We start from the raw sequence: 121,896 nt of genomic DNA on the forward strand, positions 1-121,896 counted from the left end.
CAAATATTCAACTTTCTGAGAACTTACATGCAAGAAAGTACATGCATATTCAGCCCTCACACTGAATTGATAATTTGTTGGATACAAATTTCTAGATTGAAAATAACCTTATGACAGAATTTTTAATGTTTTGCCATTATTTTCTATTCTCTAGTATAGTCGGGGGTGGTGGGGGGGAGGAAGTATCTGTATGACTTTTAATTCCTTGTAAGTGATTTGGATTTTTGTCATTGAAGTTTTTAGGATCATCATTTAATCTTGGTATTCTGAAAGTTCATGATACGCTGTAGGTGTGGGTCTTTCTTCACTTATTTTCCTGGATACAGGTGGGTCCTTTGTCCTGAAGACTCTTCTTCGGTTCTGGAAAAATTTTTCCTATAATTGTTCCATGGATTCTCACCACAACTTTTGCCACTGCAAGTTGTCCATTTTTCTTTAAAACAGATAGGCAGATTGCTACTGTGGATGTTCTATATTGGGTGTCTTTCTTCCCTTTTCTGACCAGGTCTTCACTCTTGTGTAAAAGTTTTGACTGGAACTCTAGTGAGGAAATTCACGGTATGTCAGTTAGTATGATACACCTCATTGTGAGCCATCAGAAAACCAGTTGTTAGGCTACAAATCTGCCCAATTTCTAGAGTGAGAAATATTTTTCTTGCAAGCTCCAAAATCTTCACCAGAAGTCTTAGTTGTCTCTAGATAATCAGTTTTTTTTTTTTCTTCCTTCTTAAAAAAAGGCAACAAATGGTTTGCCTTGGAAAATACCATCTGCTTCTACTCCATGAGCAGAATAGAGAATAGGAACACCTACGGGTACGGTTGACCCATATAGGGACATGTAATTAATCTCTCAGATTTGTCTCATTCACTGTCCCACCTGCCCAGTCTGCCCAATCTGATCCCACAGCCTCAGTGGGGTTCTCTTTTGGTAAACTGGCTCCTATATCTTCAGCAGGATTCTCATGGTGTATCAGAATTATCATCTTCTCTAGCTGTTTCATCATCAACCCACTTCCAATTCCTGTTTTCCAGAAATTGTTTCAAAATGTGCTTAATCCTCTGTCTTCCTGTTTATTTGAGGGTGATCTTTAGGTTTTTATTATCCATGTGTCTGAGCATTTTATATATGAGTTTTTATCATAATTATAGGAAGTATTTTTACCAGTTTTACATTTTATTTTTTTTGTTTATACATTGCCTCATTCAAACAAGATTTAAGATAGAGATTGTTTTATATATATATATATATGTGTGTGTGTGTGTGTATGTAAATAACAAAAAATAAATAATAAAATAAAAATATTGATGTAAAAATCTATGTACTCTAGGTAGGAGACTGTAGACAGCTGTAGTCAGTAGATTAGCACCCCTCCCACCTCCAAAGATGTCCACATCTTAATCTCCAGAACCTGTGAATATGTTACAGTACAAGGCAAAGACATTATGGCTGCAGATGGAAATAAGGTTATTTAATCAGCTGACTTTAAGATAGGGAGATTATCCTGGATTATCTGGGTGGACCCAATGTAATCCAAAGGGTACCAAAAAGTGGAAGAGGGAGGCAGAAAAAGACTCAGTGTCAGAGTAAGGCAGCATGAGAAAATCTGCACCACCATTGCTGGCTCTAAAGATGAGAAAGGGTCTGAGTCGAGGAAAGCAGGCCGACTCAACAGGCTGGAAAAGTCAAGGAAACAAATCCTCCTCTACATCTTGATTTTAGCTCAGTGAGACCCATTTGGGACTCCTGACCTCCAGAGCTGTTAATGTAAGTTTGTATTGTTTTAAGCCACCAAGTTTGTGATAATTAATTAGTAACTAGTATCCTAATACAAAAATAAATATACCAAGTTAAAGAATCTTTTGAGGATTCCTATTGCAATTAAGATCCTGGAGTTCAGAATGGGTAAAATCAGCTTGGCAGTACTAGTCAGAGAAGGCTATCATTTAGCATATTACTTCCTTCTGGGTGAAAAAAGAATAGTAGTATCAATACATAATAGTTTTCTTTTTTTTTTTAATTAATTAATTTGTTTTTTATTTATTTATTTATTTATTTGGCTGTGTTGAGTCTTCGTTTCTGTGCGAGGGCTTCCTCCAGTTGCGGCCAGCGGGGGCCACTCCTCATCGCGGTGCACGGGCCTCTCACTGTCGTGGCCTCTCCCGTTTCGGAGCACAGGCTCCAGATGCGCAGGCTCAGTAGTTGTGGCTCATGGCCTTAGTTGCTCCGCGGCATGTGGGATCTTCCCAGACCAGGGCACGAACCCGTGTCCCCTGAATTGGCTGGCAGATTCTTAACTACTGCACCACCAGGGAAGCCCAGTAGTTTTCTTTTTAATGTGATTTTCAATACAATTCTTAGAGAAAATTAGGGAATACAATTGCCAAAAGCTTCTCTTCAGACAACTTAAAGTGCTTATGGCAATGTTGAATTCTCCTATTTACTAAAAGCAACATTTCCTACTCATCCCATTATATTTGGTGTTTGATGATCGGGAACTGACTTTGGTTTCTAATTTCACATCAGTTTGAAAAGTTGGCATACTTGCCTTCATACTGCTGTCGGACCTGGGATCCATATTTGTTATCACCAAAGTGAGAACATTTGCTGAGGGACAGATGGCCTATCCACTCATTCTAGAGTCTTACTAGGAATGCAGTGGAAACCACTAGTTAAATCCCTACCAGAGGAGTTCTTTCATCTCAAAAATCTGTCATTGCAACTGGCTCCAGAGCGGACACTTGGCAAATAGGTCAACAGGCTTCCCTGCTTTGTTAGAATGACTCATGGACACCAGGTGGATCAGGGAGCTTAGCTGGCTGCTATCTTTGTAAAACAAAGTCTTTGGGTAAGTAAACAAGTACTTTTAGCCCAGGATTCAACACAGGTTGAAGTGATACCTTGAGAACTAAAACACATCAAGTGACATTAAAAATAAAAAAAAACAGGAGCCAAAACTTGGAGAAAAGAAAGTCAAAAAACTATGAAAAAAAGCATTGCCTGAAGGAAGGTTGTTCAAATGGATAGCAGTTTTTCTTCTCATTGTACCAAACTGTAATAATCCTTTTAGGCCTAATTTGGAATTATCATACAGCTGGGGTCAGTCACTCATCATCACTGGGGAAGCCATTAAAAAGCATGCATTTGGAAGGAGTTCAAAAGCACTGCTAAGGAAACCACAGTGGAAATTCTCTAGACCCACCCCACCAAGCATGGGGTGAAATCACGAGTTTCTAAATGTTCCCATTGATTTGAATATTTTAAATTACTTTCCCAAAGCCTCTGTCTCTGAAGATATTGAATACTGACAACAGCAGGAAAAAAAGCAAAAGAAAAACAATGATTGAGGAATACAATTGTGTCCCAACTCCATCTGCTTAAAATCTGAGAAACTTAAGACATATATGACTTAAGACATCACCACCATCACAGTCACCAAGAAGTATGTGGACAAGTCACTACCTGTGTGTGCAAAGCAGATTTAACAAGTGGCTGCTAAAAGCTCACTAGAGTTTATACTTCCTTGTTTCAGATCCAGTCTCTGCCACTTACTGGCTGTAGAACTAATGTGTAACTCAGGCAGGCTACTTAATTTCTGTCCTAGTTTCCTCTTCTGAGAAATAATAATAGGGTTGTTATGAGAAAAGAGTTAATATGTAAAGTGCTAGAACAGTGGCTGGTACATAGTAGGTGCTATTTATGTACTAGTTGTAATTGTTATTGCCTTTAAGAAATAGGATTTTGAAATGCCTGTGGCTCCTATGAACATTAAGGCAAAGATGTCAACCTGTCATTTAGATAAGTGTGTAAGTTTAAGAGAGTATTATTAATCTATCTTCTATTTCAAGATTCCACAGTTTTGACTTTTGTTTTTGAAGGGAGAATTCTGTCTTAACTTGCAAAAAAAATTCAAAGAAATTTAAAAGGTTGGACTTAAAAAAATTTTTTTAAGTATTTTATTGAAGTAAAGTTGATTGACAGTGTTGTGTTCATTTCTACTGTGCAGCAAAGTGATTGTTATACACATATATACATTCTTTTTCATATTCTTTTCCATTATGGTTTATCACAGGATATTGAATACAGTTCCCTGTGCTATAGAGTAGGACCTTGCTGTTTATCCTTTCTGTATATAATAGTTTGCATCTGCTAATCCCACACTCCCAATCTGTCCCTCCCCTGCCTCCCCACCTCCTTGGTAGCCACAAGTCTGTTCTCTATGTTTGTGAGTCTGTTTCTGTTTTGTAGATATGTTCATTTGTGTTGTATTTTAGAGTCCACATGTAAGTGATATCATATGGTATTTGTCTCTTTCTGACTTATTTCACTTAGTATGATAATCTCTAGGCCCATCCATGTTGCTCTGCAGATGGCATTATTTCATTCTTTTTTATGGCCGAGTAGTATTCCATTGTGTATATATATGTAACACATCTTCTTTATCCATTCATCTGTCATTGGACATTTAAATTGTTTCCATGTCTTGGCTGTTGTGAATAGTGCTTCAGTGAACACTAGGGTGCATGTATCTTTTCAAATTAGAGTTTTCTCTGGATATATGCCCAGGAGTGAGATTGCAGGATCATGTGGCAACTCTATTTTTAGTTTTTTGAGGAACCTCCATACTGTTTTCCATAGTGGCTGCACCAATTTACATTCCCACCAACAGTGTAGGAGGGTTCCAAAATGTTGGACTTTTAACATGTCCCAAATTAAAGATGGTGTATTCCTTCTACAACTTACTCCTAATCCTGAATGTGTGATAAAAGGAAAATGTGTACTATTCTTCCTCCTTTTTCTTGTCCTCTAATATGATCTCTCTGTCCTCTCTTCTTGACTGCCACTGTCATTACTCCAGATCGGTTTCTCATGAGCTCTTGTAGTTATAATGGCCCTCATGCTGGTCTCAGGCCTCCAGTTTCTCCGTTGCCTACATACTTTTACAGATGAAGTATGTAGACATACTTTTAAGCACTACTTGAATCTCACTACTCTCCAGCCCCAAACTTCCTACAGTTCCCTCTACAATTCCCTGAAGACAGTAGAAGTGCATGGTGGTAACAGAGGTTCTGCTGAACACTGACCCCTCAGCAAGCCCTCCTACTCTCATAGCAGGTGCTCCCCCAGGCCTATCAGGTAGGGTGCTTAGCAAAGCAACCTTTGTCTTCTTTCTGGGAGCTCTTCCAGTAGTCAATTACAGGAAAAAAAAATCTCGTTAAACATCAAATGTCAAGCTGTCAAAATCATTTCTTATCTCTTGTATATTCTTTAAGATATAAAACCTTTTGAGGAAACTAGCACACATTGAAAACTAGACACTCTACATAACATATAACCCTCACCACAACTCTCTGGGGAGTGTATTATTGTCTCCATTTTGCATAGTAGGTATTGGGGGAAATCTGACTCTCTAAATCATGTTCATTTTACTAAACAAAACTCCTTGAAGATCTGTGTTTACATTTTGATCATCCTCAGCACCTAGCTAAATTACCCAAAAACATATAATTGCAACACAAGAAATATTTGAACAATGAACTAATGTACCTGCAGCTTGCTCACACTTGGGAAATAGCTCTCTCTTTGGAGAATATTTGATTATCTCCCACATATAATAGCTATGATACTGAACACAGCCAGGTTCTAGCCATCACCACTAACAGTTGGATATAGATATAGATATCTTCATAATTATGCACAACAAAAATCATCTGAAAGCAGTTTCCTCCCACACATAGTGTAAAATAAAGCTGACTAGGTAATTATGACATCAGGCCCTTTTGTCACCAACCTCTTCTTTCAAACAGTTTTCCAGGTACTCTGCTCAGATGTCAAGCACCTCTCATTATCTAAGACCTTCACCCTCTGCTATAGGAGTGTTAGTTTTTTACAGTGGTTTTGACATAGGATGTTTTGATAAAAAAGAAGTGTCTTTGTTAACAGAGGTATAAACTGGTAAGTCTTTATGTATTAAGGAGATCAACTTAATACACCAGCAGTCAAATGCATCCTCTTAATTTTTTTGTGTTAGTGTTGATAGATTTTTCTATTAGATACTGGGTCTCTCCTGGCAGGTGTACAGCAGATGAGTACGTGAGTGAAGAAGGGAGGAAACTTTGCTGAGGCTGTGGCTGCCATTGGGGGGGTGAAGGTTGGGGAGAGACAGAGAGACAGAGACAGAAATGAGAAGGAAGAGGAGGAGCAGAAGGTAGAGAAGGAGGGGGAGGAAGAAAAGAGAAAAAACCAGAAGTTCTAGATCATGAGAAACTCCATGTGCATGGATGGAGTGCATGGATATTCTCACTAATGCTTTTCCCTTATCCAAAGGGCCTTGATAGATCTCATACCCTTACATATAATTTGTGATATTTCTTCTAGGCCCCCTGCAATGATTTTCAACTAGACTCTGGACATGTAAGCAATGATTGTTTTCATTATTGGTCTAAGTCATTCATTACCAAAAATGTATAAATGATAAACTCAAAGTAAATGGAAATATTATTTTTAAACCATAACATGTTCAGAAAAACTTTACATATCAAAGTTTGCTCTAAGGACAAAACCACTTAGATGGCCAATGTATTTTTGTGGTCTTGAAGTCAGGAGATAGGTTTTGTTTCTAGGATAAAGGGTTAAATACTTGTAATTTTGGAGACTTTGATCCTAAACCAGAAATGTAGTATTCTTCGTGGTTTTTCATAGACCCTATACGTTATCAAGAACAAAAATACTAATAGGTTTAAATCATTTCTTATAGATCCACTAGTTTTAGATAAAATATAAGTATCAGTAGAATATAACAAAAACACTAAAATAAAGAGGGTGCTTTCATCCAAATAACTCCTCATAATATTACAGGAAAAGTATTCCAGCTGAGAGCTTTTGGCAAGAGGGGATCACCACGGTATCTAACCAGTTTCCCCCAATAAAATTACATGAACAATTTGATTTTAACAATTTCCCTACCAAAAAAATTTTCAAATTTCTTTAAAAATAAGATACTTCAAGAAGCCGAAGGCAAAAATACCAATACTGTTTTACAAATCCGTACATATTTAGCATGGAAGATGACTACAGACTTTCTTTTAGTTCATTTCTCTCATGTTGTTGTTTCTATAATAGCTTTTTATTGAGATGTAGTACACAATCCATTTATTTAAAGTATATAAGTCAGTGATTTTTAGTGAAGTCACAGAGTAGTGCAGTCACCCCAATCAATTTTAGAACATTTTCATCATCCTCCGCCCCTGCCCAAAATGTATACCCACTAGTAGCCACTCCCTATTTTCCCCCAGCCCTTGGCAACCACTAATCTCCTTTATCTCTCTAGATCTGCCTATTTGTAGAAATGGAATTATACAATGTATAGCCTACTGCGACTGGTTTTTTTCACTTAGCATAAGGTTCATACATGTTGTAGCATGTATCAGTATTTCATTCTTTTTATGGCTGAATAATATTCTGTTGTGTGGATATATCACGTATTATTTATCCATCCATCCATCTGGGTTGTTTATGCTTTTTGGCTATTATGAGTGTTGCTGCCATGAACATTAGTGTACAAGTTTTTATTTCTTTTGGGTATATACCTAGGCATGGGATTGCTGGGTCATACGGTAACTCTATGTTTAACCTTTTGAGGAACTGTCAGACTGTTTTCCAAAGCAGCTTGCATTGTTGTTCATAGCTCTTGATTTCTCAATTACTTTTTCTCACACCTGATTCTAACTGGGTTCCTGAAGCACCAGTAATTAACCTCCCAGCAGAACATACTATTACCAACATTGTAGAATAATATGCTTCATACTTTTATTACCCTGTTCCTCTACTAAGATAGCCTCACCCTTCTCTTTTTTCCTCTTGTAAGGTATATATTTGCAGACAGAGAAAAACACTGAATACATATTTTCTATTTAGTAAAGGACGTGAGAATATAGTTTCCTTGAAAGTTCTTCATTTTGTGATTCCGGCGACTGAATTAATGTTGCATGCTGAACTACATTTTTCCTGGAAAAAAATAAAGATGGCAGATGAGGGAGAAATATGGGTAAGTGGAAAGTCTGGGTCATATGGTAGATGTATGTTTAACATTTTAGAAAATGCTATTTGCTATTTTCCAAAGTGGTTCTACCATTTTACACTCCCACTAGCAGTGTATGAGATTTCAGATGTTCCACATCCTTGACAAAGCTTGGTATGGTCAGTCTTAAATTTGAGGCATTTCAATAGAAGTGTAGTGATATCTTGTGCTTTCATTTTGCAATTTCCTAATAACTAATAATGATGAACATATTTTCATGGGCTTACTTACAGTTCATATATCTTCTTTAATGTGGTGTCGGGTTTAATACCTTGGCCCATTTAAAAAAGTTTATTCATTTGATTATTTTCTTATTATGAGTTTTGAGGGTTCTTTATTCTGGATACTAGTCCTTTATTAGATATATGTGTGTGAAAGTTTCTCCCAGCCTGTGGCTTGTTTCTCATTTCCTTAAGACTGTCTTTCCAAGAACATAATTTCTAAATTTTGACAAAGTTCAATTTATCAATTTTCTCTTTAATGGATCTCACATTTGGTGTTACATGCAAGAAATATTTGCAAGGAAATCTTTACAAAGATTCCCTTTTATGTTCTAGAAGTGTCAGAGTTTCAGGCTTTACATTTAGATCTATGACCCATTTTGAGTTACTTTAGGTATAAGGCTATTAGTTTCATATGGCTACTCTAACAAATTACCATGAAATCTGTGACTTAAAACAACAGAAATATATTATCTCATAGTTCTGAGGACAAAAATCTAAAATCAAGGTGTCAGTGGGGCCATCCTCTCTCTCCATCTTCTGGGAGAGATCCATTCCTTGCTTCTTCTCACTTCCGGTGGCTGTCAGCATACTGGGTTGTGGACCTATCACTCCAGTCTCTGCCTCCGTCTTCACATGGCTTCTTCTGTGTGTTTATAATCTCTTTCTCACTTATAAAGATACTGTAATTGGATTTAGGGTCTACCTAGATAATCCAGAATAATCTCTCAGTGTAGCTAAAGATCCTTAACGTAATCACTTCTGCAAAGACCCTTTTTCTTTATAAGTTAACATTTACAGGTTATAGGGATTAGAACTTAATATCTTTGGGTAACCATTATTCAGTCTACCCCAAAGGCAAAAATGGATATCCTTCCTCCACTGAATTGTCTTCACATTTTTGTCTAAAATTAATTGACCGTGTACATCCATATATGCATCTGTATCTCAGCTCTCTATTCTGTTCTGTGGATCATCTATTTGTCTCTCTTGATGCCAATACCACATTGTCCATTGACTTGATTACTGTAGCTTTATAATAAGCCTTAAAGTCAGGTGATGTAAGACCTGTTTGTTGTTTTTGGTCCCTGCTAGGATTGACTGATCACATTGAATCTATAGATAAACGTAGGAACTTGGGGAGACATCTTTTCAATACCGACTTTCTGACTTATGAACATTGTGCTATTATAAATGCTATTTTTTTTATAATATAAGTTTCTGAATGTTGCTAATATATAGAAATACAATTGAATTTTGTATATTGATTTTATTTCCTGCAACTTTGGTAAACTCACTTATAGTTCTAGTAGTTTTTATTTTAAATAAATTCCAAATGATTTTCTTCATAAATGGTCATGTTGCCTGTGGATAAAGACAGTTTTACTTATTTTCGAATCTGGATTCTTTTTGTTTATTTTTTCTTGCCAGACAGCACTAGTTAGAATCTCTAGTACAATGTTGAATAGAAGTGGTGAGAGCAGACATTCTGGCCTTGTCCTCAACCTTACGGCAGGGGTGGGGGAGGATGACATTTAGTCTTTCCTCATTAGGTACGATGCTGCTAGTTTTCTGTAGATGCGTTTTATCAGGTTGAGGAAGTTCTCTTTCATTTCTAGTTTGCTGTGATTTGTAAATAGGATGTTGGACTTTATCCAATGCTTTTTTTACATTTACTGAAAGATCTTATGTTTATTTCTTTCTTCTTGTCTGTTGAAATGGTAAATTTCATTGAGATGTATTTCAAATATTAAACCAAACTTGCACTGCTCAGATCTCCACCTGGTCATGATGTATTGTCCCTTTTATTTCCTTTATATTATTCTTTAATTTTGCTAAAATTGTGTTCAGAATTGTTGCATTCATGTTCATGCAGGATATCGGTCTATAGTTTTCTTTTATTGTAATGTCTTTGCCTGGTTTTGGTATCAGGGTAATGTTGGCCTCATAGAATAAATTGGGCATATTCCTTCTTCTTCAGTTTTCTGGAAGAATTTGTGTAAAATTGATATTATTTCTTCAAATGTTTGGCAGAATTTACCTTTCATGCCATTGGGTCTGTGAGTCTTCGTGGAAAGGTTCTTAACTATAAATTCCATTTAAAAAATAGATATAAAGCTTTTCAAGTTATCTGTTTCTTCTTGACTGAGCTCTGGACACTTGTGTCTTTTTTAAAGAATTTGACCATATTTTCTAAGTTGTCCAAATTATTGGGATAAAGTTGCTCATAATATTCCCGTATTTTAAATATCTGTAGAACTTGTAGTGATTTCACTCACCCCTCTTATTGCTGATGTTGGTAATTTTTATCTTCCCTCTTTTATTCCTGATCAGTTTGGCTAAACATTTATTAATTTTATCAGTCTTTTCAATGAACCAGCTTTTGGTTTTGCTGATTTTCTCAAATTTTTTGTTTCTTATTTCATTGACTTCTACCCTGATCTTTATTATTTTCTTTTTTTTTTTTGCCACTTACTTTGGGTTGAATTTGCTCTTCCTTTTCTAGTTTCTTAAAGTGAAAGCTAAGGTCATTGATTTGAAATTTCTCTTCTAATAAAAGCATTTAGTGCTATAAATTTCCCCTTAAATACTGCTTTAGCATCATCACACATTTTGATATGTGTTATTTTCATTCATTTTGAATACTTTCTGTTACTGTTTGATTTCTTCTTTGACTTAGCTATTTAGAAGTGTGTTATGTAGTTTCTAAATATTTGGGGATTTTCCAAAGTTCTTTCTGTTACTGATTTCCAATTTAATTTCGTTTTGCTCAGAGGACATACTTTGTATGACATTTTTGATTTATTGAGATTTGTTTTATGGCCCAGAATATGATCTATCTTGATAAATGTTTGCACTTAAGAATGTTTATTCTTAAGATTAAGAATATTAAGAATGTTTTTCTGTTGTTATTGGGTAATGTTTTCTGTAAATGTCAATCAGGTCAACTTTGTTGATAGTGTTATTTGAATTTTCTATATCCTTGCTGACTTTCTACTTATTTTATCAATAATTGAAAGAAGGATATTCAAATCTCCAACTATAATTGTTGATTTGCCTGTTTATTGCTGCAGTTTTATCAGTCTTTACTTTTTGTATTTGAAACTTTGTTATTTTAGGTGTATAAACATTTAGAATTATGTCCTCTTAAATGACTAATCCCTGTATTATCATGAAATAATCTTTATCCCTGGTATTATTCTTTGGTCTGAAATTGACTTTGTGTGATATTAATATGGCCACTCCCAACTAATTTTATACTGGTGGTTTCATATATATGAATATACATACAATGTACATATTATTACAGATGAATACTTTTAAATCAAAATATATATTAAATATATTAAAACTGATACAATTGTACATGTTAAATGGGCAGTTTATTGTGTGCAAATTATACCTCAATAAAATTTATTTTAAAAGCTGATACAGTGATAATATGTACATTTGAAATATTAATAATTATAGATTTTAGGTCTAAGTGGCCCAGTATATTTTTCTAAATTAAATTTTTTTCAATAATTTTTATTTATTTATTTTTTTGAGAATTGAGTACAGCACTTAACTATAATTGGCAGTCTTTCAATGTATGCACACACCTCTTTATAGACTTTATATCATTGTGCTGCAAATAGGTTACCAGCTGCCTAGATATTTAGGCCCTTGGATAGCCAAGGTCACTTCTGGCCAAGAGCAACCTCATTTTTTTGCTCCACTCTGCCATATAATTTTCTGTGTGCCATGAAGTCGGGGTGGGGGAAGGTTAGAAATCTATGATATTGCTGGGAAATAGTATGAATACATGTGGTAGATTTCAAAGATGGTTCCAATTTTTCACCTCCTCCATATTCATGTCTTTACCACATAACTTTGCCGAGTACTCCACTCTGACTCTGGGATAAACTCTGTGATTTGTTTTGGCCAATATGATATCAAAAAATGTGACACAAGCAGAAGCTTGAAAAATGCTTGTGCAATTGATCTTGCCCTCTTGCATCCTGACACATAGCCATAATACATGTTTGGGCTAGTCTGCTGGAGAAAAAGACAGGTGGAACAGAATCTCAGGATGGATGCAGCTAGCAATGGATCCAACATAAGTTGCTTCTCTTGAAACATGACTTGCTTGCTTTTAAACCCAAAATACTTGCTGAAAGCAAAGTGAAAGGGTGGCTCCTTTGATTTCCTTCCCACGACAGAAACTTTGGAACCCAGGTGATATTCAATCTCAGTTTTCTTATTTCCTTTGAGACACTAAGGGGTGTTTCCCTCTTATCTTCTAATAGATGCATTAAGGAGCAGAAAAACATGTTTTTATGAACCAAAACTTCTCACAGGAGTATCTATTTTCTTAGAAAACAGCACACAAATCTTGTTGTAAATTGCCAATGTGTTACAATTTAACTCCATCTTTCTTCAGTGAGAAAAGGAAAAAAATATTACTTACATATGAGTGTCAGGAAGTTTTCAGGCCCATTAAGTGGGATTTAACCCATTCTCCTAAAAAACACTAATACATAGAATTCTAATATAAAAACATACTGCCAAGTGTCCTTCACATATACCTATTTATACCTGGCCCCCCCAACAGGGTAGGAGAGTTCCCATTTTCCTATATCCTGGCCAATATTTACTATTATAAAACTTAAATTTTTTTACCTATTTCTCTGATTACCTGGAAGACTAGGCATTTTAAAAAAACTGTATAGGCCATCTTTATTTCTTTTCCTATTGACTTTTCTTTCTTTTGCATGCTTTTCTATTGTGTGATTTGTTTCCTTTTTTATTATTAATAGTTGTCTTTGATAGTAGTTCCCTCATATACTATGCACTGGCAAAGATCTTCTCACAGTCTGTTGCTTATCTTTTACCCCTGTTAGTAGAACAGGTCATAAAGAAATTTTACATTTTGTAATGATCAAATTCATTAATCTTTTCCTTAATTTATTTTTGCTTTCTGGGTCTTGAAGCCTTCTCAACCTTGAGATTATAAACATTTCCTTCTAGTAAGTAAATAGAAATTAAATGTGTATTTGTTTACTGATGCAATGATACCACCTCATTTAATTACTGCTTCATAATATATCTTGGTATCTAGTTGGCTTGGCCGTTTTTGCCTATTTTTCTTTCATACTAATTTTAGAAGGGCTTACTTCTCACTCATTTATTACTCCAACATCCCAACATTAGGCCTAATTTTTACTAGCTCAACTACTATCACTTTTTCAGTAAGACACACTTAGTACTAAGCAATTAAAATATTCATTATTATCAATGACTAGTACAATACAAATTTTATTATTTGCCACACATAAACTTACCGTTGTTCTTATCTCTATAGATAATCACAAATGTTAGAAATACCTGTGCAATGATGATTTAACCTGTAATTTCCATTCTATGTAGAAATGTGATAGTTGTATATTATTTCAAACCATTATTTAATATTGTTAACCATTCTTAATTTCTTTTTAAAAACTCAGTTATTTAACACATATATTAAATACTTATTACACATTAAGACCTGTATCAGGCCCTGGATATAAAATGGTGAAAGGGCTCCCTTAATCAACGCTTGAAATTTTAGGGGTTATCAGGAAGAACAAGGCAGAACTAGATAGCAGTCTGTGAAGAAAGGCGGGAATATGACCATGAGGAGGTGGGCAGGCAGGAACTAGACCCAAATGTTGCCAGTCCACAGGTAGCTCCCTAAGCACTTTAACTTCCTTTATTTCACACCACCAAGTGCAGTTCTTACTTGTGCTACAGTACATTGCTGACCTGTCTCCCTAGTGGGCTGGGGCCAGGAAGAAATGCAATCTCTGGATCCCATGTGGAAAAGACCCCTTGGAGAGCCCTGCCCCAGCGGCCATTATCCCTGCCTGCCCCTTTTTTTCTTTTTCCCTTAATGTGGCAACTGAATTGTGACTCAATTAAATATTCTGCAGATTGTTTTCATAATTATTTTTCACACTCATTTTTTTAAATTGACATACACTATATTAGTTTCAGGTGTACATAATGATTTGATATTTATATATATTGCAAAATGATCACCATAGTAAGGATAGTTAACATGTTACTATACATAGTTACAATTTTTTTTTCTTAAAATGAGAACTTTTAACTTCTACTCTCTTAGCAGATTTCAAATGAGCAATGTGGTATTAACTATAGTTACCATGCTGTACATTACATCCCCATGACTTATGTATTTTATAAATGGAAGTTTGTACATTTTGACCCCCCTTCACCCATTCAAATCCCCCACCCCACCCCATCCCACCCCCACTGCTGGTAACCACCATTCAGTTCTCTTTATCTCTGAGTTTGGTTTTGGTCTGTGTGTGTATGTGTGTTTTTAAGATTCCACAGAGAAGTGAGATCATTTGTCTTTCTCTGTCTGACTTATATTGTTTAGCACAATGCCCTCAAAATCCATGCATATTTTCACAAATGGCAAGATTTCCTTTTTTTATTGCTGAATTTTATATATATGCCATTATTCACCCATCAATGAGCACTTAGGTTGTTTTTATATCTTGGCTATTGTGAACATGGGGGCACATATACCTTTTTGAGTTAGTGTTTTTGTTTCCTTCAGATAAATACCCACAAGTAGAACTGATGGATCATATGGTAGTTCTACTTTTAATTGAGGAGACTCCATACTGTTTTTCATAGTGGCTGCACCAATTTACATTTCCACCAACAGTGCACAAGGTTCCCTTTTCTCTGCCTCCTCACCAACACTTGTTATTTCCTGTCTTTTTGATAATAGCCATTCTGATAGGTGTGAGGTGATATCTCATTGTGGTCTTGATTTGCATTTCCCTGTTGATTAGTGATGTTGCACTACTTTTCATGTATCTGTTGACCATCTCTATGTCTTCTTTTGAAAAATATTCAGATCTTCTGCTCATTTTTTAATTGGATTTTTTTTTTTTTACTTTTGAGTTGTGTAAGTTATTTTGGATATTAACCCTTTATCATATATATGATTTGCAAATATTTTCTCCCATTCAGTAGGTTGCCTTTTCATTGTGTTGATGGTATGTTTTGCTGTGCAGAAGCTTTTTAGTTTTATGCAATCCCACTTGTTTATTTTTGCTTTTGTTGCCTTTGCTTTTGGTGTCAGATCCAAAAAAAAAAAAAAATCATTGCTAAGACTGATGTCAAGGAGCTTACTTGCCTACGTTTTCTTCTAGGAGTTTTATTGTTTCAGGTCTTACATTCAAGACTTTAATCCATTTTGAGTTACTGTGTATAGTGTAAGACAGTGGTCCATTTTCATTCTTTTGTGTGTGGATGTCCAGTTTTGCCAAAACCATTTATTGAAGAAATTGTCCTTTCCCCTTGGTATATTATTGACTCTTTTTGTCATAAATTAATTGACCATATATATGGGTGGGTTTATTTCTGGGCTATTTTGTTTCAATGATCTTTGTGTGGTTTTATGCCAATATCATACTGTTTTGATTACCATAGCTTTGTAATACAGTTTGAAATCAGGGAGCATGATGCCTCCACCATTGTTCTTCTTAAGAGACTGCTTTGGCTTTTTGTGGTCTTTTGTGGTTCCATATAAAATTCAGGTTTGTTCTATTTCCATGAAAAATCCCTTTAGAATTTTAACAGGGATTGCATTAAAGCTGTAGGTAGCTTTGAGTAGCAATTGCTTCCAATCCGTGAGCATGGGATGCCTTTGTATTTATTTTGTATTTATTTTTTATCTTCTTCAGTTTCTTTCACCTCCTTGACTAAATTTATTTGTAAGTATTTTGTTCTTTTTTAATGCAATTGTAAATGCATTTTTACATTTTTATTTCTCTGATGGTTTGTTATTAGTGTATAGAAACTCAACAGATTTTTGTATATTGATTTTTTTATCTGCAACTTTACCTAATTCATTGGATCTAAGTTTTTTTGGTGGAGTTTTTAGTGTTTAATATATACAGTCATGTCATCCGTGAAGAGTGAGTTTTACTTCTTCCTTTCCAACTTGGACACCTTTTGTTTCATCTAATTGCTATGGCTGGGACTTCCAATATTATGTTGAATAAAAGTGCCAAGAGTGGGCATCCTTGTCTTGTTCCTGACCTTAGAGGAAAAGATTTCACTTTTCATCACTGAGTATGATGTTAGCTGTAGGCTTGTCATATACAGCCTTTATTATGTTGTGGTATGTCCCCTCTATACTCACTTTGTTGAGACTTTTTATCATAAATAGATGTTGAAATTTGTCAAATGCTTTTTCTGTATCTAAATTAATGTGATGTATCACGTTGATTGATTAGCAAACATTGAATCATCCTTACGTCCCTGTAATAAATCCCACTTGATCATGGTGTGTAATCCTTTTGATGTATTGTGAATTTGGTTTGCTAATATTTTATTGAGAATTTTTATATCTATGTTCATTAGGGATATTGGCCTGTAAGTTTCTTTACTTGTGGCATCCTGGTATAGTTTTGGTATCAGGGTAATGCTGGCCACCTCAAATGAGTTTGGATGGGTTCCCTCTTCTGTTTTTTTGGAAGAGTTTGGGAAGAATTGGTATTAATTCTTTAAATGTTTGGTAGAATTCACCAGTGAAGCCATCTGGTCCTGGTCTTTTGTTTGTTGGGAGGTTTTTTATTACTCCTTACTAGTAATCGGTCCGTTAAGATTTTCTATTTCTGCATGATTCAGTCTTGACAGGTTATACGTTTCTAGGAATTTATCCATTTTCTACGTTACAAAGTTGTTAGTATATAATTGTTCATAGTAGTTCCTTATGATGCTTTTCTTTGGTTAATTTCTTGAACTTTATTATCCTCTTCCTGACCCTTCCCACTGGCAACTCTTTTGTTTGTTCTCATATGGGTTCCATCCCTGCTTAAATGTCTTTCTAAAAGAGCAACTCCACCTACCCCCCCACCTGCTTCTTAAAGAGAAATTTCACCTGGAAATCACTAGAATATTTGTCTTTAACACTGTATTATCCTTAGCCCTGAAAATATGTTATGGTACATAGCTGATGCTTACTAAACATGTTGATATAATGAATATCATTAAATGACTCCATATGAAAAACACCAAATACTACTTTATTACTATCATAAATATTTTATAAATTCCCATTTATAATTTATGGTAAAAAAATCAACAGAACACAAGGTACTACATTCATAGCACTTGTTGTATATATCTCTTTAGAACATTATTCAAACTGAGTTAAATATTTGTGGAATCCTTGAAACATTTCAAGAAAACATGACTTGGAATCACTGCTCTAGACCTGTTACTCTCTTAACATAGATCAATATGCAAAAATATTTAGGACTAGTTATCCTAATAGGTTTCAAGTCAACATTAATCATGTTAAAAATCACATATACAAAGGAAAGAAAATTGATTACCATATGGAAATTTGCATATATATATTGTCATATGGTTAATTAAGCACCACATTAATCTGTATTTTTCTTAAATTCCCTAAAAGGGTATTTATGATCTCTGAGGTAAATTTTAAAGAAAATTTAAATCTACTGTCACATAACAAAGGCTTTTAATAGTTCACTGTCTAAATAGTCTTTTGTTTCATTAAATTTTACAATGACACTAAAAAGTTCTGCAAATATCACTGTTTTGTTTTTTGGTTCAGCCATACTTTTTTTTTTTCTGTGTTCATGATCTCTTAATGCTTGATAGCTATCTAGTCCTCTTTCCTAGTACTAACAGAGTACTATTAGGACTCCACTGTCACTACCAGTTCTCAGGAGTTTTCCCAACTTTTTATCCAGCATCCCAATACTTCTCTCCAGGAAACTGCCTTCTGACATAGTGTTTAGAACATGCATGTAATCCCCATCTTTTTCCTCCTTTTCTGTCTCTCAAACTTATTTTTCCTTCTTTCACTACAATTTAATTCAGCCAAACACTTGTCTAGATAGGCAAGAGATATGTTAGGAACAAATGTTTCCTACCTTGTACTCTTTTCTTCATTTTCTGCCTCTTATATTAAAGTCTCAATTCCCCTATTATAAAATTTAACTTGAAGTTTATATAAGAAGCATACAAAAATGGTATAAAAGTAAACCATTTTCCAGGTAAATGCACACCAAAAGAAATCCAAGGGAATAATATAAGAAGCTAAAATTCATGGCAAAACATATTTAATGTATAAACAAACAGGATTACTTTTTTCTTAACTGTAGAAATGTAAGAACTACCAGGACGAATTATAATCTGTATGGCAGACTGTTTGTTTGTTACATAAATGGCTCCCAGTGAATCATACCACCTGCTATCTGTATCCTTGTGTACTCCACTCTCTCACACTGACTCTAGACTTGCTTTGTTCAATGAAAGATGAGCAAATATGATGCAAGTGCAGGCTTGATAAACTCTTGTACATTAGGGCTTGCCCTCTTGTAATGTTTTTTCTGTCATGGGAAGAAACACGGTCTAGTTTACTGGAGGAGGAAAGGCCATGCAGAACAGAGACAGTCAAGTCAATGAACCATGAAAAATTATAAAACATCCTGTTTTAAACCACTGAGTTTTGGAGTGGCTTGTTATATAGCAATGGATAAGAGCTACACTTCGTAGAACCTTATCATCTCTCTTTATTTATGTCTGTGGAAGACCAAATGGATAAAAGTTAAATAAAGCTATACTTAATATGAAAAAACACTTAAGGTCTCTCAGCAAACTTTAACAGTACTAGACCTGCTGTACCTGTTATATTTCTCCCTCTACCCCAGCTATTCAGTCCATTTAAAAAGTATTTACAAGAATCAACACTTTAACTATTATCCTATACATTCTATATAGGTAAAGAAGTAGAAACTGTATCAGTGAACAAAAAATACACGATAAATATTTTTATTTTTAAACATGAATTGTACATCTTTCATATAAAAGATGAGATTCTAGCCTGTTTTTAAAAAATTAATTATACTTGCTGATACTATCTTTACATTTTTTACAGAAGCTAATTTTCTCTAAATTTGCAGCTTCATTCCATAGCTTTTATAGACTCATAATCTCAAATATATTTCCAATATCCTTTAAAAAATAAATTCATACAAGATAATTTTAACACAATAAAACTTAACATATTACAGCACAACTGCCCAGCCTTCCAGCTACCACTGAATACTTTTCCAGTACAGAGAAGCCAACATGTTGGAGTAATTAATTCTCTGTATTTACCTTTATTAAAAAGAGGTTTTTGGTAGTGAGAACAAATAATCTCTCATTTGTTGCTTGAAAGCCTAAAATAGGATCACTGGTTTCTAGGCTTGCTACCTGCTGCTTAGCAACCTGCCCTACTTGCCTGCCTTCCTTCCTATTGTAAAGTACAGTGGACATGGGAGTGGGCTGACGATAGATGAAAACTCGTCGAAGGCACTCGCAGAGGGCTGCATAAGAGTAATTTGGAGCACAGGCAAAAAATTTTTTGTCTCTCTTTGATGCTTGGACGTAGCCTGCCAAGAAATATGAGACAAAAAAAAGAAAAACTATATTATTAAACAGAAGGGGAAAAACAGTGATTTAACATTTAATAGTTCATAAATTTTATTACAAATTGAAAGGGTTAAATAAAAATATATATCACAGATACTCAACAATGGTTAAATTCTGAACCATTAATGACTAGCCACAATCAATCTCTCCCAAATGGTGCAAAAATAAAGCATTAATTCCTAAGGAACAAAATAGTGTTTCATCCCTTCAAAAAAAAGCACAATATAGTTCCTATATAATTTCCATGAATAATTAAAACACTAAAAATCTAACACACTAAAAACATGCCAAAATATCTTTAAATAATAATTGAGTACATCATTCACAGATGTGGCATTACAGCATCTTTTCTTTTTTCTTATCAAATAAATGGGAAAATGTTTATAGGATGTATTATAAAGTTGTTTTAGGAGTGTGTGCATAATGCAGACCCCATCCCCGAAGGTACTAATATGCACAATGCATTCCCATTATTTCTATAGTGTCAGTGGTATTTTTATACACCAATACCAACACTGTAACAGGATTTGTACTTCACCTCTCAGAAGTAGAGCCTTGAGACCACTACAAACTCAAAGAAAATTCAAGTATCTATTTTAAAAAATTCCATTAGGATATCCCTTGAAAACTAATTAAACTTTGAAAAAATAATCTTTTTAAAAATTATCTTTATAGTTTAAAAGAGCATTTATGTTCTGAAATAAAAATTAGAATTTTCAGATTGGGACATGACTACTGAACATTATAACATGTGAGAGAGGAAATATAACACTAATGTAAATTGAGACCTCATCAAACAATGAATGAGCAAAGGAACCACTGAGCACAAGCAGATCAATGCTGGTTTTTTAATATTAAGCAGGCCTTGAGGAGGAAAAAATAGAGAGGACATAGACACCTATTTGAGAGCCTAGATTTAGCTCTCCAGGCTAATCTTGACAAAATAATGTACATAACATCTCAAGACTACACATCTAATGTAATGCTGATTTAACTTAAATTCAAACATAATAGAATTCCATTATACTAGGGGATTTAGGGATACAAAAGGAATATCTGAAAATTAAGATAAAGCTTTCCTCTTACTGAAAAAAATAGAATAAAAAATCAGGAATTTTAGTAGAAAGGCTAGAAATTATGTGGCTAAATTATTCAATCAAACTTTATTTCAGGTCATAAAAATCCATTTGGAGTCTGAATTAACCAGTTTAACAGCCCATATTACTAACTATAAGGGATAATTGAAAAAATCTCCTCTACAGTTAGGGCTGTACATATACAGCAATCACAATGCATAATTTTACTTCCTGCTGGCAGTTTAAAATAACCTTTCAATAAAGCAACAGCTGTGGTCAATTCATATAAAAAATTTCTCCCACACAATACTAATGTATTTTATCATTAAATCAATTATTGCATAAGTCTACAATCATGTAGCTCAAAATGTTTCAAGCTCTAGTTTTAAAACCAGTATTTTCCCTTTTATCCTACAGAATAAATTTCATTTCTGCTTATCATCATCTTCCCGAAGTATTTTCATTATAATGGCTGTTTTTCACTTAAGTTCCATGTCTCATAATGTGCTTTACCTTAGAGCAATTCCATGATTACCGAAGACTACTCTGAAGAAACCTGAATACAAGTTCTATGTAGGGTACTGTCAAGCCCCTTGTTCATATTCTGATATTGTATAGCTTAGTTGGAATAAGCAAATAACTGATTAGAATGATTCATGCAGTTAGATAACCACTTTGATTTCTATTCTGTGCTGATCTTCTGCACAAGCATAAAAACAAATTAGTCCTACTGTTCCAAAAGTACTAACATTCATCAACTATGTACAAGCAACCAAATTATAGCACAAATCAATCCAAGCATAATGAGGACAGCTCAAATTTAAACAAACCCAAAAACTTAAAAAAAAAAAAAAACGACTAGTTTTCAATGTAAAGGAAAAAGTTGTCAAGGAGCTTGCTTATACCTAAAGCATTGAACGTTGCGATATGCTCCCACATATCGTCTTGGTTGCTGGAGTGTGGTTGCCAGAGAAGTGCATCAACATCATGGCGCAAACAGAAGCAGGGCATTTCTTTAGGATCCACTATGACAGAGAAAAGGTACTGGTTGCTTCCAAGATTCACCTAAAATAAAAAGTGACAAAAAATCATTTACTCAACAACAAATTAATAATAATACGGATGACAGCTGACACACAGAACTACATGTCAACAACTGTTCTAAACTTTCTATATGCCTAAAACTGATTAACAACTCTTCATAATGCTCCTGGGAGAAATGTGCTATTGTTAGGTCTATCTTAAAGCTGAGGGAAGTGATGCACAAAGGATTTAAGTAACTTGCCCATGGTCAGGCTGGTTATAAGTTGTGGAGCTGAGATTTGAATCTGGAGTCCATGTTCTTAACCACTACACTATAGTATTTGTCAACTGTTAGTAACTCATTTACAACATGCTATAAAGCACCAATTTTATAGGCAGAATATTTTTTAAACCACAGAATACAAATGTGAAGTTTACAAATGCTAATTTGTAATAATAACTACGAAGAACGATAGCTACTATGATTTATGAGCACAATCTATGTGCCAGACATGTTATAAATATTAACATCAATAACCCACAAGGCTCTTATTATCTTCATAGATGAAAGAATATACTTGAGAGAGCCTGAGTAACTTATTCTAGGCTACACAGAAAAATCACAATGCTAGGATTCAAACGCAGATCTGTTTACAAATTATTGACTTTGTACTGTCTATTTACAATAAAATGTCAAGAATGTTCATTATGTTAATAATTTTATTGCAATATTGATGGCTAAAGGAACTCATTTTACTACAGACTCATTAGGTTGAGGCTCATAACTGGATTCCATCTATAGCAATACTTTTTTTTTAATGGAAAGAGGCTGCAGTGATATTCTTCATTACAAATGCTGTTTATCAGAGTTAAAAAATGCCTAAATACCAACAAAAGTCATATCAAATATAGAAAACATAAAATATGCATAGTACTTAATAAACACTGAATTGCTTCCATGAGTTTTAGAGCAGACTGGAGAATAAAATGTTGGGTTGAAATTAAAGGTGGAGACCTGACCTATGTTCAATAGGGAAAGCTGTGAAGTGGCTCTCCAACACAGGCCACAGGAGAATCCAGAGACAGAGCAACCTAATTTGTGTTGCTGCAACAATGCCAAGGGATAGGGCTTTTGGGCGGGGCCAGTGCTTGTTCTCTGCAGAAGGGGAACAGGCTAGCACACAGTGTTCACGGACTATTTCTTCTCTCCCTTTGCTCCTGATAATCACTGGCTAAGTGAGGTTTATTTTCAAAATCACTGCCAACTAACTGGCCTTTTATATTACATTTTACAGTAAGTTTTATTGTCAAATGCAGTTTTTTCTGTAGTTTCAACTGTATTCTCATTACTTTGTTTTATACTTTCCATGAATGCATGTTTCAGCAAATAGTTTGTGGATCTGCCCCCCAGAAAGTGAACAAATTATTCCTCAAATAAGATTTGGATGCTTTAAATATACTCAAAGCTAATTATCTGGAAGTTTTAAAAACAAATTATAATAAACTAGTCTGATGGAACTAACTGCAAATATAATTTACTGTGAGATAAAACACTCCCTTTAAATGAGATTAATTTTTTCTTTATGTAGTAAGAGACTGTGTGATATTCATTTAATAAATTCTAGCCTTCCTATTCTTCATTTTAAAATCAAGTATTCCATACAGCTAAATAAAAAAGATCACACCACTTAAGATGTATGATACTTATTAGGTTGGTCAGCGGCCATGTTAGGAAAATAAACTTATAATTCCATTCAAAGGTTGCAAGCTAAGAGTAGACAAAGGAACTGCAGATAAACACTGCTTTTAAGATAACACCTAAAAAGTGGTTTCATCTTTCTCATGGTAGTTACTGAAACCTCTTGATAATTCTTTATACCTTTTACTACTTTTTCTTGCCTCACTGCACTAGCTAGGAGCTCCAGCATGAGGCTGACTAGGAGTAATGAGGGCAAACACCCTTGCCTGTTACCAATCTTAGGGGAAAGCATTCTAGCTTTTTTACCATGAAATACGATGTTAACACTCGGTTTTTTGAGGAGGCAGTTACCTTCAACTCCTAGTTTGCTAAGCATTTTTATCATAAACAGATACTAAGTTTTGTCAATTCTTTTTCTGCATCTACTAGAATGGTCAAATATTTTTCTTCTTTAGTCTGATGATACACTGAATTATGTTGATTGATACTTGAATGTTGATGAGTCAGCCTTGAATTCCCTGGGTAAACACTACTTGGTCATGATGTATTATCCTTTTTACTTACTGCTGGATTTCATTTACTAATATTTTACTGAGGACTTTTGTATCTATATTCATGAGGGATACTGGTGTGGTTTTTAATTTTTTTCCTGTTTTCTTGTCATGTCTTTGCTATCAGGGTAATGCTGACCTCATAAAACAAGTTGGGAGGTGTTCCTTCCTCTTCTATTTTCTGGAACTATGTATAGAATTGGTATTGTTTGTTCATTTGGTAGAACACACCAGTGAAACAACCTAGGTCTGGAGATTTGTCAGAAGGTTCCTAACAATAAATTCAGTCTCTTTAACAGATATAAGACTATTAAGGATATCTATTTGTTCTTCAGTGAACTGTGGTAATGCTTGTCTTTCAAGGAATTAGCTTCACTTAAATTGTCAAATATATGAATATAGAGTTATTTATAACATCCCATTATTACACTTTAGTGTCTTTTGGACTTGTACTGACATGTCCATTTTTATTTCTGATATGGTAATTTGTGTTGTCTTTTTCCTTGGTTACTCTGGCTAGAGACTTATCAATTTTGATCTTTTCATTGGTTTTATTATTTTCAGTTTTCAGTTTCACTGATTTCTGCTCTTTGTAAGTTTCCTTCCTCCTACTTGCTTTAGACTTGGTTTGCTCTTCTTTTCCTGGTTTAAGACGGAAGCTTAAATTATAAAATTGAGACATTTTTTTCTACTGTAATATAACATGTAATGCTATAAATTTCCTTCTAAGCACTGCTTTAGCTGCATCCCATATGTGCTGTGTTTGTTTCATTTTCATTCCATTCAAAATATTTCCTATTTCCTTTGTGAGTTCCACTATGACTCACAGGTTATTCAGAAATGTATTTAATTTCCAAATACTTGTGGATTTTCCAGATTTTTCTGTTATTAATTTCTAATTTAATTCTGTTATGGTCAGAGAACATTCTGTTCATGATTCTTATTCTTTTAAATTTGTTGACATTTATTTTTGGCCCCGAATATGGTCTATTTTGGCAAATGTTCCATGTCCCTTCTGGGATTCCAACTAGATGTATGGTAGACCATCTGATATTGCCCCACAGCTCTTGGATGCTCTGTTTTTTTGTTTGTTTGTTTTTAATCCCACCCCATTTCCACCCTCTTAGGTTAGTAAAAATTAGCAGAACTGAAATCAATCTTCAAGGTTACTGATTTTTTTTCCCCTCAGATGTATTGAGTATACCGATGAGTTTGTTGAACGCATTCTTCTCTTGTTGCTGTGGGTTTTTTTAAAAACTTCTAGCATTTTTAATCGACTCTTCTAGTTTCTCTCTGCTAAAATTCTGTATTAATTTATTCATCTTTTCTACTAGAGGCTTTAACAAATTAACCACAGTTATTTGAAATCCTTTGTCTGGTAGTTCCAAAATAGAGGTCATCTCTGAGTCTGGTTTGTTTCCCTTGTTTCTTGACAGCAGGATGTTTTTTTACTTCTTTTTGTGTGTCTTGTAACCTCTGACTGAATACTGGATGTAAAAAACAGTAGAGACTGAGGTAAGCAGTATTTATGCCTGGTAATGGACACATTTCTTCTGCTAGGCCATTCGTGTGGGTGGTCATGACAGAATACTGGATGTAAAAAACAGTTGAGACCGAGGTAAGCAGTATTTATGCCTGGTAATGGACACATTTCTTCTGCTAGGCCATTCGTGTGGGTGGTCATGACAGAATACTGGAGGTAAAAAACAGTAGAGACTGAGGTAAGCAGTATTTATGCCTGGTAATGGACACATTTCTTCTGCTAGGCCATTCGTGTGGGTGGTCATGACAGAGGGAGGTTGAGAAAGGGCTAAGAAAGGGCTGATCTGAGCTTGAATTCTGTTGTTGCTATGGTTACCTTCAGTGCATCACCAACTTCAAATTCCTTCCGTGTTACTTTGCACTCTGGTGGGGACTGAGATGCTGGATGATCTTCCCCAACTGTACTGTTCCACCCCTAACTTTAGGCCTTCACCATTCATCCGCATTTCAGAGAGTCTCTCTATGCTCTTACTCCTTCCCTAGTGGTAGATTTTTATTGCCTGTTACTTGGTGCTTCTCAGCCTGATGATGGTGGATGGAAGGATATAGGCAGAGGGTTCTCTTGGTTCAGCCTCAGTATTGGGCCTTGTGTCCTTGGGTTTCAGGGTTTGGGCCTTTTTAGTGATACTGCCTCATCTCCAATGGTAGGAGAATTCTAATAACCTACCCTTGATTTCCTGCCCCTGCCTCAGGCATAGTGGTGGTGTTTTAAAATTATTTTTATTTTCCCCGGCTGCAGTGGGTCTTCTTCTGAGCCCTTAGGATAAGATCTGATGCTCTTCCCTCAGCAGCTTAAGGCTTTTGCTACTTAAGGAAAATAAACCAGGCAGGACTTCATGCTTCTTTCACAGCAGAAGATACTTCCCTCCTCCAACCCTGCATCACCAAGGTGGCTTTCCTCCTGTCTCCTCCCCTGCTCCCAGTCTTTCGCATCAGGCCCTGGTCAAGGTCCGTAAAGAGGATCTGTAAATCCCATGGGTTCTATACTTTCTTGTTAGCCCCCACTAGGCCTTTAGCAGTTTGTTGAATTTTTCTTACCCACTTATATGGCAATCCTTTCTTCTTCCCATGTTCAGATGAACCAGCTCTCCTATCAAATCTCTCCTTGGTGGTACCTGTTTTTCCTTGGATTTCAAGCTAGTTGATTGCCCTGTAACCTCAGATCTCTGAAAAATTTTTTAAAGTAATGATTCTACAGATTATCCAGGCTTCTCTTGTTGTTACATTGGGAGTGACACTCTTTCCAGCTTTCTAGATCCTAGACTGAAGTAGAAGTCCCCTGCTCACTGTTTACAAACTTGCCTAAAAAGCAAGCCACTTATAATGAGCAGACTGGTGACAGTTCAATATCCACAAGAGCTTCCATATACCCAAGTAGGCAAACTGTAGGATCCCACACCCTGGCTTCTACTAACAGAATCAAGGGTAGATGACTAACTTAAAAGCAAACATCTTTTATCCATTGATTTATGAAATGGTTAGATTGAAGTGTTTTCTTGAACAGGTGCTTCCCATAGGGGATGGTGGCTGGCCAAAAACAATAAATCCTCTTCTTTGGAAGTCTAAATGCCAAAGATGAACAATAAACATACAGCCAATAAGAAAGAGAGGCAAAAGACATACCCGGAGAGACTATAGTAAGTAAGCAGAAATCATGAGGTAGGAAGTGAATAACAGAGGTATGAGCAGCAGAAGCAAATAAAGAAGATGGTGATGTGATGATAATGGCACAGCACTACAGTAGAGAGCAAGGGACACTTGATTCTCAAGAGACAAGTAGATTACCTTGTCATCAGAACTATGTGCTATTTTCTAAACAATGTTTCCCTTCTCTTTTAGGTCTAACTTGCAAATGCATTTGTTTACAGAATGACTTTCTATTTCTCTATGAGATCTAAAGAGATTGTTTCCACTATTCATTATAGTCTCCACATATGTTCACACTAAATATCTATGACTTGAGGTAACAAGAGATCTTCTCTGCTCTTTGCAACCTTTAAAAGTACAGACTAAAGGATTTTGTCCAAAAGAGAAGAAAATCAGAATTAAGATTACAAACTGAAGCAAACTAGTTTTGCTAATAAGTTAATTAAGTGAATGAAAATAAAGTGCAAAAATTAAAAAGTACAATTCAAATTAAGTGCACTTTTTGTATGATGCTATAGAAACAAAAAAAAATCAATATAAGAAAATGTTTGAAGAACAACAAAGACATATCATCATTAATTTGAAGCAGACAAAACAGGGAAATAGATGTTATTCATTATCTGGCATGGGCAATTACCTGTAAGTATCAAGAACAAGATGGTCAATTCAAAGTCTTAAAATAGAAAAATCTGCAACCTAGAATACTCTACCCAGCAACATTATCATTTAGAATAAGAGAGATAAAGAATTTCTCAGTCAAGCAAAAACCAAAAGACTACAGCAATACTAAACCTATCCTAAAAGAAATAGTGAAAGGTCTTCTCTAAATAGAAAGGAAGCAAGAAGATATAGGAAAGAGAAGCTCACAATTGGAAAGTAAATCACTTAAATAAGCCAGTATACAGATCAAAAAGAAAAAAAAAAAGCTATTTGTGAAAGTGATGATAAACACAAGGGACAGCAAAAGGATAAACATAAAGATGTAAAAGAGGACATTAAAATCATAAAATGTGGGGGAGGAGAGTAAGAAAATGTAGATTTTTTTTTTTTTTTTTTTAGTGTTTTTGAGCCTATATGACTATCAGTCTAAAGCAAGCAGCTATTGGAAGGGGTTAACATACTTGAAAAACAGGGTAATCACAAATCAAAAATACAACAGATTCACAAAAACCAAAAAAAGGACACAAGCATAAAATAAAAGGAAATCATCAAACTACAAAAAGAACAACAAAAACAAAAAGAAACAAAGAAGAAACATAGAATCAACTGGAAAACAAAGTTTAAAATGGCAATAAATACAGTTATCAATAATTATCTTAAATGTCAATGGACTGAATGCTCCAATCAAAAGACACAGTATGGCAGACTGGATAAAAAAAACAAGAGCCTACATTATGCTGCATACAAAAGATCCACTTTAGGGCAAAGGACACACACAGATTGAAAGTGAGGGGATGGAAAAAGATATTTCACGCAAACAGAAATGACAGGAAAGCAGGGGTTGCAATACTCATATCAGACAAAACAGACTTTAAAACAAAGGCCATAAAGACAAAGAAGGACACTATATAATGATAAAAGGATCAATACAAGAAGAGGATTTTACACTCTTTACACTCGTCAACATATATGCACCTAATATAGAAGCACCCAAGTACATAAAACAAAAACTAACAGACATAAAGGGAGAAACTGATGGGAATACGATGATAGTAGGAGACCTTAACACCCCACTCACATCAATGGACAGTTCTTCTAGACAGAAAATCAAGGCAACAGATCCTAAATGATACAACAGAACAGTTAGAGTTAATTGATATTTTCAGGATTACATCCAAAAAACACAGAATATACATTCTTTTCAAGTAGACATGGAACATTCTCTAGGATTGACCACATAACAGAGCACAAAACAAAATTTGGTATAAAAGTTATTTCAAGCATCTTTGACAATAGCATGAATCTAGAAATCAACCACAGAAAAAGAAATGAGAAAAAAAAGATTACATGGAGACCAAACAACATACTACTAAAAAAACAATGGGTCAATGAGGAAATCAAAAAGGAAATTAAAAAATATCGAGACAAATGACAATGAAAACAACCATACAAAATCTATGGGATGCAGCAAAAGCAGTTCTTAGAGCAGTTCATAGCAATACAGGCCTTTCTCAAAATACAAGGAAAATCTCAAATAAACAACCGAACCTACCACCTAAAAGAAAAAGAACAAACAAAACCTAAAGTCAGCAGAAGGAAAGAAATAATAAAGATCAGAGAGGAAAATAAATAAGAGATTAAAAAACAACAGAAAAAACATCAATAAAACCAAGAGGTGGTTCTTTGAAAGGGTAAACAAAATAAGAAATGAAAAAGGAGAAATCTCAACTGATGCCACAGAAATACAAAAAAACCATAAAAGAATACTGTGAACAATTACATGCCAACAAATTCAACAACCTAGAAGAAATGGACAACTTTCTAGAAACATACAGCCCACCAAAACTGAATCAAGAAGAAACAGACAATTTGAACAGACCAATCATTAGAAGTGAAATAGAATCTGTAATTTAAAAAAATTCCCTACAAACAAAAGTCTAGGACCAGATGGCTTCACAGGTGAACTCTACCAAACATACAAGGAAGAACTTTTACCCATCCTTCTCAAACTATTCCAAAAGATTGAAGAGGAGGGAACACTCCCAAAGACATTCTATGAAGCCACCATCACTCTGATACCAAAAGCAAAGACACCACCAAAAAAGAAAATTACAGGCCAATTTCTTTGATGAATATAGATGCAGAAATTCTCAACAAAATACTAGCAAACCAAATCCAACAACACATAAAAAAGATCATACACCATAACCAAGTGGGACTCATCCCAAGTTCACAAGGATGTTCAACATATGTAAATCAATCAACGTGATATACCACATGGACAAAAGAAAAGATAAAAAACACATGATCATCTCAATAGATGTAGGAAAAGCATTTGACAAAATTCAACATCCATTCTTGATAAAGACTCTTACCAAAGTGGGTGGGTATAGAGGGAATATATCTCAACATAATAAAAATTATTTATGACAAACCCACAGTCAAAATAATACCCAAAAGTGAAAGCTGAAAGCATTCTGTGAAAATATGGAAGACAAGGATGCCCACTCTCACCATTTGTATTCTACATAGTATTGGAAGTTCTAGCCACAGCAGTCAGACAAGAAAAATAAAAGGTATCCAAATTAGAAGAGGTAAAATTGTCACCATATGTAGATGACATGATACTATATATAGAAAACCCTAAAGACTCTACACAAAAAATTACTAGAACTGATAAATGAATTCAGCAAGGTAGCAGGATACAAGATGAACATACAGAAATCGGTTGCATTTCTTTACACCAACAATGAAATATCAGAAAGGGAAAATAAAAGAAAAAAATACCTTTTAAAATAGCAACCCCAAAATAAAAAACTTAGGAATAAACCTCACCAAGGAGGTGAAAGACTTATATGCTGAGAACTATAAAACATTAACAAAGGAAACTGAAGATTATTCAAAGAAATGGAAAGATACCCCATGCTCTTGGATTGGAAGAATTAATACTGTTAAAATGGCCATACTACCCAAAGCAATCTACAGATTTAATGCAATCCCTATCAAATTATCTATGACATTTTTCACACAACTAGAACAAATAATCCTAAAATTTATGTGGAACCATAAAATACCCAGAATTGCCAAAGCAATCCTGAGGAAAAAGAACAAAGCAGGAGGCATAACCCTCCCAGACTTCAGACAATACTACAAAGCTACAGTAATCAAAACAGTGTGGTATTGGCACAAAAAACAGACCTATGAATCAATGGAACAGAATAGAGCCCAGAAATAAACCCACATACCTATGGTCAATTAATCTTCAACAAAGGAGGCAAGAATATAAAATGGGAAGAAGTCTCTTCAGCAAGTGGTGCTGGGAAAGTTCGACAGTTGCATGTAAATCAATGAAGTTGTAACACACCCTTACACCATGCACAAAAGTAAACTCAAAATAGCTTAAAGACTTAAATATAAGACAAGGCACCATAAAACTCCTAGAAGAGATCAGGGGCAAAACATTCTCTGACATAAATCGTACCAATGTTTTCTTAGGTCAGACTCCCAAGGCAACAGAAATAAGAACAAAAATAAACAAACGGGACCTAATCAAACTTATAAGCTTTTGCACAACAAAGGAAACCATAAACAAAATGAAAAGACAACCTACAGAATGGGAGAAAATATTTGCAAACGATGCAACCGACAAGCGCTTAATTTCCAAAATATACAAGCACTTCATACAACTCGACAACAAGAAAACAATCCAATTGAAAAATGGGCAGAAGACCTAAAGAGACATTTCTCCAAAGAAGAAATACAGATGGCCAATAGACACATGAAAAGATGCACAACATTGCTAATTATTAGAGAAATGCAAATCAAAACCACAATGAGGTACCACCACATGCTGCTCAGAATGGCCATCATTAAAAAGTCTACAAGTAACAAATGCTGGAGAGGGTGTGGAGAAAAGGGGACCCTCCTACACTGTTGGTGGGAATGTAAGTTGGTGCAGCCACTGCGGAAAACAGTACGGAGGTTCCTCAGAACACCAAAGTACAATTACCATATGATCCAGCAATCCCACTCCTGGGCACATATCCAGACAAAACTGTAATTCAAAAAGATACATGCACCCCTGTGTTCACAGAAGCACTATTCACAATAGCCAAGACATGGAAACAACCTAAATGTCCATCAGCAGATGAATGGATAAAGAAGATGTGGTATATATATACAATGGAATACTACTCAGCTATAAAAAAGAATGAAATAATGCCATCTGCAGCAACATGGATGCATCTAGAGATTATCATACTAAGTGAAGTCAGAAAGAAAGACAAATACCATATGATATCACTTATATGTGGAATCAAAAATTGGCACAAACAATCCTATTTACAAAAGAGAAATAGACTCAGACATAGAGAAGAACAGACTTGTGGTTGCCAAGAGGGAAGGCAGGTGGGGGAGGGATGGACTGAGAATTTGGGATTAGTAGATGCAAACTATTACATATAGAATGGGTAAACAACAAGGTCCTACTGTATAGCACAGGGAACAATATTCAACATCCTGGGATAAACCACAATAGAAAAGAATATAAAAAAGAATATATATGTGTATAACTGATTCACTTTGTTGTACAGCAGAAATTAACACAACACTGGAAATCAACTATGCTTCAATAAAAAAAATAAATAAATAAAAATAAAAACATCCCAAAACTCCCACTGAGTTCACAACTTGGTAGCCAAAAGCAAAATGCAACAGCAAATAAGAAAGAAGGAAAAGAAAAGGATGACTGTTTGGGGCACACACTGTCAAAGGTAAGAATAGTACCCAATAGCTTATTAGCAGTGGAAAGAACAAAAACAAACCATGCAGAATCAGAGAAGAAATTTTTAAATGGAGTAGACTGAGACTACTTAGTGTGGGAGTAAAGAACCCAACTTAACTTCAAATGCTTCTAATGGCTTTACTATAGACATATACAGCATGGTAATTAATATTCACTCTGATGACATTTGACAATCTATAAAATGTTACTTTCTCTTCAGAATGCTCTACATTACACTTGGGGCAAATAATAAATTTTAGTAAGATTCCATAAAAAAAAGCTCTAAATATAGTTTTAGCACTTAAATGAGAAGAACTAATTTATACTAGGCAATTTATTTGAAAACTCATTCTTTGTTAATGCCAAATAACCTATTGCCTTAAAAAAAAACCTCTTAAATTCATAAACCCTTTGACAAATAAAATGTAACCCCACATTTCTTCTATTCTCATGTTTGTTTATCTTTGAAGTACCAGTGAAGATTACAATTAGAGTAAAATATTCTCTAGAGAAAAATTTGGAACATGAATTTCAAGTAGTCAATTCTTTTCCTTCTCTTTGTAGAACACTTAGCAATTAAAGACTTCTGAAGATTATATGTCAAAGTGAAGACATTTAAACAACCTTTAATCACTGCGATTACCAAATTTAAACTGAAAAGTAGTATTAAGAAAAAGGTTTTATCTATTCATAAATAATGTGTCTGTTGGAGGTCAGATTGAAAAGTTAATGACATGAAACTTTAGCTCCAAATTCATATTCTGTACATAGAATAAATTACTAAAATTTACTCTTTCTTACTATGCATGAAGTATTGAGTTGATCTGTATCTACTACTGTATAAGGAAAAACACTCCCTGGTGTCTCTCCTTTACTCACAATACCACCACACTCAAAACATTTCTGACACTAGATGTGTAGGTTTTCCACACATCCAGCAATTCTGACACCAGGTGGGTGTCCTACAATTAATTCAGTTCTGACACGATCTACCTGGAGATAGCATCAGATTACACAGGTTAAGGGCTCAGTCCCACAAGACTGAGTACCATTCCCCTGCTCCCCCTACCACCCCACTTCAGATGCCAATCACAAATCCCAAGTTGTCACCTGTACTTCCAACTGACTGCTATAAATCAAGAATTCCAACGACTCTCCTTGGGTTCAATATTTGCTAAAATGGCTCACAGAATTCAGGGAAACACTTAACTTATATTTACCAGTTTACCATAAAAGGATATGATAAAGGATAACTATGAACATTCAGATGGAAGAGATGCATAGGGCAAGCTTCTAAAGAAGGGGAACAGAGCTTCCATTCCCTTGCCAGGCATGCCACCCTCCTAGTACCTCCATGTGTTCAGCAACCCAGAAGTTCTACAAACTCTGTCCTTTCATATTTTTATGGACATTTCATCACATAGGCATGATCAATCATTAACTCAGTCTGCAGTCCCTCTCCCCTTCCTGGAGGTTAGAGGAGGGCTGCTGTGGAAAGTTCCAATCTTGTAATCATGACTTGGTCTTTCTGGTGACCAGCCCCCATCATGAAGCTATCCAGGAGCTCACCAAGAGTACCGCCTCATTAGCATAAAAGACACTCCTATCACCCAGGAAATTCCAAGGGACTTAAGAGCTGTGTCCAGAACCGGGATCAAAGACCAAAAACCAAAATATGCGCCTAGTCCTAGTGCTCTTATCACTTAGGAAATTACAAAGGTTTTAGGAGCTCTGTATCAGGAACTGGACAGAGATCAATATATACTTTTTCACAGCTACCTTACTTAATCCTATTTAATCTTCACTACCTGAGAATTCCCATTTTATGGAAGAAGAAACTCAAACTCAAGAGGTTAAGAGATTTAGGTTAAGAAGCCGATAATATGTATATATACTGGTCAGTTGTGTTAATAAGTTGTACATGTGTGATATGTCTAAAATTGATGTCTGAAAACTACAGAAAAGTCTTATAAAATCCTGAGTTACATTTTGTTTGAATATCCATTCATAAAGGTAACCATATAATTAAAGACCTTCTAATACTGACTAGAGATTGTAGCATAGGAAGATGTCAAATCTTAGCTAAGTAGTGTAAAATGAAATGGGAGGACATGCACTTAAATTTTTAATAAAAGCCATAGAAAGAAAATAACTATTACTTAGAAATATGAGAAAAAAACGCTGATTTTTTTTTCATTTTGAAAATTATCAAGTTGGATCTTTAGCTGTGTGTATCATAATTAATATCAAATTTCACTATTCTAATGGAGGATATATATATATATATATGTAACAGACAACAGAAATACATACCAGAAAATAGAAAGTGCCGTGAGGAAAAAAAAAAAAAAAAAGAGCAAACAGGTGAGTAGATAATGGGGTTGTGGTTCCTATAGGTTAGTAAGGATGGAAGCTAACGTGAACAGAGGTGTGAATAAAGTATGGGAACAAATGAGGAAAGGAAGAACATTTCAGGTTCAGAGAATAACAAATGCAAACACCCTCAGGGGGAAGCATGTTTAGTACAAGGAATAGCATGAAGGCCAGTGTGGTTTAAGAAAAGTAAGCTGGGGAAAAAATGGTAAAAAATGAGAGACAATCAGTACTGGAGGACAGTGATTTTTAACTATGGGTTTCAACATTGGTAGCAAAATCAATTTAGTAGATCAAGAAAAGAATTTTCTATTTTACTTCACTAAAAATAGTATGGAGTAGAGTACTAAAATATGTCTTGTACAATAAGGATAGTACTGTTTTGTGAAATCTTTGCTTCAGATATGTTCACGTTATGTGTGTATCCTGATCTCTCAATTTAAACTATACAAAATACAGTGAGTCATAAGGCTGATTGTAGACCACAGTGAGGATCCTAGACATTATTCTAAATGCGGCAGGAAGCCAGTAAAGGGAGGAAAGAAACAGGGGAATGACAAAATCTAAGCCCTTTACGAGGATTACTTTGAACTTCACACAAAGTACTTATTAATTCAAAGGGGAAGATGATAACTTTAAAATAGGGAAATCTGGTGGACACCACGTAATCAAATTTAACACCACAATAGTATGAAAACAGTAGATCTCAACCAAGTACCTCCTAATGTGATACACTGGAAAGGAAACATCATTTATGTAATATTATTCCTGGCAAAAATGCAAAATCAGAATCTGATCTTGAGGAAATACTGGACATAGTCTATAAAAGGTAGAAAATAAAGTCAGTGTCATAAGGCTGCATAATTGAATGTTCCAAATTAAAGGACACTACAGACACCAAAACTCAGTGCAATATGAGACATGGGATTGGACCCTGAATCAGGAAAAGAAATTGCTGTAAAGTACATTATTTGAGCAACTGGTAAAATTTGAATATGGACTCTATATGAGATGAAAGTATTGATATATACCAATGTTAAATTTCCTAAATTGTATTGTGGTTCTACAAGAAAATGTCTTCATTTTTAGTATATATTATGAGGTATTGGGGATAAAAGGGCATGGCATCTTCAACTTACTCCCAAATGTTTAAACAAAAAGAAATGGAGAAACAGAAAAAATGTGGCAAATGTTAATATTATAGTTACTAAAATCTAAGTGAAGGATACTGTATGGGCTGAGATGTATCCCCTCCCAAATTCATATGTTGAAGTTCCAATCCTCAGCACCTCAGAATGTGACTATACTTGGAAAGAAGACCTTCAAAAAGGTATTTAAAATGAGGTCATTGGGGTAGGTCCAATTCCAAAAGGATTGGTGTCCGAAGAGGAGATTAGGACACAGATACACAGATGGAAGACCATGTGAAGACAAATGCAGAAGACAGCCATCTAACAAGCCAAGGAGAGAGGCTCCAGAAGCCAACCCTGCTCAGACTTCTAGCCTTCAGAGCTGTGAGAAAATAGATTTCTGTTGTTTAGCCATCCAGTCTGTGGTACTTTGTTACGGCAAGTCCCAGAAAACTAATATAGGTACATAGTAGTTTGTTGTGTTATTTTCGTAACTTTTCTGTAAATTTGAATTTTTTTGAAAACAGTCAAAATTTTAAAATAAAATGGGTCACTGTGGCTACTAAATATAAAATTGGCTTATAAAAATCAACTGCCAACTCACTCTGTAAAGTGGGACAATAATAAAATGGAAACTTCCAAGACTGAATTATAAGGATTAAATGCAGCTGTGTCAATGCTAAAGCGTTACATGAACAGTTTATATTAATAGGTTAGTTATACATTAAGATACACCTTTAAGAAAAATTAGCTAGACAGAGGCTGGGTTACATACTCTATTTTGCAGAGTAATTTGAAATCTCACCTATTCTAGAGTTTAAGATTTAAGGTTAAAGGTTTAAGATTGATGTTTCCATGTGTTAAATGTATACCAAATCTTTCTGCTGCCCATCAGACACTCACTGCCTTCAGAGATGTAACATGGACAATCCTATCCTACACAAACAACAAAAATGAAACAAATATTATTTGCCAGTAAGTCTTTTTTCTACTGGTCATTGTTTACCCTCAGAATTCAGCGCTGATTACAGGAAGTCACAGGTATTGTGGACTCCGTCATCACACACACATACTGTTCTACCTGTTAAATTTAAAATTAAGAAATGGCTTCTCTGCAAAGATCACATCCGGGGTACTCTCAGGAAAGCATAATCTAAAGATGAAAGAAAGGGTATAACTGTAAAACTCTTTACTCAAAGAACTCAAAGTGAAAAGAAAGCACCACTCAGTCAGACAAAAGGCTCCCTAAAGACTTAAAGAGTATGCCTCACTTATCCAACAACGGGCTTCTAAATAGCTTAAGGACATTGTTCATCAGCTGAATCTCAACAGAAACTCAAGGTAGAGAAAGGCCTTATCTACAAGATATTGTGGGTGTGGCTTTTGTATAATGGAGTAAATCCTAGTAAGATTAACAGAATATCCACAAAATTTTAAGAAAATTAAATCAGCAAGAATAACAACAGCTTGGACTGAAATGGACACAGCACAAAATGAAAAGTGATCCTTAGATTCCCACCCCCCACCCCCACGCTTGCAATTTCTACAAGTTCCAGGATGTAGGCTATATTACTTTGCTAGTGTTGCCATAACAAAGTACTACAGACTGGGTGGCTTAAACAACGGAAGTTTATTTTCTCACACTTCTGGAGGCTAGAAGTCTGAGATCAAGGTGTTAGCATGGTTGGTTTCTTCTGAAGCTTCTCTCCTTGGCTTATAGATGGCTCTCCTCTCCCTTTTCTTCACATGGTCCTTCCTATGTGTGTCTGTGACCTAATCTCTACTAACAAAGACACCAACCGTACTAGATTAGGACCCACCATAATGGCCTCATTTTAATTATCTTTTAAAGGTCTTATCTCCAAATATAGTCACATTCTCAAGGTTAGGATAGGACTAGGGGCTAGGATTCCAACATATGAATTTGACGGGTATACAATTCAGCCCATAACACAGGCTGAGAAAACTATTAAAGTGCAAACACGTATAAACCTACCTTGAAAACATTGCAGGTTCGGTTTCAGACCACTGCAATATAGTGAATACCACAATAAAGTGAGTTTTTTGGTTTCCCAATGAATATAAAAGTTATGTCTACACTATACTATAGTCTATTAAGCACACAGTAACACTGTGTCTGAAAAAATAAATGTACCTACTTTAAAAAATACTGGGTTGGCCAAAAATTGACTCTTCCTTTCATGGACGACTGATTTCTCTGTAGCACGTAGTGCTGTTTGACAGCAGTTTACCTATAGAACTTCTTTCAAAATTGGAATCGATCCTCTTAAACCCTGCCACTGCTTTATCAACTAAGTTTAAGTAATATTCTACATCCTTTGTTGCCATTTCAGCAGTCTTGACAGCATCTTCACCAGGAGTAAGTGACTTGTCCTCCATAAAAGTTTTATCATGAGATTGCAGTAATTCAGTTACATCTTCAGGCTCCACTTCTAATTCCAGTTCTCTTGCTGTTTCCACCATATCTGCAGTGACTTCCTCCACTGAATTCTTAAACCCCTCAAAGTTATCCATGAGGGTTGGAATCAACTTCTTCCAAACTCCTGTTAATGTTCATATTTTGATCTCTTCCCATAAATAATGATGTTTTTAATGGCATCTAGAATGATGCATTCTTTCTAGAAGGTTTTCAATTTACTTTGTCCAGATCCATCAGAGGAATCACTATCCATGGCAGCTACAGCCTTACAAAGTGTACTTCTTAAAAAAGACTTGAAAGTCGAAACAACTCCTTCATCCACAGGCTGCAGAATGGATGTTATGTTAACAGGCATGAAAACAACATAAACCTCATCATGCATCTCAACTGGAGCTCTTAAGTGACCAGGTACAATGTCAAGGAGCAGTAGGTCTCAACAGTGGGCTTAAAATATTCAGTAAACCAAGCTGTACACAGACGTGCTGTCATCCAGGCTTTGTTGCTTCATTTACAGCCAGAAGAGATCTAGCATAATTCTCAAGGGCCCTAGGATTTTGGGAATGGTAAATAAGCACTGGCTTCAACTTAAAGTCACCATCTGCATTAGCCCTAACAAGAGAGTCAGCCTATCCTTTGAAGCCAGGCATTGACTATTCTCTAGCTATCTTCTTCCCATATAAGGCTGTTTCACCTACATTGAAAATCTGTTGTGTAATGTTGTTTAGCTGGATAACTTGCTGCAGCTTCTACATCAGCACTTGCTTCTTCACCTTGCATTTTTATGTTATGGAGACGGCTTCTTTCCTTAAACCTAATGAACTAATCTCTACTAGTTTCAGACTTTTCTTCTGCAGCTTCCTCATCTTTCTCAGCCTTTATGGAATTGAAGAAAAGTAGGGCCTTGCTTTGGATTAGGCTTTGGTTTAAGGGAATGCTGTCACTGGTATGATCTTCTATCCAGACCACTAAAACTTTCTCCATGTAATTAGACTGTTTCCTTCCATTCATGTGTTCACTGGAGTAGTACTTTTAATTTCCTTCAAGAACTTTTTCGTTGCATTCACAACTTGGCTAACTGGCCCAAGAGGCCTAGCTTTTAGCTTATCCTGGCTTTCGACATGCCTTTCTTACTTAGCTTAATCATTTCTAGCTTTTGATTTAAAGTGATAGACATGCAATTCTTCCTTTCACTTGAACACTTAGAGGCTACTGTAGGGTTATTAATTGGCCTAATTTCAATATTATTGTGTCTCAGAGAACAGGGAGGCCCAAACAGAGGGAGAGATGGGGGAACAGTAATCACTAATCTGCTAATCAGCAGAGCAATCAGAACACACACCTTTATCTCTTAAGTTTGCCATCTGATATGAGCATGGTTTGTGGTGCCCCAAAACAATTACAATGCTAACTTTAAAGATCATCACCGTAACAAATATAATAATGAAAAATCTGAAATACTGTGAGAATCACCAAAATGTGACAAAGAAACACAAGGTGAGCAAATGCTGTTGGAAAAGAGTTGCTGATAGACTTGCTTGACACAGGGTTGTGACAAACCTACAATTTGTAAAAAACAAAAACAAAAAAACGCAATATCTGAGAAGTACAACAGAGCAAAGCATAATAAAATGAGGTATGCTTGTATTGACAAATTTAGGCTTTTTGGAACACCAGCCATGGTTAGATTTATACTATAGTGGTACCTTGTACAGTGCTGTTGGAAGCTCAATCCAGGTGCCAGTTTCTATAGCTACCATCTTCTTCCCAACCACCAGTCTTCACCCAGGAATAGTTACTGCCCTGGCCAGAGTCATGTGCATATCAAAACTGAGGAATTCAGATGCTGAATCTTAAGTTGTCAGTTCTAAAATACCACCTCAATTAAGCATGTTACTAAAAAAAGAGCCAAGAGTCAACTAGAGGATACTTCTCAACACAGGGTTGCCATAAACCTTCAATTTGTAAAAAGTGCAATATCTGCGAAGTGCAATAAAGTAAAGCACAATAAAACGAGGTATGCCTGTAATCTCTCAGGAATAAGGAAAGATGACCTAAAGGGTGGAATCAAGAGCCCAGAGGGCAGAAGAAAGAACCAAGAGCCAGGGAGAAACACTTCCAAATAAGAGTAGGGTTGAGTCTTACTTGAGAAACTTCCAACATTTTGCCTGGCTAGATTTTGGAATTGCTTTGGACCTGTCACCCCTGTGTACCTTCCATATTCCCCCTTTTTGTACGGAAATGTGTACCGTGATAATCCTATGCTTATTCCATCATGTTATATTGGATATACTGGTGCAGATAACTAGTCTTTTAGTTCACAGGGCTACAGATCAAGAGCAGCTGTACCCAAGGAGCTGTCCTTAAAGGATCCTCATCTACACCTGGACAAGATTTAGGTGATGATATACTTGCCTTTGAGTGAATGCTATATTAGAATATGACGTTAAGAGACCTTTGCAGGGTACCTATTTTGCATGTGAGAAGGCCACAAATCATTGGGAACAATGGGTATGCCAGTGTCCCCAATGCCCATATCAGTGGCTATGATAGCCAGGTACCAAAGTGGCACCCTTTGATCCCTGCCTTCTTTTATTCACAGCCTTATGTCTTCCCCACTCACAATGTACTAGGGTGGGTCTGTGTGACCAACAGAATATAGCAGAAATAACAGTATATCACTACCAAGATCTAGTTATAGAAAACATTACAATTTCCATCTTGGTCACTTCTGTTCTCCCCACAACCCTCTTCAGATCACTCACTCTAAGGGAAGGCAGTTGCCATGTCATGAGCAACCTTATGAAGGGGCTCACATGGTTAGAAGCTGAGGTTTCCTGCCAACAACCACGTGAGTGAGCTTGTAAGTAGATCCTGAAGCCCCTGTCAAGCTTCAGATGACTACAGCCCAGGACAACACCTTGAGTACAACCTTAAGAAATATCCTGAACCCAAACCACCAAGCTAAATGCCTTTCAAATTCCCGACCCACAAAAGTATGAGATAATAAATGTTTCTGTTTTAAATCACTAAGTTTTGGGATAACTGGTTATATAGCAACAGATAACTAATAAACATATTTTAAACATTAAGACACTTGTTGCAGGTTAAGAATGGAAAAAATTTAATATAAATACTAATCACAAGAAAGCTGTTGTGGTTACACTAATATCAAACAGAGTATGTTTCATGACAAGGAGTATTAGCCAGAGATAAAAACAGGCATTTCATAATGACAAAAGGGTCAGTTCATCTAGGGAACAAAAAAAAAAAATCTTAAATATGTATGCTCCTAATATTACACAGCTTCAAAATACTTGAATTAAGACTGACAAGACTAAAAATTAAAAGGAGAAACTTTAAAATTCACAATTACAGTTGAAGATTGTAACCCTCCTCACCTGGAAACTGTAATAAGTAGAGAGAAAGACAAAAGGGATATTAAAAATTCAACTAATTGAGAGGAGGCAGAGCTGCAGCCGCAAACTCTGCTGACTCGGTGGCAACCATGAGGACCACCTGCCCCTGTGAATTCAGAGGCTCAAGAGTGTCAAATGTTAGGTGGAGACAAGATGGCAGAGTAGAAGGATGTAAGCTCACCTCCTCTCACAAAAACACCAAAATAACTAACTGCTGAACAACCATCAACAAAAAACCACTGGAACCTACCAAAAACGATATCCTGCATCCAAAGACAAAGAAGAAGGCACAACGAGATGGGGGCAGACAGCAGAAGCAAGAAGAACTACAACCCTGCGGCCTACAGAATGGAAACCACAATCACAGGAAGTTAGATAAAATGAGACAGCAGAGGAATATGTCCCAGACAAAGGAACAAGATAAAACCCCAGAAGAACAACTAAGTGAAGTGGAGACAGTCAATCTACCCAAAAAAGAATTCAGAATAATGACAGTAAAGATGATTCAAGATATCAGAAAAAGAATGGAGGCACAGACCAAGAAGATACAAGAAATGTTTACCAAAGAGCTAGAAAATATAAAGAACAGAGACGAACAATACAATAACTGAAATTAAAAATACAATAGAAGTAATCTGTAGCAGGATAAATGAGGCAGAAGAACGGATATGTGAGCTTGAAGATGGAACAGTGGAAATCACTGCCACAGACCAGAATAAAGAAAAATTGAGGACAGTCTAACAGAACTATGGGACAATATTAAACTCACAAACATTTGCATTATAGGGGTCCCAAAAGGAGAAGAGAGAAAAACAACCTGAGAAAATCTTTGAAGAGTAATATCTGGAAACTTCACTAACATGGGAAAGGAAACAGTCACCCAAGTCCAGGAAGCACAGAGAGTCCCAGGCAGGATAAACCCAAGGAGGAACATACTGAGACACATAATAAACTGACAAAAATTAAAGAAAAAAAATTAAAAGCAACAAGGGAAAAGCAACAAATAACGTACAAGAGAACTCCCATAAGGTTATCAGCTGATTTCTCAGCAGAAACTCTGCAGGCCAGAAGGGAGTGCCACCATAAAATGATGAAAGGGAAGAACATACAACCAAGAATACTCTACCCAGCAAGGCTCTCATTCAGATTTGACAGAGAAATCAAAAGCTTTACAAACAAGCAAAAGCTAACAGAAGTCAGCACCACCAGACCAGCTTTGCAACAAATGCTGAAGGAACTTCTCTAGGTAGAAAAGAAAAGGCCACAACTAGAAACAATACATTAATAGGATAATACACCATGACCAAGTGGGATTTATCCCACGGATGCAAGGAGTTTTCAATATCTGCAAATCAATCAGTGTGATAAACCAAAATAACAAATTGAAGAATAAAAACCATATGATCATCTCCATAGATGCAGAAAAAGCTTTTGACAAAATTCAACATCCATTTATGATTAAAAACTCTCCAGAAAGTGGGCATAGAGGGAACATGCCTCAACATAATAAAGCCCATAAATGACAAACCTACAGCTAATATCATACCCAATGGTGAAAAGCTGAAAGAATTTCCTCTAAGATCAGGAACAAGACAAGGATGTCCACTCTTTCCACTTCTATTCAACATAGTTTTGGAAGTCCTAGCCATGGCAATCAGAAAAAAAAAAGAAATAAAAGAAATCCAAATTGGAAAAGAAGAAGTAAAACTGTCACTGTTTGCAGATGACATGATACTATACATAGAAAATTCTAAAGATGCTACCAGAAAACTACTAGAGCTCATCCATGAATTCGGTAAAGTTGCAGGATACAAAATTAATACACAGAAATCTGTTGCATTTCTATACACTAACAAAGAAAGATCGGAAAGAGAAATTAAAGAAACAATACCACTTACCTTTGCATCAAAAAGAATAAAATACCTAGGAATATACCTACCTAAGGAGATAAAAGACCTGTACTCAGAAAACTATGACACTGATGAAAGAAACTGAAGATGGCACAAACAGATGGAAAGATATACCATGTTCTTGGATTGGAAGAATCAATATTGTCAAAATGGCTATACTACCCAAGGCAATCTACAGATTCAGTGCAATCCTACCAAATTACCAATGGCATTTTTCACAGAACTAGAACAAAAAAAATCTTAAAATTTGTATGGAGACACAAACGACCCCGAGTAGCCAAAGCAATCTTGAGAAAGAAAAACGGAGCTGGAGGAATCAGGCTCCCTGACTTCAGACTACACTACAAAGCTACAGTCATCAAAACAGTAATGGTACTGGCACAAAAACAGAAATATAGATCAATGGAACAAGACAGAAAGCCCAGAAATAAACCCACGCACCTATGGTCAATTAATCCACAACAAAGGAGACAAGAATATACAATGGAAAAAAGACAGTCTCTTCAATAAGTGGTGCTGGGAAAACTGGACAGCTACATGTAAAAGAATGAAATCAGAACATTCTTTAACACCATACACAAAAATAAACTCAAAATGGATTGAAGACCTAAATGTAAGACTGGATACTATAAAACTCTTAGAGGAAAACATAGGCAGAACACTCTTTGACATAAACTGCAGCAATATCTTTTTCAATACATCTCCTAGAGTAATGGAAATAAAAACAGAAATAAACAAATGGGACCTAATTAAACTCAAAGACTTTTGCACAGCAAAGGAAACCATAAACAAAACGAAACGACAGCCCAGAGAATGGGAGCAAATATTTGCAAATGATGCAACCGACAAGGGATTAATCTCCAAAATTTACAAACAGCTCATGTGGCTCAATATCAAAAAAACAAACAACCCAATCAAAAAATGGGCAGAAGATCTAAACAGACATTTGTCCAAAGAAGACATACAGAGAATTCCCTGGTGGTACAGTGGTTAGGACTTGGCACTTCCACTGCTGGGGGCCTGGGTTCAATCTGTGGTCAGGAAACTAAGATCCCACAAGCCATGCGGTGCAGCCAAAAAAGAAAAAAAAAAAGAAGACATCCAGATGGCTAAGAGGCACATGAAAAGATGCTCAACATCGCTAGTTATTAGAGAAATACAAGTCAAACTACAATGAGGTATCACCTCACACCAGTCAGGATGGCCATCATCAAAAAGTCTACAAATAATAAATGCTGTAGAGAGTGTGGAGAAAAGAGAGCCCTCCTACACTGCTGGTGGGAATGTAAGTTGGTATAGCCACTATGAAGAACAGTATGGAGGTTCCTTAAAAAACTAAAAATAGAGCTACCGTATGATCCAGCAATCCCACTTTCCTGGGTATATCCAGAGAAAACCATGGTTCGAAAGGATACATGCACCCTAATGTTCATTGCAGTGTTGTTTACAATAGCCAAGATATGGAAGCAACCTAAATGTCCACTGACAGATGAATGGATAAAGAAAATGTGGTACATATACACAACGGAATATTACTCACCCATTAAAAAGAATGAAATGCCATTTGCAGCAACATGGATGGACCTGGGGATTATCATACTAAGTGAAGTAAGTCAGACACAGAAAGACAAATATCATATGATATCACTTATATGTGGAATCTAAAAAAATGATACAAGTGAACTTATTTACAAAACAGAAACAGACTCACAGACTTAGAAAACAAACTTATGGTTACCAAAGGGGAAAGGTGGGGGGGAGGGATAAATTGGGAGTTTGGGATTAACATATACACACTACTATATTTAAAATAGATAACCAACAAGGACCTACTGTATAGCACAGGGAACTCTACTCAATATTCTATAATAACCTAAAAGGGAAAAGAATTTGAAAAAGAATAGACACATGTATATGTGTAACTGAATCACTTTGCTGTGCACCTAAAACTAACACAAAACACTGAAAATCAACTATACACCAATATAAAATAAAAATTAAAAAAAAAAAAACCTCAGCTATTGAACCTAATACAACTTGACCTAACACAAATTGAGGTCACCCAACCACAGCATATACATATTCTCAAGTATATATGGAAAAAATACCTACAGAGACTGTGTATGTACTAGGCTATAAACAATTTTGCATAAATTTAAAAAGACTGGTTATCCCTAACCACAATGAAGTTAAGTGAGAAATCAGTTTAAGAAAAAACCAACCGGTATACACACACATATCACAAAAAACCCTACATAGTTGGAAATTAAAACACCACCTTATAAATAAGCATGGGTCAAAGAAGAAATCTCAAAGGATATTAGAAAATATGTTAAGCTGAAATAAAATGAAATATATGGAATGAAGGTTAAGTGATACTTTGATGAAAATTTATAGCTCTAAATGCATTTATCAGAGGAGAGGTGCTACAAATCAATTACCTATGTTTCCACCTAAGAAACTAGAAAAAGAGGAGTAAATTAAACCCATAATTAGTAAATAGAGGGGCCATTACTACAATCCTACAAACATTAAAAAGACAATGAGAGAGTATTTTGGAGGACTTCTGCAATAATTCAACAACTTGGATGGAATGGATTAGTATCTTGAAGATCAACAACGATCAACACAAGCTAAAGAAGAAAGAGAAAATCGGAATGGCTCTGTATCTACTAACAAAGCTAAATTCGTAATTAAAACCCTTCCCACAAAAAAACTCCAGGCACAGGTAATTTCAGTGATAAATTTTACCAAACATTTAAGGAGCAAATAATACCTACCCTATACAAACTCTTTCAGAAAATAAACCTCTCAATTCATATTATGAGGACAGCATTACTGTTATCTAAAGAAGAAATTACAGGAAAACCATAGATTAATATCCCTTATGAATATAGAAAGAAAAATCCTTAAAATGCTCATGTTACAATTTTTTAATTAAATGATAAAACTGAACATATTAACAGAATAAAGAAGAAAATCCATATAATCAAGCAAATGCCCAAGAAAGCACTTAAATTCAACACACATTCATGATTAAAAAGATAAAAATCTCAGCAGACTAGACTATAAGTGAGTTCCTCAACCTAACATACGTAAACCCTAGAATTAACGTCATATTTGATGGTAAACCACTCAATCCTTCTTCCTAAGACTAGGAATAAGACAAGGATTTCTGCTCCCATCAATGAAATTCAACGCTGCATCTGATGTCCTACCTAGTACAATAAGACAAGACAAAGAAATAAAAGGTGTACTGACTGAAAAGAAATGTTAACTATCTTAATTCACAGGCATTATCCTGTACATAAACATATTGACGTATCTACAAAAAAGCACTGGAAAAAGAGAATTTATAAGTTACAATATAAAGTCACTCAACCTTATTTCTATGTAAAAGACAAAACAAATTGGAACTTAAAAAAATATACTAATTACAATAGCTTCCAAAATATGAAATACTGGTGTTAAACTTAACACTAAAAGCTTCAAAATATTGCTAGGAAACATTAAGGGAAACCTAAATAAACAAGAGACATACAATGTTCATGAATGACACAACTCAATATTATTAAGATATCAATTCTCCTCAAGTTGACCTACAAATTAAACACAATCCCAATGACAATCCCAGCAGATGTTTTTGTACAAATTGAAAAGCTGATTGTAAAGTTTTTACAAAAACAAAACCAATTTAGGAAAATAAAAACAAAGATCAAGACTAACCCTATCTGAAATCAAGACTCACTACCATAGCTACAGAATCAAGCCAGTATAGTACTGTCTAAAGAAGGGATCAGCAAACTTTTACTCAAAGGGCCAGATGGTAAATATTTCAGGCCTAAAGGCCATATGGTCTCTGTTAAAACTATTCAACTCTCTTGATGTAGTATATAAGAAGCCACAGACAATATACAAATAAATGTCTATGGTTGTGTTCCAATAAAACTTTACCAATCAGGTGGCTGTAGGTAACCAGTACGGTTACTGACCCTGTTCCAGATATGAACCATTTGTCAAACACGTGTATTACAAATATCTTCTCCTCACTGCAAGTTTCCTTTTTCACTCTCATAATGGCATCTTTTGATAAACAGATGTTTTTAATGTTTTTAATTTTGATCCAACTGAACATCTTTTTTTTACAGTTAGTGTTTTATATGCCCTGTTCAAATAATCTCTACCTGCTCCAATGCCGCAAAAATGTCTGTTTTCCTCTATATGCTTTATTAATTTACTGTTTCATGTTTAGACATGCAATCCATCTATAATTGATTTTTGCATATGGTGTGATGTAAATGTCAATAAGTTATTTTTCCTATGGATATCTAACAGACTAAGAGCCATTTATTTTGACCATCTTTTTCCCCACTATATTGTAGTATTATCCTTGTCACAGATCAGGCTAATTGTATTCCTGTGTTAGGCTTATTGTCCACAATAACAAACAAACTACATTTATTGTCAAGTATCTATAAATTGACAATAATAAATTATTGTCAAGTATCTATAAATTCCCAGATAAGGGAATTTCCCTTATCTGGTGTGTGAGGGGCAATCGTCCTGGGAAAACGGCTGCTGAATAAAGAAAGAAAAGAGCCATAGGTTGTCTGATAAAAGGTCTTCCAACTGGGATTGTCACTTAGGATAGTTTCTGAAAATATCCTTGTCCTTTAAGATTCTAGATGAAAGTTTATTAAATATTCTATCTAAAACAAAAACTTCTAGGAAGAGTTTCTTCCTGTAGAGATGCTCAGTATATATGAACTCATATTCTAAGAAAAAATTCTGTCAGTCAAGTAACAATCTCATTGATATCTCAAGGGAAAGGCTAAATTCTAGTGGATTGAGGGCTTGATAACTGTGTAGAAACTTTAAGAATCAAGAAATATGTGATATGCAACTAAAATTATCTTTCCTTTCAGAGAACAGAAGGTAAAAATGGAATTGAAGACTACTTCAAATAGGTCCATCACAGGTAATGTCAATAATAACCATTGGCAACAAATAATTGACATTATCCATTATATTCTCATAATCCTGAAAGAAACTGAAGTGCTTTCAGTTGAATCACACTCATTATGACACCAGTATTACTGTGATACCTGAACATTAACTTGCAGGGAGACAATTATCCTAAGGACTCTTTCATTTCCGCACATCTTTCTAGCAGAAGCACTAATGTGTTCTAGACTACTACTTCAAGGTGTTTTTAGAGCAAACAACTGTGAAAGGTAAACTGTCTCCCTCCAGAGCAAAAGGCAGGCTTTTTTTACTGTCCAGTAGCATGAACATAATCTCTCTCTCCTGAGCAAGGTCAGCCAAGCTTTCTGGTCATCTCCATATTACACTGTGGGAATTGGGGCACAGGGAATTGGTCCAAATGTTGATACTCTAGCTAATATTACTGCTGTCAGTAATAAACTGTCCTTTGTTTCTGACCCAAGAGTCTCATGTCTTTTACCAGCATCTATGAAACTATGGTAGGCTAACTTGCTAGTTTATGGGAAAGTTAAAAATCTCAAACGCACTGCGATTTTGGAGATAAAGATGGGATGCTGATAGAGACATGGCTCTCTTAAAGAAAAAATATGAGGGCCTTATGGTTCAATTTATACAATTTGAGGTAAGTCTGTGGGTACTGGTAGCAAATATGCTGACCAAATTGTATGGCCAATCAGGCAACAAATGGTCCTCTATTTTACTGCCTGGTAATTAGGAAGACTTGGGGAGAGGGGTGCAGACTGCTTCCAGGGAAGATGGTTCATAGACAGCTGCCTGAATGGTGCTCTGGTTGTTTCTAACTCTTCCGGAAGAGAATACCTCCTCACCAACCTAATGGTGAGCCTCAGGTCCATCCCATAGTAACAACTAGCACTAGGATTTGTCTCCTCCCACTTTCAGGCACTGTTACAGAGATATATACCTACTCTGAGCATGAAGGCAGGGAAATGATTACATAGCTTCATTTCTAATATAGTCAAATTTGATATAATCAAGTAAATTATAAATTCAGTACCTCAAGGAGCTTAAAAGCTTGAGAACCACTGATTTAGATACTTTCTAAATGTATTTCCTTCCTCTATAAACTCTGATCCTATTCTTAATATCTTTTTGAAAGAATTAGTATACTGAATACATGCCATTTCTACTACCTTTCTTAGTGACATTAACCTAAAAGAATTATTTCCTGTTTGTACTTCCTCTGCTTACTGTCTCAGTGAGTTTATAAGTCACAAATATTCTTTTCAGCTGTTTCATTCTCATGTTTTAAGCAGTAAATGACGAATACCACCTGATCTGCAAAATTCACTGTAATTTTTTAAAAACATCCTATCATCTTTTGATTGTTCAAGGCTATATTTAATTTGATCTCTATAGATCAGTGTTGTCTGGAAGTAATAAAATGCAAGGCAAATACATAATTTTAAGTTTTCTAGCAGCCACATTAAAAAGTAAAGAGAAATGGGATGTATTCATTTTAATAAATGTATTTTACTTAACCAAACATAACCAATTATCATTTCAACATGAACATTCATATAAAGTCATTATTAATAATATATTTCACATTCTTTTTTTCATGCTAAGTTTTCAAAATCTGGTTGTGTATTTTACACTTACAGCACATCTCAAACAAACTAGCCACATTTCAAGTGCTCAAAAGCTATGTGGCTAGTGACTAATATTTTGGATAATACAGCTCTAGATAAAAGCAAAAATAATTCATCTTCAACTGTATCTAAATTCTGATTTCAGTTTTGCACCTCAGTGATCACATCTTATTACTTTTCTTCTTAGCTTCTGAAATTTAATATTTCTCTTTTATTCTGCTGCTACATATATTCATTTAACATTTTACTTTCCAAATGCCAGATTCTAACCCTAATTTACATTTCTTTCAGGGAATTTTTTATTTTGGAAAATCTGTCATTTACAATATAGAGTTCTGACCTTTTTGTTACAGTATTTTTTTTTTCTTCTAAATTAAGGACATATACTGACCTTTCCATGTACAGGTAATTTCCAATTGTCCAAAGTCATGACAAATGAAATCAAGAAGATAAATCTGAAGTAAACATTGCAGAAAGGAGTACAAATTACCCATATAGTACTATCTGATGCCTAAAATGGATGTACCACTGAATATCCACAATATTGGAGCCTCCTTCATTCCCTTCCCCAATGACATGCCAACTGGTATCCTCTTAGGTACACCAAGAAACTATTTTTGAACAAGCTACATTTGACCAGACAGACCTTGACTTTCATACAATACACTGACTTACCAAATCTGTCTTTTTTATTTTTACTTTTTAAATTATTATTATTTTTTTGGCCGCACCGCACAACATGTGGGATCTTAGTTCCCCGACCAGGGATCGAACCTGTGCCCCCTTCAATGGATCTCCAGGGAAGTCCCCAAATCTGTCTTCAGAAAGAAGATGGACTTAGTACTTAATTGTTGTTCCAGTTATTACCATTCCACTTATTCCCAAACATCAATGTTTATTGCATTTTTACTTCACTGAATCTTTGCCTATATTCATAAAAAAATGACTAATGATAGAAAAATCAAAGTGCTTATCATTATAAAAAGAAACTTTGGCCTCAAATTTAACTCAATTGAGATACTGGTTCAAGATAGCAATATAGAAAGATACTGAACTCACCTCCTCCCATGAAGGAGGGGCAAGCATCTAATTCAACACACATCTAGGAGCCTACTGAAACATACTTCAGGGAGAGGAAGTAAGTGCCATCTTTTGCACTCTTCCTCTGCCTCACTTCAGAGCACCAGTAATCTCCCAGAGGGAACCTTGTACACACATCTAGTGCCCCAGTTTTCACATCTGGTGCTCTGGTTTTTGTGGCTTCTGCCCAGGGGATGCTCACAGATTGCCTGGTTCTGGTAGCCAGTAGGGCTTGCATTCCTGGTGCCATGGGACTATAGCAATTAGAGACAGTTCCTGGCTGACTACCACTACAGGGCTCAACGGAGATGGCAGACCGAAACACACCCCCAGTCTTTCTGTGAAAAAACCCTCTCCGCTTGTCCTAAAGCTTCAGAGTAGTGGTAGGCTTCTGGTGTGACACATACCTAGAGGCCTACTGAGGTGCTGCTCTCTGTGGACGGAGGCCAGTGATTGCCATCTTTGCACATTCCCTCTGCCTTACTCTAAGTCACTGGTATCTCCAGGAAAGGAGCTTGCATACTCATCTGGTGCCCCAATTTTTGCGACTGTCGCCCAGGGTATACCTCTAGATCATCTGGCTCTGGTGGACAGTGGGACTGACTTATGTTTGCGTTCCCACAGGACTGTACATACTTGTGTACTTCAAAACCTGATGCCTGAGGGTCTGGCTTCCAACCAGCCTGAATTCAGGTGCTGACTGAGATCGTCCATTTTGGGACACTAACAGGTCTTGGCACACCCTCAACTACTGGGAGCCAAAAAAAAAAAAAAAAGCTGCTTGGACAATCACAAAGTCTGAGAGGCAACTAAGAACTAGGAGCAGAGTTGAACAATAAGGTTCATCTCCTATATAAGACCACGTCTTTAACTGGGAGAGATGGCTATTTTATTTAACGGATAGAAACCAACACAGCAAGTCAAGGAAAATGAAGAAACAGAGGAATATCTTTCAAAGGAAGCAATAAGATAAAACCTCAAAAAGAGACGTTAATGAAACAGAGATAAGTGGTTTAACTGATAAAGAGTTCAAAATAATGGTTATAAAGATGCCCACTGAGCTTGGGAGAAGAATGAACAAAGTGAGAACTTCAACAAAGCTTAGAAAAATATAAGAGAGTATATATTTATATAAGTATATAAGAAGTATCAACTTCTTCCTCTAAGGAGCTAGAGGCCTCAGAGAATAAGATGTTTCCACCACTCCACCAGGGTCAGCCAGATCTGGTTTGGCACTGCCTGTGACTAAGGTTAAATTTACTAAATTCTAGGATTTAGTCAGCAGATGGGGCTTTTGTACCCTAATTTGTAAATAATAAATGTTTTATTTTGGCCCCCTTCTGTTATTCCTTGGTTTTAATTTTTAGTATGCTTAAACATAGCAAATAAAGAGAAGTACCATTAACTAGACGCCTCTCAGTGACCAACATTAAACTACTTGACCAATACTACTTAGTAGTGCTATACTAAAATGAACTGAAATTCTCAGAGAAGCTAAGCTTAAACAATAACATTTTACAACATCTAAGATCAGGTGTCTTCTCTATAAAAGTTAGGCAGGAAACAGTACCTAAAAGTTATAGCTCCTAAGACTATAACTTTAGGAAGAAAGGCCAGATTCTTCAAGAATAAATAATCTACAGTTAGTCAGATTGAAGAGTCTTTCATCAGTCACACTTAAGAGTGATTTTCTAAAATCTAACCCAAGGCAGTAAGAGTAATTGTGTAATGGCTCTTCACTCACAATTAAGGGAGTTATCTGTGGGATTATGTCAGAACTAAACAATATCTAAGAAGCAAAATGCCTAAAAACATCTAACGACTTTGATCATCTGGGCTTTGGATCAATGCCCAGATTGCATAAAATAATATGACCAAGAACTTTGTTTACTCTTTAGTTAGAAGAGTGATTGACAAAGAAGGGAAACATAAAAGTGTATGCAAATTTCTTGAGATCCAAGATGCACCTGAAACAATTTTTATTTCTATGACTGTCACCAAGAGATCAGTCTAAAAATATGTTTTTAAGCAGTTATCCGAATCAGAACCTTTGGTGGGTGTTAGGTACACTGTGGTAAGCAAAATGTCATCTCTGTGCTTTTTAGAAATTATTGGAGTTAGTTAGTTATAGGAGAGCAAAGCAGATGCAGAAATTAATCATAAGAGTAAGTAATTTTGGTACAAGCTTGAATGACACCTCTTTCTACCCACTGGTCTTATGCCATCCCACCTCATTTGTCTACATAGGTATAATCAAAGAAATGCTCATTTTTATAACACCTTTGAGTATTGTAATACCCAGCCATTAGTTTAAAAAATGTTAAGTATCCAAAAAAAGTTAGGAAAGGACAGTGAGTGAGAGGAAAGTTAGATATTAAGTTGTTATATATTACAGGCACAAATACACATAGAAAAACTGCACAGAAAAAAAGCCCACTGAAAGATATCAATATGCAGTAGTGCCAAACATACAACATTGTTTAATTAGGGATGATGGTATAAAAAGATGGTTACTTTAGGGAGTGAAGAAATGTACGTCACAGCCAGTAACTGACAATCAAGCTGTCTTTGCAAAACAGTATTTAGTCAATCAATTATCATCTCATCTGAATAACTTTTATTTATTCACAAATTTTTAGAAATATCATTATCAAGAACTTATCTTTGCAAAACAGTATTTAGTCAATCAATTATCATCTCATCTGAATAACTTTTATTTATTCACAAATTTTTAGAAATATCATTATCAAGAACTTACCACATGAGTAGTTTTTAATGTACTGCCATCAAATCTGCATAAACTGGAGCTCTCTTCAAAGAAAATATCACATTCTTCTAACTCTTGAGCATTACAAGGAGGTTTACCTTTATCTGGATTTGGATTCTTAGACCATAAGAGAAAATAAATAACAACAAGAGAATGAATTTCTTCATACTCAACGATGTTAAGATTACAGCAATAATTAAACATTAAATTTCAGACTCATGACCAATAAAAACTTAAAAACAGACACAAAAAAGATAGAATGATGGAATCAACAGAAAAAGATATGAAAACAGCTATTATAAACTTGTTCTATATACTCAGAGATGTAAAGAAAAACAAACACATTGAGAAATATGGAAGATATAAAAAAGAATTAAACTGAAATTCTAGATATGAAAATACAATATCTGAAATGGAAAACACAATATTAGATGGGATTGACAGCTGATTAGACATTGCAGAAGAAAAGACAACCAGTGAGTTGGAGTCTATCTAAAATGTAACAGTCTATCTAAAATAGTAATAGAGTCTATCTAAAAATGAAGCACAGAGAAGACAAAAAATAAAAACACACACAAAAGATGAGAACCCTAGTGACCTGTGGAACAATATCAAATGGTCTAACATATGAGTATTTGGAAGAATGCAAGAAGAATGGAAAAAATTTTGAAGAAATAATGGCAATTTTTTTTCACATTTGATGAAAACTATAATCCTACAGATTAAAGAAGGTCAAAGAACCCCAAGCATAGCAAACATTAAGAAAAAAAAAAAACCACAGCAAGTCACATTACAATGAAATTGCTGAAAATGAGAAAAATGAAATTATTCTCTAAGTAATAAAGAGAAAATCTTAAAAGTGGTTACAGGAGGGAAAAATCACATTACTGACAGAGGAACAAAATTACAAATGACAGCTGACTTCTCATCAGAAACTACACAAGCCAGAAAACAATGGAGTATATTTGAAGTTCTGAAAGGGAAAAAAACCCTGTCAGCACTGACTTACACCCTTAATAAAAATAGCTTTAAAAGAAGGAAGACATGTATTTTTGCAGACAAGGAAGACATGTATTTCTGCAGACAAACAAAAGCTGAAAGAATTTATCCAGCAGAACTACATTGCAAGAAATGACAAAAGAAGTTCTTCAGCCAGGAAAAAAATGACACCAGATGGCAATCTGAATCAACACAAAGAAATGTAAAAAAGAGGAAATGACAAATATTTGGATCAATATAAGGCTTTTTCACCCTGCATTTTTAATCTCTTTAGAAGAAAACTGACTGACTAAAGTTAAAATGATAACATATCATGAAGTTTATAACATAGAAATAAAATGACAAGAATAACAAAAAGGATGGAATGGAAATATACTGTAAAGTTCTTAAGTTATGAGTTAAGTGATATATTTTGAGGATAGATGGTGATAAGGTGAAGATGTATACTATAAACTCTAGAACCACTAAACACACACACAAATATCTACCCAAACAAAAACACAGAGGTATAGTTAAAAATATGCCAAAAGTAGAGATAAATGGAATCGTTAAAGTAATTTGTTCACTGTTTGAATGCAAAAATCACTGTTTGGTCTTATATCCCTCAAAGAGTAAAAAAGGATCACTTAAATGATAAATTATACATTCACATGCATATAACAGAAATACAATTCTATAACAACTGATAAAATGTCCACACAACTAGTTTGCCAAAATGCAGTCATGTTACTGAGAACCTAATGAAAGGACCAGAGAGTCTGTGAAACTAAATGTCTGGAAGTTACAGACATTATCAATCTGTCCATTTTCCAGCTGGGATATGGAGCCAGCTAGCTGTGGTTGTCTTCTCCTTTCTAAGTATCAATGAAACAATTCTGGTTGCAGCGGCTGGCTGAGAAGGCAATTCCAGCAATTAGCTGGGGCCATTTTGTCACAGTGTCTCAAGAAGATATATACATCCAGCAGAAAAGAAAGCACCCTCCCCACTCCTCCCTCCCTTCTCCTTTCAATTATCCATATGTTAGAGATGGGAGGGCAAAAATTAAAAGCTAAGGACTATCAAAGCAGCCAGTACTTAACAGGACAAGATTACAGAGAAAAAGGAATAGCAAGGAGAACCCAAGACTATGCTGCTTTCCTAGAGTTATCTGCTATTTCAAGCTGAGCTGAAAAAGACGAGTGGGAAGCAGAGGATAAGGGGCTAAAAAGCTGAGTTTTGATAATTATCAAAGTGCTTGGGAGACAAAAATTAGAGATCAAGGCCCACACAGGAGGAGAAACCCTGGTAAACATTCCAGACTTTCAGTTGAGATTCATGAAAAGTTCCGCCCTAGGAGTAAGAACAAACAAAGAATAAACCAGCCATGCAAAAAACTGAAATCCAGCATCAAATCAAATCAATCAGTAACGGGATTAAGAAAACAGGCAGAAAATTTTGGGGATGCAGCTAATGTAGTATTTAGAAGGAAGTGTATAGCATTACATGCTTTCATTAGAAAAGGAGAAAGGTCAAAAATCAATCATCTAAGCTTTCACCTTCAAAAAAGACCAAAATAAATCTAAAGCAAGCAAAAGAGAGAAATAAATGTAATAATAGAAATGAATGAAATTGGAAACTGAAAAAAAAGGAAAAATAAAGTCAATAGAAACAGATGCCCCAAATAATCCTGTAACTATTAAAGAAATTAAATTCATGGTTTAAAACCTTCAAAAAAGAAAACTCCAGTCCAGATAGTTTCACTGGCAACGTCTATCAAACATTAAAGAAGATATAATGCCAAGTCTACACAATCTCTTCCAGAAATAGAAGATAGCAACACTTCCCTACTCATTTTATGAACTCAGCATTACCCAGATACCAAAAGTAGATAAAGACAGTAAAAAGACAAAACAAAACAAAAACTATAGGCCCCAATATTGCTCACAAACATAAACGTAAAACTCTTCAATAACATATTAGTAAACCAAACCAGTGATATGTAAAAAAGAATAATACATCATGACCATCATGATAAATACTCTTAGCATACTAGGAATAGAAGGAAATTTCCTCAAAGTGATAAAAAGAATCCATCATACTTAATAGTGAAAATTCAGTCTTTTCCCCAAGATCATGAATAAGGCAAGAATATTTGCTTTCACTATTCACCATTCCTATTTTACAGTGGATTAGAGGTTCTAATCAATGCAGTAAGGCAAGAAAAAGTATAAAGATCTGAAAAACACAAAACTGCCTTCAGTTAGAGATGACAAGATTCTGTTTTTTATTTTAAAAGTAACAAACACACTAGTGTTTAGGCATAAATAACTTACTCATATATATGAATATTCATTTGAAATCATCAAGTTTAAAAGACAGTTAGTAGCAATTATCTACAATCTCAAAACAAACCCCCACTACTATCACTATAATTATATCCCCAGAGCCCTATCACAATAAATACTTGCTGAATATTGAATGAACACAGAGCAATGCAGTCTGCATGGCTTATAACAAGAGGGCTATGAAATCGAAGTTCTATAGTCATACATATGAATTCCAGTGATTCTTGAAATTTTCCATTATGCTAGAAAATGTGAAACTTGGTTTCTCCATTTTGGTCATGTTTTCTTTTGTCAGAGACGTCTACTTTCAATATTCTAATCTTTCCTTTCTACCTTAGGATGCAACTAACCCTACAGTATAAATACTTCTTTATATAATCTTCCTCATAGCTATAATTCCAGATGACAATAAATCAGACATTTTAAATTTGCTGATATGTTTTGGTAAAGGAACATAACTGAAGTTCTGGTGTATTGCCGTATTTGTTCAAATTCTTAACATTATCTTAAATGTTATCAGAGTAGGAACATACTCAACAGAAATCTCATAGTTGTATGTTTTATATGTATACACACACACACACACAAACACCCCTTGTGATATTCTAAGAGCACCCAGAAAATTTCAATGACTACACGTAGATTATTAGCAAGGTAGGGGGTAAAATCATAATTTTTGTCCCTGTCAGCTTTGGTCAGTCAATTCTTCTAAAAGAGAATATAGATATACACCGAGATAGAGCTGACACTTGAACAACATGGGTTTGAACTGGAAAGGTCCACTTAAAATACATACTACAGAAATATGTAATACCCAATGGCTGAATCTGAGGATGTGGAGCAGTAGATACAGAGGACCAACTGTAAAGTTACACTTGGATTTCTGAGTGCACGAGGGTTGGTCCCCTAACCACTGCACTGTTCAAGTGTCAACTATATATCTCTTTTTTTCTCTCTCTGTACATATATTGAGAGAGACATATATACATACAACCATACATGCACACCCACCCTATATGTACAACATGCCCACACACATATATATATTCACACAGTATAAGGAATAAATATTAGAATTTTAAGCCATATTCAAACACTAGTCAGTTAATACCTAATCTGTCTCTTACATTAGCAAAAGCAAAATAATGTTTGAAAAACATGGTATAATCCTCACATAACATACTTCTGGATCCTTGGGAAGTCACACTGCTATTGCAATTGCTTACCAGTTCATCAGAGGTCAAATGCATCAAACGTTCAGCTATTGCAGCACATTGGGCTGAGTCTCTAATAAATTCCCCCTGTTTATCACCGACCACTAGCTCTGGCCATGTCAGTCCTTCATTCTTCTTAATCAAGGAAATCTCCAAGCTAGAAGTTTAAGATGAGAAAAGTAATGTTACATTAAGCAACTATATAAATTATACAACCAATACCAAACAGAAGAATCTTCCACAGAAATTACCCCTCTGATGTCCAGAGGATGTTTTACCAAAAATCATGTTCATTTTCATTCTGCATATGATGGAAAACCTATCGTCCAAGGGTAAACAATATAGATTTAATAGACAAGAAGGTACCACTGGAGTGATTGGAAAGAGTAAGACCACTCAGAAAGTACTGCTGCAGTTCAGGTGTGCTGTGTGTTACCAATCTTCAGTAATAGAAAAATGCAAGCAGCATGAATCTATGAGCTATTTCACTGGGGAATGGGGGTGGGGGTGGGCACATAAAGTTAACTGGAAAGGGCCTATAACTAAAGGTACCTCTTTGTGTGTGGAGCCAACAATTACCTTCATTATCACAAACTAGTAGCCATAATATATTATTAACCTAAATATCAGGAAGGTTAGTTAAATCAATAAAAAAGGACCCATCAGGGAACACTAAGATTAAGGACTGATGCAGCAGAAAAGGGAGAGAGAGCTGAGTCAGGGCAGACTGGGGACATGGGATAGGGAGTTGCCCATGTGCCTCTTGAATAGGAAAGGAAATCCAGGTAAGCTGGCTGTTGCTATAATACAGAGAAAAGTGGTGTTGGTGGTAGCTGTTTCACAGCAAAGCAACCTTTTCCATGTGCCATCTCTGGAACACGTGGGCCATACTAACCCATGCCCTGGAACACAACTGCAAGGAAACAATTGCAACAACACGATAGTAACTATTATCGTAATTATCAAATAGAACATGCAAACTTATCAGATATTCTTTTTCAAGGCTATTATCACTACCTCATGAATTAATTACGGTACTTTAAAATTTTCTAAAACTTCCTGTATTTTAAGAGACTATACAAAATAATATCTCTCTTATGTAATGAGTTCCTATCATTAGCATTAAAAACTACCACCATGGTCAATAATGCCCAGATTTAGTTACATTTTCTAAGGAGAAAGCTAATCTTGAATGATGATGAAGATAATAATGATGATAATAAAAATAATGACAGCAGCTTATACTTACCTAATGCTTACCGTAAGCTAGGTGCTATCTTAAGCACTTTACATGTTTTAACTCATTTATTGCTCATCACAAACAAATTAAGTACTATTATCTCCATTTTACAAGTAAGAAAAGAAAGCACTGAGAGGTTAAGTAACTTGCCAAGGTCACAAGCTAGTAAAGCTGTCTGGCTCCAAGTCCATGTTCTTCACTACTGCACTATTCTGCCTCTCTGAAAAAATATATGTAAATAACTATTAAAGAACTTGTACCTAGTGACCAGAATGCATAAATACTGTTCTTAGTTGCTACCTAAAGAAGTTAGAGTTCATACAGTTTTAGTTATAAAGAATTTATGAACCATCATTAAATTGGCATATCCAGTCAATGTTACTTTTTTTTTTAAATTAATGATACTAGTATGTTATTATTACTGCTTTTTAAATTTTATTTATTTATTTGTTTATTTATTTATGGCTGTGTTGGGCCTTCGTTTCTGTGCGAGGGCCTTCTCCAGTTGCGGCAAGCGGGGGCCACTCTTCATCGCGGTGCGCGGGCCTCTCACTATCGTGGCCTCTCTTGCTGCGGAGCACAGGCTCCAGACGCGCAGGCTCAGCAATTGTGGCTCATGGGTCCAGTCGCTCCGCGGCATGTGGGATCCTCCCAGACCAGGGCTCGAACCCGTGTCCCCTGCATTGGCAGGCAGACTCTCAGCCACTGTGCCACCAGGGAAGCCCCAATGTTACTCTTTTAGCACAAATGCATTTCTACATTTTAAAACTAGAATCACATCTTACCATCCAAGCAAAAAGGAACACATAGCCCCATACATAATGAACTACAGATTAGTTAACAAATCCTTCCAAAACTAGAAGGAACATTAACTACTGAAAATGAGATGAATAATATAATCAAGTACAAAAAAATCATGTGTTTTTAAACAAATGATACCACCTACACAGCACTGTAATTATCTTTTGTAACATAAAATAGTAATCAACCACCTCAAATTTAATGAAAAAAGAATACTGGTCTATATTCATGTGTTAAACGCTGAAACTATTTGCATAAGGTCCAGCTCTTCTCCTAAACCTTGGCTGGGTTACTGCTTGATGACTTATATTTAGCAGTATGTTCCAGCTGGTTTGCCAATTTAAAAATGCTATCCTCATCTCTCACACACACTAGTAAGATATATTTAAATAGAATATAGGGAAATATAAAATATTTTTGAAAGAACCTTTCAGATATTGAGTTTTTAAAATAATACATTAAAAAGTATAACGAAGTCACCAAATTTCTCCATTAATAAAATGATTTCAGGGTATCTGCTTAATTTAAAAACAATTTTGAACTCGATATATATTTCTTAAACTCGCAGAATTCAGAGTCACATCAAGACTCACATGGGTGGGTAAAATACCACTAACCAAGAATTATATTTAATAAAAATATCTAATTTTAACCCACTTCTGACAAAATTTGACCATTTTAAAAATTAAGTGCCTAATACCATTCATTAACCATCACTGAATTCAATAATTACTAATAAGACTTGATCTAAAATGAAAGAGACTAATTTTATTAATCCAAATGATTAGGGAATGAAGTATCTGGAACAACAGATTTACAAAGAGGAATGGTAGTTGGGACAGAGGATTATAGTCTTACAAGGCACAACCTTTGTTTACCTTTTATTCACATATTCTTTTTACTGAGGTGTAATTTACAGATGAAAGTCATACATTTTAAGTGTAGAATTCATTGTTTGACAAATGCATACACCCGTATAACCCAATAAAGATACTGAAACATCCAGGAAGTTCCCTTGTGCATTTTTCCAGTCAATCCTCCTGCACCCTAGAGGTAACCACGGTTCTGATTTGTATCACCATAGATTAGTTCTGCCAGTTCTAGAACTTCACTTATGTGAAATTGCACAGGGCATACTTTTTGTCTCTGGCTTCTTTCAGTCCACGTAACGTTTTTGAGGTTCATTCATGTTATGTCTATCAGTAGTTCACTGCTTTTTATTGCAGAGTTGCATTCCACTAATTGGCAAATTAAAGTTAATAGAAAAAAATTATTTCTATTAAAAAGTTTAAAAAGCACAAATTTAAATAAATGACCACTTTCACCTATTTATTATTATTATTATTGTTTCTGTTATTATTATTATTATTGTATCCAGAGCTGGTAATGAAAAGCACTGCAGTATAATGTAAACAATAACTATAATAGTATCTTTAATCTTAACTACAGTAATTCCATTTTTAATCTATCTTAAGAAAAATAATCAGCAATACTGATGGACCTATTGTAGTATTCCCCTATGATGTAACCACTGCAGAAAGTATAAAAAGAAAAGAAGAAAAAAGTGAAATAATAAAAAATAAAATTTTAAATATAAATAAAACTATAAAAATACCTATTATTCTCTTTAATTATCCATGTACTGCTTTCATGATCAATAGATGAATAGAGATTTCCTTCCAAAAACCTCTGACCCTTCAGCACAACGTTGACATGATCAGGCAAAAACTGTATTTGAATGTCTTCCTTAGTACAGTCTTCTGGAAGCGATACTGTTACTGTCAAATCATCTTCAGTTTGTTGCCAGTAATACAGAGGTTCTTTTAGGAAAAGAAAAATGCATTATGTAATTAAAAAATCTGAGACTAGATCATACAAAAGAACACCTATCTTAGCATATTTTCTAGCGATCGTCTCACAAAAAAATAATTATGAACAAACACACAGAGATCACCATGGGGAATTTTCACTCAAAGAGTTGTAGCAATTTACTTGACATTTTCCTGTTCCAGGATTACCTCATGCTCCAAGAGATACACATTCATAAAGTACAAATCATAGCAACTCTTTCATCCCCATTCCTTCTCTCCCTGCCTCTCAGTATCCCTACTTCTCCCTCTTCCTCTTATACACGCACACACACACACACACACACACACACACACACACACAGTGGATTCCGAGTTCGAAAGAATACCAAATATGTCATAAACTCCTGTCTGAAACTTTCACCACAGCCTTGATTTGCCAATGCTGGGGCAATATAGTAACTCTGTGATACAGGAGACTACTGTTATTTGGTGGGATACATGTCCACACAAAAATAAAAGATATTTTCCTTATAAAGGTATTGGCTATTCTACCTCATTCACAATATGAAAGCAATTTCATAGCAAATTCAAGGGCTGTCAGTATATTTTGTCTAAGTTCCCAATAAAAGAATCCTCCCTTCATCACCTTCTCTATCTCCTCAGCTTGTCTCCTAAAAAGCTATCTACTAAAGAAACACTTTTAGACCCATCATACCATCACCATGGAAGTAGGAAAATAGGGCTTAAATGCAAAATGAATAAATATTTGCTTAATGGCATCCATAAACATTAATCTGTCTATCCACTCATCAGAAAGGAATATAACAGAGCTGTTAGGAACTAGTGCTCCAGAGTTGGCTAGTCCATGGTCTGACTCCTGGTTCAACCATTTAATAATTCTGATACACAACTATACCTCTAATCCTCATTTTCCTAATCTGTAAAATAGTGTAACAGAATATTACACTCCTCTTAGGACTGACTGGTGACATTTAAATGAGTTAATTCATGTAAAACATTTAATATCAATTCCGTTGGCTAAATATATTATAAACTCTCACTAAATGTGGGTTATTATTCTTTTATTTTCGTGTGGTTTTATGTTAAAACTTGGGGGGGGGTACTTGATATGCTGAAAGATATAGCATAAGCATGGTGTGTCTCCTGGAAGGGTAACTTTTATCTGATATTAAAATTTTTCTTTTAACAAATATGATAATATAGAAATTAATATAAAACATGCGGGCTTCCCTGGTGGCACAGCAGTTAAGAATCCGCCTACCACTGCAGGGGACACAAGTTCGAGCCCTGGTCCGGGAGGATCCCACGTGCCGCAGAGCAACTGGGCCCATGCACCGCAACTGCTGAGCCTGCATTCTGGAGCCTGCGAGCCACAACTGCTGAAGCTCACGCGCCTGGAGCCCGTGCTCCGCAATGGGAGAAGCCACCGCAATGAGAAGCTCGCACACCGCAAAGAGGAGTGGCCCCTGCTCGCCACAACTAGAGAAAAGCCCACGCTCAGCAACAGAAGACCCAACGCAGCCAAAAATAAAATAAATTAAAATTTTTTAAAAAAAGCATGAATTTTTAGGATAAAATTGTTACTTCGGGGTAATATCTAACTTGCATCACATTCCTTTAAGTCTCAGATCCTCTATCTTTTGCCTTTAGAAGTACTTTTAATAAAAACTTACTGAAAAAGCTTGAAATATAGCTTAAAAGACATACTATAAGCTCTCTAAGGTAAGAAATGTTTTACTCATCCCTCGTCTCCCACAAACATTAACAAGGCAGTTTATACATAATAATCATGCAATATATAATTTCTGCCAGATATGGGGATGGGAGGAACCTGCAAAATCACATGAGCTTTTAGTATAAATTAAGGCCATGGACATAGACTAAAGAGAAAGCCAGAATTTTCTTACTCCCCTCTCCACCAAAACTATACAAACACCTAAATAATTTTTTCCATTGTTGGTTGTTTTGAGTACCTTTCTATATCTCTAGAGATTGTATTAGGTCTTTCAAAGAAAATATCATTATTTATAATATCATGACAATACCAAATAGGTAATAGATAATATCAGTCTTCTTGAAGTTTATAGAAAATGAAACCAGTATACATACTCAAAAGAGTGCTTAAAAGAAAGCATACTAATTAACAAACTATGCATAATTTTTAAAAATTAGAACAATTTTCCTTTCTTATTGTGAAAGTCCAATGATAAAATAAATACAGAAGAAATTTCCCAAGAGAAAGTGGGTACAAGAAAGGGCTATTTATTAGAAAGGAAACAGAAAAATGGAAGGGACTTGTGGATTACACTAAAAGGGAAAAACGAATTCAGGAGGAATTCAAAATATAGTGTGAGATGTCAACAAAAGAAACACTGGACTAGTGGCTAGTGATTTAAACACATGATGTGTCCCAACTAGCCTGCAAATCTGTCTTGGAACCACATGGTCCTAGCTACTAGGCAGACTGGTTCTAAGGATTAAGGCAGTCTTTCATTCTTCCACAACCGCTCACCAAAGGAGTTCTAAAGGGCATGTGGTCTAGAGATATGGATAGCTGCTCTGGCTAAGCTTTAGGAGAGTTTAACATTATAATTAAGATAAAATAGTAGAATTTATTCAGAAAGAGATCTTACATAAAAACATCACAAGACGCTAAATAAAACGCTACCAAGCACAACCCTTATAACTGGAGGTGTACATGTTTATAAACCTGGAGAAAATATTTTTCAAACATTTATTACATATTCAAATATTATATAACATATAAATTAAGTATTTGAAAAGTATTTTTAAATACTTTTCAAAGGATTCATTTTTTAAACTATAAAAGTATATAAATATATACTTATAAAAATAGTGAAACTGATTTTTATTTTAAATAATTAAGTTGTTAAAGTAATAAAAAGGGTAGATTCAAAGAGTAATATATATAATTGTTAAATATTGTGAAAATCTCTGTTAAGTAAAATATACTAGTCCCTGGCTATAAATACCAGAAATATAAACAGTAATGATTATAGAAAAATGTTCTCTTGAATACTTTTAAAGAATATGTACTCTTTGTATACAAATATAAATTTCTCCTGAAAGACCTTTTTACTCTTTTCATTCTAAAATATTACCTTCATTCATTCACTCATGCATTCATGAATGAATTCAACACTGAGAAAACTTAGTCAGTGATTCTACCCCCAAGGAACCTTCTTTCAGTTTAGTATGAAAGATAAGAACATGTAATTAGGACACCTATAATGAACAGAGGTTAGCTTATTTTTAAAAATTATTATTGACAATACTAACATGCTGGATTTTCAAACACCAACAACAAGTAGACATTAGTATTTGTTTATTCATTCAATAAGTATTTATTAAATATCTAATCAGGTAAGGTAATATATAGGTTTTAAAAACATTTTTGGTAATTACAAAAGTATTAAATTGAACAGTTCACACTACTTAGGTGGTATATTTTATAAAAGACCATTCTGGGAAATATAAAGGAAAATAAAGAAAAATTAAGCACCTATCTTGACCTGGTAAAACTCATAACCTAGCTGGGAGGACAAATCAGATATATTTTACACAGGAGCTCTATGGATATTCGAAGTAAAATTACCTTTGATTTTCTCTGACATGTCTTCATCCTTACTTTCTTCAAGATTTTGACCAACTTGAACAAATGTAAAGGACTTGTAAGAGACAATCATTAGACCATTCCCATCAGGCTCAATAGCGGCATAGTGGGGCACTGACTTTCCATGGAGAATATTACGCTTAGTAATTTCATATTTTCTTTTATCTGTAAGAAAATAAAGCATTTTAGAACAAAAAAATTACAAATAAAAAATATTTGAATATATTTGTATATTAATTCTAATTTAAACTAAATATTTTAAGTGTACTATTAAAAAGTACGCTATTAGGTACATTTTTTAAAAAGGATAAAAAAAATTTACAACCTAATATTCTGTAAATAAATCCCTATTTTAAAATACTGGGTTTGCACCTCCTAGAGAAATGGAAATAAAAACAAAAATAAACAAATGGGACCTAATGAAACTTAAAAGCTTTTGCACAGCAAAGGAAACCATAAACAAGACGAAAAGACAACCCTCAGAATGGGAGAAAATATTTGCTAATGAAGCAACTGACAAAGGATTAATCTCCAAAATTTACCAGCACATGCAGCTCAATATTAAAAAAACAAACAACCCAATCCAAAAATGTGTAGAAGACCTAAACAGACATTTCTCCAAAGAAGATATACAGATTGCCAACAAACACATGAAAGGATGTTCAACATCACTAATCATTAGAGAAATGCAAATCAAAACTACAATGAGGTATCACTTCACACCAGTCAGAATGGCCATCATCAAAAAATCTACAAACAATAAATGCTGGAGAGGGTGTGGAGAAAAGGGAACCCTCTTGCACTGTTGGTGGGACTATAAATTGATACAGCCACTATGGAGAACAGTATGGAGGTTCCTTAAAAAACTAAAAACAGAACTACCATACGACCCAGCAATCCCACTACTGGGCATATACCCTGAGAAAACCATAATTCAAAAAGAGTCATGTACCACAATGTTCACTGCAGCTCTGTTTACAACAGCCAGGACATGGAAGCAACCTAAGTGTCCACTGACAGATGAATGGATAAAGAAGATGGGGCACATATATACAATGGAATATTACTCAGCCATAAAAAGAAATGAAACTGAGTTATTTGTAGTGATGTGGATGGACCTGAAGTCTGTCATACCGAGTGAAGTAAGTCAGAAAGAGAAAAACAAATACCATATGCTAACACATATATATGGAATCAAAAAAAAATGGTTCTCATGAACCTAGGGGCAGGACAGGAATAAAGATGCAGATGTAGAGACTGGACTTGAGGACATGGGGAGGAGGAAGGGTAAGCTGGGACGAAGTGAGAGAGTGGCATGGACATATATATACTACCAAATGTGAAATAGATAGCTAGTGGGAAGCAGCCGCATAGCACAGGGAGATCAGCTCGGTGCTTTGTGACCACCTAGAGGGGTGGGATAGGGAGGATGGGAGGGAGGGAGAAACAAGAGGGAAGAGATATGGGGATATATGTATATGTATAGCTGATTCACTTTGCTATAAAACAGAAACTAGCACACCACTGTAAAGCAATTATACTCCAATAAAGATGTTAAAAAAAAAAATACTGGGTCTGATGAAATATGTTCTAGATTGTGGTGTCCAATGTGGTAGCCACTAGCCAGAGTAGCTATTTAATTAAAATTAAGTAAAATTTGAAATTCAATTCCTCAGTCATGCTAGCCACACTTCAAGTGCTCAAAAGCCACACATGGATAGCTGCTATCACACTGAGTGGCTCACATATAAACACGTCCATTTCGGAAAAATTTCTATTGGAGAGCAGTGCTCTAAATCCTAAAAGTGACTGACTTACCTGAAACATCAACCTCTGAAAAATCTACCCGTTCCTTAACTACAGCCTGTCTACTTTCTCAGCCAGTATATGATAAGTGTCTTCTGAAAAAAGCTACAAACTGATGATACCAGAAAAAGTGTGGTGTGGACTATTTTCTTCCCATTCTAGCTACTGATAAGGGGTTTTCTTAAAACAAAATATGTTTATGGTAGAAATGATTTTTTACATATTCAGACATAGATCTATCTGCCTACTATAATCAAATATAAATAATTGTACTTAGAATTTTTAAGATATGAATTAACTGTATTCTGAAAGTTTCTGGTAAATTAACTGAATTTATCCTATGAAAATAAGGGTTTTTTGTTTTTGTTTTTTGCTTTAAGAAGTACCCAAACATTTCAGTTGAGTCCGTACCTTTACTTTATTGTTACTGTGGGTAACAAATTTTTATTACAGTGGGTAGTGCTTCACAATGAGTAGTCAAAAATCATAACTCAATGTCATGAGTTACACATAATAACACATATACATACATAATAATACAATCTGTTCTAAAACATCTGTCAGTGTTTTTTCTCTAAATCCTCACCTACATTCACACATTCACTTCATACATATTTAGCAATAGACTTTTCATTTCATGAATGAAATAAAAACTCCTATGTTTCCTGCACAGGTACATGCACAGCAGAGTTCTAGCTGCCTCTAAAGACCCAAACTTAGACACTGTATATTTTATAGGATGGTTATTCCCAACATGTGTGGGATGGAAAACAGTAGGTCTCAAGTGAATTATTCCATGGCTAAATGGGTTGGGAAATGCTGGGTCAAAATTAAATTTTTTCTACTCAAAATTTCTAGAAACTTGAATATGCTTAATGTGAAATGGGGATATCGAATGCCCACATTTTCAAACTTACTTGACCATAAAATATAACTTATCAAATGTTCCACTCAAAAGAGTTTAGAAATATAACACTGCTCTGTAATGTTCAGGGAAAATAAAAAGTAACACAATTATATTAGTAATTCAGGGACAAGAGGAACTGAGATATTAAGAAAAGAAAGTTGTGAGCCAAAGAATGAATTTTATATTTTTAAATCGTTCACAAAAAATCAAAAGAATATTTAAATACGTGTAAAAATTATATAAAATTCAAATGTCAGTGTCCATAAACACCAGAATACAGCCGTACTCATTCATTTATGCATTCATCTATGGCTGCTCTTGCACCACAACATCATAGTTGAGTAGTTATGATATAAGCCAAATGGTTACCATCTAGCCCTTTACAGAAACTTTCCAACACGTAATCTAAAGTTTTCAGTTACTGTGTTCCTCCAGAGATAAAACTACAACACTGGGAAGAAAAAACAAATTACATTAAATATTTCGAAGAACAAATTTTGTGTGTATATGTGTGTGTGTGTGTATATATGTGTATATATGTGTGTGTGTGTATATATATATATATATACACACATACACATATTAACATATATTTTTGTATATATTAAAAATATACACTTAAATTATTCCAAAAGTATGTAATAGTGTCTCCTTTTACACAAAAAGGCACATCTGACTATGGAAGCACATTACTATTTTTTTTTAATCCATACCTAAGGAGAAACTATCTATAAATATTAATTCCACTGGGTGGCAGGTACCAGAATCATAACACAGTGCCTAAGAAAAAGCAAATAGCATTTACAGGAACTGCTTTGCATTTCAAAACCTACTAAATTATGGCAACCACTACAGAGAGATCAGATTTTTGTTATGTTATACCTTTATTTTTCTTATTAATAGTGACCCACTCCAAGGAAACATAGAAACCACTTCCTTTCATATCCAATTCCTCTCTCTCTATTCGAAGAAGCAGGGTAGCTATCGAATGTTCTTCAGCTTTCAGCAATGAGATACTGTGAATTATGATAAAAGGATTTCCAAGCTCTTCATTAAACATAATCTACAAAAAAGAAAGAAGATGACACTCACAAAAATGTATTACATGAATGTATACAGCACAGAGGAAATACACAGAATTCTGACAATCCAACAAATAACTCGGATACTATCCATATTTACTACAAGGATACAAAAATGAAAAATGCCCTTAAATAAAGCTTACAAGTTTAAATCATATTGCTTGAAGAAAGAACTTCTGGAAAATATCTAATTGTTTAACAGAGAAAACTGATCAGTACTCTTGGCTTAAAAACAAAGAAAACAACAGGGCATCCAAACAGCATCTAAAGGAGAAAGGGAATTAAAAGTAATCTTCTAGAAAAGAACTGTCAAGTGAAAAGAATGTTCTGTACAGGACATGAGCAAGTCAATATGCATTACTGCATCTCTTCCCGTCTCATCTCTGATTTATTTCTGCTTTCTTCCTCTTAGTTTCTGAATACCGTTCATGTGTGTTTGTGAGTGTGTGTGTGTATGCTTTTTATCCTTTTGTTTTTGGTTTGGTTTGTTTTTCTTTGTTTTCTGGAAATTTACAAAGGTAAAAGTCAAAGGAATTAGAGAACAAATCACAAAAACTTTCTTACTCTTCAAAAACAAAAGTGCCCACTTACATTTAAAAGGTATAATTCCACCAACTCTATTTAAATACTGAAGTTTCTTTTTAAAAAGCAAATCAAAACATTATGCAAAGACACACAAAATCTTATCAAATTCTTTTTATAAGACAAACACATAATCTAAAAGACTATTATATTTTTATTAAATACCAAATAGAAGAGGTTTTAAGACTAATTTCTAAACAAGCTTTTCAAATAAATGAAAAAATAAATAGCTGAATACTAATCTGAGACAAAAATTAGCTTTTTTATTCTTTTTAAACCCATTATCTGGAATCCCCTCATATCAGCTCCTACCTGAAAGCCTTATAAAGAAAAATGTGCTTTACCCCAGTGTTCACAGCAGCACTGTTTACAACAGCCAAGACATGGAAGCAATCTAAATTTCTATTGACAGATGAATGGATAAAGAAGATGTGGTATACATACAATGGAATACTACTCAGCCATAAAAAAGAATGAAATAATGCCATCTGCAGCAACATGGATGGACCTAGAGAATACCATACTAAGTGAAGTAAGTCAGACAGAGAAAGACAAATACCATATGATATCACTTATATGTGGAATCTAAAATATGATACAAATGAACTTACTTACAAAACAGAAACAGACTCAGACACAGAAAACAAACTTACGGCTACCAAAGGGGAAGAGGGATAAATCAGGAGTTTGGGATTAGCAGATACAAACTACTATATATAAAACAGATAAACAACAAGATCCTACTGTATAGCATAGGGAACATATTCAGTATCTTGTAATAAACTATAATGGAAAAGAATATGAAAAAGAATACATATATGTAAAACTGAATCACTTTGCTGTATACCAGAAACTAACAAAACGTTGTAAGTTAACTATACTTCAATAAAAAATAAAAGAAAAAGTGTGCTTTAATGTCATCATTTTCTCTTTGTGTTTGAGCAACTCCGCCAAAATTATTCGAATAGTAGAGCTCTGAAATCCACTCTAAAGTCTTCCATAAGCGGGGGGAAAAAAAAAACCAATCTCAAATACCCAAAACAGAGATGACAGACACGGTTTTTTAGTTGGTTGACTGGGTTCTGCTTTTGTTTGGGGGACAAGAAGAAATAAACCGTAGGAAGGAAAAATGGAAAGTTTTGCCAAGCACAAGTAGCCAGTTTACTGTTTCCTTTTCTTTCTCTCTCATGTGAGTGAAAGGGACTGGAATGAGACCAGAGGAGTAGATGTCTGGACTCTTAAAAATTCTTAGGCTGAAGTTTCCAGTCTTCTGAACAAACCTAGCAAATCAACTGTGATACTGTTGATATATAGCACCCCCATCACATTAGAGGCCACACATTTGGAAACAGGCAGTCTTCCTTGCCTTCTTTTATTTCTCTTTCTACATTTGAGTCATCACCACCACGCTTGCTGGGCCCCCTTAGGCCCTACCATGCCCCCATCATGCTCACCTTTAGCCTCCTCTCTTACACCAATTCCCCCAAAGTCTCGAAACTCTACTGAGTTATTTCTCTCAAAGTGACCAATATCCCACAGTATTCCTCCCACCTCAGTAATGCCCAAGTCCCATCCCTTTCCCACTCCCCCCACCTCCCCAGAGAGTGCTGATTTCATTATGAGAGTACAAATACTGAAGAGGATGTGGAGTAAATTTAAATTTTTAATTCATTTAAAAAATATTATTGAAGGCCTAATATGTACCAAGGAGATATACATAGCAGAAACCAAATGAAATATAAACCCATATGAATTTCCTTCTGGTGGAATATGTGGTGTTATTTTTAATCTGAAGGTGAACAAGGTCAGTGTGCTTCTTACTACTGAAAACCAACAGAATCCACACGGCTTGATAACAGATAAATTCTCATTCATATCTCTCCTGCCCATCATTTTCCAAATTCTTTCCAACTATTTCAGGTAGCTGTGCTATATACCACATCGCCTCAGCAAAAAAAAAAAATTTATTATTGGAGGCCAGAACAGAAAATGTCACAATGTTCAATAACTATTTGAAACTGTGACTACAAAGTCCCCCTATAAACAGGCTATTGTTGTTCTGATAATTTACTGTGTTTTTTGTTTAGTTTTTTGAACATACTACAATTTGGTAGTACAGCATTTGGTATAACTTAGTAAGAAAGGTAAACCACTAAGGCCTTCTTGGTTTTTCTCAAATAATTAAAGCCTGGTCTTTGTAGGCATCTGTTGGTCTGATAAAAATATTTTATAAGTTGTAAAATATTAAATTCATATCGCTTTAGCTACCCAGAACAAAAGGCCACCTGCTGAGATTTAGACAGTAGCAATATCACATTATACTTATTAGCACAACTCAGTGTCATACTTTTCTACCTTCAAAAACTGTGGCTCTAGAAAAAATAATTCCATATTTATTACTATTAAAATCCTAACACCTGCCCCTCAGATTTAAGTCTGTTACATTGTTTTTAAAAAACTGAAGTAAAAATGATATCTTGGAGACTGGTACATAACTATAGTTATTTATGCTACAGTATATTTTTCTAAGTCGGGAATACTCTGGTAAAGTTACTATTTGACCAGTTTAAACATACCAGACAGTTAGCAGAGTGGTGCAGCAGTGTGCTGGGCCCTTAAACATACTAGCAAATAAAACAAGAGTAGAGGAGAAAAGACATGACAATGCAATTTTCTGGCCAACTCTTCAAGAAGAAGAAGGTGGCAACATCATTGCTTAGTGTACTTACTGCTTTACACTTATAAAGCACTCAATAGGTATTTGCTGAAAAACAAATGCAATTCTTGACAACTGCACACACCCCAGATCAAAACAGGAATAGCTAATATATCAGTTTCATAAAAGGTATACATTTTATAATTTAACTTAAAAAGATATCCGAAACATTATATATTATAAAAATCAAGAGGTCACATGTAAACTATCCCTAAAAAAGTGTTATTTCAAAATCATTAAGATCTAATTTGCATATACTTTCCAGACTTTGCTAAGTCTAAAGAAAACAAAAAAACAACTCACCTCCCATTTTTCAGAAGGACTATTTCCACGTTCACCCGTTCCAATGAGATACAATCTTCCAGTTCCATCTGACAAGGTAACCCAAGTAGAAGATGTGAAATGGATGGATGCGCAAAGGCGATCGTCATATGCTATCAAATCTGTAGGAAGTCGAAACACCTCTCGTGGTTTTCCTAAGGCAGTGTCCTAAAAAGAAGCCAAACATTATAAATGAATCCCTCCCTCTCCGTGACCCATACACACACAGAATAAATATCTTCAGTGCACTGGTTACACTCCTCTTCAAGAGTACGTGCCTAATTCCCCTGCCTTTCAGTGTGAGCTGTCCCACTGACTCACTTCTAAGAAATAAAAGTGACGGTATGTGACTTCTCGGACTCGGTCATAAAAGACTTTACATCTTCTATCTTGCTTTCTCTTGGAGTGCACATGGCAGACACACATGAGGAGGAAGTGAGGGCTCCTGACAAAAACCAGCACCCTGTGAGTGAATCATTTTGGGAGTGTACACTTTAGCCCTAGTAAAGCCTTCAGATCACTGCAGTCTTGGCTGACACCTTGGCTACATTCTCTTGAGAAACCCTGGAACAGAACCACCCAGCTAAGCCACTCTGATTTCTCACTGAAACTGTGAGATGACAAACATTTGTTTCAAGTCACTAAGCTCTGAAGTAAGTTGTTACATAGCAATATGGCAGATAACTAATACAATGCAGTAATCTAGTTTTCATTCTTCTGAAGTTTAAAATTAATGATCAGTATTTTTAACTAATTGGAAATACTGCATCATATTCTAAACGCCTACATGGACATTCCTGTGGTATGAAAATGCTGTATTATGCTAATAACAACTTGGGTTTTTGTTGACACATTTTTATTGTATATATGTCCTTACAATATAAAGTTATAAGATATGGATTACACATCATTAAAATGTTTTACAAGAAAACATATAAAAAGGGCTACAACTGAGAAAATAAACTTCCTCTCATACACCAAACTGTATTCAATTCAATTAATTTTTTTAAAATTTATTCATTTGATTTATTTTATTTTCGGCTGCGTTGGGTCTTCGTTGCTGCACGCAGGCTTTCTCTAGCTGCGGTGAGCGGGAGCCACTTTTTGTTGCGGTGGCTTCTCTTGTGGAGCACGGGCTCTAGGTGCACAGGCTTCAGTAGTTGTGGCTCTCGGGTTCTAGAGCACAGGCTCAATAGTTATGGTGCACGAGCTTAGTTGCTCTGCAGCATGTGGGATCTTCCCGCACCAGGGCTCGAACCCATGTTCCCTGCATTGGCAGGCATATTCTTAACCACTGCGCCACCAGGGAAGCCCTCAACTTTTTATTGTTGTTTTAGTTTTTAGTTAGCAGGTTTTCCTGCAGTACAAAAATAATCCTTGACTCATGTATATCATTCCCTGCTCCTAGAACTGTTTAGATCAATATATGTACATATTAAAAAAATTTAAGTAAACTGTGTCCTTATTAGCCTCAAGTTTTTTAGTGACCCACTGTTTCTTTCTAAAGCATGCAATTTTCTTTAAAACAGCAACTTTCCTTCTTTTTGTACTCATATTTTACTGATTTACATAATATTGCATTAAATAATGAAAATGCAACAACAAACACAGCTGGCATAAAGTTCTTAGAATGACAAAATCTGGGTATTAGTGATATAAAGCTCAACTGACAGAAACAGAATTGTAACAGCATAGTACTGAGTAGCCTACTGGCAATAAACATTAAGCTTACCGTGGTCTTCAGTCAGTATGTTATTCAAAGAGAATAGAGAATATCAGTTAATCCAGTTAGTTAAGTGAAGGCAAGTAAGAGAAATTTTACTGCAGGCTGATGTCTACGTAGGCATTTAGAACATGATGCGGTATTTCCAATTATTGTGAAGGAAATGGACTAGTCAACAAATGATAGTGGAACACTAGGGATCTTTAGGAAAAAAATTACACAAAAATATTCCTTACTCCAGATAGATTAATAAAATAAATGTCTTAAGGGAAAAGTAAAATAACTGTGTTAGAAGATTAATAATGTTTTAATAATCTCAAGGTGGAGAAAGCCTTCCTATGTAAATAAAAGACATGTAGGAGGTAGGGAGAGAAATACTTGCCACAAATATAAAGCAGTACTAACATCTATAACATACAAAGTACCCTTAAAACTCAACAAGAAAGACAAGTTATTAAAAATATTTTAATGGGAAAAGAATACGAACAGGAAAACTATGGTTTAAAAAAAACGAGCAAAATGCTCAAACTCACTAGTAAAAAAAATATATGATTAAAATAATAAGATATCTCTATTAGCCAGAAAAAAAAAAATTTCAGACTGTTAATGTCTATTCTTGGCTAAGGTGCCCTGCTGGTGGGAATAGAAATAAGTATAGGCTTTCAGCAATGATTATAAATCAAATTTTATGATGCATTATATACCATTTAATGTAATTCCACTTCTAGGAATTTATAAGAATACTTGCACATGTACACTAAGATCCATATAACGAGAATGTTTATTTTAACAATGAAAATGAAAAACTGTGTCAATAAAAACTAAGATGCAACCTAGCTGTTTATCAACAGTAAGTAAGAAAATAGCAGCCCTTGACATCCCAGTGCTAGCCTGGTAGTATCAGCTAGGCCTTGGTTTTGCTATGAGCTGGTGACACTAACAGCTATGTTCTCCTGATGAACATAAACAATTCCACAGAACATCATCATCAGACAAGACCACTGTGTGACCTCTGTCACCGTAACAGAACAAGACAAAAACAGCATCACCCTGTAATGGCATCTGAACACAGATAAAACAGGAACATTGTCAAAGCTACAAACAGGACCCTAATCCATGTCAATATTACTAACCACAGCTTGAGCCTTGGCCCAGTCTTCTTCCCTCCTTCTGGATAAGACTTATTAAGATACCCATCATGGAATTATCCAGTTTCCTAACAGTATCCAATCCAGAGCAAAGCCCCAGTTTCTTAAATCCTCCCCCAAAATCATCTAATATAAGCTCAATCCTACAATAAGTCCTTTCTAACATCTTCTGAGATACCCTATGGTTCCGCATGGTATGCATTCTCCTCTGCTGCAAAAAGTAATGAATCCAATGTGTTCAACTATAGATGTGTACCTGGCATCCTTGTCTGGAAAGCACTGACAGAGGAATGGTTAACTGTGGAATAATCATCCTTTGGAATACCAAATAACTGTTAAATATACTGAAGTAGATTTACAATACATCAAAAAGATCACCAAGATAATAACTGGGAAAAAAGATGCAGAATATGTATAAATCCATGTATGTTGAAACACTGTGATATGACAGCACAGAGTAAGCTGTAGACAGACACGTGCTATTCTGTTAATAGTGTATACTATTAGGAAAATGAGATCAAAGTGCAACTGATGGTAAGGGAGATTGGGGGTAAAGAAGAACTTTCCATTACTGCTTCAAAAACATTGCTTGACTTTTTTTTTTTTTTTCATATTGAGTAATTTACGTGTGTTATACATAATTAAAGGATGTGAATAAGATAAAATAAAATGCAACTTCTTCCTCAGAATAGTTGTTTCAAAGTAAAAGTTTCTAGTGGTCTCCTCCACTACATGCTCTTCACTATGTCTAATCTAGGGAAGCATTATTAGGAAGCCACTATAAATTATAAAGGTGGTTTTAAGCCATCTTCTTTTAAATACAAGGTTCCACATAAATGAGATTGCTAGGCATCTAATTATCAGATAAATGAGTGCAATATCTAGTAGAATGATTAAGATATTCAAGTTTATAAATGTGAAGCCAATTAATTAAATTAAAATGCAAAAGAAAACATACAGTATCTCAAAGTTATATGATAGTTTATGTGAAAGAACCTAAATGTTCCTGATTTTTGAAACCTAATTCTCAAAGAGTACATTTTAATTTTAAATGGACTGTACCAATAAAATATTTTCTTGTGTAAATTAGAGTACTAAATTATTTCTGAATAACCTTCAATAACAGTTTTACAGTGTCATAATAATAAAGCTTTATGTAATTAGCATCTATAATGTCCTGGTCCCACCCAATCATTTTCTTCCTCCAGTCAAAAAAAAAAAATTAACGTAACTATGTTCAAAGCTGTTGAAAATCATTCTAACATTTCACAGGTGAATTGCAAAAAAATTAAAATTTCATTGATAAATGGAGCACTTATTGAATGACTACAATGTACAGTATTGTATTAAATAAGTGCTTTGACTTTTTGCCATCTCATTTAATAATTTCCAAACCCTATGAAGTTGAAATTATTATCCCACTTTAAGAAGATAAAGAACTCTGTTCAAAAAGATTAAATAATTTGCCTGGAATTCCACTGCTAGAAAATGGCAGGGCCAATATTCAAATCTTGGTTGACCACACTCCAAAAGTTGGTCTTTCCTGTATTCCACACTTTTCTTGAGAAGAAAACACTTCTCAAGTTCTTCTAAACAAATGATACCCCAGAACTCAATGCAACTTACAGAATAACTCCCCACCCCGCCAAAAAAAAAAAACCCTAATATGAACGAAACTACCATATTCAGTTTTTCTTTCAGGCTAATATATTACGCACTATTTTAATTAGATTCCTGAGTCAACAAAACATAATACAAAAATCTCAATGTCCACATATTGTATATAAATGACACTCAACAGTAAATAAGTACTGTTTTCATAAACTGTACATCTCAAAACCATTTGGGGATCTCTTAGTTACAGCTACAAGGAGACAAGCTCTGAACTAACAAAGCATTTTTCTAATACATGTACATTTACAGAAAACACTACTCAAGTTTAAAAAACTGGTCAAGCTAAATTAAATAAGGATGCCATTTACTAGTATTATTAGACATTGACATTTAAAAATTTGCCCTTTTAAAAGGGAGTGATCTTTTTCTGGAGAAAGGCTCTTATCATTAATAACTATTAACTTTATTCGGAAGAAAAAAAAGTCTTCCTTTTTCCTTCTTCTGCCCCCACCCTTTTTTTTTTTTTTTTGCTAAAGCTTTAAGGAAAGGTGTTTTAAATTAATTGCAATTTGACTGAGTAACGTCTTTATGTACCACAAAGCTTTCAATAATGCATTAAGCACACACAGTTCCAAGAACTTACTCCACTCGTTTTTCTTTAACCAGGTAAATTACTGGCTCCCTATTAATAAATTCAGCTGTAGAAAATAAGCTAGAGATTAACCAAGATGGCAGAGTAGAAGGACGTGCTCTCACTCCCTCTTGCGAGAGCACCAGAATCAAAACTGGCTGCTGGACAATCATTGACAGGAAGAACCTGGACTTCACCAAGGAGGATACCCCACATCCAAGGACAGAGGAGAAGCCACAGTGAGACGGTAGGAGGGGCGCAATCAGAGTAAAATCAAGTCCCATAACTGCTGGGTGGGTGACTCACAGACTGGCGAACATTTATACCACAGAAGTCCACCCACTGGAGTGAAGGTTCTGAGCCCCACGTCAGGCTTCCCAACCTGGGGGTCCGGCTACGGGAGAAGGAATTCCTAGAGAATCAGACTTTGAAGCCTAGTGGGAATTGATTGCAGGACTTTGACAGGACTGGGGGAAACAGAGACCCCACTCTTGGAGGGCACACACAAAGTAATGTGTGCATCAGGACCCAGGGGAAGGAGCAGTGACCCTGGGGGAGACTGAACCAGACCTACCTGCTGGTGTTGGGGGGTCTCCTGCAGAGGCGAGTGGTGGCACTGTTTCACCAGGGGGATAAGGACACTGGCAGCCGAGGTTCTGGGAAGTTCTCCTTGCCGTGAGCCCTCCCAGAGTCTGCCATTAACCCCACCAAACAGCACGGGCAGGCTCCAGTGTTGGGTTGCCTCAGGCAAAACAACCAACAGGGAGGGAACCCAGCCCCACCCATCAACAGTCAAGTGGATTAAGGTTTTACTGAGCTCTGACGCCACAGCAACAGGGAGGGAACCCAGCCCCACCCATCAACAGTCAAGTGGATTAAGGTTTTACTGAGCTCTGACCGCCACAGCAACAGTCAGCTCTACCCACCACCAGAGCCTACCATCAAGCCTCTTAGATAGCCTCAACCACCAGAGGGCAGAGAGCAGAAGCAAGAAAAACTACAATCCTGCAGCCTGCGGACCAAAAACCACAGTTACAGAAAGATAGAGAAGATGAAAAGGCAGAGGGCTATATACCAGATGAAGGAACAAGGAAAAAACCCCAGAAAAACAACTAAATGAAGTGGAGATAGGCAACCTTCCAGAGAAAGAATTCAGAATAATGATAGTGAAGATGATCCAGGACCTCGGAATAAGAATGGAGGCAAAGATTGAGAAGATGCAAGAAATGATTAACAAAGACCTAGAAGAATGAAAGAACAAACAAACAGAGATGACCAATACAATAACTGAAATGAAAACTACACTAGAAGGAATCAATAGCAGAATAACTGAGGCAGAAGAACGGATAAGTGACCTGGAAGACAGAATGGTGGAATTCACTGCTGCGGAACAGGCTAAAGAAAAAAGAATGAAAAGAAATGAAGACAGCCTAAGAGACCTCTGGGACAACATTAAACGCAACAACATTCGCATTATAGGGGTCCCAGAAGGAGAAGAGAGAGAGAAAGGACCAGAGAAAATATTTGAAGAGATTATAGTCGAAAACTTCCCTAACATGGGAAAGGAGATAGCCACCCAAGTCCAGGAAGCGCAGAGAGTCCCATACAGAATAAACCCAAGGAGAAACACGCCGAGACACATAGTAATCAAAGTGGCAAAAATTAAAGACAAAGAAAAATTATTGAAAGCAGCAAGGGAAAAACGACAAATAACATACAAGGGAACTCCCATAAGGTTAACAGCTGATTTCTCAGCAGAAACTCTGCAAGCCAGAAGGGAGTGGCATGATATACTTAAAGTGATGAAAGGGAAGAACCTACAACCAAGATTACTCTACCCGGCAAGGATCTCATTTAGATTTGATGGAGAAATCAAAAGCTTTACAGACAAGCAAAAGCTAAGAGAATTCAGCACCACCAAACCAGCTCTACAACAAATGCTAAAGGAACTTCTCTAAGTGGGAAACACAAGAGAAGAAAAGGACCTACAAAAACAAACCCAAAACAATTAAGAAAATGGTCATAGGAACATACATATCGATAATTACCTTAAACGTGAATGGATTAAACGCCCCAACCAAAAGACATAGACTGGCTGAATGGATACAAAAACAGGACCCATATATATGCTGTCTACAAGAGACCCACTTTAGACCTAGGGACACATACAGACTGAAAGTTAGGGGATGGAAAAAGATATTCCATGCAAATGGAAATCAAAAGAAAGCTGGAGTAGCTATACTCATATCAGATAAAATAGACTTTAAAATAAAGAATGTTACAAGAGACAAGGAAGGACACTACATAATGATCCAGGGATCAATCCAAGAAGAAGATATAACAATTATAAATATATATGCACCCAACATAGGAGCACCTCAATACATAAGGCAACTGCTAACAGCTATAAAAGAGGAAATCGACAGTAACACAATAATAGTGGGGGACTTTAACACTTCACTTACACCAATGGACAGATCATCCAAAATGAAAATAAATAAGGAAACAGAAGCTTTAAATGACACAATAGACCAGATAGATTTAATTGATATATATAGGACATTCCATCCAAAAACAGCAGATTACACATTCTTCTCAAGTGCGCACGGAACATTCTCCAGGATAGATCACATCTTGGGTCACAAATCAAGCCTCAGTAAATTTAAGAAAATTGAAATCATAACAAGCATCTTTTCTGACCACAACGCTATGAGATTAGAAATGAATTACAGGGAAAAAAACGTAAAAAAGACAAACACATGGAGGCTAAACAATACGTTACTAAATAACCAAAAGATCACTGAAGAAATCAAAGAGGAAATAAAAAAATACCTAGAGACAAATGACAATGAAAACACGACGACCCAAAACCTATGGGATGCAGCAAAAGCGGTTCTAAGAGGGAAGTTTATAGCTATACAAGCCTACCTAAAGAAACAAGAAAAATCTCAAGTAAACAATCTAACCTTACACCTAAAGAAACTAGAGAAAGAAGAACAAACAAAACCCAAAGTTAGCAGAAGGAAAGAAATCATAAAGATCAGAGCAGAAATAAATGAGATAGAAACAAAGAAAACAATAGCAAAGATCAATAAAACTAAAAGTTGGTTCTTTGAGAAGATAAACAAAATTGATAAGCCATTAGCCAGACTCATCAAGAAAAAGAGGGAGAGGACTCAAATCAATAAAATCAGAAATGAAAAAGGAGAAGTTACAACAGACACTGCAGAAATACAAAACATCCTAAGAGACTACTATAAGCAACTTTATGCCAATAAAATGGACAACCTGGAAGAAATGGACAAATTCTTAGAAAGGTATAACCTTCCAAGACTGAATCAGGAAGAAACAGAAAATATGAACAGACCAATCACAAGTAATGAAATTGAAACTGTGATTAAAAATCTTCCAACAAACAAAAGTCCAGGACCAGATGGCTTCACAGGTGAATTCTATCAAACATTTAGAGAAGAGCTAACACCCATCCTTCTCAAACTCTTCCAAAAAATTGCAGAGGAAGGAACACTCCCAAACTCATTCTATGAGGCCACCATCACCCTGATAACAAAACCAGACAAAGACACTACAAAAAAAGAAAATTACAGACCAATATCACTGATGAATATAGATGCAAAAATCCTCAACAAAATACTAGCAAACAGAATCCAACAACACATTAAAAGGATCATACACCACGATCAAGTGGGATTTATCCCAGGGATGCAAGGATTCTTCAATATACGCAAATCAATCAATGTGATACACCATATTAACAAACTGAAGAATAAAAACCATATGATCATCTCAATAGATGCAGAAAAAGCTTTTGACAAAATTCAACACCCATTTATGATAAAAACTCTCCAGAAAGTGGGCATAGAGGGAACCTACCTCAACATAATAAAGGCCATATATGACAAACCCACAGCAAACATCATTCTCAATGGTGAAAAACTGAAAGCATTTCCTCTAAGATCAGGAACGAGACAAGGATGTCCACTCTCACCACTATTATTCAACATAGTTCTGGAAGTCCTAGCCACGGCAATCAGAGAAGAAAAAGAAATAAAAGGAATACAAATTGGAAAAGAGGAAGTAAAACAGTCACTGTTTGCGGATGACATGATACTATACATAGAGAATCCTAAAACTGCCACCAGAAAACTGCTAGAGCTAATTAATGAATATGGTAAAGTTGCAGGATACAAAATGAATGCACAGAAATCTCTTGCATTCCTATACACTAATGATGAAAAATCTGAAAGAGAAATTATGGAAACACTCCCATTTACCATTGCAACAAAAAGAATAAAATACCTAGGAATAAACCTACCTAGGGAGACAAAAGACCTGTATGCAGAAAACTATAAGACACTGATGAAAGAAATTAAAGATGATACCAACAGATGGAGAGATATACCATGTTCTTGGATTGGAAGAATCAACATTGTGAAAATGAGTATACTACCCAAAGCAATCTACAGATTCAATGCAATCCCTATCAAATTACCAATGGCATTTTTTATGGAGCTAGAACAAATCATCTTAAAATTTGTATGGAGACACAAAAGACCCCGAATAGCCAAAGCAGTCTTGAGGCAAAAAAATGGAGCTGGAGGAATCAGACTCCCTGACTTCAGACTATACTACAAAGCTACAGTAATCAAGACAATATGGTACTGGCACAAAAACAGAAACATAGATCAATGGAACAAGATAGAAAGCCCAGAGATTAACCCACGCACCTATGGTCAACTAATCTATGACAAAGGAGGCAAAGATATACAATGGAGAAAAGACAGTCTCTTCAATAAGTGGTGCTGGGAAAACTGGACAGCTACATGTAAAAGAATGAAATTAGAATACTCCCTAACACCATACACAAAAATAAACTCAAAATGGATTAGAGACCTAAATATAAGACTGGACACTATAAAACTCTTAGAGGAAAACATAGGAAGAACACTCTTTGACATAAATCACAGCAAGATCTTTTTTGATCCACCTCCTAGAGTAATGGAAATAAAAACAAAAATAAACAAGTGGGACCTAATGAAACTTCAAAGCTTTTGCACAGCAAAGGAAACATAAACAAGACGAAAAGACAACCCTCAGAATGGGAGAAAATATTTGCAAATGAATCAACGGACAAAGGATTAATCTCCAAAATATATAAACAGCTCATTCAGCTCAATATTAAAGAAACAAACACCCCAATCCAAAAATGGGCAGAAGACCTAAATAGACATTTCTCCAAAGAAGACATACAGACGGCCACGAAGCACATGAAAAGCTGCTCAACATCACTAATTATTAGAGAAATGCAAATCAAAACTACAATGAGGTATCACCTCACTCCTGTTAGAATGGGGATCATCAGAAAATCTACAAACAACAAATGCTGGAGAGGGTGTGGAGAAAAGGGAACCCTCTTGCACTGTTGGTGGGAATGTAAATTGATACAGCCACTCTGGAGAACAATATGGAGGTTCCTTAAAAAACTAAAAATAGAATTACCATATGACCCAGCAATCCCACTACTGGGCATATACCCAGAGAAAACCGTAATTCAAAAAGACACATGCACCCGAATGTTCATTGCAGCACTATTTACAATAGCCAGGTCATGGAAGCAACCTAAATGCCCATCAACAGACGAATGGATAAAGAAGTTGTGGTACATATATACAATGGAATATTACTCAGCCATAAGAAGGAACGAAATTGAGTCATTTGTTGAGACGTGGATGGATCTAGAGACTGTCATACAGAGTGAAGTCAGTCAGAAAGAGAAAAACAAATATCATATATTAATGCATGTATGTGGAACCTAGAAAAATGGTACAGATGAGCCAGTTTGCAGGGCAGAAGTTGAGACACAGATGTAGAGAATGGACATATGGACACCAAGGGGGGAAAACTGCGGTGAGGTGGGGATGGTGGTGTGCTGAATTGGGCGATTGGGATTGACATGTATACACTGATATGTATAAAATTGATGCCTAATAAGAACCTGCAGTATAAAAAAACAAACAAAACAACTAATACTAAACTTTCATTGGGTTATTTGTATGGAAATATGTTAATATAAATGTTTCAGACATCACATGAAATTCCTAAAAATCTTATATTTGTATTTGTATGGAAATATGTATGGAAATATGTTAATATAAATGTTTCAGACATTAAAAAAAAAAAAAAAAAGAAAATAAGCTAGATTCAGGTCTAGATAAGAACATACTGGCATACAACTGAGCTGGACTAACAAGCAACCTCACAAATGCATGCTTCAAATGGAATCCAGGAACTCTCCTCTCGATCTTTACATGCAATTTAAAGAGGCACCACAAGATGACGCTCTTCTTTAGTAGCAAAAACAGTTTTTCAGATAAACAGAAAAATAAATTAGGACAGAATTAATCCCCTAAATATTAAGAAACAGAACACATTACTTTAAAATAAGCCCTAATATCATAATAAAATGACAAAATAATAAAGAACCAAATTTTAAAACACAATTTTTTTTTCTTTCCTAAGGAGTTTTCTACTTCCTAACTGTACTTCCTCCCAACTGACATTTCTCTAAAATTAACAATTGTAAACCACAAGTTAGACTGACTTAGAAGTATAATGCCTCTATAAACCTGTGTGTTGAACTGCTGCCACCTGCTGGCTCCTGATAAAATCTAACGGTCAAGCAACTTGCGGATTTCCTTTCTTGGGCCCTATAGCCTTCATCTTGACCACAGTAGTGTTTGGTCCAGATTAGCATGGATGGTCATTTTTGTAAATCAGCCACAAGAAAAGAACCTCTCTGGGATTTGTGCATGTGTGCCTTTGACTCAAAAAAAAAAAAAAAATCAGACAATAAAATGTATATTAGAACTGTTTTCTGCTTTAAAAAAAGTCAATGAGTATCTAGCAGCCAATACTCTCCACCTGCCCCCAACACAGTTCAAAGAGCAAGTCAATTTCCTTTGTTGCTGATCAGAAAAATAATAACAGATTATTCCAATCTGAAACTATTCCAGTTCCAGAAAGCTCTCCAATTCAAGGAAGCCAGCAAAACTTTAATCAAAATCTGACAGATACCAACAAAATCAAAATCAAAAACCAATATAACTTGTGAAAACAAATACAAATATTACAAATGACAGCAAATAGAAACCAATAATGTATCAAAAGAATAACACACTCTAACCAAAAATAATTTATTCCAGGAACTTAAGGAATTATAAAATTAAGGAATGTTATTTTATTTTATTTTTTTATTTTATTATTTTTTTTAATGCAGTTTAATGACATAGGAATTATAGCAGAAATTTTTTTTTTTTTTAAAGAATGGGGGATCCTTTTTGATTGTTTGTTTGTTTGTTTGTTTTAATGGCTGTGTTGGGTCTTCGTTTCTGTGTGAGGGCTTTCTCTAGTTGCAGCAAGTGGGGGCCACTCTTCATTGCGGTGCGCGGGCCTCTCACTATCGTGGCCTCTCTCTTTGCGGAGCACAGGCTCCAGATGCGCAGGCTCAGTAATTGTGGCTCACAGGCTTAGTTGCTCCGTGGCATGTGGGATCTTCCCAGACCAGGGCTCGAACCCATGTCCCCTGCATTGGCAGGCAGACTCTCAACCACTGCGCCACCAGGGAAGCCCCAAGGAATTTTAAAACTACAATATATCAATTTAATTCACTACACTGATAAATTAATAAAAGGCACACAATCATTAACAATAGGTGGGTTCTGAAAAGGCATGCAATAAAATTCAGCAGGCATAAAAAAAACATTAAATAGAAACAGAAACTCAATGAAGCAACTTTAGAACAATAAAAGCTATTTATCTAAAACTGACAATAAGTATTCTCTTAAGTAAATTTAAAAGCCATTACAGGGCTTCCCTGGTGGCGCAGTGGTTAAGAATCCGCCTGCCAATGCAGGGAACAGGGGTTCGAGCCCTGGTCCGGGAAGATCCCACATGCCGTGGAGCAACTAAGCCCATGCGCCACAACTACTGAGTCTGTGCTCTAGAGCCCGAGAGCCACAACTACAGAAGCCCGCGCACCTAGAGCCTGTGCTCCGGAACAAGAGAAGCCACCGCAATAAGAAGCCCGCGCACCACAGCGAAGAGTATTCCCCACTCACTGCAACCAGAGAAAGCCTGCGTGCATCAAGGAAGACCCAACGCAACCAAAAATAAAATAAAAATAAATAAATTTATAAAAAACAACAACAAAAACCAATAAAGCTGTTTTGCTTTAAAAAAAAAAAAAAAAGCCATTACAATTAAAATCAAAAGCTAAACAAGGATACTTGCAGTCCACATTATTATTCAACATTGTCTCAGAGGTTCTATCTACATCAATAAGACAAAAATGAAATGACACAGGAATGTTATTTCTACTTTCATAAATACTGGAAAAGGAGAGATAAAACCATTTCCTTCTGCTAAGGATGGAACTGTCTATGTACATTGAAAACCTAAATGGGAGTATGTAAAAATTACTGAATTGTCAAATAAGGTGACTGCTTATATAACAAATAGTCTTTATCAATAAGCATCTAGGAAAGAAAACAGAAAAAACTATATTCTATTAATGACAGGCAGAAACCATAAAATATTCAAGAATAAACTTAATAAGCATAAGATTAAGGGAAAACTATAAAAATCTTACTTAAGGACATAAAAGAAGATCTAAATAAATGAAAGGATATACCATGTTCTTGGGTTAAAAAAAAAAAAAAAAAGCCAATTCTCCCCAACAAAAAAAAACTACCCACTCTAGCCCAAAACTGGAGATTTCTCTAATAAAAGTTTTAACTAGACTGACTCTGGCCATCAGGCCTAGCTAAGTACAGGGGTAAAGAACACCACTGAAAGAAAACAGAGGAATCAGCAAATCCCCACATATTAAAAGATAAGACTACAAACTCTTTTCTTTCCTTTGCATCCCAGAAAGCCAGAATCAGGGCTTAATACTTCTCAGACAAGAAACCAGAGGACTCCTGAGGTCACCTGCCAGCCCAGGAGATATAACTTACAAAAACTAACATTCAGGTCAGGGGATTCTCACTCAAACATACAGTTGTCACTTAACAGTTGGGGAAAAAAACAAAAAAGGTATATATAGGTATACAGTAGGTCTTTTCGATAGAGGATCTAATAAACTATTTTTAGAGTGTGTATTATGTCCTTTCGACTAAATAATTCAAGGACTTTGTAATCCAATTGCTAAAAAGAGAATACATATGAAGTGCTAAAAGAATTCATGGATGAGAATGACAACTGAGAACTAGGAAAGAATGCACCTTGTAGAAACGTTCCCAGAAGTCATGCATTCTAAATTATGGTTTCCTTATTGCTTTCTAAGAGGAAAAAAAAAAAAACTTTCGAATTTTACCAGGAAACTAAACAAATTTAAATGTACACTATATTTAGGAAGGTGTACCTTGCTTTGAACATGTACAAACATACAAAAGAGGTTGTTATTTCAATGTCAAGTTCAAATTGGGGAAGAGAGGGAAGGAAGCTGTTCATATTCTACTGTAAATTAACAAACTGGAAGAGACTTTACTTTGTATACTGCAGCATTCCCACTGCCTACAATAATGCGTAACATAGAGCAGGTATTCAACAAACATTTTGAATGTCGAATGAATAGTATTAAATTAGACTACGTGACTGAGTTAGGCTCCATAAGTCAATATTCTTAAAGAATATCCAGATTTTAGATTTGTCTTTCTAAATAAAACATAACAGAATCTTAAAAAAAAAGTAAAAGCCCTTAAACTTAAAACACACAATAAAATGCTAACTATGCATATGCAGAGTATGGATGTGTATGATCATGTATGGGCAATATAGCACACATGTATGTCTATAGGGCATCTGGCTGTGTGCATACACTATCCAGTATATAGTGTATATAGAGTGTACGTGTATATAGTGTCTTTAATGAGTCAATAGACAGGCAAAGAGAGACTAAACCAAATAAGGAACTATAACAAATTATTCTAAGGTGTCCACAGAAGCTAGACAATAGGACAGGAAAAGGAATCAGAGACATATTAGTCTTTGCTCTGATTCATGTCAAGTAAGCTATCAAATAAAATTATTTTGAGATAGCCTCACCCACCAGAGGGCAGACAGCAGAAGCAAGAAGAACTATAATCCTGCAGCCTGTGGAACAAAAATCACAGAAAGATGGACAAGATGAAAAGGCAGAGGGCTATGTACCAGATGAAGGAACAAGATAAAACCCCAGAAAAACAACTAAATGCAGTGGCGATAGGCAACCTTCAAGAAAAAGAATTCAGAATAATGATAGTGAAGATGATCCAGGACCTCGGAAAAGGAATGGAGGCAAAGATCGAGAACATACAAGAAATGTTTAACAAAGACCTAGAAGAATTAAAGAACAAACAAACAGAGATGAACAATACAATAACTGAAATGAAAACTACACTAGAAGGAATCAATAGCAGAGTAACTGAGGCAGAAGAACGGATAAGTGACCTGGAAGACAGAAGGGTGGAATTCACTGCTGCGGAACAGAACAAAGAAAAAAGAATGAAAAGAAATGAGGACAGCCTAAGAGACCTCTGGGACAACATTAAACGCAACAACATTCACATTATAGGGGACCCAGAAGGAGAAGAAAGAGAGAAAGGACCCGAGAAAATATATGAAGAGATTATAGTCGAAAACTTCCCTAACATGGGAAAGGAAATAGCCACCCAAGTCCAGGAAGCACAGAGAGTCCCATACAGGATAAACCCAAGGAGAAACACGCCGAGACACATAGTAATCAAATTGGCAAAAATTAAAGACAAAGAAAAATTATTGAAAGCAGCAAGGGAAAAACGACAAATAACATACAAGGGAACTCCCATAAGGTTAACAGCTGATTTCTCAGCAGAGACTCTACAAGCCAGAAGGGAGTGGCATGATATACTTAAAGTGATGAAAGGGAAGAACCTACAACCAAGATTACTCTAGCCAGCAAGGATCTCATGCAGATTCGATGGAGATATCAAAAGCTTTACAGACAAGCAAAAGCTAAGAGAATTCAGCACCACCAAACCAGCTCTACAACAAATGCTAAAGGAACTTCTCTAAGTGGGAAACACAAGCGAAGAAAAGGACCTACAAAAACAAACCCAAAACAATTAAGAAAATGGTCAGAGGAACATACATATCGATAATTAACTTAAATGTGAATGGATTAAATGCTCCAACCAAAAGACACAGGCTTGCTGAATGGATAAAAAAAAAAGACCCATATATATGCTGTCTACAAGAGACCCACTTCAGACCTACGGACACATACAGACTGAAAGGGAGGGGATGGAAAAAGATATTCCATGCAAATGGAAATCAAAAGAAAGCTGGAGTAGCTATACTCATATCAGATAAAATAGACTTTAAAATAAAGAATGTTACAAGAGACAAGGAAGGACACTACATAATGATCAAGGGATCAATCCAAGAAGAAGATGTAACAATTATAAATATATATGCACCCAACATAGGAGCACCTCAATACATAAGGCAACTGCTAACAGCTATAAAAGAGGAAATCGACAGTAACACAAGAATAGTGGGGGACTTTAACACCTCACTTACACCAATGGACAGATCATCCAAAATGAAAATAAATAAGGAAACAGAAGCTTTAAATGACACAATAGACCACATAGATTTAATTGATATTTATAGGACATTCCATCCAAAAACAGCAGATTACACTTTCATCTCAAGTGTGCACGGAACATTCTCCAGGATAGATCACATCTTGGGTCACAAATCAAGCCTCAGTAAATTTAAGAAAATTGAAATCATATCAAGCATCTTTTCTGACCACAACGCTATGAGATTAGAAACGAATTACAGGGAAAACAACGTAAAAAACACATAGACATGGAGGCTAAACAATACGTTACTAAATAACCAAGAGATGACTGAAGAAATCAAAGAGGAAATCAAAAAATACCTAGAGACAAATGACAATGAAAACACGATGATCCAAAACCTATGGGATGCAGCAAAAGCGGTTCTAAGAGGGAAGTTTATAGCTATACAAGCCTACCTAAAGAAACAAGAAAAATCTCAGATAAACAATCTAACCTTACACCTAAAGGAACTAGAGAAAGAAGAACAAACAAAACCCAAAGTTAGCAGAAGGAAAGAAATCATAAAGATCAGAGCAGAAATAAATGAAATAGAAACAAAGAACACAATAGCAAAGATCAATAAAACTAAAAGCTGTTTCTTTGAGAAGATAAACAAAATTGATAAACCATTAGCCAGACTCATCAAGAAAAAGAGGAAGAGGACTCAAATCAATAAGATTAGAAATGAAAAAGGAGAAGTTACAACAGACACCGCAAAAATACAAAGCATCCTAAGAGACTACTACAAGCAACTCTATGCCAATAAAATGGACAACCTGGAAGAAATGGACAGATTCTTAGAAAGATATAATCTTCCAAGACTGAACCAGGAAGAAACAGAAAATATGAACAGACCAATCACAAGTAATGAAGTTGAAACTGTGATTAAAAATCTTCCAACAAACAAAAGTCCAGGACCAGATGGCTTCATAGGTGAATTCTATCAGACATTTAGAGAAGAGCTAACACCCATCCTTCTAAAACTCTTCCCAAGAATTGCAGAGGAAGGAACACTCCCAAACTCATTCTATGAGGCCACCATCACCCTGATACCAAAACCAGACAAAGATACTACAAAAAAAGAAACTTACAGACCAATATCACTGATGAATATAAATGCAAAAATGCTCAACAAAATACTAGCAAACAGAATGCAACAACACATTAAAAGGATCATACACCATAATCAAGTGGGATTTATCCCAGGGATGCAAGGATTCTTCAATATACACAAGTCAATCAATGTGATACACCATATTAACAAATTGAAGAAGAAAAACCATATGATCATCTCAATAGATGCAGAAAAAGCTTTTAACAAAATTCAATACCCATTTATGATAAAAACTCTCCAGAAAGTGGGCATAGAGGGAACCTACCTCAACATAATAAAGGCCATATACGACAAACCCACAGCAAACATCATTCTCAATGGTGAAAAACTGAAAGCATTTCCTCTAAGATCAGGAACAAGACAAGGATGTCAACTCTCACCACTATTATTCAACATAGTTTTGGAAGCCCTAGCCATGGCAATCAGAGAAGAAAAAGAAATAAAAGGAATAAAATTGGAAAAGAAGAAGTAAAACTGTCACTGTTTGCAGATGACATGATACTACATATAGAGAATCCTAAAGATGCCACCAGAAAACTACTAGAGCTAATCAATGAATTTGGTAAAGTTGCAGGATACAAAATGAATGCACAGAAATCTCTTGCATTCCTATACACTAATGATGAAAAATCTGAAAGAGAAATTAAGGAAACACTCCTATTTACCATTGCAACAAAAAGAATAAAATGCCTAGGAATAAACCTACCTAGGGAGACAAAAGACCTCTATGCAGAAAATTAAAAGACACTGATGAAAGAAATTAAAGATGATACCAACAGAAGGAGAGATATACCATGTTCTTGAATTGGAAGAATCAATACTGTGAAAATGACTATATTATCCAAAGCAATCTACAGATTCAATGCGATCCCTATCAAATTACCAATGGCAGTTTTTACGGAACTAGAACAAAAAATCTTAAAATTTGTACGGAGACACAAAAAACCCTTAATAGCCAAAGCAGTCTTGAGGGAAAAAAACGGGACTGGAGGAATCAGACTCCCTGACTTCAGACTATACTACAAAGCTACAGTAATCAAGACAATATGGTACTGGCACAAAAAGAGAAACATAGATCAATGGAACAAGATAGAAAGCCCAGAGATAAACCCACGCACCTATGGTCAACTAATCTATGACAAAGGAGGCAAGGATATACAAGGGAGAAAAGACAGTCTCTTCAATAAGTGGTGCTAGGGGGCTTCCCTGGTGGCGCAGTGGTTGAGAATCTGCCTGTTAATGCAGGGGACATGGGTTCGAGCCCTGGTCTGGGAAGATCCCACATGCCGCGGAGCAACTAGGCCCATGAGCCATAACTACTGAGCCTGCGCGTCTGGAGCCTGTGCTCCGCAACAAGAGAGGCCGCGATAGTGAGAGGCCCGTGCACCGCGATGAAGAGTGGCCCCCGCTTGCCAGAACTAGAGAAAGCCCTTGCACAGAAACGAAGACCCAACACAGACAAAAATAAATAAATTAAATAATTAATTAAAAAAAAAAAAAAGAAGAACCTCTGCTTTGCTGCAGCTGTGAGGAAGAGGGAATATTTAAAAAAAATAAAATAAAATAAGTGGTGCTGGGAAAACTGGACAGCTACATGTAAAAGAATGAAATTAGGACACTCCCTAACACCGTACACAAAAATAAACTCAAAATCGATCAGAGACCTAAATGTAAGACCAGACACTATAAAACTCTTAGAGGAAAACATAGGAAGAACACTGACATAAATCACAGCAAGATCTTTTTTGATCCACCTCTTAGAGTAATGGAAATAAAAACAAAAATAAACAAATGGGACCTAATGAAACTTCAAAGCTTTTACACAGCAAAGGAAACCATAAACAAGATGAAAATACAACCCTCAGAATGAGAGAAAATATTTGCAAACGAATCAATGGACAAAGGATTAATCTACAAAATATATAAACAGCTCATTCAGCTCAATATTAAAGAAACAAACAACCCAATCCAAAAATGGGCAGAAGACCTAAATAGACATTTCTCCAAAGAAGACATACAGATGGCCAAGAAGCAGATGAAAAGCTGCTCAACATCACTAATTACTAGAGAAATGCAAATCAAAACTACAATGAGGTATCACCTCACACCAGTTAGAATGGGCATCATCAGAAAATCTACAAACAACAAATGCTGGAGAGGGTGTGGAGAAAAGGGAACCCTCTTGCACTGTTGGTGGGAATGTAAATTGATAAAGCCACTATGGAGAACAGTATGGAGCTTCCTTAAAAAACTAAAAATAGAAATACCATATGATCCAGCAATCCCACTACCAGGCATATACCCTGAGAAAACCATAATTCAAAAAGACACATGCACCCCAATATTCATTGCAGCACTATTTACAATAGCCAGGTCATGGAAGCAACCTAAATGCCCACCGACAGACGAATGGATAAAGAAGATGTGGTACATATATACAATGGAATATTACTCAGCCATAAAAAGGAACAAAATTGGGTCATTTGTTGAGACGTGGATGGATCTAGAGACTGTCATACAGAGTGAAGCAAGTCAGAAAGAGAAAAACAAATATCGTACAGTAACGCATGTATATGGAACCTAGAAAAATGGTACAGATGAACTGGTTTGCAGGGCAGAAGTTGAGACACAGGTGTAGAGAACAAACGTATGGACACCAAGGGGAGAAAGCCATGGGGGGGTGGGGGTGTGATGAATTGGGCGATTGGGACTGACATGTATACGCTGATGTGTATAAAACTGATGAGTAATAAGAACCTGCAGTATAAAAAAATAAATAAAATAAAATTCAAAAATTAAAAAAAAGAGCTGTAAATAGTCTCCTCAAAAAAATAAATAAATAAAATAAATTATTTTATTTCCTATGGAAACTTTGCAATAGAAGAAAAATATACTGACCAGTCCACACTGCTTATCTACAGTATTTCAAATGCAGTCATGAACTTTAATTCTAGATTTTCTATCTTTTGATTTAAGTTGGAATTAGTACCCCAAATCATGATATCAATGAGTGAACTGATAAAACCAAGCTTCTGGCTCTAAAATGTGACCTTATCCGCATCCCTCTCCTAGCCATGCATCGTAGTAAACTACTTCCTCTTCATACTACTTCTGCATCTTATCCTTACTTCCGCTGTGACGTTATCAATTTATTTGTGTGTGTGGCTACAAAGCATGCAGCAGTATTCAATAAATGTTTGTTGAAGAAAAATAAATCTTTCTTATTCAGTAAAATTATCTCAACAAACCAGACTCATACTTGTACCTGAAGAATAAAACGATCCTATCAAGAATGTAAAGCCAACTCCAAAGAGTAAGAACAAGCTTTAAACAACTGTTATCCATTATATAAACATACTGATTAAGCCTTCTGCTGGCTGCTAGGATTACAGAAATATAAGAAAGACCCACAGCCTAGACCAAGTGTTGGCAAACTATAGCCCATGAGCCAAATTAGCCTGTTGTTTTTGTAAATAAAGTTTTATTGGAACACAGCCACACTCATTGTTTACATATTGTGAATTGCTGTTTTCACATTACTACAGCAAAACTGAGCACCTGTGACATAAGACTGTCTGGTCCATAAACCCTATAACATTTATTATCTGGCCCTGTGCAGAAGAAGTTTGCCAACCCCTGGCCTAGCAGAAATTCAAAGTCCATGCAGATCTGAGAGCCAATGGTTTGAATATCCCTGGGGGAACAAAGGGAGGACATCAGGGCAAGCTTCCTAGATGAAATGGTTAGCTGAAACTCAAGTGAAGACTGGGAAGCAGCCTGACACACAAGTAAGAGAGAATGTTTCAGGTAGAGTAAATTATGTGGGAAAAGGGCTGGAGGGAAAAGGATACAGGGCATGTTTCAGTAACTGCAAGAGTTTAGTACTGTTAGAATGTAGTGTACAAAGTGGTGAAAGACAAGCCTGGAGAAAAGGGCATTATAAGCTGCATTTGCCAAGGTGAGGAGTTTGTATTTTTTGAACAAATATATCACTTTATGCTTATACTTGCCAGGAAAATCAAAATCAAACAAACACACACACAAAAAAAACCCCACCTTTGGAAGAATATACAAGAAACTAATAAAAAGAAGTTACGGAGGGGGGCTTCCCTGGTGGCGCAGTGGTTAAGAATACGCCTGCCAATGCAGGGGACACGGGTTCGAGCCCTGGTCCGGGAAGATCCCACATGCCGCGGAGCAACTAAGCCCGTGCACCACAACTACTGAGCCTGCGCTCTAGAGCCTGTGAGCCACAAATACTGAGCCCGCATGCCACAACTACTGAAGCCCACATGCCTAGAGCCCATGCTCCGCAACAAGAGAAGCCACCACAACGAGAAGCCCATGCACCGCAACGAAGAGTAACCCCCGCTCGCCGCAACTAGAGAAAGCCCATACACAGCAATGAAGACCCAATGCAGCCAAAAATAAATAAATAAATTTATTAAAAAAAAAAAAAAAAAGAAGTTACGGAGGGAAAAGGGGTACTGAACACAGGACAGATAAAACTGGGATCAGAGAGACTTTACTAAATACCTTTTTAAGTTTCTTGTTTTTTAAATCACATGAATGCATTACCTATTCTAAAATTACATATTAAAAAGTGTGGATTTTGTCATAAAGGAAATATTTAAGGAATTTAAATGAGAAGTGATAAGATTAAACAAGCAAACTGTATAGATTATTCTGTAGATGCAACACAAAGGAAAGCTGGAAGGAGCAGAGAGTAGTCAGGAAGCTATTGACAGACCACTGATTACTTAAAGCAAATACATTAACAATGTATTGTGGAGCTTACAACATATGAAGAAGTATAAAATGTATGACAATAGCCAGAGGATGGAAAAGGAAGTAAAAGGAATTATAATATCATAAGATTTTTACATTTTTTAAAAGTGGAATAACATTAATTAGAGGCAAAGTAGGATAAATTAAGGATGAGTACTACAATCTCTACATTAACCATTAAAAATAATAACAATACAAACAGGTTTAAATAAAAAGCCAAAGGAGAAAATTAAGTGGAATTTTAAGAAAAAAATTTTTAAAAAGAAAAACTGTGATGAATTAAAAAAACAGGTAGGAAGAGACACAAAGGAACAAAGAGCAGATGGGACAAAATGGAAAGAATTAGCAAACGGTAACATAAACCCAACCATATCAGTAATTACATTAAATATAAATGTACTAAGCCAATTAAAGGACAAAGATTGTCATTCTGGATAAAAAACAAGACCCAACTATATGCTCTTTACAAGAGACACACTTTAAAAATAACAACACTGACAAACTCAAAGAAAAAGGAAAGAAAAAGACAAATACTAATTAAACAAAAAAAAAGCCAGGACAGCTATATTAATATCAGAAGACTTCAAGATAAATTATTCCCAGAGTCCAGAGATAAAGAGGGATATTTTATAATGCTAAAAGAACGTAGCATAGCAGACAAAACAATCCTATTGATAAAATGTCTGCACCCAATTAACATACTTAAAAATACATAAAGCAAAAATTAACTAAAAGGAAAAAACAGATAAATCCACTGTCATAGGATTAACTACTCACATAGAAAAAGCAGTTACATCAATATTGAGATATAAAAACACATCAGAGTAGTTGCCTGTTGGTAAGAGTGGAGGGGAGTAAGTAAATTTAAATAACAAGAATAAGGGGAAAAATTAAAATTGAATTAAACAAAATGAAGCCTTACATAAACTGATGATAGGATTCCATATATTAAAGGTATGTGTACCTCAATTCTCTAGACATTAGATGAAAAGGGAAAATTAAGTAACAAATTTATTGGAAAATCCTAGTACTACAAATTTTTTTCTTACCAGCATCACTGTTAAATTCATAATTCTTCCAAGGTTATCAACGTAGTAGACACTGTCTTGATACCATGAATCACAGTGTAGGTAATTATACATTCCAAAAGCATGCATGTGTTCCAGTGTATACTGATCATCTCGAAGTTTTACTTCTGCCACAGCTGAAATATAAGAAAAATAAACAAACATCAAGAGTTCTGCCTCAGAATGTTCTTTTCTGCAGAATGTCAACAAGGCAAAAAAAATCACAGAATACTGATTACCAAGGCCTTCAGGACAATTCACTATATTTTTCATTTCAAAAACAATTTCTGGGCCCCTACTAGGCACTGCGTGCAGAGGATAAACAGTGAGTAAAACTGACAAGGCCCCTGCCCTCACAGAACTCAGAATACAGTGGCCAGAGGAGACAGAGCTCTTCATACCACACTCTTTTCTTTTAGGTACCTCTTCCTTGTAATTATAAATAAAAAGAACAGAGAAATCATAAAATTGAAAGATTTCCTGTTTTCTGGGCAAATATTAAGTACACTTTATAACGTGTGTGCTTTTTAAAAAGCTCTACCTCTATCACCTCGTTCATTTTTTTACCACACATTAAGAAATAAAGAGAATGTTTTTATTATCCCATAAAATAATTATGGAAATAAATGTAAGTGCAAATGGTGACTTCTCTAATGCTATATACCACATCTTTCCCAAGAATACAGAACAAAACAGTGATCATATCTGCAACAGAAACAAGGTTTCTTATTTAAAGAACAGTGTTTTTTCCACTAGGGCATTGGAAGCTCCCATAACTTTATTTTACTTTTTCCCAGCTTTATTGAGATGTAATTGGCGTATGACATTGTATAAGTTTAAGGTATACAACATAATGATTTGATATAAGTATTTATTGTGAAATGATTATCAAAATAAGTTTACTTAACACATCCATCCCCTCATCGTTACAACTGTTCTTCTCATTATAAGAACTTTTAAGATCTACTCTCTTAGCTGCTTCCATAATTTTACGTTTCCTTTTTTTAAGAAATTTATTTATTTATTTTATTTTTGGCTGCGTTGGGTCTTCATTGCTGCGCGCGGGCCTTCTCTAGTTGTGGCGAGCGGGGGTTACTCTTCGTGGCGGTGCATGGGCTTCTCATTGCGGTGGCTTCTCTTGTTGCAGAGCACGGGGTCTAGGCGCACGGGCCTCAGTAGTTGTGGCACACAGGCTCAGTAGCTGTGGCGCACGGGCTTAGTTGCTCCGTGGCATGTGGGATCTTCCCGGACCAGGGCTCGAACCCTGGCGGATTCTTAACCACTGCGCCACCAGGGAAGTCCTGCTTCCGTAATATTAAATCTGCCAAGCATGATATCTGCCTCCCACTCCTCCTTCCCTTCTATGTAGAGAGAAACTTATAGTTCAGGGCTGCCAGTGACCTAGAATTAATTTCTGCTCCAACAGGAAATACATAAGTAGACTATGCTGGGCCAATATTTTACCTTAACTATGAAACTCACCTTACTGTATTCTGATTGCAAGTATTTTCATCTTTTTTTCCCGAATGCTCACCTGTTCGTACTTCTATTACCTGCCTTGAGTCCTGGCTGACTTACATTTATTCATTCATTTATTCAGCAAATATTTTAATAGGCACAAATGATACAATGATGAGAAAAGAGCACAGATTCTACCTGCTTAACACTTATGATCCAGTGGGGAAATGGACGTTAGTCAAATAAATAAATATATAATTAAACTGTAATAAATGTTATAAAGAAAAATTATTGGATACTGTGAGAACAAATAACACTGGAAGCTGATCTACTCGGGGAGAGTAAAGAAGACTTTAAAAAATTCGAGCCAAGCTACAAAGGACAAGGTAGAGTTAACTTAAGAAACATCCCTATACACACACACACACACACACACACACACACACACACACACACACACACACACAAACTACTTATCACAGGCAAAATGAGAGCAGGCGAAAGTAGAAGGAAACACTTGTGTTCAAAAAACTAAAAGTCAGCCAGACTGGCTGAAATACAGAGCAACAAGGAGAACTGCACAAGGAAAGGCAACAGATGAAAAAAGCTAGAGAACTGGGCAGAAACTGGATCACAAAAGGCCTTGCCTTTATTTATCTTTGTTGATAAACTCAATGTAATAAGAGCTCATTTAAGAACTTTTAACTGGGAGAGTAAAGTCCAGATTCGAATGTATAAAAGGTTACTTATAGGGACTTCTCTGGTGGCGCAGTGGTTAAGAATCCGCCTGCCAGTGCAGGGGACATGGGTTCGAGCCCTGGTCCAGGAAGATCCCACATGCCGCGGACCAACTAAGCCCACGCGCCACAACTACTGAGCCTGTGCTCTAGAGCCTGCGAGCCACAACTACTGAGCCTGCGTGCCACAACTGCTAAAGCCTGCGTGCCTAGAGCCCGTGCTCTGCAACAAGAGAAGCCACTGCAATGAGAAGCCCTCGCGCCGCAATGAAGAGTAGCCCCCGCTTGCCGCAACTAGAGAAAGCCTGCGTGCAGCAACGAGGAGCCAATGCAGCCAAAAATAAAAATATATATATATTAAAAAAATAAAAATAAAAAGGTTACTTATAACTACCTATGGAAAACACACCAGAGCAAAGCAAAGTAAACCCAGGAAGATCCACCAGGAAGCTACTGCAGTCATCCAGGTAAAGGATGGTTGAAATTTGGAGACCTATCAGAGGTTAAATCATTATAACGTGGTGATGGATTTGATAGAGGCTGAGGAAATTATTACATGACTCAAGGAAGCGTTTATTTTATAAAGAAGTTAAAAATACATATTCACTGATTAGAAGGGAAACAATCATTAATTCTTGTTTTTCTAGCACCACTGTGTGGATTAAACTCGATACTGCAGGAAGTGTACGTGGTAACAGAATGGTCCAAAGCAGTAATATTAGGCAATGATACAACAAATACATTTTCTTCATATTTGTGCCAAAGACCCCTGAGCAAACCTGAACAAGCCAGAGACTTCTTAGCCCTCTGCCTTGGTACAACACCTCGTCTGTAACTGTACTGATTCTGGAAAACCATTATTAGGAAACCATGAAATAGTCTAAGTCTTAGGGTGCTGCATTCTGACAAGATTAATTTATGTAGGTTATCAGGACACAAATGAAGGGCACATTACATACTTGCTATTTTGCAAGAGCTGACAGTGCTCAGAAAAAGGCCACCTCTTTGGCCCCAAATGAGAAAGGAAAAGTTATTGCATTTACCATGTCAATCAACTTGAGTATAAAAGGGCAGGCAGAGAAAAATGAAAGGAGAAAAGCAATGTCCAGAATGTGACAGAGCTTAACCACTGATGGGGCTCTTTTGTAAAGCCTAAGGGAGGGGTGAACAGCAGGGAGTATCCAATCCAGCTTGATCTTTGAAATGATTGAAGAAGAGGAACCTCTTTAACAGAGGGCTAAGAAGCCATTGTAGTAAAATATTTTATTAGTTAACATTATCTTGCATCAGAAATAAAACAGCTTTGCTGAAAAAGCCTTTTCTCTTATTCTATGAAAAAGAACTTAGGGCCTAACAAGAAGGGAATCTCCCTTAATCTTTACCTAAATTTCTTATAAAACATGCATGGAACCTCAAAAACTTATAGTTTTTCATTCACAAATTATTTATTTATTTATTTTTTTAAATAAATTTATTTATTTATTTTTGGCTGTGTTGGGTCTTCGTTTCTGTGCGAGGGCTTTCTCCAGTTGCAGCGAACGGGGGCCACTCTTCATTGAAGTGCACGGGCCTCTCACTGTCGCGGCCTCTCGTTGCGGAGCACAGCTCCAGACGCGCAGGCTCAGTAGTTGTGGCTCACGGGCCCAGCTGCTCCGCGGCATGTGGGATCCTCCCAGACCAGGGCTCGAACCTGTGTCCCCTGCATTAGCAGGCGGATTCTCAACCACTGCTCCACCAGGGAAGCCCACAAATTATTTATTGAATGTCTACTACGTGCCAGACACGGTGCTTGGCATTGGGCAAATACTGGTAAATAAAACAGACATGATCCCTGTCCTAATGGTGCTAACAATGGTCACAATTATTGCTTCTTGTCCTTTCAAAATACAGAATTAGGTTGAACCAAATGAAATTGTCAATATTCAACTCTTTCGACACCAACTGAATATGATTCAATCTAATACTTACATAAGCACAGTATTTTCTTAAAAGGAGGGGAAGGAGCAAAGAACGTTAACTCACAAAGGTCACTTCTTAGACCATTTATCTTGTAAAAATGATCAGTTAAGTCTTCTGTTCACCTAGTTACTGAGTTTGCTCTTTGCATATAAAGATGTAAAAAAGCAAGAGTACAGGTTTGTATAACTAGTTCTGAAGCAAAATGTACAGAACAAGGCAGGGCTAGAATTCGCAGCATTGCTCCCACTACTCTTCTATTCAATGCTTCTGCACCATAACACATTGATCTGCTTCTCTTCCCCAAATTTTCCTCCAGAAGAATAGGCATGAATTTTATAGTAAACTTACATAAATAAGTTACATGGCTCTTCTCTCCCTTTATTCCAATTACAGCCTAAACCTTCGCCAGCTTTTATTCTCCCTGCCCTGAAGAAACAGCCCAGAGACCACAAAGTGCATTAGAAAAAGCAGGAGCTTTAGGGTCAGGTTAGCCACTGATGGCTAAGGTTAAGTTACCTAACTTTCTACCCTGATTCCTCACTTGTAATAAAAGTTAATAATACTTATCCTATGAAATTATTGACAAGTTTAAATTATGTGAAGTATTTGCTATGTGACGCCTAAGAAGAAGAATAAGTGTTAATCTCCCGGTTCCTCTTCTCCCTTCCAAGGCTAATTCTCACACAGCTGTTTATTCCATTCTCTCCTGCCTCTTCTAGGCCTTTCCTCAGGTTATCTCCTCTCCACTGGCCCCTTCTCCTCCACTTATATGCTGAAAACTTCCCCACTCTCAAAACACATGAAAACGATTTCCTCTTCTTTGCTCTGCACTCAAAGCAGAGCTCTCTCCCACCCTGTACTTCTCAAACTTCTCTAAAAAACAGTCTACACTCCCATTTTCTCATTACCCTCATTAACCCATTTTAATTTTGTTTTTAGCTCTACTACTCTATAGAAATTATTTTTCCCTTAAAAATATGTATTGAGCAGCCAAGATGGAATAATAGTAATCAGATTTATCCCTCCCTCAGAAACAACCAGTAAGACAAAATAAAATGAACCAGACAAAATTACGTGAAACAATAATTTTCAAGACACAAGACAACAGGCAACAAAGGATAGTGATCCTTAAGAGATGAGAAACAAATGAGGTGAGCTCTGCTACTGCCCCAGCTTAGTGCCACGAGTGAGTTTCCAGCCCACAGCACAAAGAGGGGAAAGTGAGGTAGAACCTGACCAACTCCCTGGGTTGACGAATCTGAGCTGAAAGTCTGGGGAGACCAAGACAGCTACAGTTCATCGGACAGAGTACCAGAGAAGAGAGAGCCATAGAGAGAGAGAGCTCCAGAGATCTGCAGAGGGTCTCTCAAATATTCAGCAGAGAACTAATGGCATCTGTCTTAAGAAACTACCCCAGACCAGGGAAAGAACCATCTGAACGGATTAGAGGGAACAGTGTTGGGTACTCACACAAGGCTGGGAGCTGTCACTGTTCCCACTAGGCAGACCAGAGAAACCTTCAAATTCATAGGCAGAGTACACAGAAAAGTCTTGGCTCAGTGGTGAGGAATAATCAGCCACAGACTGAGCATTGCTCCAGACAAGGCTAAAAAATCATAAAAGCAAGACCCATTGGCATTAATCTAATTAATCCAAGTAACTCAACTGCATCACAGAACAAAGTTCAAGAAGATTTATAAGGATACAAAAATGTCTTATACCCAATAGGGTAAAATTCACAACTTTTTGCATCCAAAGATTACCAGGCATGCAAAGAGGAAAGAAAACAAAACCCACAATGAGAATACCCAATCAACAGAAGCCAACACATAACTGACACAGAAGTTATAATTAGCAGAACAAAACATTAAAATGTTTTAAAACATTAAACATTAAAATGTTTAATTAAATTAAACATTAAATTTAAAAAATTAAAATATTTATTAAAGTACATTCCAAATGTTCAAAATGACAACCAGAGACATGAAAGGTATTAAAAATCATTTAAATCAAACTTCTAGAGATGAAAACTACAATATCTAAGATGAAAAATACACTAGATGGAATTAATGACAGAATAGACATTGCAAAACAAAAGATTAGTGAAATTAAAGGCATGAAAATAGAAACTATCCAAAATAAAACAGATTTAAGGGACTCCCCTGGCGGTCCAGTGGTTAAGACTCCTGTGCTTTCACTGCAGGGGGCACAGGTTCAATCCTTGGTCGGGGAACTAAGATCCTGCATGCTGCGCAGCAGGGCCAAAAAAACAAACAAAAAAACCCAAAGAAAGATTAAAAAAAAAAAAAAAAAAAAACAGAAAAAAATAAAAATAAAAAGAGCATTAATGAGCTGGGGTTAACTTTCAGTAATCTAAAAATGGGTAACTAGATTCCTCAAAGGAGAAAACAGAGAAGGAAAAAAAAAAAAAAAAAACTGGAAGAAATAATGGCTGAAAACTTTCCAAACTTGATGAAAACTATAAACCCATGGATCTAGGAAGTTCAACAAACCCCAAGCACAAGAATCATGAGGAAAACCACATCAACACACAACATAATCAAACCGCTCTAAACCAATATGAAAGAGAAAAGTCTTAAAAGCAGCCAGAGAAGAAAAAGATATTATGTATAAAAAAACAAAGATAGGCTAACATCTCATCAGAAACAATACAAGTAATAAGACAAGGGGTAACATCTTTAAAGTACTGAAAGCGAAAAACTGTTAACCTAGAATTCTGCACATAGCAAAAGTATCTTTTGAAAATCAAGGCAAAATAAAAATGTTTTCAGACATACAGAAGCTGAAATATTTCATCACCAGAAGACCCACACTGTAAGAAATATTAAAAGTCCTTCAGGTGGAGGAAAATTATACAGATAAAAATATGGATCTACATAAAGGAATGAAGAGCACCAGAAATGTAAATATATAAGATTTTTTTAATTAACTATTTAAACAAAAATAACAATGTATTACAAGTTTATAGTAATATGTAAAAGTAAAATGCACAACAATAGCATAAAGGAGAGAAATGGAAGTATATACTTTTGTAAAGTTCTTATACTACACATGAAATAATACAATATCATTTGAATGCACCATGTAATAATTTAAAGATGTATACTATAAACCCTAAAATAACAAAACAAAGAGCTATAGCTAATAAGCCAACAAATGTGATAAAAATGGATTCTTAAAAATACTCAATCCAAAAGAAGGCAGAAAAGCAGGAAACTTCCATCTTCCCAAAGACTAAATGGGACCAACAGACTACCAATAGCAAGATGAAAGACCCAAACCTAACAAAATCAATAAACACATTAAATGTAAACAGTCTAATCACAAGATAAAGATTATCAGTTTACATAAAAAAGACCCAACTATTTTTGCCAAAAAGAAATGTATGTTATCAACACAACATTGTAATCAACTATACTTCAATAAAATAAATTTTAAAAAAAGAAAGAAATGCATGTTAAATACTAAGACACAAATAGGTTAAAAGTAAAAGAATGAAAGATATATATATACACACTATGGTAACATTAATTAGAAGAAAGCTGAAGTGACTATTTTACTATCAAACAGGAGAATTCAGGGCAGACTATCACCAAGGATATAAAGGTTATTTCATAATGATAAAGTAGTCAATTTATCAAAGAACATAATAATCAATAATGTTTATGCAACATAAAATATATGAAGCAAAAACTGACAGAACTGTAAGGAAGAAGAGAAAAATCCACAATTACAGCCAGAGATTTCAAAATCTCTCTCTCATGCAACAAGAATAAATTCAAAGTAATTATGATGAGTAAGAGAAGCCAGACAAAAAAGTACATACTGTGTAATTCTATGTATATAAAACTTTAGAAAATACAAATGAATCTACAGTGACAAGATCAGTTGTTGCTTAGGGACTGAGAGGGGAGAGGGAGGAACAGAGGGCCAGTTACAGAAAGGCACAAGGGAACTTTTGGGGATGGTAGCTAAGTTTAATATCTTGACTGTGGTGATGACTTCATGAGTGTATATGAACACATGTCAAAACTTATCAAACTAGGGCTTCCCTGGTGGCGCAGTGGTTGAGAATCTGCCTGCCAATGCAGGGACACGGGTTCGAACCCTGGTCTGGGAAGATCCCACATGCCGCGGAGCAACTGGGCCCGTAAGCCACAATTACTGAGCCTGCGCGTCTGGAGCCTGTGCTCCGCAACAAGAGAGGCCGTGATAGTGAGAGGCCCTCGCACCGCGATGAAGAGTGGCCCCCGCTTGCCACAACTAGAGAAAGCCCTCGCACAGAAACGAAGACCCAACACAGCCAAAAATATAAAATAAATAAAAACGTGATTGTCTAGAAATCATAAAAAAAAAACTTATCAAACTATACACTTAAATATGTGTAGATTATTGTTATAGCTCAATAAAGCTGTTTAGGTTGTGCGTGATATAAAATCTTCTATTATTCATCAGTCATGCTGAAGCTCCAGAGATGAAACATTGAAAAAGACGGATACAGGACTCTCAATACAGAACTAGCAGTCATACAGGACTCTCAATACAGAACTAGCAGTCTTAGCAGAGAAAACAGACACCAAATGCTAAAGTGTGATAAAGTCTATGAAGAATCAGGTACTGTGGAAAAGTACAGATTCTAATTTGTATAGATTCTATAGTATAGATTTTTACTAGATAGTCAAGAAAGGAATCTGAGTAAGTAACATGTAAACCAAGATGAAAGAACAGAGTATGACTTAGCTAGGTGAAATATAGGAGGAAAATATATACATTTACTTAATGAAGAGTCTAGGGAAAAAATATAAGATGAATTCCAGAAGTGGAACTGCTGGCTCAAAGGGCAGTTACAATTTTATACAAAAGGTTTTTTTGCTTAGTTCTTTGGAAAGAAAAAGACAAAGTGACATTTACTGTTTATTTAGCATAGGGGGTTTCAGAACAATTTAATAACATTTAGGACAAGAGAATAAAACTCAAAGCTCCAAGCAATTTGAGACCAGACACCACATCTTCATTCTCACATCCCAACTGGGAAGCTTCACACTCCACAGGTGCCCGCCGACCGTCTGCTGAATTAACATGAACCCCTTAGGTTGGTTATAAAAGAAATCAAACTGTCAGGAGGAGTAGCTCAATCACACCTCACAATATCTCTAGAAATGGCAGTTTTTAAAAGAATTAACCTCTTCTTCATCCTCCTCCTCAAGTAATTAATTCTTAATGAAAGCTCCTCACGTGAACTATTAGCAAAGCCTCCAAACTGGTCTCCCCATCTCCATTCCCCTCATCTTCCAAACTCAATCTCCACAGAGCCTAGGAGTGAACTATTCAATCCCCAAACCTGCCACTTCCCTTCCACACTTAAAACCCTAAATGGCACCTCATCACCTCCACTTGTGCATCCCAAACAGAATCTAAGACCAACACTGGTGAAATGAGGGGCGAAAAAGAACAACTTAGTTTTTCATAAAGTTAATGTATTCAATTAAGAGGACTATTTATTGTGAGATTTTGCTTCCTGCTTTTTTGGTGTCAAAATATCCTTTTGTTTATGAAAGTGTGGGTGAGTACGTGATAGTTCTTAAGAAACACCTGCACTTAGCAAATTAAAAAGTTGGTAAATCTATGACAGCTGAGCTTTATTTTCTATTGTAATTGCCCATGGAAAAGTCTGGGAAACACTGACTCACAGGATAAAGTACAAAAGACAAAAAGTGCCCTCACCTAAGTCCTCTCATTTTCCCAGCAGATCTTTTGCTCAGGCAATACAGCACTGCAATAGTGCCCTGCACACAATCTATCTTCCCTTTGCCCATGCTTCCCATGAATGGAATGACCTCAACAACAACCTCTCTTCTTCATTCACTCAATGTATTGAGTACCCACTATGCCAAGCACAAGAGAAACACCACTGTATCCATGGAGCTCACAGTCTAGTGGAGGAAACAGATATCAAACAAATGTAGAGTTATCGATAAAAAACTATAAGTACTGCCTTCCAAAGAATGGAATGAAGGAGCCCAAAATCGAAGGCAGGAAGCCTAGTCAGGAAGGTACTATAGCTCAGGTAAGAAACAACAAGGATTTGGACAAGGGTAGAGGCATGGAGAAGTCAAGATTTTGAATTGACTAGATTTGCTGAGAAACAATAGGGGACAAAAGAGAAGAAATACACCAAAGATGACTCTCGCATGAGCAATTATGTCAACCTGCACTAGTAGTCCCAATTTTTTATGCTTCCCTGGATCTATTATGCCTTTTGGTTTGAGCTTCCCATATTGACTCTAAGCTTGATTATACGACTTGCTTTGGCCAACGGGACAATAGCACACTTACTGCAATCAGAGCTTGAAAAACTCTTCAAGACAAGACTCTTGGAATAACCCTGTGCCAGCATGCTGAAGGATAAGAGACCATCTGAAATCATCTTAAACCAGCCTACAGCCAGAGAAACCCCAAACATATGAGAAAAGACTACACAGTCATGACTAGAACCACCTAGCTGACCTGTAGACTTGTAAGCAATAATAACTGCTTACTGTTTTGAGCCACTAAGTTTTGGGGTGGTTTTTTAATGCAAGGCTAACTAACATGGTGGTATCATTTATTTATATGGGGTGGGAGAGAGAAAGGAAGGGAATGAAAAGAAACATCAAACTCATTTTCTCTTACCCTGATCAACTACCTATTCTTTAAAGCTCAACTTAGATATCAACTTCTTTTGGAAGCTTTCCCAGATGTCCCAGGCTGGTTTGGGAAAGATACTGAACATTATCAATATGTTTTGTACATATCCCTATCACTGCCTTACTGTCTTATAATTATTTGCTTACACTTTTCTTCCTAACTAGACAACAACATTTTTGTTACTGGCTGTGTCATATTCATCTTGATTGTATCAGCATATAACATAAAACAGGCTCTCAATAGAGATTTCTGAACTTATATAATTTATATATTAAATGAATAAACATTTATTTGATTCTATAAAACTTATTAACTCTAGATTATTTCTCAAAGTGTGATCCACTGACAACATGCATCAGAATCAGCAGGGCTGTGTATTAAAAATGCAATCTTTGGGCTCTATCATTAACAAAAATGCCATTCTTTACCTTGTAAAAACAAGGATGAATATTCCCGCCACCTACAGATAAACAAAACAAGTAGTAGAAGTGTGGGTGCTAAACCAACTTTTCCTCAAATTTTTCTCGAGATGTAATCTACGATAGAGTCCTTAATCTGATGGCCCGTAGGTAATTGAAAACGCTCCTAACTGCAATGGAGTTTCTCTTCTAAGAACTGGGTCTCGGCCAGAGGAAACAGAAGCAGAAGGTCCTCCAAAGAGGTGTGACTTCTCAACGCACACGTTTACAGAGGATGCTCCAGGAAGAAAGCCTGCCCTGAGCTCTCTCCGCAGCAGGGGCCAGGCCAGGACCGACAGGCGGGCGGAGCCCAGAAAGCACCCGCATGCAGGACCTCGGAGCACGGGCAGCGGAGCCTAGGGCCGGCCCAGGGTCCCGCTACGGCAGAGCCACTCGAAGGCGGCTCCCTCGGGGGTCGGGGATGGGCATCATTCTCCAGTGGCAGCCACTCTGGTCCACCCCTGCCGGGCAGGCCGTGAGGAAGGCCACGGTTGCCTGGCTAGCCGGAGTCAGAAAAGAAGAAAATGCGGGAAGCGTCGAGTTTCGGAAGCCAAAAGGAGAAAGGAACAGAGTGCTAGGGGGCACCGCCGCTACCCACCTGCGTCAAGCTCCAGCTGGTAACAGGGCAGCGGCTCGAGGGAGAGCTTATAACCCTCGAAGCGGGGATCCAACAGAGGTCTCTTCACCCGCAGGGAGCAATTAGCGGCCACCTCCATCGCCTTCCAGGGGCCTAGCGTGAGAATTAATAAAGTTCGGGTTGAAAGGTCCGCGCTTCAAGCGTCTCACCGTGGCTGGGAAGCGGCGTGGTTCCCATCCCAGAAAACACTGCGGCGTAGCGTGCCTTCTGGGAAATGTAGTGCCCACGGGGAAGTTGGCTCTGTTGCATGCTGGGATATGTAGTTTTGCGGGAACTCAATGCCCGTGCGACAGCAGGATCTGGACTCTCTTACCCAGAGGGCTGAGCGACCAGGAGGCGGCCCGCGCTGGTTAAATTCTCACATTATAGGCAGGGTGGCGAGACCCCGCCCCGGAAATGCGTGTGCTAGCTTTCTGTGTGCTTAGGTGCCCGAGCTACTGAGGGTCTAGGTCCGGGCAGCCGAAGAGTGTGGTAGGTAACGGTCGTCAGCGCAAGGGTCATTTCGTCGCTGGGAAGGGACGGCCCTCGCCCGCGGTGATGGTGGTGAGCTATGCCCGTGGTCCTCAGGGCCGGGACCCGGGCCCAGCCCAGGCTCCTTTCGATGTGCTGTCTTTCGTTAGCTTCCCCGACCCGCGCTCGCGGGCCTGTAGGGCTCTCCGACAGGGCGTGCTACCGGAGTTGGCCTGAAGCCAGTCCTCGCTTTGTTTTCTGGCTCCTCCCCTCCCGCCTCTCCCGCTGTCTCCGCCCTATTCTGTTTTCCCAAAGACTGTCTGAACTGGGAGGGATCCCCTAGCGCCCTTGTTTTACCAGTGAGAAAACTGAGGCCTTTAAGAACTGACTTGTCCAAGGTCACTCTCCGTATTTTGGGGGCCAAGGCAAGATCAAGTTCAGTATTCTGCTAATGGTACGGACTAGACCTTAGTATTATTTTGAAAATGTTAGCCTGCGACTGCAAAAGCAAACATATCCTAGTCCTTTCTCAACCTCTCCTTTTTCCTGTTCCATTAAAAAAAAAAAAAAAATCAACTCTGAAAACTCACTGCCAGTCTTGAGTTTTCACAGAGGCGGCGAGGTGGGGGACAACAAAAGTAGTCTCAAGTTGGTGACAGATAAGTGGAGTAACGTTAGCTTATTCCAAGTTTTACAGCTTATCCTCCCCGTCCTTTTTACACCGTTTTGGTTGTCTGCTTTTACTGAAAACTGAGAATTTTCTAAGTTAGGAATTATTTGAGATTTGTTTTCTCCTTAACCCAACCAGCAAGCTTTGATAAAGAGCATATACACACACACACATATTTACAGCTAGTTTGGCAGTTGTAATTCTGGGTACATACTAGTGGAAAGTAAAGTAAAGCACTTAAGAGCCTTACCCAGGAATTTCATTTTTCACAAACTGTGCGTAATCTTCTATTGATATTTAGGTTATATAGCTTCCCCAAAATTTTGAATACAGTTAATTAAGATGCAGAAATGATTAGCAGTCAGTTATTATGTGCGGTTAAAGTATTTTGCGGCTTCTGGAGTTACAGTACCTGAGTTCAAGTCCTGCCTTCACCACTTTTCTATCTCGGTGCCTCAGTTTCCTCATCTGTAAAATACAAACTATGTTAATAGTATTTGCATAAAAGAATAAGATCTGGGAATTAAATGAGATTAAAAACTCAATGCGTTAGCTCAGTTCCAGGCACATAAGTGTTTAATAAATGTTACAGTAGTTGTCATTATCCAAAGACTCATTAATAAAGGGTACATGGGGGAAGAAAATTGTAAAGTCATGGTTATGACTTCTTGGGATGCAGTAAATAATATTGAGAGTAAGGACCTTGTTAACACATTGTTGAAATTTATCACCCCTTCAGTTGATAGACAGAATGTTAAATGTGTTGAGGTGCCTGAGAGGATTTAGAAGAAAATGCTTTGTAAGTGTTCTATATCTGAAAATACATGTTGATGTTCAGGTTAGCAAGATGAACAAAGATGCGCAGATGAGAGCAGCAATTAACCAAAAGTTGATAGAAACTGGAGAAAGAGAACGGTAAGTAATCGATTGTGTTAATTAATTACATTTAACATCTTTAAATTACAGTTATAAGAATCTAAAAAGTAACAAAACTGATGTCAGTGGAAATAATTACAGAAAATTGAGATTATCAAAAGCAATTCCTAACATCTGTTAAAAATGCTTAGGTCTGTTCAATATTGCAAGACTTGGAGGGAAGTGGATCATGTACAAAGATGAACAGGAAATGACTCTCTCTCAAAAAATGTCTAATCTAATGGAGAAGAAAAATACATACCCAGATGACTACAATTGAAGATAAAATGTTACCCACTTTTTAACAGGGAGACAACATGATGGAACCAGTTTCAGTTACCTCAGAGCAATGTGTGCTATTCCTACTCTCTGAAACATTCTTCGTCCTTCCCCCCATCTTTAACTAATTCTAGCTCATTATCAGGTCTTAATTTAAGTATCATCTTTTCTAGAAATCTGTTAACTCCCAAATACCTTGTTCTATCATAGTATTTAATCACTTTGTATTATAATCACCTCCTTTGCTAGTTTGTATCAATAGAATCTGAGTTCCTTGACAGCAGAAATACTACTGTATACCGAGCATCATGCCTAGCACATAATTGGCCAAGTAAATATTTGAAGAATGAACAGGTTTGGAAGTACAGAGGAGAGTCTAAGGAATCAAAAAAGGCTTCCAGGAGCAGGGTGATAAATTGTATGAGAGAAATATATATAAGGAGCAAGAGGGATCTCTCAATTCTATCTGGGGATTAAGGTGATCAGTAAAGCTCTCACAGAATAGTAGAAGTGGTACTTCAGCTGGATAAGAAGGATTAGCAGTTCCCCAACCCGGTAAAGGAGAAAGGACGGTCTAGGCAGATGGAACCGAATATGCAAAGTCAAAGAGATTTGTTACAGTATGATAATATTCTGGGGAACTGTGCAGTTAAAATGTGAAAGACAGTGGACAGGAGAAATGTGGCTTTTGTATAATCAGAAATCTTTCCATTAACAATGATAAGAAACTGAACTCAGTAACTGGCTCAGCCAATTTCTATATAAGATCGTGTAACTAAAAGTCTAGGGCTTGAAGGTGCTTCAGGCACCACTGGGTCCAGGCACTCAAAAATTGTTGCCAAGAATATGTCTGTCTTTCTGTCTCTCATCTCTGCTTTCCTCTCTGTTGGCTTTATTCTCAAGAAGGCACTACCCACAAGGTGGCAGAAATTAGCAGTTCAAAATTTGCATCTCTCCAACTGAGACTACCGTTCCCCTAGTAGTTTCAGCAAAGGACCTAGCTAGATTACCATCCTACTTAGGTAATAGGCCATTCATAATCAGCGTTGCCTGGGTCACATTTCCAATGCTAGAGCCCTACCCGGATTTCTTACACCGAGAGTTGTGGAGTGTTTTTACTGTCAAAGAAATGGCAGGAAAATAGGTGGTAGTTTGCAAAAACATCTGTTGTTGACTTTATCCTTGGGTGGTGGGAGTCATTAAAAAATTCTAATAAAGGGACTGACTAGATCATATTTGCACTTTAGGAATGTTATTTTGGCAGTATGGAGGATAGACTTGAAGGGCTAGAGATAAATTGCAGAAGATAATAGGTTAAAAGTGGAAAACAGCAAAAATGGAAAGGAGAACTTACAGAGTTTTTTTTTAAAGTAAAATCAACAACGCTTGACTTGAGGAATGAGGAAGAAGAAAGCCTCTAGAACAGTGCCTTGAGAAACTGAGAGGATAGTATTGCCAATAATGGGTATAGGGTATTATGTATTACTGTTTTTTCATCTGTTTTCATTCATGCAGCTTAGAGTACTGCGTTTCTACCATATGCCATGTCCTGTTAAGGTGCTGGAGATACAGTAGTGAACAAAATGAAGCCTGTTCTTTTACACAGCTTACATTCTAATGGGAGGAGACAGAAAATAAATGTGTAATATGTCAGATGGTGATGAGTTCTAGAGGAAAAATAAAGCAGAGAATAATCAGGTGTGTTATTCTGGATAAGAAAAAAAAAGTAGGCTTCACTGAGATCAAAAGGATATGAGGGAGTGAGGGGACTCTTAAGAGCCATGGTCCTGACACAGAGGCTTTCCTGGCATTTTTTTTTCCTTGTGTGCCTTGTGGGACCTTAGTTCCCCGACCAGGGATGGAACCGAGGCTCCAGCAGTGAAAGCGCCAAGTCCTAACCACTGGACAGCCAGGGAGTTCCCTTGCCTGGCATTTTGAGGAACCCATGGAAACTAATAAGACTGAGTCAGCTGGGTGAAGGAGAGAAACAGTAAAGTCAGAGGCATTGCTTCGGAGGGGACAGACCATGCAGGGTCATTTAGGTTGTAGTAAAGACTTGAAATTGTATTCTAAGTAAATTGGGAAGCCACTGGAGGGCTTTGAGCAGTGAGAGGAGAAGGACGTGTACGAGGGAAGTAGCAGGGGGACGAGTTAGGAGGCTCTGGCAACAGTCCAGTCAAGAGAAGATGGTGGCTTCAACTAGGTAGTAATGGCAGAGGTGGTGAGAAACATTTGGATTTCAGGTATATATTTTAAAACTGGAACCAATAGGATGTGCTTATGGATTGGATGTTAGTGTTATCAAAATTGCTGAGTGAAGGATGCTGCCAAGGTTTCTAGCCTGAGGATCCGGAAGAATGGAGTTGCCAGTCTGACAAGGAAAACAGCTTGAGATGGAAGAGAAGCAAGAGTTGGGTTTTGTCCCTGTTATGATTAAATGACTTAAACATCTAGATGGAAATGTCACATAGTGGATGTTAGGAATATTGAAAAAGAAGCAGTTTGGTTTGGGACTTGACATGTTTAAGCTGAGAAATGAGGTGATTTAGGTTGAAGATTGAGGTTTTGTAAGACTAGGTATTGCAAAAGGATAAAATATTTTATTGCACCCATGATGCCATTAGTTGTAATACACACCAATATTTTTTTAACCTTTAAGAATAAAGAAAATACTGCCAATTAAATTATGATAGGCATGCCAATTACTGAATTGTTAAAATGTGGGGAAACACTGTCTTAGAATTAATGAAATACCATAGTTAATGTGTAATTTAGAAGGATAATGAGAAAAAAGGAGGGGCAAGTCTATGAGGTTAGAGATATAACTGGGCAGTAAGAGAGCTAATGGGTAAGAATTTGTAGTTAAAGAATGGATTTTGGAGTTTGAAGATTTCAAAAGTACAGCTTCTTCAAACTCAACTAATACCCTTCTGAAGTTGTACAAAACCCACAATATTCCTGTTGGTGGAGGGAAGTAGAAAGTGTGTGAGAAGGCCAGAGAGTAGGGTTTCTTGAGAAGAATTGTACCCCATCCACTTCATTGAATTTTACTGATGACGAAAAGGAGGCCCAGCATTTAAATGACTTGCATAAGATCAAAGAACTTTTTAGTGGTAGAACCAAGATTAGGCCATGGTTAAAGTTTTATAACTGGAAGGTGGGATTTTTAATTGAACAGTTGAAGCTTTGCTTCAAACATTCCTATGTAAGATATTGTATACTTTTGTAGTTTAATTTGGAAACACTTCTTTTTCAACAGCCTCAAAGAGTTGCTGAGAGCTAAATTAATTGAATGTGGCTGGAAGGATCAGTTGAAGGCACACTGTAAAGGTAATCTGTTTCATTTAGAAGATAAGCTAATTCCATTGCTGTCAACTGTGTTGGTTTGGAATTCATTAGAAAAATTATAGTCAGTATTTTAAGATATATTGAGTGCTCAAGCATAATTTTAAACAAATAGAAAATTGAATCTTGTGGTAATAGATTACCTCCTCTCAGTGATAATATGTAGACCTGTTCCTTAATTTTTAGAAATTTTCTTTGTGTTTCTCTTAAAACAAGTGAGGCAAGATTTCCTCTGGCATGGAATATGGAATCCCACCTTTTTTGCTGTGCCTACTCAAAGTGAAACATTAATTATTCCTAGTCTGTTTTTCTTAACACGTTGAGCACTTTATGGTTGGCAGACTTACAGGAATTATATCTCCTATCTTTAACAGTGTTATTTTTGAAAAAATCATCTATAAAAGCTCTTAGAAAATTACATGTATTTTTAAAATTATAAAATGGGAGCTTGTTAAATTGCAATTAGGTATTGATGATTATGCCATTAGATAAATTACACGTGTCACTAAGATGAGCCTCCTTCCTTTCTGGCTCAGCTTTTGGTATGCTGGAATTCTGGATATTTATAATGAATTCTCATATTGGTTTCTACAAATGATAATAGAAACTATATCATTAACCGGAAGAAGGCAATGTGCCAAATTAATAAAAGCATAGACTTTGAGGTCATACAGACCTTCACTGGTAAGACTAGAGCTAGATTTCAAGTCGTGTTTGAATGAGTTATTTAATCTTTAAGCCTCACTTGCCTCACCTCTGAAGTGGGAAAAATGCCCAGCCTGTCAGATTATCGTGAATATTAAATGATGCAAAGCACCCAGCACATAATACGGGTCCAATAAGTGTAAACTCCTTTCTCCTTCTTTTGGCCCAGCCTAGAGAAGAGAAAGGAGTTGTTCTGTATTTTAATTTGGGGCTGTGAAATTACAAGTTAGACTTAAATTACAGTTTTTTCCCCTCCATACATTCAAGAGCTGATATGATTATCGTGAAATAAGATCTGTGCAGTTGTAAATTTCCAGTTTTTTACAAATATTAGATTTGAATTTACAGTTCACATTCATTCTAAGTGTTATAATTATTTGTTTTATGTTTTTGATCTGGTGAATACATACTGTGTTTAAGGTTGAACTAAAACCTTCATTAGAAAAGAAAAAAAGAAGTGTCCTTTTTTTTTTTTTTTTTTAAAGACCAGTCTGTACTCTAAAAACATGATCTTAACCCTTCCTCTATGAAAATCTTTCTTACAGATAATGATTTTAAATGATATGATTTGTTTTTTGCTTTTGCATAAGAGGTAATTAAAGAAAAAGGACTAGAACACGTTACTGTTGATGACTTGGTGGCTGAAATCACACCAAAAGGCAGAGGTAAGGAATGAATACAAATTGTGTGAAAGGAAATGTGGGCTAAGACATGATTTTTTTTTTTTCTCTTTTGCTGGTGCAGCTTTTCTTTCTTTTTACAAGGAAAAGCACCCTTTCCAAAATTATGTGGGTACTTGCATCTCCTCTTTGGGAAGAGTTATAGTTGCCTCACCAACTTTTGTGCATGGTCTTGAGTAACAAACAAGTAAGAGGTGTAAAACGTTTTTGCACTGTTAAAACAGTACACAAATGTAAATTGATGTGGTTGTTAGATCATTTTTAAAGTACAGGATTTTGTAGAGGCAAATATTACCTGAAGCTAGGATTTGTAAACTTTAGCCTGATATTTAATAATTCAGAGTTTTACACCAGCCCCTGAGTCATTGCTCTCTTTCCTTATTAAAAATAAACAAAAATGTCTTCTTGAATGTCTAATTAAGAATTTGGTAGCTCCATAACTTCATGGTCAGGGTAATTCATATTTAAGACTCACACTTCAGCTACCTTCTTAATTTCTCCCTTTAATACCTTGTTTAGAGAAGCCAAAGGAAAGAGAGGAAGTAGTATATTAACAAACTATTAACAAAATATTTATACGTAATAAATATTAAGTCAGGAGTTACATCATATAATTAAGTGTAATGAGATTATTTTCATCATTTCATTTGAGGAAGTCAGTGGGAGGAGGGAGAGTTGTATTATCAGTGGAAGCAGGTAAATTAGATGACCCATTAGTTGTTTCCTCACACAGAAATAGTAAAAAGAATTTAAGTGTGAAAAGTAAATGATTTAAAAATCACAGATGTTATTACTAGGGAATAATAGTCCCCTGAACTGCTGCCATGTGGAAGGAGCTACGACATCTCATGGTCCTTTCCAGCCATCTTTGTAGGGCTGTTTACAGCTAAACATGACTTTTGGTCAATCATGTCTCAGGAAAAGGAGGGGGGAAAAGCAGTATTTATTGTTCTCCCCATGGATTTATGTTTTAAAATAAATTTCTATAATTTCTTCTTCTACTTTTTTCCTGTAATTTATGCTTAATCTGTTAACATTTAAGAACTTAATCTGTTAACAGGGTAGAAATTATCCTCTGCTTCTCCTTCAATACTTGTGTGTTGGACATTTCAATCCCTTGTAGCTCCCTTGCTAGAGAATGAGCAAAAAAGAAAAGAGAAGTAAAAATAAATCTTTTCTTTTATTTTCATAGTGTTCTTTTTATTGTCAAGAGAAGTATTTTTTATTTTTTAAATTAACATACAGTAAAACTGACCCTTTTTTAGTGTCAGTTCTATGAACTTTATACACATGTATAGATTCACTCTAAAAAACTCCCTCAAGCTGTTCCTTCATAGTCACACCACATCTGTAACCCCAAGGCAGCTGATCTGTTCTCCATCACCATAATTTTGATTAAAAGTATATTTAACATACATAGTGATCACATTTCCAGTGGACTTGAATTAATTATGTAGTCTTTATTTCTAGGCAGGCTTACAGTAAATTTATAAAGAGGAGTATCTGTATAGTTAATTCCCTATTGTCCTTATTTTTAGTAGCCAAAAAGGGGGAAAATAGTGTAGATTTATTTATTGACATTTAATATTAATTTAAATTTCAAAGAGCAGGGCTTTTTTTCCTTTTTTTTTTTTTTTTTGCCATGCCACATGGCTTTCAGGATCTCCATTTCCCAACCAGAGATTGAACCCGGGCCACACAACAGTGAAAGCCTGGGATCCTAGCCACTAGGCCACCAGAACACTCCCATTTTCCCATTTTTAGTTTAATATTCTGAGTAGATAATACAGTTACATGGTTCAAAATTTTAAAAATAAGCCTATAACAAATACAGCTACTGTTAAAGCTTTTGCATCTTTGCTGATTCAAGTATATGCATTTATTTCAATACAGTATTGCCAGATTACCTTCCCCAAAATGTTTTGTCAATTTATTCTCCCACCAGCTAATATGAGAGGGCCAGTTTTCCCTCAGTCTTGCCAATACATATATTATTGACCTTTGGATTTTAGCCAATCTCATTGGTAAAACATGCTATCTGAATGTGGTTTCAATTTTCATTTCTGTTGTGAGGTTAAACTCCTTTTACATTCAAGAACTATATGCCTCTCCTTTTCTTCATCTCCTTTGCTCATTTTTCTGTAAGCCTGCTGATCTTTTTCATATCAAACTGAAGAAATTGTGTAGTAGAGAGATTAGCAGTGTTTTCTCAGTTTTTGTTTTTGTTTATGGTGATTTCGACCAAGCTTATTAAGTTGTTGCATTTGAATCAAATTCATCAATCTTTTACAGCCTCTGTTTAAAAAAGGCCTTTTCTATTCCTAGTTTAAAGAATTTTCACATGTGCAATATATTTTTAGGTATTAGATAATTCATTCAAATAATGAATTGCAAATATACTTTATTTTCTCAAATGTCTTTTTTTATTGAAGCATAAGGGTTACTTATGATATTATTTTGTTGGTAGTCCTGAATAAAATACCAAATCTCAAATTGACATATATTAATTGGGATCTTCTTTACTCTTATGTTTTTATTTTTATATTTCAGCCCTGGTACCTGACAGTGTAAAGAAGGAGCTCCTACAAAGAATAAGAACATTCCTTGCTCAGCATGCCAGCCTTTAAGATTGAATTAGATTGTGTTGTTTTGTGGTTTTATTTCTGAAAGTAAAACTTGCCATAAATTAGGAATTGATTTCCCAAAATAAAATCCTTTTTTGTATGATGGTATACAGTTTTCAGTAATGATGTATACAATTGTATTGATTTTTTTCCCTAAATGTGTTATTTTAATAAATATCTCATGAATGAGTTTGAAGTTTCCTTGGATTTTGGAATAAGTGGGACTTTATTAATAATTCATCAGATTTGTTAAGAGAAAAAGTCAAGCAGTGAATATAGTTTAAGTGTTAAGTATGTAAATGTTAAGTAAGCAGATCTCTGTAATAACAGTTGAGGAGAGGTAAGCAGCCTCTTCTGATTGTTTGGATGTAGTGTATGCCTCTTTTGAATTCCTATAATATTTTATAATATATGTCCCACCTTGTACTACAGATATCTTATTTCTTATTTGTTATAAACGCTGAGGGTTAGGACCGGGTCTTACTCATCTCTATGTGCCTTCCTTATTCCTCAAAGAATTTACCATCTTATTGGAAGAGAGAACATTTGCAAACTGGCTCCATACCAAGCTCCTCTCACATACTCTACTCATCTGAACTTTGAAAGCAGAAACTAAATTGCATCCCCACTTACTAAGGTCAAGAAAGAACTTAATGGGAAATAATCTCCACCCATAGCTTTACTCTGACATCAAGATTGCCAAATCCGTGGACTTTTGTCTATTCTTATGTGACCTCTGCTGGAAAATGAGAATGTTGACCATCCGGCCACTTGGAACTCTTCCCACTGCTCACGTTGTTTATACCTACCACTGGAAGTTCCTTCTGTTTCTTGTGGATACCTTTTGCTGTATGGAACTTTAAATAATGGTGTTTCTTAGTGCTCCCTCTGGGCCCTCTGCCTAATGATATAATTTCCTGGGCAGATACCAGGAAAGTTCGGTCGGACCATGGCTTCAAATACTAACAGGTTGATAAATGTTAAATTGCATCTCCAACCCAGCCTCCAGCTCCATATACTCAGCTGCTACGGATCAGCTTCCTTGAATGTTCCATAAACACCTCAAACTGACCACACCTAAGAGTGATTTCCTTGTTCCTCCAGTAACTGCCCCTACTGCGTGGTGCCTCCCAGACATACAGATTACCTGAGGAGCTTGTTAAAATACTGATTCTGAAGGTAAGGGATATGGCACAAGATGCTGTATTTCAGGCAAGCTTCTCAAACATGCTCGTGCTGCTGATCAAGACCATTTTGAGTGTAGCAAGACTGTAAATTGTCCCCCTGCCTGCTTAATTTAGGCCCTCTTAGTTCAAGCCCAGATTACTTCAGTCGGCTCTTAATATTTCCTCACTCCAGTTGCTCCATGTTTCCTCCAATATATCTTCCACATTATTGCCTAAGTGACCTTACTAAAATTCAAGCCTGGTCATTTTATTCCCCTACTTGAAATTTCTCAATAACTTCCTAGTTTGCAAGGTAAAATTCAAGCTCTGCTGTAGCACCTAGGCCCTTCTTGATCTGCCATTTACTTATTTCTCTGGTTAAAGAGTCCCCAAAAGTACCAAGTTGTTACATCTCTAATACATTGGAAAATCCACCAACCTGGAAAGCCTTTCGACTTACGGCATTCCTACTTGCCCTTCAAAATTCAGCTTGAGTCATTGCCGAAACATTCTGACGTTTCTTGCTCTGGTTTAGGTTCCCCACCATTGTTTTTCTGTAAGAAGCACCTGTGCCTAATTTCAACACTGGTTTTCCAACTTCAGCATGCATCTCCTGGAGGGAAGGAAACATGACTAATTTTTACTTTGTATGATACTCATTTGTGGATGAATGGACAAAGGAATTAATATATGAATGGACTAGTGAATGAACATTATAGGAGCACCAAAGAAGGTAACAATTGAGTGTAGCTGAGGAAAGCCTTTATGTTAATTTTTGGTTCATGTTCTAGAGATACAACTTTATATTTCTGATGAATTTATAGTTTAAGTGTAGTCATTGAACCAACTGGACTTAATTATGTAAATTTTGAGTCCAAGATACACAAAAATCATACAACTACCCCAAACAATTTTTTGTTTCACCTCATCTCTTATAAAGCAATGATCCAAAGTAAAGACAGTTATATTCACCATTCTGCTACCGATTATCAGAAAGGAAACAATCTTAAATGGTACATAAATGTTAAAAATGAGTAGTTTTTATTTCATAGTATTGTATATGAAAGCGAATCAAAAATTGCTCATAGAAATAACTTTTAATAGCTCAAAAGCAAATATGAGAAAATGGAAAACAAGTTATTATGAAAATATTTTGAAATGGAACAAAAATAGCTGAATCGAAAATATGTAATAGCAGTTTACGATACTAAAGAGCCTAGATTTAAAATGATAATGCTGAGAACTCCCCCACCACCTCTAGGGTTTTTTTGACATCTTAGAAAGTATCTTATAGTTTGCATCTAGAACACTGATACCTTTCAAATAAACCAATTTTGTGTATATTTTGACTCACATCATTGATTTATGTAA

General features: G+C 36.0%; 2 protein-coding genes across 4 annotated transcripts; one reads left to right on the plus strand and one right to left on the minus strand.

Annotated features, from left to right (window-relative positions):
• Positions 1-17,370: 17,370 nt before the first annotated feature.
• NUDCD1 (NudC domain containing 1) lies at positions 17,371-109,890 on the minus strand. Of its 2 annotated transcripts, XM_082434310.1 has the most exons (10): positions 109,653-109,889; positions 97,717-97,871; positions 73,969-74,154; positions 70,168-70,348; positions 66,555-66,737; positions 62,722-62,926; positions 59,078-59,222; positions 54,519-54,644; positions 21,798-21,957; positions 17,371-19,776 (listed from the first exon to the last, which is right to left on the minus strand). In XM_082434310.1, exons 1-10 carry the CDS (start codon positions 109,768-109,770, stop codon positions 19,484-19,486), a joined length of 1,752 nt encoding a protein of 583 aa, XP_082290436.1. In that variant the 5' UTR covers positions 109,771-109,889; the 3' UTR covers positions 17,371-19,483. The 2 variants fall into 2 exon arrangements, with proteins under 2 accessions (XP_082290436.1, XP_082290437.1); XM_082434311.1 differs by lacking the exon at positions 54,519-54,644 and having other exon boundaries at positions 109,653-109,890.
• A 155-nt stretch (positions 109,891-110,045) lies between these two features.
• ENY2 (ENY2 transcription and export complex 2 subunit) lies at positions 110,046-119,549 on the plus strand. Of its 2 annotated transcripts, none has more exons than XM_082434381.1 (5): positions 110,046-110,162; positions 111,650-111,726; positions 115,265-115,335; positions 116,646-116,720; positions 119,286-119,549. In XM_082434381.1, exons 2-5 carry the CDS (start codon positions 111,659-111,661, stop codon positions 119,360-119,362), a joined length of 291 nt encoding a protein of 96 aa, XP_082290507.1. In that variant the 5' UTR covers positions 110,046-110,162; positions 111,650-111,658; the 3' UTR covers positions 119,363-119,549. The 2 variants fall into 2 exon arrangements, with proteins under 2 accessions (XP_082290507.1, XP_082290506.1); XM_082434380.1 differs by having other exon boundaries at positions 110,077-110,234.
• Positions 119,550-121,896: the final 2,347 nt, after the last annotated feature.

Source organism: Balaenoptera physalus (assembly GCF_965194825.1).
Source record: "Balaenoptera physalus genome assembly, chromosome: 17".
Classification (NCBI taxonomy): domain Eukaryota; kingdom Metazoa; phylum Chordata; class Mammalia; order Artiodactyla; family Balaenopteridae; genus Balaenoptera; species Balaenoptera physalus.

What these genes read in the sequence shown, in the direction of transcription:
- NUDCD1 (XM_082434310.1), bottom strand. Translation starts at nt 109,770, where the DNA reads ATGGAGGTGGCCGCTAATTGCTCCCTGCGGGTGAAGAGACCTCTGTTG. An exon ending in CCAGCTGGAGCTTGACGCAG is followed by an intron (nt 97,872 to 109,652) that starts GTGGGTAGCGGC and finishes CTTATATTTCAG; the next exon opens with CTGTGGCAGAAGTAAAACTT. An exon ending in ATTTGACCTCTGATGAACTG is followed by an intron (nt 54,645 to 59,077) that starts GTAAGCAATTGC and finishes TTATGGTCTAAG; the next exon opens with AATCCAAATCCAGATAAAGG.
- ENY2 (XM_082434380.1), top strand. An exon ending in GAAACTGGAGAAAGAGAACG is followed by an intron (nt 111,727 to 115,264) that starts GTAAGTAATCGA and finishes CTTTTTCAACAG; the next exon opens with CCTCAAAGAGTTGCTGAGAG. An exon ending in AATCACACCAAAAGGCAGAG is followed by an intron (nt 116,721 to 119,285) that starts GTAAGGAATGAA and finishes TTTATATTTCAG; the next exon opens with CCCTGGTACCTGACAGTGTA.